Genomic DNA, 136,554 nt, shown 5'->3' with positions numbered 1-136,554 from the left:
GAATCGTACTAGAAAATCTTGGTTAATCTTAAAAATTTCTAGATAAAAAGCTAATTATGCTAAAGAAAATATTGAAATTATCCTAAAACATCCTATCTAAATAAGTTGTTCTGTTTTTGAATTTCATGATAAGATACTAGTTATTTATGTAAAATAATATGGTAAAAGATTACTAAGATTTAAAATATGACATTGGACTTGAAAGAATAGTGAATATTAAGTTGGGCTTTCAATCCATTTATTTTGATTATGTTGAAATTGGATGGAAAAGCCATCATTTACATTCAATGGAACAGCACGTTGACCCATGCCAAGCTGAAAGAATATACTTTCGGTGGAAGAACATTTTAAAAACACGAACACAATTTTATTTATTTTTAAAACAACATGATATCTGCGAGGCGTGTCTTTGTGACCTCTTACATTACGTGAAGGGCCACGCTTTCGACTCCTCTTAAAGCGGGGACCTCTCTATACTCTCTTTCCACGTACGATTTTCTTGCAATCTCAATTCTCATGTAAAACAAGTTGGCACACTAATTTGTCTATTTATGTTCTTTAACAGTCTAAAAATAACTGGAAATATTCGGGAAACATGTTGATTTTGTCGATAAAGATTGTTGATAGAAGCGGATATATTCGAAATGGAATTGCGTTCGACCTAATTACGCAATCAAAAAGTAAGCAGATGCACTATCGCCAACACATTTAAGCATGAGATTCAATTCACTTGACAGGCAAACTCAAATCCAAATCGAATATAAACTCTTCTAGTTGATGACCCCCGTGCTTTCTCTCTCTGGTTTTTGGCCACCCTCTAGAGACACAAACTTTCATTCAAAGTTTAGAGGCCCACGGAGCAAAAGGGCAAGCAGAAGCAGAAGCAGCTGGGACAAAAATATGCACGGTTTGGAGCAACTTTTTCGAGTTATGTGCCTGATAGCGTCAATGTAACAGGAATTCTTGTTTTTCAAAGTATTTATTTTATTAGGCAAGTATCAAAATAGTTCATGACACTTGTAATTTGTTGCAGAAAACTTATAACATGCAAAACAGTTTTATTTGGTTTATTTTTAAGAATACAAATGGTAGTTCTTAAAAATCGTTTGGGAACGTGGTTTTGAAACCTTGTTTCCAAAAAATTCAATTTTTTTTGTTAAAATTTAATATGGTTTGTATGTTTTGGATTGTTTTAATGTGTTGATGTTAAAAATAATTTTTAAAAAATAAAAAACATTATTGGCATGCATTTCGGCACGAAAAGTTATTTGAAAAGCAACCGTTACCATACTGCCAAACATATTCTTAGTTTCAATACAATAAATACCGTGCCGTAAGACATGTAGCTAAGTTTAAGGGTGTCGAGTCTGACAACTTTCCAGACCCGTGCTCTATTGGGTTCGGCACTCAGCCAAACCCAGGGATGTTGGATTTGATAGCTTGCATTACCTTCACTCACTTGGGCTTGATACATAGCCAAGTCTAAGGGTGTTTTCACAATTCACTGGAATTAAATCAATAATATTAAATCAATCACCAATAAAATTACAAACAATTTTCTTTGTCGGTGACATGACGTACTCATTGATGGAGTTATTGATGGAAATATGCTGATAATTTTTTTTGACGCGCTTTTTCCATATGTAAATCCATTAGTGAGTTTAATTAGCAATGAAATTACTGACATAATAGAAATCACTGAAGATAAGTTTTTTGACAAATAATATCTATTTGTGTTTCTGTCGGCAACAATTTTTATAATAGAATCAATATCTTAATATCAATGGGATAATTTGTTAGTAATATGCAAAATTTTAGTAGTGATGTATGCGTGCATGCATGAATAGACACATGGTATATTTAATTTATTTTCGTACATATGTATAAGAGAATAATATAGTGTATTAAAGAATTATCTCAGCTAAATAACTTAAGCTGTTATATGATATACCAATATATAATTTATATTTTTTTTCAATAAGTGAAAGCTCTTTAAAGTGTATCTATCTATATTCTATATGTGTGTATAAAATCATATCTTGGTAACAAGAAGTGAAAGCCAAATCATGCAAACAAATAAAACGGTTGATCAATAGGTGTTGAAAATTGTTTCCCTTACAAATAAACAACAAGACGATAAAATAAACATGCATGTTCTGTACCTATTCCCACAATATGTGATCAATTAAATGATAGAGTGTAAGTGTGGTTATAGTTGTTTTTTAAAATAATATATTTTTTATTTTTTTAAAATTATTTTTGAGATCAGCGTATCAAAACGATCCAAAACATATAAAAAAAATTAATTTTTTGTAAGAAAAAAAATTAAATTTTTTTGGGAATGCGGTGCAAACATTCTTTTAGGCTTGTCCGATTTTTATGGTTTAACTATTATTTTGCTATTTTTTAAAATTTTTTATGTTATTTAGATCTTTTTAATATGCTAATATCAAAAATAAATTTTAAAAATTAAAAAAATATATTATTTTAATATATTTACAAATAAAAAAGACTTTAAAATATAATATCCACCCTACTTCTAAACATAAACTAATCTTTTTTAATACTTCTAAGGTACAAATAATAATTAAAAAAAACATCCTAAAGAGCCTCTACAATATTCTACACTTTTATCATAAACAAAAATAAGATTTTTTGAGAACGTGGTAATAATTGTTTTGTAGAATTTTATTTTTTTAAAATATATATATCAAAATAATATTTTTTTTAAATTATTTTTTATATCAATATATTAAAATAATTTAAAATATATAAAAATTAATGTTATGTAAAAATTTAAAATTTCATGAAACTTAAGCGCCAAAAAAACCACCTACGATGAATCTTCGAGTTTGTTTGTTTGTGTGGTTGCTTCTGCGTTTAAAGCAACCACAACAAACATCATGTTTGGTTACAACAAAAACACAATTTAATTTTAGTGGGCCCCATGACAATTAACGTTTTGAACGTGAATTTTGCACAGCAGCTCCTAGCTGCTTTTTACAATTGAGAGTTTATGTGCACAATGCAATTCATTTGCACTATGCACGCAAACAATGCAATCACTTGCACTGTTTGCGTGCACAGTGCAGCACTGTGCACACGAAGAGTGCAAGTGAATTGCACTCTTCACGTGAGTAGTACAATTCAATTACACTGTTTGAGCAGTTTTTAAAAAAAAAAAATTAGTTTAGAGTGAATTAAATTTACTCGCATTGTCATGTAAATAATATTTTTTTTCTTGAAAAACTAGTGTGAAGCGAATTAAATTTACTCGCACTGTAATATCAAATCAATGTTATTCTTGATAATATTTTATCTAATTTTATTACACTCAAAAAATTATAGAAATTGTAGTTTTTGTCGGATGAATTTTGTACGTAATAGAATTGTAGATGGTTTAATGGAATAATAAAAAATATTTCATATAAAATATTATTTATTTCATGAAATAATAGCAATAGTTAAATCTACAACATTTAAATTAAAAATCATCAATATATATATTTTAAAATTATTTTATAACTTTAATTTTAAAAACATTCTTAACCAAATACATTAAACTACTTTTTATTTAACCTTAATTTCAACTACAGTTTTAACAAAATACCTATTTTTTCAAACCAACCTCAATTAAAAATATTTTTATAAAATATATTTTTTTCAAATCATAACTACAACAGCTATTACAATACCAAACACATTTTTTATCATTAACTAATTTATGAAAAATTTGAAAAGGACGGCTCTCTCCTACCACAAAAATCCATGATATTTGAGAAAAAAAAAAATTCATATTCACACGGCTATAAATAAAGCAGAAAACTATCATTCTTGCATAAAGTTTGTCCCTGTTGGTTTACCTAAACTCAACATACGTGTATTAACGCCAGCAATTACGACTGCATCTAAGGTCAAAACTCTCTCTAAAAATTTGCTCTCTCAAAAACATCTCTTGTTGAGATTTTTGGCTACAAACTCCTGGTGAATTAATTTGAAGAAAAAATGGTTTTCAAGTTGAATAACCACTTGTTGTCTGGTATAGCAAGCAGCAACGGACATGGTGAAGACTCCCCATATTTTGAAGGCTGGAAAGCCTATGACAGTAACCCCCATCATCTCACGGAGAATCCAGATGGGGTTATCCAGATGGGTCTTGCTGAGAATCAGGTAACTAGCCAGCTAGGTTGAACATGATGTTTTAATTTGCTGGTTCTTGAATTTCCATGAAGATTTTTCAGCAGAACATAGTCACTGATTTTTGTTTCTATATGAAATGCAGCTTTGCTTTGATTTGATTCAAGACTGGCTCAAAAACAACCCAAAAGCCTCCATTTGCACTCCCGAAGGAGTTAATGAGTTCAGAGAGGTAGCCATCTTTCAGGACTATCATGGCCTGCCAGAATTTAGAAATGTAAGGAAATATAAATTAATTAAGAAAAAAAAATGTCTTCTCATCTTTAAGTATATATGTGTAATAGCTAAATAATTGTGGACATTACGATACAGGCTGTAGCAAAGTTCATGGAAAAAGTGAGAGGAAATAAGGTTACATTTGATCCTGACCGCATTGTTATGAATGGAGGAGCTACCGGAGCTCATGAAACAATTGCCTTTTGCTTGGCAGATCCCGGCGAGGCATTTTTGGTACCTACTCCTTATTATCCAGGGTAATCTACCATTTACTTTACCTTTTATTTTCTATCTTCTTTATTCTAATTTATTGTAAATATTCTTCAAATAAAGGTAGATTAGTTTATTGATAAATTATAACAGTAGTAAGCTTCACCTTGACATTTTGCCCACCTATATGTGGTGAGTGGTAAGCCTTTACCTTTGCTTTCCTCCATGGCCAAGAAGGAGAGAGTCAAGAGGAAAGTGGGAGGGAGGGTGACTGCAGAGAGATTAATTATAAATACTTGATCAAAATGAAAATACTATAGATTCATTTATCTAGAATTTGGCAACCATATCATTAAGTGCATGTAAGTACCGATAATAAACAATTTGTAACGTTAACATCTTAAGCTATTAATGAAATGCCAGAACCAATAGTTTTCAGACCTGCTTGTATAATTACTTTTGTGGGGGCATGAGCATATACAAGTTGGGGTCCCAAAAAGTCATCAAAAGTACACTTAGATTCTTCTCTGTAGCAAGACTTATGGTGAACGTCAAGACGAAAAATGCCAAACTAGGGGGAGGAAAGTGAGGCCAATCTTCCGCACTGGTCTGGTCTGCATTTATTTTGCTTGACTTTATCGTTCAGACATACATGTGTCTGCTATTGACTTTTGTGGAGGATAATTCCCTTGTTCCTTTTTCCTAAGTTCTATAGCTGTCAGCCGACAAAATGCTTTAGGCATATACGTAATTGAATTAAATGACAATAACTTTGCTAAACAAACTTAACATGAACGATTTGAAAGTAGTAGTAGGAGTAGTGTTTGTATTAATAATTAATTTATGTGCTTCATTGCAGATTCGATCGAGATTTGAGATGGAGAACAGGAGTAAAGCTCATTCCAGTTGATTCTGAAAGTTCTAACAACTTCAAGGTAACAAGAGAAGCCTTGGAAAATGCCTATGAGATGGCGAAATTAGACAACATCAAAGTAAAGGGCTTGCTCATAACCAATCCATCAAACCCGTTGGGCACCATGCTAGATAGGGAAACTCTAAGAAGCATTGTGAGCTTCATCAATGAAAAGAACATCCATGTAGTCTGTGATGAGATTTATGCAGCCACGGTTTTCAGCCAGCCTGATTTCATTAGCATAGCAGAGATACTACAGGAAGATATTGAATGCAATCTTGATCTTGTACACATTGTTTACAGCCTGTCAAAGGACATGGGGTTCCCTGGCCTTAGGGTTGGCATTATCTATTCTTACAACGATGCAGTAGTGAGTTGCGCCCGGAAAATGTCGAGCTTCGGATTGGTATCCTCGCAAACTCAGCACATGATAGCATCGATGCTATCAGATGATGAATTTGTGGGGAAGTTCATTAGGGAAAGCAAAAGGAGATTAGCCGCAAGGCATAGAATCTTCACTTATGGACTTGCTCAAGTAAGCATTAAGTGCTTGAAGACAAGTAATGCTGGCCTGTTTTTGTGGATGAATTTGAGTGGACTCCTCAAAGAAAATACATTTGAATCTGAAATGGCACTATGGCGAGTTATAATCCATGAAGTCAAGCTCAATGTTTCGCCAGGTTGTTCTTTTCATTGCACGGAGCCAGGGTGGTTTCGGGTTTGCTTTGCCAACATGGATGACCAGACCATGCAAGTTGCTTTGTCAAGAATCAGAACATTTGTCAATAAGGATGTCGACACCAAGAAGCCTAAAAAGACCCTACGCTGGCAAGGCAGCCTTAAACTCACCTCTCCTCGAATATACGATGATTTCATCAATTCTCCGCGCTCTCCCATACCTCGATCGCCCCTTGTTCGAGCAAGGACTTAGATGGGAATCTCAATTTTACCATTAAAGTTATTGAGATAAGGTTGTTTTTTGATATAATATCAGAGTTTTGATGACTAAATGGTTAAGAATTTAAATCTTATTATTTTTATTTATTTGATAAAAATAAAATATAAAATAATGTAAACTTATACAAGTTTTAAGCTTAAAAAGCTTTTACTTAAAGGAAAATGTTAAAAAATAATATAAATTATATATTAAAATTTTTTTTAATAGTTTAAGTTACTAGGTTGAGATAGTTTCTTAATATATATGTTGGGAAGATATTTGGTTAATTTTTTTTCTATTGATCAAGATATGTATTCAACCACTTTTTTTCCCAAGTATTTATGCAATTCAGTATGTTTGTCTAATCTAGAATGTCTAAATTTATGATTTCCCATAGAAATAACGACTATCTAGGGATAATTGCATGGTCATCTCATCAACTACCAACTTTTTATTCATGAATGCATGGATTTTAATTATTTCATTTTATTATATCAATGTTTTTATTAATTATACATGATCACGCATTATTATTAAAAAACAGTCAATTTTATTATTTTATTTAGAAAATAATATAAATAACATATTAAAATAATTTAAGTTATTGAGTTGAAATTATTTTTTAATATGGTATTTAAATTTTGATAATCAAACAATCATAAATTCAAATCTAAATTTAAATAATTATTACAAGTTTAATTTAACCAATTAACTTAAGGTAATTGAAGCTCTTTTTTCTCGAAGCAAATTTCTTTCTTAAATAATATTATAGATGATGAATAAAAATTAAATAAATAATTTTAATTTTTTTTTAAAATCTAACTATTCCATTATTAATAAACTTCTTTCTCCAGGCTTATCTTTCGTTGTTAATAAACTTCGCCACTTCATGGCAAGTCCTACCATTAATCACTAGCAGTCTTGTAAACAAGTTAATTCAGAGATACATTAACGGTACACTGGATCATAAGCTTCTCAAGACAAGTCTTCTATAACTACTCTTCAAGCGTATTCAAATGCAGATTGTGCAGAATATAGAGACATAGCTAACGTTATTTTGAACTTTTTTGGCTTCAACTTTTGCTCAAAGAACTTGGCATCAAGCTAGCAGCAGCTTCAGTATTGGAGCAATTAACCTACTTGTCTTGCAATCCAGTTTTTAAAGCAAGATCAAAACGCATTGAGTGTGATTATTATTTTGTCAGGAAGCAGGCATCACAAAAGCTTATGCAGGTCTCATTTATTTCCAATGAAGATCAGCTGGCAGATATTTTTACTAAATCTTTGTTTAGACAACGGTTTATGGAGATCAGAGGCCGGATTAGGCTCATAAACAAGCCATGATATTCTGCTGTGTTCAGTTGGTGTATTTGAACTTAAAGGCTAGATTAGCTCAGCATTGATCATTATTAATTATAATCAATGAAGATCAACTGGCAGATAATTTTTACTAAATCTTGGTAGGATATCAAGCATTCATCATTGTTTATATGTTTTTTAGCTTATTTTATTTAATTATATTATTAAATTAACTGCATTCATTGAACAAAATCAAGTTAACAACTCAACTTCTAGAATTTTTTTTATTTCTTTAAAAACATTATTGTTGTCTCGACATTATTTTTTTATGTTGAAAAAATTTAGCCGTTATGACAGCGTAACATAGAACACGAACCTAGCGAAATCTATATATTAAGTCGAACTCTATTTTAATCACACCAACAATTAGAATCACATGTACAACCACAATCAACCTCTAAACTAAATAAATATTCGGCTCTTATACATGTGATTGTAAAAACTTTTACAAAAGAATTGACTAAAAAGAAAGCAGTCCTTTTAACAAATAAAAAAACATTTTCTATTTATTAATTACTATAATGTTTTGGAAGGAAATTCCGCTGAAATAGAACCCGAAATTTGAAATTACTTGATCAAAATCAATCAAGATGGTATTGAAAAAGAAAAAGAAATAAGGAAAAAGAAAAAGGGGGAGTTAACGAAAATACTTTCATAGATGCACTTGTAAGAAAATTGAAGTCCATGTACTTGATCGTTGGGCAGTGGTAAGTTGGACTAACCATGCTACTTTCTCCCTTGGAGATATTATAATATTACACATGCATGTGTTCATTGTGATACTGTTTTTTGGTTCATGAATCTCCCTTCTATTTCCTTTTTTGAATATATATATATATATATATAAAAGGAATAGAGTTCATTGTTTTCAAGAACCATCCAAAAGCATATTGCACAATTATAATATGAAAGATTCTGTGGAGTTTGCTAGCTGACCAAATTCATTTAATCTGTATAAAGGTTTTTCTTATTTTCAAAAGGTGCTCGGGAGGATCAAACTAGTCATGAGAACGATTATACTTCCTCTTCAGCGTTTTTTGTTCATTTATGTGTGGAAAATCGGTCCTCTAAATGTATGAAATCAAGCCATTCATTATGATTTTTTTATAAAAATAACTTCATATTGAAACTTCCATGCCCCGGTATTGAAAATTCGGCCCGGCTTAATTATAAGTTTTTGTTAAAAAAAAATTGGATATGTAATTTATTTTATTGTGTTTTTTTTATATAAAAATTCAAATATAAAATAAAAAAGCTATGTACGCAAAATTAAGATATTTTATAATATAAAATGAGACATGTATTCGATTGTAAATTTTAATTAAATATTAAAAAAAAAATCAAAAGAAAAAAAAAATTGCACAAAAGGATTGAAACAAATGAGGGTGAGAAAAAAGAATATTAATTAGAGGGATATCAAGTTTTAATTTGAGGGTTTAACTGAATTGAAAAATAGCTTTAATAAAAGGAAAAAAAATCAAAAGAATGAGGGTTAAATAAAAAAAAAAAACAACATAAAATTTGATTAAATGATGAAATTGAAAAGAAAAAAACCTTCAACAAACATACAAAGGAAAAAATTAGAAATTTTAAAAAATGAGAATTGAAATGAAAAACAAAACATATGAGAAATTGTAATTGAAGGACTAAATTGAAAAAAATAAAAATTCTATAAATGAAAAATGAACGAAATAAGAAATTAATATAATAAAGACTGAAATTGAAAAGAAAGAAACAAAAAGGACAATTGTGTACATTACCTGTCAGGAGAGAGAAAAGAAGAAAAAAAATCAAATGACCACTGACAACAATCTGACCACCTTAAGCTGCTACGCGCCACACCAAATAGAAGAAGACACGATGTTGCATATAAGGATACGATGAAAGGCCAGTTACGTTTACTAGGTGGCGTCACACGCATCACTTAAATGACATAGACGCCACCAATGTGCTGGGGCGTGCTGAGCATGCTCTGACATCTTTAAACATTAAAAAAATTGAAAAAAATATGAAAAATACTAAAATGCTTCCACGGCCCCAGCAACTACACAAAATACCCATATGAAAGTACAAAAACACCTCCAATGCTAAGCTTATGTTTTGTCTCTTCCAAGGTTAAAGATGTAATTACAAAGTATATTAAAATTTAAAAACTCCAAAAAACCCTTATCCAGTAGTACAATAATTTTTCGACTCAAGAAGCAAATATGTATTTTTACTATTAAGAAGCTTATGCATAGCCAAGAACACCCTTGATTAATAGTTCTATATTTTATTAATTTTATGGGCAAAAAAGTATTTTTGCTTTGCAAAAAAAAAAAAGAAAAAGGCATCAACACCCCAACCCAAGAGACTTAATTTTCCTGATAAAAAGATACAAAGGTAACTTTACTGTAGCCCCAGACACATTTTATAGTGAATTTGGCTACAGTAAAACACCCTCAACATTTAGTTTTTTAGGTAATTTAGTTTGTTCTGGAATAGAGTATTTAATTTTTTAAAACCTGTTTATCAAACTAAATCATTTGTTTGCATGTAAGCTCTACATCACAAATTTTGGTAATTTTTATAATCTATTAGATAAACAAAATTCTTACTTTCCTTCTAGAAAGTTACTAATTTCTTAATTGAAAACCTAAAGACTTGGTACTCCTTTGTCTTCTATTCCGAAAAAAACTAATAAGGTTTTGTTTGTTTATTGAAAAATAGTTGTTTTTTTGAAAAGTGATTTTCTTGGAAAATGGATTCTTGAAAAATGAAATTATTTTTTGATATTTGATAATGTTATGAAAAATAAATTGAAAAATATTTTCTAGTGTTTGGTTATGTTATGGAAAATAACCTAGAAAATAACTTATTAACATTTTATTTTTCTTTCAAGTTTATTAAAATAATGATGAACAAATCTTACAAATTAAAAAGTTGAATGAGAATGAAATTGAAAAAAAAAATTCTAATTTCATAAATTATCTCAAATAAAATAAATAACAATCAAAATAATAAAAATTAAATCTAACAAATAAAAAAAATTGAATGATGATAAAATTAAAATAATTATAATTATAATTTCATAAATTATTTCAAATAAAATAAGTAACAATAAAAAATATGGATCAAATTTGATAGATAAAAAATTTCAATTTAAAAAAATAATAAGAAAAAAACAAATAACAATAATAAAAATAAGGACCAAAGTTAATATAAAAATCAAATTAAATTAAATTCTAAGGGATAAAATTGAAAAAAAAATTCAAAACAAAATATATAGCAATTAAAAATTTAAGGATCAAATTTGATATAATCAGTAAATAATATTTTATTTCTAAATTTTTCATAATTTCTGGAAAGTGTTGTCCGTCTAAAATAAAAAGAAAACACTTTTCTGGAAACCAAGCTAAATTTGTTTTTAGCTAAAAAGTATTTTTCATTGACTAGTTTTTATAATAGAAAACAAACACAAATAAATTTTAAAAATAATTTTCAGAAAGAAAACTATTTGCCAAACAAATGGGGGTAAGACTTTCTAAGAGGAAATAAAGAATTTTGTTCAAGTCGGGCTTGTTTAATTGTGCATCATACATGGGCTACCAGAAGGACAGGACTGGCATAGCCCATATGAAAAATGTCTCAGCATAACGTGGGATTTATCAGAAGAAATGATTTTACTCATTTCTATGTACTTGAAAAGAAAGGGACGGGACATTGTTTAAATTTTTTACTCAATTCATAATTCCAAGTTATATATATAAACGCGGAGCTTGCTTAAGAATCATTTACAGTGATGTGTAGACACTTCAACTACCAACTGGATGAGTGAGTTCATCTCACATCATCACTGCTAATCAAAGGTGGAAGCCGGTGGATTAATGTCTTTTTAAACTTGCTCGTAACGATCTTTCTCCTACAAATTAATAAAGAAGTGGTAATAATTTATGGCATAAAGGGGCTCTATGATGTGGGAACTGGGATCGAGTTTGCTCGACTCAGAGTAGCTGGGTATTGGTGGACGAATTCCCTTACCGACGACACAGTCATTCCACGAGCATGCAAACAAATTCTTGGCACCAGCTAGCGAGTTGAAAACAGAGTTTGTGACATAAACATGAAGTTTAATCTTGGAGTCTATTTGTTGTTTCCAAACCAAGGCACTTTTCATTTTTTTATTCCCAAAATAAGATAACTTCTAAACTTATTTATTAAAGTAGGGTCTTTTATGACATGCTAAATTATTTTCCATGCCATCTTTTTTCAGGAAATTAATGAATATTCAATAAATTCATCTTTTTTTTGTTTCATTGGTTACCTAGAAGAAAGATGAACCTGATCAAGTGATCCCTTGTACACTTAAACCTTCTTTGTTTAGGCCATGCCGGCCGTATTATTATTGTTTCAATCTATAGTGCCACTAAATCTAGAGCTACAACATCTTGCACTATATATGGATTTCACCCTTCCATTTTATTTTATTTTGTTATTTGGGCTTCGTCTCCTCTTTTATGCAAACCTCATAAATAGTTATGTTTCTTCTTCTCTCCTTTCAAGCATATTATTCTTGTATTTTTCATTAAAGGGATAGGCTTGATCTACATACAAAGAGAATCTATATACCCATCCATAGACAAACAGAAACGAACTTTATCTTCTCTTGTTCAAAAATAAAAAATAAAATTATACCTCTATTTTACTTGGATTTTCTCACTAGAATGATTAATATTATATTTTATTAGGTAAAAACTATTGAGTAACCTTAAAACATTAGGTAAACATCGTCTAAACATATTTATCAAACTTGATTTTATTACTACATTTTGTCGAGACATAACGAGTTTGTTATTAAAACTAGTTCCTGCTTAAAACAATCCCAAAATAAAATTAAATGACTTGAGGATGATGAATAGTATTTATTCGGTTCATGATCTTGCTGCAATTTTGTTTAGGTTAACCTCATGATTTTGCTGATTAATAATAATACTTGAATAAAATTAAGATTTGTCAACATAAACATATTTGATTTGAGGCGAAAAAATATCATATTTAAAATCTTTTTCAATAACAAAATTTATCTCTTTTTATTTAGTTTTGAGCCTTAAATGTTTTTTTATATAATAATTCAAATTAAAATCACCTCTCATATTAATTTTTGAATGATGAATGAAATCCTTGAAATAAAAAGAAATGAGAAAAATATGAAAGAGATAAAACGTATTTCAAAAGTCAACGAAACAAATAATCTCCAAAGTATTCTTAAAGGGATGATGTGTCCCTTAATGATGTGTAATTCTTTATCAGGAAAAAAAAATACTATGATGATGAGATATCATTCATCCAATGAAAAGGAAAAAGAAAGAAGATTTTGGGGCGAAAGGAGACCTTTTCGTGTTAAATAATTAATGCAAGTAACAATCCCTTGTAGACGTATTTAAGCATAACAAATCATTGCTCCCTGCGCAACTTGTTCGTATTATATTGTAGAATTTCTTAGTGGACTTGTTGATCTATACAATTTTTTCACATTTAAATACTGAGATAAATTAATTTATATGCAGCCACATCATTGCATCAAATCCGATGTCATGTCGTAAAATAGATCATGTAATATGTCTCCGTGATCTCCTCTACAAATCTGCTTCAACGTTGAGGAGAAGGGGTTTTTCACTAGCAAATGATTTTGAAACCAAAATTCGTTTATTTTCTATTACTCTTCTGTACACATCTCTTGACTATCAAGCCTTGTACTTTAATCAAACCCATCGTCATAAACTATACAAAACAAGCACGCTGTTGTTTAGGGTTCATCTCCGTGGTGCTTCGAAGTATTTTTTTGTTTTTCCTGTCAAAAGTCTCACCTCCATGTCCTTTTCTTTTAACAGATAGCACAAGCATTTGGATTCTCCTCATCTCTTACGACACGGTAATGATACTGAGGTGGGTAAGGATTGTAGTTGTAGTAGTAGCTCTTGTGAAGTGCCATGAGATCAGCCATCTGTTGTTCGTTAGGGTTCTTTTTATCACCTTCCTTCTTGCCTTCGTCTTTCTTGCCCTCGTCTTTCTTCCCTTCGTCTTTCTTCCCTTCGTCTTTCTTCTCCTCTTTAGCTGGTCCAACAGTCAAAATCTCTGCGCGCCAAATTTTTCTCAACTTGCTCGCCACATCAACGGGATCAATATCTCCAACTACTGTCATTTTCCTCTCCTTCATGTCTATTGAAATGGAATCAATTCCTGCATGATAAAACAGGGCAAAGGTATTGCTTCATTGGGATTGAATGGAGTGAACCAAAACAGGAACAAATTCCATGTCCAGAACAGAAAACAAAGATATTTACACTTGTAAAAAGTGGAACTTGACAGGATTTACTCAGTAACTAAAGAAGTCACAAACCTGATAAGCCCGAAACAGCTTTCATGGCCTTTTGTTTCCCCTTGTCATCATGGAGGTCCAATTTCAACACCACTTTCTGTAATAGAAATAGAAATTAGTGGGTTAGAAACAAGAAAGTAAACAAAATACATGCTTCAACTACAGACAAGGACCTGTAGAAAGAAGGGGATTTTCCTATGAAGGACCAAAAGGGAACACAAGCCATGTATTAAAATCCAAACTACTCATTGTCTTTCAAAGAAATAACAATGAAGTGACCAAGCTGAGACATCAAGAAAACTCAACAAGATGTCTGATTCCCTAATCTACACATTTAGTCACAACATTGAACAAAAGCAGAAAAAAGACCAATGCTTTATCATATGTCAACGAGGGAGAAAAAGGGTAAATTTCACAAGAAATCATAGTTTTATTACCCTAAAGAAAGAACCAATAAATTAAATCAAATTGAACTAGAACAAAATTCATATTTTTGATAGGAAGGTTAGCAAGAATGGAGACTGGATAGAGGAAGATTCACCTTCATTTTCAGTTGGGATATATTCAAAGCTGAGACTTAGACTCAAGAAATTAAGAAAGTAAATGAAAAAAAGGATAAATTAACAAGGACACGCAAAAGAAGAGGAAAAGCATAGATATATAGGCACAAGAAGGCAATGAACGAAGCCTCTAATCCGAGTTGAACAAGTGTGGAGGCAGGTGGCAACATGATTTCTTTTAATAAATAGAGCCAAAACAAGTCGAACAAAATTAAGTCGCGCATAACCCTTCTCAACAAGGAACCAATTAAATGAACTGGGAACAAGTCAAGCAGAGGACTTGGAGCCTAGCTAAGTCCAAAGCCTCTGTTGGGTTTTTTTTTATACGAACACTGGAGGCTCCTCTAGTGCCTAAGAGTCGGATTTCATTAATTTACGCTAGCTGTAACAACTTGAATCTTATTTATTTATTTTAGGAACAACTCTGGTTCGGTTCATGTAATGATGGACATAGAGGAATTAAAGACCATTTGGGCCCTGAATTGATGAATTTGGATTTTGCCCATTTTGAAGGTCATTGAAAAGCTAACAACAATTCCACCTTTTAATCAGCTGAACCTTCCAATATTTTAAAGAAGTTTTGTGTGATATCATCGCCTGTGTAAGACTTCAAAAGGAGAAAATAAAACAAAAAAAAACATAAAGAAGATTGCAAAAGAAAAGGAAAAAAAGGGCACTCGGTTTAGGTTCCCTCCAATGTTTAGTGATCATTGAACTGGAGTCGATGGTTTCTGGGGTCAAGGGGTAGCATTGGAAAACACTAAACTACAGGGGTCAAAGTGGAATATTATTACTGATATATATATATATATATTAAGTGAATTTCACAGTTCCAAGTTTTATTAAAATTTGAAAATACACATAAATCATTAGAATGGTAAGATCTACAAGTGAATTTCATCCTTAGATTATGATCCAAGGATTTATTTATACTCTTGGATTTACTTTGTCATCTTGACGTTCACCATTACTTTTTTTTATCTTTCAAAAGAGTAGTGCTAATCTGCTAGTTTAAGGTGACAAGCCCATCTCACTTAAAAAATAGGAGTGATTTGCTTACATCATAAGCCGAGTTAAGTGATAAATCATTATCAAGTTGGGACAATGACTCAGTTTAATTAATTAATTATATATGTGTGGCAGTGGTTTTCCAATGAGCACTGACGCCATAGATAATTGAGAGGTCGCAATTATTTCTTGCAATTGTCCCAAATATAATTAAATGAGTGACATACTTACCTATGTCATCGACAGACCGATCTTGAATTGCAACACAGGCATGATTAGGACAGCCCCCTAAAAAATAAACACCCTAACGTGGAAATCAAGAGAATCGTATAAATTAAAAAAGGAAAAGAACAAAACATGAATTAGTTATTAGGTGAAGCTCACAGGTTACAACGGCTGAAAATCCTTTTTAATACATACATACATACATACATATGTATGTATGTATGTATGTATGTATTAAAAAGGATATATATATATATATATATATATACCCAGTAATTAATTTTGCTTTAAAATGGAAAAACTTTAAGCCGGTGCCCCCACTATAGACAAATAAACCGGCCACTTTAGAACCTGGTTTTTCCATTGCTTATATTATTATCTGCACCCGTCAATCCCAATCTGTCTATTAAAATGGAAAACTTGGAAATATTAAAGAAGCCTTCAGTCCTAACCTTATACGCATGCACTTATCCGTCAACTGGATGTGCACAGTACCTAGCCTTAATGCTTTTTGTTTTTTCCTTTTAAAAATAATATAGTTTATATATTTATATTATATCATATATTTATAAAACATAACTATACATATAATATAAATATTTTACATATAATATTATAAACATTTAACTATTTGTTGGTGCTGGGAACATTGAGAATAAGTCTCTTTTTTATAGTATTCTAATTTTATAACATAATCTATATGATTATTATATAATATAACATGATTTGTCATTGAAAATATTTTCTAGCTATATTATCTAAATTAAAATATTATATGCATTCAAACTAATATACAACATATTATTTTTAGTAATTTATTATCTTCTAGTAATGTTATATTTTAAAGTATTTTATTAATATATTATTGTTTATATATATAAGAATAATAAAGTATCGCATATTAATTTAGAAAGTGGTTTTTAATCATTTAAAAAAAAATAATTTTCTCTATCTAAAACTTATGTTTTTTTTTAATTAAAAAATGATTTTAGTTGATATTTTTTACAATATAGTTAAATATAAGAAAATCATCAAAGTGCATTTAAAAAAAAAAAACACTTTCCATCGAACAAAAACAATTCCTTTAAAGCCTAACAACCCCAGTCTACAGCCTAGCAATTAACAGTTAATCCTACTTAAAACAGATAGATGATGAAGTCCGTACACCTCCTGATTCTGAGAACCAGCCCATGTATAATTTGCCAGGCAAATGCTGACAGTGGTCCAGCTACCGGTTACAATCATGTCAGCATATACTTGTTCAAATGCAAGAATTTAAAACCTTTCAACCCAGGAAAAACATCAGAGCGAATTGAGTGGTGAATGATCATATCAAACTGTTTTCTACACACATCCTTCCCCCACCTTACCAGAGCACCATTGCGTTCAAACTTATAAACTCTCTACGGGCTCTAGTTTCATCCAGCACTTTAAAGAAGTTGAAGAAAAGAGATCCTCGAAGAAAAATTTAACGAGCTATTTTAAGTAATTTTCAGATTACTCAAGCACTTTATTTCACCTAATACACAGAAGAAACCTGCAACTTGCATAGTCTGCTCAACTGTACAATGATACTTCGTAATATTCCTATGATTCTTCAACTAAACTACAGCCTGTAGGGATGTATGAGCAATTTCCAGGGCCTCTTTCACTGAAGATGCAGACTGAAGTTTGGATTTATCAGCAATAGGCTCGCTATAATTTGCAGGTTTAGGGAGCAGTTGAAAGTCCTGAAACATTACATGAACAAGTTTATAGTTTGGCAAGCAGAATGAGCTAAAGTACCAAGCTAAATAAGTTAGAAACATACCTCGGGACCCCCGCTTCCAAGCAGGAGCAATGGTTAACTATAACATCTTTCAACAAAAAACACTGAAGAATGGTGAGAGACAGTGTCTCATATATATATATATATATATATATATATATATGAGAGACAATAAGCAGAAAAAACAAACGGCATTGCCAAGATCGATCCAGGTCGCAATTTTAATATGGATCAAAATTCCCAACTTCAATTGTCTCTCCAACTCCCAACAAGAGAAAACACGAACCAAAATGTAAGGCATTATAATTAATAACACACCATATTGTGAAAAAAAGAAAAAGAAAAGGAGCTAACATGTTTGTACCATTGTCTCCAAAAACCTGCCACCATATTTTTCTTTAGCTCCCTTCATGCTAAAAAAACCCCTGAATAAAAATATAGGAGATAATCATATCTGGATTTCATGCGTAAACACATTCATCTAAAAGGGCATTTCAACAAGGAAAAATGCACTTTCAGCACATTTTAAGCCCCGGTAATGTGAGGGTGAAAAATCCGCACTTGCGAGCTAGTATGGGCAGTAAGTAATGTTTCAACCGTGACCAAATAAATATAATAAGGTACTCGGAGATAAATACTGTCTCATTTTATTTTTTTATAAATAAGAAATATTTTGATAATATTTGATATGACGTAGTAGTTTTGAGTATATGTCAATATCTAGAAAGAAAAAAAAAAAAAAACGAAAGAAGAAAAAAAGAAGGGAAGAAAGAGAATGTGAAGAGTCCGAATAACATGAGTAAAGGCATGTGGTGGAACAAGTCAGTAACAATTAACAATTAGTAGTGGTTCTATCAAGATTAAAAGTGTTTTAAAAATTAATTCTTAATGTATTTTATCTAAATTGGTTGCATTTTAGAGGTTAAAAGTGTTGAAAACATCAACAACTTGATAAAGAGAACTTAATTGAGGATAAGTTCTTTCCAACCTAAAAACAATAATGTAGTCGAGCTATTAGAAATTACAGATTTTAATTAGTTATATAGATATTTTACAATAACTAGATAGAGATATGCTACAAATAAATTTTACGGATTGTCTAATAAAGCTTTTAAAACAAGTATGATAGAACTAGGTTTAATAGGAGATATTGTCGCGGCAAACTAGCATAACAATAATAAAATATTTTAGTTTTTATCTGACTATTGGATCGATATCATATTTTTCCTGAAAATTCTCGAGGTCTAGTTTTATTTAAAAAAAGCAGCAGAGCTTTAAAAGACATCAAATTAGGCTTTGAAAATGTTGTTTGATTCATTTTTTTTTATTTGTTTTTATTTTTCCTTATTTTTCTTTGTCATGCCTGCTTATATAGTATATCCATTTTCAAGTTTAATTACAGCTATATACCCATCAAAACCAGTTTCTATGTTCTTGATGGAGGCTCATTGGTCAACAATATAAGAAAGTCAACATTTATACTATACGGTTATTTTAAGAAAATAAGGTATATAGATATAAATTGAGAGGGAGGAGTAACTTTATAAGGTTAACATCATTCTATTGGTATAATTCTTCTTATTTCTAAGCAAGTACAGGAGTGAACATTCTTGGATAAAAATTATTCTCTATAAAAATGATATATCTCAAAGAATCAAATAAAAAATACAGATTAAAATTTACCTAACCAGATTATCCATGAAAGATATGCATTAAAAACATAAAATAGTATTTCCTATTTATTTTATCATTTTAATTAAAATAAATAAATTTATTTGAGTTATAATTTTTTTAAAAAAAATAAAACTTATAATGGTCGTTTTTTACAACAAAAAAATAATAATATAGCCACGGGACTGGTCCCATGTCTGCCTCTTACAAATGGTCATTTAGAGGAACAGTTTGAGCTTTTTTGAAGATGTGAAAGGCTTAATGACTATTTATTTCGGCCTTCTTGTCTAAGGCTATTCATGGACCTCATGAACTGGTTGGATCCACGGACCAACGTAGGTGAGCCGTACACAGCAGCCCAGGTGGGATATAGGTGATAGACACAGCTGGCAGCTGCCCTGAGCAGCTCTTGACTATTCTTGGACGACTCTTCTAGAAGCGAAATGTACTCATCGTATCTAGATACGTGCTGAAGTATTTAGAGTGTATTTGTTCATGCAGATGTAGTTGCCGCTGTGTTTTAATTAAATAATAGATTTTAGCTGTTTGATAAACATGAAAATGAGATTTTCTATTCATGGTCCCATGTTACTTTTGCTTTTGAAATGCAAATAAAGAAAAGCAAGGAATTTTTGTTTTTAGCACATTATTTATACACTGTTTACTTAAAATAATATTATATTTTTTTTTTGAATCATAATCATTATTACAATACCAAATACATTTTATTCTGAATGGCAAAGAATATTATTTGGAGGATATTTATTAAAACCTAAAATATAAATATAAATATAAATAGGAGTAGATAAATAAAGAAGCCACATGAATATCAACAAAATGCAATAATGTTCGGACAGGGACAGATTAATGCTTCTTCTTTTCTTCTTTCTAAACGCACCAGGGCAGAGAAATTACTCTCACGAAAAAAGTTGGACTTTCTTCCTCTACAATAGCCTTGATGAGGAGCACAGTGTTTTAAGCGATGCAGAATCAATTCAGTAAAATCCAGGTTTTCATTTACAAAAATCAGAATGCACACACGAGACTTTTCGCAACTGGCAGGACGTCGAGCCTCACTCTGTCCCCTTAATTAGGAATTTTAAAGATTTCTCTTTGATTTTTATAGGTGAATCAGGTTTTCTGTGTAATCTGAGGAGATTCTTTTCCCCTTTCTTATAATTACGTACAATAATTATACAGGGAGGGATCGAACTCGCTTTGCGCCACCCTATCCCGGTGCCAAAAAGGAGTCCCTAGCAGTACCGACTGAACCTTGAAGCTTCAACACAGTCACTCCTTTGTATTAGCAGCTCGTTGCTACAACTTCTCTTTGACTCGCCCCTCTCTCTTCTCTAAAGGGGCTAACTCACTTCACTCGCTCTTGTTGTTTGCAGGGGCATGGCTACTTTGAAAATGTTTCAAACATGGCTGAAAACGATGAGAGACATGGACCACCTTGTGGGAAAATAATATTACTAATAATAGCAACAATGAATGGATTACGATGACTTAATTAATCATCCTATCGAATCAGACAATTGGCAAACAGGTGGTGCCCTCCTCCAATGGCTAAGCTGTTTGTGACTATTCAGAATTCAGATGGTGGCTAACTGGGCCATCCACAAAGAGGACTAAATTTTAGTTGGAGACTTGTAGTTGGTAGCTGTATTGTTGTCCATTTTCTCCAATCATACACAGATGGAATACTCTCAACAAGTTGGCAGGAGTTGTACATATAAAAAAACGTAGATTCCAAGCGAGCAGGAGAGGGTGGAAGACATGACATAAGTTCCATGTACATTTGTCTCTTCTGTGAATTTCCACAGACAAAGTATTCACCTTCCCCTTTTTTCTTACAAAAATTATGGAAATAAAGGCAAGAGAAATTGAGATGATCCAGAAATGATTCTTTTCTTCTCGGACTTGTGTTCCAAGTTGAAAAGCAAAGCACGCCATGAATTAGAGAGCAGACAACAGAGGAGGTCAAATTACAAAACCTTAATTATGGAATTTACAGCAATATAGAGCCATACTAATGCCTTAATTGAGGGCATTTGCTCCACAAAAAGGAAATTGCAGCAATGTAATTCCACAAAACCAGCAAAACAAGTGTTGATCTGGTCTTTGGCTGCAAGAATCAACTACCTATACATTTGTTCTGCAACAGAATCAAGACCTTCTAGGGTAGAATAAGTAAAAATCAATTTTCCAGTCCCTAATTCGCCTGCCCTGATCATAAAACCAAAGGACTAATTCATCCATTTCAAATCAGAAACTGCCATCACAACTCCATTAAATACAAAAGTAAACCTTAATTAGTACTATACATATCTTTTAAACAAAACATCTTGCACTCAACAAGAAAACAAATTAAGCCAAGAAAGAGAAGTAGAAGAGCACGTTTCACACAGAAATGCATGCTAGAACTCTAAACTTGGTGTGTTGGAGCCATATAATATCTAGTAACGAGGGAGGGGGGGGGGAAGAAAAAAGAAAAACCTGTATGAAGATTCACATTGAGGTTCAACATATGCCCATGCTCATCTACCCACATGAACAGATTGAACCTGCAATCGCGAAAGTACCTAAAATATTTTCGAACTTTCAAGTCCCCATCTTGGACAAAAGACCGGACTTGCATTATATTATAGGTTGAGAAACTTTCCCATGATCCAACAAATCAAGTACCTCTGTCCTGCTCCTTACAATCCTATGAAACACCTCTCTGATCTGCTGCTGTAAAGGCAACAATCCTTCTTCCATTCTCCGGCAAATCTCTGCCAGCTCCGCCACCTGTGCAGCCGCTTCCTCCGCCTTCTCATCCTCCGCAGGAAATTGGAATCCATCAGCAAATTCAATCAAACTCTGCCCCAACTTCTCCATCCTTTGCATCTCCTCTAGCAATCCAGCTGACCCTTTCTTCTCTTTCTTTTTCCATTCCTCTCCAATCTTCTCCTGCATCCCAATTATGCTATGTGCCCACCCAAATTGCTTTGGAATCTGGAAATGAGTCAACAACCCACTCCTTTCTTGACATGGTATCGCAGCCACAAGAGCCCACATCACAAAAACCATAACATTACTCATTATATAAACAGGCTGAACCAACCCTGTTGATTCTCCACCTCTCGGTACTGCCAAATTAGAACACATGGCCTGAATCTGTTTTGCAGCAGACCAGTTTTTAGCCACAACCATTGATAAAGATCGAAAGGAGCCATGATTAGCTCGGTCCTTATGATTACCCCCACTGTTATTTCCTCTCCTTCCAAAAGACCAAGTTCTCTCTGCATACCTTGGATGATTACTTTCTTTATCATCAATTGCCAAAGCAGACATCAAAGCACTCAAAGCCTTTTTAGCTCGCTTAACTTGACCATCACCAATTGGTTTCTGCTCTAAAGCAGAAACAATAATCTCAGCCAATTTTTGGCATTGACGAATAGAATCAACCCCGCCAGAAACCGCATTACAAATGTCAAGAACTTTAACAGCACGCTCCATATAATCACTTAGTGAACGATCCAAAGGTGGTTTAGATATCTGAGAAGGGTCACGCCCCATAATTAAAACAGCTTTGAATTCTGCCTCACAGCACAGTAAAACATCGACTAGTTTTCTTAGCCAAGAAATTGAGAGAAATGACTCGCCAGAGAAAGGAGAATCTTGATTATCAGGAGGTGATAGTAATTCAGCAAAACGATCACCGATGTGTCTTTGAAAAAGCTCCAAGTCTTCTAGCTCTTGCTCATGGTTACCATCCATAGCAGTTACCTGGTTTCTTCTAATGCTGATTCTGCCAAGAAAAGATGGCTGGTGCTCTGTAGCAGGCATCTTCACTTTTTTTTTTCTTTTTGGATAAAGATTTTAGAAGGAAACACCACAAGTGATTGATGGTGCTTTTCTCTTTTTCTTTTTCTTGAAGAAGGGTGGATAAGGAGGTAGTGTTTGTGTATGCGTTTTTAGGAGTGCGAGGGGAGAACGGAGGAAGAGAGGAAGAGAGGAAGAAGTCAGAGAAGGAGAGGCTTTTTTTTGTAAGATAAAGAGACAGTTGCGCAGTTATATACGAGGGAGTGGATGGTTTTATGCCCTTTTGTCTTGTGCAAGACCGTTTCCTCTTCTCACAGAGGCTTCTTCTTAGCAATTTTTATTTCCCCTAGCTGCCCAAAATTGTTGGCTTGGCTGGCTCCTAGGAAATGAAAACCTTTTTTTTAGTGGAAATAATTATTATTATTATACAAGGAAAAGGAAATTGACGGATACGATGACTAGGTGACATAAATGCATGTAAATTGAATTTGGACTAGCTGTTTTTTAGAAATTTAATTTGAATTTAAATTTTTTTTATGTTCTAATTAAAACTGAACAATTTAAGAGAGCACATCACTTATTATTGTCTTGTTAATTATTTCTTGATTTGAATTATTATCACCTGGTTAGCATTCACAAATTTGATAAAGGCAATGATGAAAAAGGAATATGATAAAAGGCAGGTTTATTTCTAACATGGCAAAAAGGTTTCATACTTAACAGAATTAGAGGTTCCAAACTTAATAGAATCAGAGGCTATTTGGTAGTGCAGTATTGATTTTTTTTAAAAAGTTTTTTTTTTATATTAAAAAAATATATTTTTTTTATTTTTTAAAAATTATTTTTAATAACAATCATCTAAAAATATTTAAAAAATAATTTAAAATAAAATAAAATAAAATATATTTTAAAAAAAATACTTTTAAAATAAAAATAAATGGCTCTAAGTATGTTAGCTTATTAAACTAAACTAATATATTGATCCTTCTATCAGTCATTTGTATTGCTAATGACTCTTTTCCTTTCTTTCTTTTTTCTTTTTCATTTGCAGATCAACACTATAATCACCTTCCTTTTTCACAAAAAAAGAAAAAGAAAAAAGTGGGGTTCTTACAAGTATTCCCCTGGACACCAAGTGATATTTCACGTGATTTATGGAAGGAGAAAAATAAATAAATTGAAAGAAAGTTAGTGTGTCACGGACAAAATGTATGCTATCTCCATTTAAAATGTCGTGTTATTATTCTAAAGTCACTGCAAATCAGAATTTTTAGATTGTGTTTGATATCATGGTTGCTTAGAAGTGATTATTTTTTTAAAAATATTTTTATTTATAAAATATATTAAATTTTTTTAAAAAAATATTATTTATTAACTTTAACACATCAAAACAATCTAAATATGCTAAAAAATCAATTTTAAATAAAAATAAATAATTTTTTTAACAAATAATATTTTACAGCAATACCAAACATTTTATTAAGATATAATGCTACTGCTGGTGCTGATGCTGATGTTATTCCTGTTATAAATGGACAAGGGAAAACAACAAGAGAAAGAAGGTAATATTACTTCATCTATTAAAAAAGAGAGAGTTGTTTTTAACATATACGTGAAGGATACACATTAATTGATTTAGATAAAATCCTAATTTATAATTATATATTATTGAATTATATCAATTAAACCATTCTAATTATATCAATTCATATTTATATTTAAGACTACATGTTAGTTGTTAGCGACAAAGGATTGAGTGAATTTAGTAAAACTAGTGGATCAACTAACGAGTTTTTTTACAAATAATTAATTAGATTTGTTCACATCATCAATTTAATTAATAACATTGAGAATTAATCTTTGTTTATATATTTATTAACCTGATCATGATTATAAAATAAAATAATTAGCAATACCTTAATTATAAAATGGTGTGAGAATCTTATTGTTTTTGTTTGTAATATTAAATGATGAACTGGATTTACCTATTAATTTTTTCATCATGTTTCAATAATAATAAAAAAAAAAAGGAATTTTCATTTCAGGTACAAAATGATTATTTGAGACACCACATCCACGTGCATAAACCCAAACGGAAAGAATCATATACCAGGAAAAAAATCTCGGGTGTAGAAAAAGCTAACAAAATGGCTTTCTCGTTGTTAAATAGAAAAGCAAGGGCGTTCTGGTAAAATAGGGGTTGATACACAGATCAAGTTTACAGCAAAGGGAGGTGTCTCTAATCTACTCTCGACGCCCCATGTAGACAAAAGAGTCTGGTTGAAATGTCAGACACAAAATGATTAATTTGATTTAATTTTATCGTGATAATAAATAAATAAAAAGAACAAAAAGAATTCAAGAAGTGAAATAAGAAGAAAGAAAGAAGAAGGTACTAAAAAAACAATAAGGGGGTTTTGCAAAAGAAAAATAAATAAATAAAGAGGAGGATGAAGAAAAATTGGAAGAGATCATACAAATTAAGGAAAGAAAATCTAATTAATTAGAAATTCATGGTCAAGAAATAAATAAATAAATATAATTGCCTAACATTGTTTTTTTAGTTTAGTTTTTCTTGTTTATCTTCCACTTCATTACCAAAATATTTCTCCTTTTTCAATGAAATATTTTTAATTTTGTTAAAATCTCATCATCGACAATCCCAAACCAACGAGCCAAAGAAAAAAGAGGAAAGATCTAGAACCCTAAAATCAGCAAACTTTTATAGGAATTTTGTTCTCAATGCAACCCTAATCTTTCTACTTTTAATTGAATTCTAATTCTTGATTCCAATACTTGTCCTTTATATCCTCCAGGTAACAAAAGTGAGAGCAGCCAAGATAAAGTTCTCTAAGATATTGATTGAAGAATACAATAAGCAAAAAAAGGAAAAAAAATTGCTCCCTCAAGAACCTATACCAAAGAGGGTAATATATAAGTATAAGATTACTCCCAGTCATCTTTAAATGGTAAACAAGAAGAATTAGAAATAAAATTAATTAATGTCCCTACACAAACAACCTAAAAGGCCACAATTGAACTACTAACTTGTAACAATCGAGCAAAAAGGTTAGAAGATTCAAATACCTTTATTAATGAAGCTCTTTCTACACCCAAGAACCCTATATTAGGTCAATCACCCAACCTCAGAAAAGAAAAACCCATGTTTTTCTTCAAGAGGGGGGTTAATTTGGTCAATTAGAAAGTCAATAAATCAGGTCAAATAAACAAACACTTTTATACCCAATAAAGAGTGAGCTAGAAGAACTACGAGCTTAGCCTAAAAATGACAAGCCTAATTTTTCAAGGAGTCCATATGTTAATACTAATATGTATAATTATTCCTTATTCTTATTTTTCTAAAGCCTTATTCAATATGTTAATACTAATAATTTATAATTTGAATCTTAAGATATCCTTACTTGCAGCATGCATCAAGTAGACTGAGAATGACCAAAAATATTGAAGCTCTCAGATTTGTTGTTGTCACTTAACATTGATTTACTCCTTAAGTATATTTAGTTTAAGGTAACCAATTGAATTGCGAATAAAATTAATTGTCACGAATCTTACAACTGGTGATCTAACTCAAATTTCTCACTCTGCTGACAGCTTGGAAGATCATGTTACAGTTTAATTAATGAAATTAACAAAGAAATCCCAATCTGGATGGAATATTTGGCCACCTTGTCCGGCCTCCATTGAAAAGGAAAGAAAGCCCTCAGGTTGGTGGCAGAGAACATTGACCCACCCGGCAAGTACTCCTAGATTTGAAGTAGATCTAGCCGGCCTCGCTTCGATCGTTACAGATAAAAATAAAAACCTCTGGCAAGAGAATGAATGATGGGTGGATATATAGTGCAATCACTGTTACTGATCTTTCATGATCTTTGGGGCAATTTGATAACAAGCCCCACTCCCTCAGTCACCGGTCGGTTGCTTTTCAAATTTAGTTTTTTGTGCCGAAAAGCATAATATTATTTTTAATATCACCACAGTTGAATTAGTGATTAGCGTTGATTGTGGCAAGAAATCAGACAAAGGAATGGAAGATAAAGTGATCGAGACAAGACACGAGGAAGAGGAACTGTGTGTCATAGACTCAATTCCTGTTCTTTTTTCTGCATTGGAGACGATGCATGTAATGACAAATCAAGCCGACCATGGGTTGAATTTCACATTTTTTAAAGGCACTTTAGTATCGGGAAACTGATGGATCTTTAGTGTCTTGTTTCTTTATTGATTTTCTATCCTTCAATGCCGTTTTTATCGTTGATTGCCGTTAAAGTGGTCTCCTGCTCAGTCAATAATTAACGACCTCCCCTCCCCAACTCATCTCGTCTTCCGATACCCAATTATATTTATTAAAATAATTTTTTATTAAAGTAAATAATAATAATAATAATAATAATAATACAAATACAAATTAAATTAAATTAATTAAATAATAAAATAAATAAATTATGCAAGAATGCTCATATTAAAAAAAAAATTTAAATAAAAATTATAGATGAATAAAAAAAAATCTTTAAAATTTAAATGCATAATAAAAAAAATAATCATTATTTAAAAAAAATAAAATAAAAAAGAAGGGATATTAATCTAAATATAACTAAAAAAATTTGAGAAAAAACCATATAAAAAGGATTAATTTAAATAAGAATTAGAAAAATAATAACGTGAAAAAAGATTAAAGGCCATGCACTACTAGGCCTGGAAAGCCAAGGCCTGCCCGCCTCACTCATCTCATCAAGGCTCATCCGTGAGCCTCCTAGGGCAGACTCACACAACTAAACCCTTATTTTTTTATTCCAACTGGGTCATCTCAAAATTTTTTTGAAAAAAAAAAAAATAATATGTCATCTAATTTCCTTGACCACTATGGTCATAATAAAAAAAAAATCAAGACTTAAGTTTTATTGACCTAAAAATCTATTTTTCAACCAATTATTTACAAAAACATCTTAGGAATCATGATAGATATATCCATGACCTACAAAAAATTTAAAAACTATTTTAAAAATCAAAATCAATCCAAAATAAAAAATCAATAAGTTCGGATTTTTTTTTACAATTTAAAGAAACATTTAATATAAACGTTTAAAGGTATTTATTCTTTCAATTCTATCATTAACTAAAAATTAAAAAGTAATTAATTTTAAATTAAGATCAAATCACTTAAAATAAAATCTCTAAGACCAAAATAAATTATCAAAAACCACCAACTTTTTTGTTTTGTGTGTGTGTGGATGAATAGTATTGGATCCGACAGCTAAACACCCCCAACGCGTTTTAAGATTATAGGTAATAATTATGGGGGTTGACTCGTACAGTAAGTAAGAAGTAAACTTGTGAAGTTTGGAGGGTGGAGATCCACATTCGGTGTGTGTGTGTGTATTTATATGTCAAATAACTCTATTGGTAGAGATATTTTAAACTTTAGTTGAGATATCAAATGGGTTGACCTACAGGAGTTTCTTATCAAAAGATTGGTTTTTTCTTAAGAGCAACACGTCATGAAAGGATGGCTAGCTAGAGGGACCAGGGCAAAATTTCCAGAGACTTGTCCTGTAATTTGTATTTTATGTAACTTATCTAGAGGTGGGGCCAGCTACTGTGTTTTTTTTTTCTTTAATTTATTCCGATATTAGGTTGGAAAAATATTTGAACGGAAGGTGTGGTAGTGATGTTTCTCTTGCCATCACCGAGCTTGCTTGAGAGCATGGGCAAGATATTTTCTTTTAGAGTCTACTGGTCAGCAATTTACAGAGTCTAAACCCCACGGGCCAAACTGCCGTGCAGTAGATGTAAATCACTTTGAATCACGGTACTAGTCTTTAAAAAAAAGCTCATTGGATATAAGGGTATATATGTATTTTCATGGGTTCATTTATCATTTTAAAATTGTTGAGGGTCATCTCTCTTATTTCCTAGATTTTTTTAATAGTGGATTTACTTTTTAATACTTTTAAAAGAAACTAGTTGTCATCTATTACGTATCTTTGTCCTCTCTGAAGAGAACCAGGAAACGATAAGCATAGGTATGCTCTACCTATGCAGACCTTCAACATGAAAACTAAGCTATTTTTATTTGACAGTACAAGAAGAAAAAGTCCATGAATATCATGTGATCACTGTAGGTATGGGTGTGTAAAAAAATTGAAAAATTAATTTGGTTTGAACCAGTTTGAACAAGTTTTTATCTTAAAAAACCAAACCGAACCGAAACAGGTTGGTTTGAACCAATTTCAATTTTTTTTGAAAAAAATTCGGTTTAGTTATATTTTGAACCGGTTTTTGTTCTAAAAAACAGAACAGAACTGAAATCGGTTGATATAAACCGGTTTTGATTTTTTTTTTAATTTCAATTTAGTTATAATTTTTTAATAAAAACTAAACTGAACAAAAAAATAATTACCCATAATAATCACCATGAGCATGCCCGGGATACCCACTACACTTATTAGCCCCAAATGATAACTGAGTCAATGATCCTCCTAGCAGCAAACTTGTAGTCAATGCGCGAAGAAACAGACAGACCACTATTGCACTTTCACATGTGGGCATCGGCTCTATATACGGGACAAGAGGAAGTGATAATTATGGTAACACGTTTTAGTTCCATGCCCAGAACATGAGCTAATTCACTCTCACTAATGCGAGAGAGAAAACTTTTATTAATATATTAATGACATTGTATCTGCCATAGAAAAACACAGCCTTGATGGGGCAAATGCAGGGAGAGCGATTGCACAAGTATAGGGAAATAAAGGAACTAGGCGTTGCAAAAAAGAAGAAGAGAGAGGAGTTAGATGGGCCCAAGTTCAAGGAGTTGGTGCCCTAGAGATGCCCAAGAGGTATTCACTTTTCAGCCATTTATCTTTTATTGGGCTAGGTCTTGGGCCTCCAGGAAGAGTCTCACTCTCAAAACCCATGAAAGCCTAAGCCGGTGGTTTCATTATGTAAGCCCAACTCAAATAGAAACCATGATGTGGATATCTTTGTCTTGGAATTGCAAATTTCACATTCACAATCAATTCTATGTTGGAAAGAATGATTGCAATATACATGCAGCTATATATCTATCAAGCCAATTAGTAAGCCAGGGTGGATGTTTCCTTGCTCTATGAAGATTGCAATGCATATGGGCCTACATGGATGGTGCTAGGGTTCCTTTCCAATCACTTTCTGAAGCTCCAAAACATGGATTGGAAAACGCGCATGCGGCCGGCCCCTTCGTCTTTATGTCCACAGAGATGAATAAAGCCCTAAACATATCACACAGAATCCTGCAGAATGAGATAATATCGTTCTCTTTCCAGCATTGGTTAACTGGTTTGAAGAGATACCATTTCACTTCATGTGTGGTATGGCCCCGATCAGCTTAGCCATGATATGTCTACATTAAGATTAAATGTCTGTTGTTTCCGGTCTTATTTGCAACTGAGTTTGTTGGACTTGGAAGCAAGTTGTAAAATATTCATGTCGGATAAAGGAAATCAGATCTAAGATATGATATAAAGCAATTCAATTGGCCGCCTTTAGAGTTTTTGATTAATTTCGGTCACCATTGTTGCCATTTCTAGCAAGCAATGGTGGGGGCAGCAAGAGAGAGAGAGAGAGAGAGAGATGAAGCTGGAGTCCCATATGAGGATTAACAGAAGGGAAAGGATGAGCACCATATGAAAGGAAAAGGGTCTGTGTGAAGATTCATGCATGGTGGGGCATGCATGAGTGAAGAAAACCATCATTAAAGTGCATAATTAATTATATTAAGATAAACAAGGTTGAGAAACCATGAGGACTACATCTAAGCAAGGATCTAAAGGTAGAGTCTTTCCATCCATGATTAATAACTTAACCAACCATGCTTTTAAAGGCAATGTCCCAAAAAATTTCTCTCTAATGGGCACTTGAAATTCCACATTGGTAGGCCCTGTGCCTCTCCATTGCTCCTCCTTAAAGCTAAGTATAATCATTTCCCCTTTTCAATATCCTCCTTATGAGTCTCTTTTAAAAATGATTTGTATATTACTTTCAAAGTTTTAGCTTGCGATCCATCCAAGCAAAAGTCACATTCTTATCTTCACATCAAATATGGTGGATGATATGCATCAATCAACAGAACAATATTGCCCTCGCTTTCATTCTCGACAAACTCTCTCTCTACATTTATTTTGATCCATCTACGTATAGTACAGACGCTTAAAACACCATACTCGAAGATATATACCAATTTCTGTTTATGTTTCTAACTAATCTGTGAACTTTATGTCATTAGACAAAGACCTTGTTTATTTAATACGCTGCACTGTAGTGGATTAGAATATTCAGTAGTTCAAGTGTATCATGGCATGTGCGTACTTACACACACACACACACACACGGTATCGTGGAATAATCGAAGAAGAAAATCACTCGCATTTCTGGAACTATACTTCACAATCAAGCAATCTCAATGATTTATTAGCCCAGCAAAAGGGTGAATTTAAGAGGAACACATGTGCTTCTGGAGCCTTGATAATTCGGTCATGAATTTGAGTGATTTAATTACCATATCAATTCTGGAAATTATGTTTTTGAAAGAGCAAATTCAGTGAAATTCACTGAATTTCCAATATACACAAGTGTGTGTGACAGTGATAAAGCACTCGAAACTCTATAATAAATAAGAATCCTCGTGCACTTGTTGTTTGAGAAAACTTTGCATGAGCTTCGCCAATTAATTGAGCCAAAATTATTATTTAATTGGTTTGAATAGTGATGAACCCTTCTAGTAATTATGATCTATCCAACTCTTTTTTTACTGCTAGCTGGTAAATCAAGATCGATTTGGCCCCATTAACAGTGCCCGTCTAATTCCTTTGCTTTTCCTCAACGAACCAATTTCTTCATCCAGGACCGATGTATTTGTTTAACGAACAGGCTGCTTGTAGAATTTCATTCTTAAAAGAAACTCATGAATAACTTGCCACACTATCTTAGCGAAAAATAAAATTGCACAAAATTAACTCAATTATACGGCTAATGAGCAAATTAAGTAGATAATATCAATTACGATTAAATGTTAAGAAATTAATGTAAAATCTGCTCACGAGCTGAAGTCTTATCAAGGATCGAGTTGTTGTAGATCAACAACCATTTGGATTTAGTGATGTTAACCATTTTACGTATAGACGTTATTCCCACACAATCAGCACATAATTTCTTGATAATTAAGCAAGGGGACAAAATTTAGTCAAACTGCTTTAAGTGTATTAATTAGACTCACTGCATTACGATAAAATCAAAAGTCCTTCTCAATGTCTTTCTTTTATCTTGTGATTTAAAAGGAAAAAAGAAAAAAGAAAAAAAAACAGTTTGTAGGCGCGAGGAACTGATCAAATAATGCTATTTTCATAGGAATATGATTTCAATTCATGCGTTACGTGATGCAACCGTCACCAATATTTATCAAGATGATTGAAGAATTAACATTAGGGATCGATGAGCTCTTTACTAAACTACGAATAAATATATAAGTAAGTGTTGAGGAAAATCAAAATTAATTGATTTCATTTTCATGAGGTCTCTGGATGTCCCCTAACTAATCAAGAACCCCTTGTACGTAGTTATAATGTTTTCTTCTGTTAAAATAATGGTATCGAATAATTTTGAGCATTAACGGTTATTGGGCTTTCTAAAAAAGTCTTTATTGAATTATTGATCCTTGGAAATGAAAACATCTTATTCTTTTTTTTTTATTTGATTTTTTAGTTTTTTTTCTTAATTTAAAAATCTGAAGTCTTAAAACATCCAAATTCAACAATAATTGAGTTCAAGATAGGTATAAATGAACTCCCATTGACAGAACATTTTATTTGGTGATGGTATCGTCACTAATATTGGGTGAAACCTGATAGAGGAGCCCTCAATCATAGATCATGAATGTGAATATAATAAAATTTTAAGGACATATAAGTTTGTTTGGCATTGAAGACAATTTAAATTTAATGTTTAACAATAAGTGTAATTGTAAGTAATCTCATGGAACGAGTAACGTTTTCTCATTCTATCTAGGTGTTGGCAAGATTTTAGGCCAAGCTCTTTAACACTAGTCTTCATGTTAAAAAATAAAATAAAATTATTGGGCATTCTTGAAGTTGTATTTATTTTTTTATATAATCATAGGATTCATCATTAAATTTATGAATGACTCCCAACTTTATATCAAATTAGAGGATAACACAGTTCCCAGTATGTAGTTATCTTCGGTGGAGTAAGGCCCAACTTCTAATTAATTAGAAAAATAAAACAATATTCTAGTTCATATTATGAAATATCAAGATTATTAATTGATGGTAGATACATAAGACCATAAGAGAAGAAAGACAAGGATTTGTGTTGCTAGTTTAACTATAAACAGTATAAACAGTCATTATATATGGTAAGAGTATATATTCCATAAGTCTCCAGAACAAATACAAAGTATCATTTTGTTTCTCACAACAGTAGAAGCAAGAAGTGAAATTCATGAGCTAAAACTTGTAAGATGAAAAAAAAAAAATCAATACTTCCATTATACCATAAAGTAGAACTCGAAAGGACGAATAAATCAATTACTCCTACTTGTGAGTTGTAATCATTAGTTTGCGGCCGTTATTTGTGCCGCATTAATGGGGCAAGTTTTGTGTGGGTTTTGCCGCAGACGATCATCAACTTGAAGAGAAAAAACCTACCCCTCTACTTGCAACTTACATATCATCATCATCATCATCATCATCATCGATCACACTCCTTGAAAAAAATAAAAAATAAATTACAGTGCTCACTTAACGTTTAAATGGTTTCTCCAAAGGTTCATGTATCTCTTGATCATTCCCCTAATGTGTCACACTATAATTGGGGATTGGATGACGGGACAATGCCAAGGAGATATTACAAAATCTTTCCTTGAGAGAGAAAGAAAGAAATGGCTAGGTCTGTGAAACAACCTGCAGTGCTTTTAGGATACGTGAATTTTGGTTACGTAATACAATCTTAACTCTACGTAGAAAATAGTAAAACACAGACCCCAACCTTGAGAGAATGAGAAATAATAGCTGATGAAATGTCATTTTAGGGTTAGATGAATATCTGGGTCCCTTTGCTGGGACCCCGTCTTTTTTTTCGATCCATGTTGGCTCCCTTTGTGCTCGTGTTACTTTTAAATGGGGAAGAGAGTGGCCAATAGTTCTTGCCTAGCCCCAGAAATAACCTACTGCTCTAACTCTCTAATCAAAGAAACCAAACTCAAAGAAACAAAAGAGGAAGAAGGGATCAATAAGACCAGATATATCATAATATGGGTCACCATTCTTGCTGCAACCAGCAAAAGGTTAAGAGAGGACTTTGGTCACCTGAAGAAGATGAAAAGCTCATCAGATATATCACTACACATGGCTATGGATGTTGGAGTGAGGTTCCTGAGAAAGCTGGTACTTGCCTCTCCATTCATCTTTTCAACCACTTGTTTCTTGTCCTTCTTCTTTGTTTAGTTTTCCCCGGTAATTAAGCTCTGTACAATTTCTTGTTTGATATAGGTATAATTAGTGAATGATTTCTCTCTTTTTTGGTAAAACATTTTAGGGCTTCAAAGATGTGGCAAGAGTTGTCGTTTGAGATGGATTAATTACTTGAGGCCCGATATAAGAAGAGGAAGATTTACTCCAGAGGAGGAGAAGTTGATAATTAGCCTTCATGGTGTTGTTGGAAACAGGTTTTTACTATAAACTACATAAAACTGGCATTTGCAATTACAAGTTTAGTACGAAATATACACAGAGATTACTAATTTTAAGCTGGGCCTCATTGAATGCACTTGCAATCAAGTATGCAAGTTCTTACTTCTTACGGTTTTTCAAAAAAGAATAGGACAAGTGCTCTAAAATAATCTTGAGACTTCCTCTCGCTCTCTCTCTCTCTCTCTCTTGGGGAGCTTATGGGGGAAATTCATTCTTTATTCTGTTTTTAATGGAAACTTGAAAAGTAAGTTTTGACATGCGTTTCTATATATATACAAAAAATAAGCTAGCTAGAAGCAACCACATAATTAATTAATGTTTAAGTAGTTCTATAAGCACCTATCAACCGCATTACGGGAGACGTTGAGAAAGCAATGTCAGAAGTTGTAACATAGGTTTTCAGTTGGAAATTAATGCCTGTCTATGCTATGCACAGCACTAACTCAACACCGTAACGTTGTCTTTTCCCCTTCTCTTTCTGTAAGATATTTTATTAAATCATGTTAGTACTTTTGCTACAAATTCCTTGCTTCTCTAAATCCAGACAAGTTAACTAATTGATTAATTGCTTTGTCTGTTGTTTTTTAATCTATGATCAGTCACTAGCTAGTTTTGTGGTAAGTTTTCTTATATGCATGGTTGATCAATTGTAGATGGGCTCATATTGCAAGTCACTTGCCTGGAAGAACAGACAATGAGATAAAGAACTATTGGAATTCTTGGATTAAAAAGAAGATACGAAAGCCTTCAGCAACTGCAACAATAACCAATGCAACTACCAGTACTGATCATTCAAATATGAATTATACCTCAAACCAACTAGATTTAGGTCATCAAGATTTGACAAGGCCACAAGTTCAAGAAACCCTATTTTCGTCTTCAGCTCCCTTATTTATGTTTGACACCAGTACTGCCTCACTCGATGGAATTGTGGATGGTAGTGTACGTGGGGAACTTTTTCATGATTCGGCAAGCTTAAACACTGAAACTTGGAATTCAAGCCAGCACCATCATGTTCAAGCAGTACTGCCCCCCCAAGCAACTTTTAGTATTGGAATGGATACAAATTACTTGCCTCCATTGATTGACAACATGGAGAACATGGTGCCTATTGAGATGCAATCCTGTAGCATGAATGACGAAGGAGATATATCATTGGAATGCTTGCAAAGGCAAGAGTTGAATATTGAATGGGTGGAATCCCAACAATGCTCAAACTTTCTTTTTTGGGATAATGTTGAAGGACCACTTGGTGGAGAAGAAATTGCACCAACTTCATCAAGTATGGGAGCTGCTACACTCTCTTCTTTCCCTTCATCTCTATAAGATATTTATAATGGTGAAAACTGCCTCTCATCTCTCTTCCCTCTTCATCTTTTTATAGAGCTTTCAGAATGGTCCAGGACTTCAGGCTTTTGAAGGCAGCTTGTTGATTTCTTTTCTTCATTTCTACCCCGCCTTTTAACTCCCACAGGTGAGATTGTGAGAATTGAGGCAATGAAAACAGATAACTGCATAAGGATGCATGTAATCTTGTTTTCTTGGCGTTTGCAGAGGAAAGAATAAAGGCAACGCAACAAACCCCAACAGAGTTTGATCATGATTATGGTGATGTCAACGAGTGATTTTTTTTTTCTTTCACTTTTTCAAGAATTTTGAATAACAGTTCCAATGGACTTCGTGTATATCTTTCTTTTGACAAGCTGATACATTGAAAAAAGAAAAAAAAAAAAAAAAAAGAGTTAAAGGAGGGCATACCAAATGCTGAAATGTAATTTAAGAAATTAAATGATTATGGGATCGATCATTTAATGCTGAGTGTTTTTTTTTTTTTTAATCTTGACGATACTATCGCGGTAAGCTATCCAACCAAGATCATGGCGGTCTTTCCAATCCAAGAATTAATTAATGGCAGTGAAAAATACCTTCTTCTTTGGTGGCGCCTTAATTCAAAATTAAGACACTGAAAAGATATTTAATACAAGGGGAATGGCCTGTAAAAATAATCTGGGATATAATAACTTGTGTTTTAAGGAATTTATGATTAAGGATATCATCTCATCCTGCATCGATCGAGCTGATGGCTCAGGATTGAGCTTATAAGGATATCTCTAACGGATCTGCATTAATTAAGCACTAACATCGTGAATATAATTAATTAGTATAATAATTATGTTTTGCTTGATTCATGGTGGTAGATGATCAAGTGACATGTTTTATACATGAAAACCACTAACTAAATCGATTATACGTATTCACCGTTTGATCGGACATCTTTCTACACATACATAGTACGTAAGGGAGCTAGCGTAGTGCTGTTGATGTTTATGAAGCTAATGATGACGTCGTCCTGTTTGTTCTCTGTCAAATGATAACTTTCATTATAACCATGGCTGTCCTGATATAAACTCCTTGTGTTAAAGGGAAAAACGTTATCATGCACCCTCCAAGTACTGTGGCGGCCCTGTTACATATATATACCAGCTCTATGTCATGTTTTCTGTTGCATGGCTCTTTAATTTACATGGTAGGAGGTCATGCTTCTCAATCCTCAATGTCTTTTCGTCATCACTTTCTCCTATGCTCCGTCTGTTTAATCAGTGTGACAAAATCGCAACATCTCTTAACAGTGATGATTATGTAACAATAATGCAGCAACAACATTGATAATCATATCCCAGGGGGCAGTTTTACTAATGATCCTTGGTAGTAGTAATTAAATGCTTAGAGTCATTTCTGCAACTAGCAACTTTTTTCTTTTTTCTTTTTTTTTTTAAAAAAAGTTCTTACTAAATTAAGGCCCTTTAATGAAAGCATCACTAGCCCGATGAGAAATCCTGAGTCTGTTTTGTTGGGGTTTGGCTAGCACGAAGTACCGATTAAGACTCTTCATGATTAATTTCTAATTACGGGTCACTTATTTCAGGAACAGGAGCTCAAGTCATGTTTGATATAACATGATAGATCATGCTAACCTAGTACTAGTACACCTTTAATTTTAAATTTAATGACTATGATTTTGTTGGTATTAATTGAAATATATTATTCGTTTAGATTTTTAGTATCTCTTATTCACTAGCTTCTTTTTCTTTAGAGAGTTTGAGTTGGCATGTTGTTTTTTAAGCTCACTTTTTTCATATGAAAGCATAAAGAGTCTCATCTCATCCCACCCTTCCCTTAATCCCTATAAGTGTCTTTGTTATACTGGGACCTTTTCCTCTTCCTGAAGCAATTAAATTAACACTATAAACACACACGCCACATGTAAAATAAAATAAAATAGGGTCAATTATTAAAAACATTATGTAGTTTGAATGCACCAATATTTTTCACACCTACTTTTTAGAAATTTATACCTTATATTATAATTCTATTTACTGTCATTGATCGTTGTTCAAATTAAAAAACATTAATACTAGGTGACAACTATTATTTTTTTATTGATAAACAACAAAAATTTCTTATTTTTTTCATGTATATTATTCCCAACTATCTTGATCTAAAAAAATAATCGCTGCAACGCCGCATAAATGCGACAACTAGTTGTGTGATGGAATGCCTCAGGTTTTTGTGGTGAGTGTTCTAAGTTATATTTTATGTACTATTATTATTTTGTAGAAGTAAATAAAAAGTACTATAATTATTTTAGGATAATTACAAAACTTTGATGGTAGAAAAACATAGAATGAACCCATTTGCCCGATGATTCTAGCACTTCACTAGCTGTTGTTTCTAATAGATTTGAGAGGAATCATGTTTATGAGTTGTCTATGGCATCTTTTTCTTCTATGAGGAGCGGACATTGTTCATTTGTATTAGGTACACCATCCTCTAGCTCTAGAATTTCAATGAGCACTATGATCAATTAATTGTGGCTATGAGAGATCAGAGTCAAATGATTGAGATGCAGGAGAAAAATGATGAGTTGCTTAGCTTTTTTCCATTTGAAAACAAGTGTAAGAGATCAAAATGATGACCATGCAAGCTATGAGTTTTTCTCCATACCCCCCCACAACTTCGACTATATTTTATGTGATTCAACTGCATTACATATTTATGAGATTTTGTTGTAATTTTAAGAATGTTGAAAGCAAAGTTTTTCAATTCTATTAAGTATCTGGTTAGCATCTATTCATTATGAGTCCGAACTGATTTAATTTTAAATTATTGTAGATTCCATGTTCTATATACTTGTTACATTTTCACATATACATTAAACCTTAAATACTATCTTATATTTGTCAAAGAATTTAATTAATAACAGCTTGTTTGCTTACAGAATTCAGTCTACCTAAAAAAAGGCCACAATGATGAACAAATTAATGAATCTGTAGCTGATAATATTATTTTTTATATATATAAAGAAACGACACACTAAAACTTCCTGGCCTTATTTAAGGCAGGGCATCACTAGTTCCTTCATTCTCATTATAAATGGCCCTTTCTGAATTTTAAAAGTCAATATAAACAATTTGGCTAGATTTTTTTTAAAAAAAGTTTGCATCCTTTAAAAAATTAAACAAAAGCTATGAAAAATATTAACTCTAAATTTTTCTGGTGTTCAAAACTTTCTGTCAACAAACTCAATTAATTAAATAGAGTATGCTGAAATATTAAACTGTTGACATTTTGGAATCGATAAGGAAATTTTACCGTGAAAAGATTATGGAAGAAATCGTTCTTGCTCCAGACAGTGTTTCTGCCTAAAAATCTGGCCAAAAAATAAAAGGTCTGAAAATTGAGTAATTTTGACTTGCTGAGCTTCTCAAGATACAGTATACTGTCTACAGTAGATGGTTTCTTACCACTGATGATGCTAATTAACGCATGCAGAACTTGGATTGCAAAGTGTTTTACATAGAAGAAAGCAAGCTTGCTGCAACTCTAAACAAGAAAAGAAAGAAAAACAGGGAAACTTGAATCCAAAACGCAACAGAACCACACTCCAAAGGGAAACAGAAACAGAAACTCACTAAAAAGACACCGACATTACTACTGGATCGTGCTTTTTGTCTGATGCCAGTGGCTGTTATACTTTAGTCAACTTCTTCCGTCTTGCTCTCCGCTTTTGCTTCTTCCTCCAATGCTGGCATTTGTGCGTCCTCTCCGCCGGTCTCATCTTCATCAATGCTCAGACCCAACTTCAGCATCGTGTGAATCCTTGCCGAAAATGTGTTAGGATCGTCTAGACTGAACCCAGAAGTCAACAGGGCTGTCTCATAGAGCAAAAGCACCAAGTCCTTTACTGATTTGTCATTCTTATCCGCATCGGCTCTCTTTCTCAGTTCCTCCATGATCGGATTGTCTGGGCTGGTCTCCATAATCTTCTTGCTAGACATGCGTCAAAGCTTGAGCTTTCACGATCCTTTCCATGTTAGCACTCCATCCATATTCACCTGTAACCAAACAGCAAGGAGAGTCCACAAGCCTATCAGATATCACTGCTTTCTCCACCATGTCTCCAAGGATTTCCTTGATTTATCTTGCACAAGTTCTCAAAAGACTGCTGCTTATCTTCTTTCTTCCTTCTCATCTTCAACTGTCAGCCCTTCCTTGGTTGCTGACACTAGCTTCTTGCCATCATACTCCTTCAATTGTGACACAACATACTCATCAATGGCATCCACCATGAAAAGAACTTCATACCCTTTCCTCTTGAGCTCACGAGAAATGTTGAGTGGCAGATCATCAAAATCCACAACACCCTTTATAAATCCTAGATATTCAGGAATGAACTCTTCACAGTTATCCATAATGAATACCCTCCTAACATAAAGTTTGATGTTGTTCATTTTCTTCCTTGTTTCGAAGAGATCAAATGGAGCTCTTTTGGGGACAAAAAGGAAGAGGATCCTCCCAATCATTGGTGAGGCTCTTGTAGAAGGAGGCATATTCCTCCTTGCTGACTTCCTCAGGCTTGCGCAACCAAATAGGTTTCTGTTTGTTGATAAGTTCCCATTCATGGATCACTTCTTTTATCTTCTTCTTCTTCTTCTTGGAATCCTTTTCTTTGTTCTCATCAACATCCTCCACATCACCTTCCTCTTCTTTTTCGGTCTCCTCATCTTCATCATCATTAACCTCTTTCTCAACAGTCTTCCCAGTCCACATGTAAATCGGGTAGCTAATGAATTCAGAGTGCTTTCTCACAATGTCCTTCAATCTCCTCTCTTCCAATTACTCCAACTGCACTAGGGTGAGAACAAATTGAATTGATATCGTTACAGGGAAAGAAAATGTATAGATTTAAACCACATTTCAACAAGACATGTATTCAACAAAAAAATTTGAGGCTTGAGCTCTCAAGCTATCATGGTTTTAAATACAGAATCCAAGACCAAACACCGAATATAAAGCTTCTAAGACCAAAATCTCATTCTTGTTAACCACTCTGCTATCCTGGATTGAATAAAATCTCAATCTTGTTAACCACTCTGTTATCCAGAATTCTCTTAATCGCAGGATCTAAAATAAGACTACTGCAAGTTGTTCTAATTGTTACCTGATCATCTTAGAGTGACTTTTGTTCCTCTACCCAAAGGCTCTCCAGCTTGAGACTCCCAAACATAGTGATCATCATTATTGTGCATAGTGGTCACAATCACCTTGTCAGCAACAAGGAAGGCCGAGTAAAAACCAACTCCGAAATGTCCAATAATGCTCACATCAGCCCCAGCCTGTAATACCTCCATGAATTCCTTTGTTCCGGACCTTGCGATTGTACCCAGATTGTTCACCAAATCTAAGATCACAATTACCGGTTCTATTAAAGCTGACCATACAAAGACAAGTACAGAACAAGTTTCAAATTCATCATTTGTGTAATTTAACATTTACCTGCTTTAGTCATGCCAGCTCCGCTGTTAATAATAGGCAGGGTCTTGTTAACCTTGTCAGGGACAAGCTTGCTCTTATCTGTCAAGCTCTCAAATCTTATCCTGTCCGGTGCCTAGAATTAAAACAACAAATTACTCAAATAATTCATTACTCTCGGAATCCAAAATCCCCATCCCTCCTTTTTCTCCCCTCCTTCTGCTACCAAGAACTTAGCATCCCAAGGTCTTAATTAATACAAAACAAAAAAAATTCCTAACACCCACAAAAAAAGTCTGTTTTCTTGATTCCCGTTAGTTAGCAATTCTTTTCTCCAGGAACAACAAAACATGGTTGTAAGAACAACAAAGAAAGGAGAGATTTAGAGTCATTCACTTACATCAGAAGCATTGCTAATGAGTTCACGAAGGAAGATTTCCTTGTTGCTATAAAAGAAGTATTGATTATAAGACCGAGAAGCTGATTTATCTCAGCCTGGAACGCAAACAGCTCAGTGTCTTCCATCTTCACGACTGCCATTTGATGATTCTACAAAACCCAAAATATATATATATATAATAAAAAATAAGAAAACAAGAAATTTACGACTTTGCAGCAAGAAGGTCGCTTTAGTTGGTGATGGAGTAGAGTGGTTTATCGGATTTCGGATGATAATTCTTGAAAGGTAGAGAGGAAACATAAAGCGGTGCTTAATATTTGCATGTCTGTAAGAGAGAAAGGAGTTCTGGTGGCTTCAGTTTTGGAATTCATGTTCCCGGGTTTCGAAACACCTCTTTCCTTTCCTTTGGAAAAACTCATTGTGTTTTGGAATCAGCTGGTTGAAAAGACAAAATTCAGGTTTCGGTGCTTCTTGGCCCAATGATTTGTGTCTCGATTTCGGTAAGATGTTGAGTCCAATCAATTGCTGGTGAGCTGAGACTGCGTTTTTTTCTTTTCTGGATCTGCTTTCCAGAATGTTGAATCTCCTTAGAGTTTTAGAAAGTTGTAATGGGCTTAGCTTAAGCACCAATCCATGATCCAAGGCCATTATAAATTCAAGATCCTCAGCCTGCCCAGAGCAGCTCATAATGCATCAAGCTCACCTTTTTCGTCTCAATCTTATGGCAGAAATTTCTCTCCTTTTTCATTTCTCGTTAGGTTTTTACAGGCTCTCAAAGCTAGGTTCTGTGCAGCATAATGATACTGTTGACTTGAAGATTGGGTCAAAGATAAGCCATTTGCACCCACTACCCAATTATATAAAATTTATGAACAAGATAATAAATAAATAAAATAAAATAAATAAATTTGTGAAAAGTGTAGCTTTAATAAGTGCTAATTCTAAGAAAAAAGTAATAACATGTTTAGAAATGTTTAAAATTGTGATGGTTATTATTTCTTGAAATATTTTTTATTAAAAAATATATTAAAAATATTTTTTATTTTTAAAAATTTATTTTTAACATCATCACATTAAAACTATCTAAAAATATATATATTTTTTAAAAAAATTATTTTGCATCACCCAAATATTCGCTGTATTTGAAATAGTGTTTTGCATCCCTCACACAACAAATTCTCCTTTCAATCAATTTCTCTAGCTGATCTTTCTCAAGAGAGTCAATAAACAATTTATGTGTTATGGATTCTTGGCGTGTGCTAAAATATAAATTTACAGTTGAACACCCGCTTGTCCCTCTCATCCTCTTGTTACTATAAAACGCCTCGTAAGCATCAAAAGTTAATGGGTTGAATAAAACCTTTTTAATAAACTGTCAAAATTTATATTTTGTTAACTTGTAATGATTTGGATTTGTGCTCGCTTTTTGTTCGTGGGTCGGTTTATCAGATCAAACTGAATCCAATCAAACTTTATATACAGAAAAGCAAAGCAATGAGAGAAGATTGGAATCATCTTCTTCTTACTTGCTATCTACAGTCATCCCTTCTCTCTACAAGAAAGCAACGTTCTTCAAACAATATACTATACGAAGCCATTAATGGAGTGTTTTTTGTTTTTTTTTTCCCAGGTAATTACACCGCCCAAGATTATCAACCAAGAAAGCCCAGTTGAGCTAAGTTTATCTGAAGTTTTTTAACAGCTTATGAGTTGAAAATTACAAGGGGTGATCTCATATTGCAGATTCTCTTACGCTATCTGCATTGTCTGATGAAGGCAACCGAGCAATGAATGCCCTGCATCCTCTCCAGCAAACTAAAAGGACGATTTTTTTTTATTTTTTTTGTGTTTTCGCCATTCTCATTAATTGCTATATCATCATCAAAATACGGAGGAAATGCTGAGAATCTGGACAGAGATAGGCGAGGCATGTGCATGGAAAAGCAAAGCAATAGAAGTTGCTATCATGCTTCACCTGCCAAGTAAAAAAGAAACCAGGGCGTGAGGGATTGAGAGGCAAATGCACATAAATCCCATGACCCCGCAACCACCAAATCCATAAAGCAGCGAGTTTATTACTGGTAGATCGATCTGTGGATTTGCTTTGACACTTTCTAGAGCACGCACATGTACAGTGCTTTTAAAGTAATTACTGAAGAGGCCGGTGACCACATATGACCAAGGCAACGGACCGCCATTGATGAACTCCAATTTGTTAATATATATATATATATATATATATATATATATATATAACAAATATATAAACACACACTTGTGTGGTAATGTATTCTACCTGGTCTTCGAAGTACAATTAAGTGTTGTTTTTGCAACCTCAAAAATGTTTTTGGTCAACGAAAGAAGGGCGTATAAAATTTGACCATCTTATTCATTTAAGAGAGACTATATATACTTCTTGGTCTTGCTTAGAAACTATAACGAAGGTGAAGATAGGGAATTAATGACTTGTCTACAATAATTATTGTACATTATTTTCTTTACGGTAGATTATTTTAAAAAACAGACAGACCAATTAATGGGCAATGGGAATTGCATATTTTTAGTCACAGATCTTCACTCCATTGTTAATTCAGCTTCAAATACATGAAATAAAATGATTTATCCACTCAACATGACGTGTCTAATTATTTTACAATGATAAATAAACCAGGTTAATATATATTTTAAATAATTTACTTTACAGCTTCAAATTGTAGTTTAGTGGTTAATATGTAGGTGTAATGCTGTCGCAAGTTTATGATTTAAGAGGGCATAATATTTTCTTCTAAGGCCATGTTTATTTTCCAGAAAGTAGTTTCCGGGAAATCATTTTCCAAACTTTCCCGTGTTTGTTTGTCATTAGAAAAGTTGGTCAACGGAAAACACTTTCCAGTCAATTTCAGTCAAAGAAAAATTTAACTTGGTTTTTAGAAAAATGTTTTCCTTTTAGTTGTGTCTGTTTTCCGGAAAGTGGTTTCTGGAAAATCACTTTCCAAACTTTCTTGTGTTTGTTTGCCAGTAGGAAAGTTAGTTAATGGAAAACACTTTCCAGTAAAAGAAAAATTTGGCTTGGTTTTCAGGAAAGTGTTTCCTGAAAAATTTAGGGGGAAAACACTTTCTGGAAGTTGTGAAAAATTTAGAAATGTCATTATTTGCTGATTATATTAAATTTAATCCTCAAACTTTTGATTGGTATATATATTTTATTTTGAATATTTATTTTTCAATTTCATCTCTTAAAATTTTATTTTTATATTAACTTTGGTCCTTATTTTTATAATTGCTATTTGTTTTTTTCTTATCATATTTTTATTAAAAAAATTTTATCTATTAAATTTGGTCCTCATTAATTTGATCCTCATTCTTTTGATTGTTACTTATTTTAAAAGTAAATGATATCTTTACTAATAAAAACTAAAAAAAAAAAAACAATAAACCAGGGTAATATATATTTTAAATCATTTGATTTACAGCTTATGTATATAATTTGATACAAGGGTTCACATTAAAAATATCTTGGTAGTTTTCGGTTATTTTTTTCTTTCTTAATATGTAAATTTAAATAAAAAAAACTATCATAAAAAAAAAAAAGTCTGATTGAAAAGACCAGCAATTTCGATATAAAAAGAAATGGTCCAAAGATCTCTTAAACAGAAGACGAAAAAAAGAAAGGCTAAAAGCATAGTATGGCCTCCCATAAATAATATTTTTTTTTAATAAAAAAAAATGTTAAGATCTTGAAATGAGGTATTAAAATCCACGGACAAGTGGCATGCTATGACTGGCTGCGAGGCGGCTGGGTGTTAAAACGTAGTAAATCAAACCATTCAAAACTTTCATTTTCTTTCTTTTTCATAGGAAAAAAAAGTTTGAACGTTAGAAAAGAAAAGGTCAGCTTCATTTCACGGACACTCAAACCTCCACAGAAAGCTCCCTGCTTTTTATTCAACTAGGCAACAACGAAACTTTCCATTTTGTTTCTTCTTCTACTCTGAAAAAGAAGACCGAACACAAAGGGAAAAGAAGAGATTTTGCGAGAGAGAAGCTTGGCTTTATGGCTGCTATTAATACCACTAAAGAGTCTAGCAGCTCTGGTTCAACATCAGAGGGAGGAGGAGCTGGTCATCACCATGGGAGTAAAATAAAAGGAGTCTTAACTCATGGAGGTCGTTATGTTCAGTATAATGTTTATGGTAACTTGTTTGAGGTTTCTAGCAAGTATGTCCCTCCTATTAGACCTATTGGTCGTGGTGCTTATGGCATTGTCTGGTAAGTGTTTTCTGTTTCTGGGTTTTTGGGATTTTACTCATTCTTTCATGGTGTGATTTGATATATAACCTCCTCCGTTTTGATCTTTTAATTGCGGTTTTTAACCTATATGGGAAATGGGTTTTGGAGGGTTTTCAGTTATCTTTTTGTTATTGGGTTCTTTTGGTTGTCACTTCCATGGCTATCGAAGCTTTCTTTAATTGATCAGTTGAACTTCTTTTTTATTTATTTTTTCATAAATATGCTTCTTTTATTCAATCTGTGCTTCATGTTGCTGAATTTGAAACTTGGGGTGCATTTGCTGAATTTTTGTTTGTTAATTTATCTCATGCACACAGCTGTTGCTTGTGGGTTATCGATGTTACTTTCTTTAATAGGTTATTTAAGTTTTTTCTCAGTTCGGTATAACTCTTTGTGTTTTCCAGAAAGATCAAGACTTTCCACGGAGGAAAGAGAGGCATTCCCAAAAATAAATAGTACCTAATGTATAATTTTGTGCTTTATTAAAGATCTTGAGAGAATCCGTTGCATTTTTCTCATGATAGTTTCAATTTGTTTCTCTGGGATCATGATGAGTTGTCATTAAGTTTCACGTTCATGCCATGTAGGAGTTGCCAGTTCCATTTATACTTATCGGTGACTATATTGCGTTTTTTCATATCCTTAAGCCATTGTTTCTATGTATGTTATATTTTTCGTGGCTGGAACATAAGTCAGGTATACTTTCTTGTTCCTCCACTTCTCAGAAAGATTTCTTCATGTCCTCCATTCATGAGACCAGTATATTGAGTGGTGGGAAGAGTGGTTTTTAACTTCTTATTGTGCATGCTCTTTTCAGTGCTGCTGTGAATTCAGATACGCATGAGGAAGTTGCTATAAAGAAGATTGGTAATGCATTTGACAACAGAATAGATGCTAAAAGGACACTGAGGGAAATTATGCTTCTCCGACACATGGATCATGAAAATGTAAGCATGTAATTTACCTAGGGTTAAATTCATGGTACTTGTTGGTCACATATGCCTCATCACTTCTTTCTCTTTTACCTATATTATTGTGTTCACTAGTGGTTCTACATTCATCACTCTTCCATATGCCTCGTGTGTTTAGATTTCCACTTCTTTCTTTTCTGCAGGTTATTGCTATCAGGGACATAATACGGCCACCCAAAAAGGAGGCCTTCAATGATGTCTACATTGTTTATGAATTAATGGACACTGATCTTCATCAGATTATTCGTTCTGATCAAGCACTGAATGATGATCATTGTCAGGTATGGCACCAAGAACAGTGTTTAGGCCTTATACCTTGTGACTCTTTTAGTGAAAAACTTGATAGCTTATCTATGTGCTTGCTTGTTGTCTTATTAGATTCTCTGATCACACCTTGGAATCATAAAATTCAAATTTTCTTTCAATAAAGATCATAGCAGCAAGAAAGGAAATAAATGGTACCATGATGATTACTAAAACTTGGGGATTTTATCCCTCAACTTATAGCAGTTTGAAGTGCTTGACTTTGTTTCGAAGAAATTTAATGAGAACAATTCCATATTTAGAATCTCAAAGCAGCCATGATAACTTATAATCTGTATAATATAGGCTTCCACTTCCGTTTCTGGAGCTTCTATGCAAAAAGATGAATGAATGCTTGCATTAACTAAATATCATAACAGTATGAAGTGCTTGGCTCTCTTGTGAAGAAAATTAACGAGAACAATTGAAAATTTAGAATCTTAAAGCAGCCTAACTCATAATCTGTATAAATTTAGGCTTCCATTTCTCTTTCGGGCGCTTCGTTGCAAAAGGTAAATGAATGCTTGCATTGACTAACCTGATGTACATAAACCAGTTTCTTTTGCTTCTTCCTGTTGCTTAGTGTATGCAATGATAAAATAGCTAATGAACTCAAATAACAACGTTATTGACTCTTCAGTCCAGAGTAACTAACAAGAATCCAGCTTAAATAGATGTTGTCGGTAAAAAGTACTCTAAAGTTTAGAGAAAATAAAGCACCTTCATAATGTCCACTTTTACTGTGACAATACGATATTTGAACAGTCATTTGTCAAAATGTTGAACTTGTGTACTGGGACATTACCCATGTCGTCAAAATCTGGAATTTTTATGTTGTAAAATTTGAGTTAATATGTCATGACTTGCTTGAATAAAATTGACTTTGACATTGCATATGGGATTAATAGATTCTCAATGAACCTTTTGCAGTACTTCTTATATCAGTTATTGCGAGGATTGAAATATGTACACTCAGCCAATGTTCTGCATCGTGATCTTAAGCCCAGCAATTTGCTTCTCAATTCAAATTGTGACCTTAAAATTGGAGACTTTGGGTTGGCTAGGACAACATCTGAAACAGATTTCATGACTGAGTATGTGGTCACTCGTTGGTACAGAGCACCGGAGTTGCTCCTTAATTGCTCAGAGTACACTGCTGCAATTGACATTTGGTCTGTTGGTTGCATACTTGGTGAGATTATGACCAGAGAACCTTTATTTCCAGGGAAAGATTATGTTCATCAGCTGAGGCTTATTACAGAGGTATGCCTTTTGGGCCTCATGTGTAGTTAATTTTTGCTGCATCTTCCTTTACACCTTTTATGCACTCTATGATATAGGATCAGTGGTTCAGTCATACTAGATGGAAGGCCAGTCTGGTTTAGTACCCCCCTCAGCCCCTGCCACCTCCTCACTCCTCTATATTTCCTTCCAAGAAATCCTGCTCTGAGTATAGCTTGCCATAATGGTTTTGTTAAGTGACCTTCATACCACTAGTGAACATGAGGCTAGTAATTTATATATACTAGTTGATGTTTACTCTCTTGTTAGATTGATTAGTAATGGATGTGTCGATTTAGACATGAAAATCACCATCAGTGTTCTATATGCGTGGTGGCTTGCAAATAGTCACACATCTCAAGATATTTGATTGCATCGCCTGTAAGATATTTGATTGCATTGTCTGTAAAGAAAACAGATGATTGGTTTTTGACATGGTGTTAGAAACATCATGACATGCACTGATGATTCTAGCCTGTGGTGCTGCTAAATTCTTATTCCAGAAAAGAACAGCACATATCTCTTGATTGTTTTAATTGTGACAAAACTGAGGAAGAGAACTTGTTTATTTATTTAGTGTTCACTAACAACCATCAATTCATTCCTTTTATTTTTGTTTAAAGTTGATAGGTTCACCCGATGATGCTAGCCTTGGCTTTCTGCGAAGTAATAATGCCCGAAGATATGTTAGACAGCTTCCACAATACAAAAAGCAAAATTTCTCGGCTAGGTTTCCCAATATGTCTCCAGGAGCTGTTGATCTACTGGAGAAAATGCTTGTGTTTGATCCCAATAACCGCATCACTGGTATAAAGATAGAGTTCAAATTTTACTTGAGACATTTTTAAGTAGCGGCTTGTAGTTCGAGCCCTTTTTGTTTTTTCCTTCACTCTTAGATGGTCACGCTTCTTCATGTGTTTGCAGTCGATGAGGCTCTTTGTCACTCATACGTGTCATCTCTCCATGACATCAATGATGAGCCTGTCTGCCCCAGGCCTTTTCATTTTGATTTTGAGCACCCATCATGTACTGAAGAGCACATCAAAGAGCTCATCTGGAGGGAATCAGTGAAGTTCAATCCGGATCTACCCTGTTAGGAGAAAAGGATTATGCTGAAAGATGTTGGGAAATGGAATAGCTTCTTCTTGGGAATGTCCTCCATTCATCATTTTCTCGAGAATACGAACACCACATTCTTAGAACCTAAAAGCTGAACTTATTTAATGATCACGAAGTTAGCATAACTTCTGACACATTTGGGTGCTTATATAAAATGTTAATGCCTGAAGTGCATTGTAAAAAGTAGAATTGATTATCGTGAGTACTAGAATTTGGGGATTTGATCTAAGGAGCAAAGCAAGGATCATGTGTTGTATGATCATATGATGGATCCAGTATCTATTTTTTCCCCTTTATGATTCTCCAATAAAATCGAGATGTTAATAAAAACTGTTTGTTTTACATTTTTGCCGTGTTTTGTAAACCATGCTGATGTTTGCTTGTTTCTTGGTGAACTTGGGTGTTGAACTTGCTGCAGAGCAAGCTGGGGTTGAGTGCTTAAAATTTTTGTAGATGTTCTTTTCTCCTAGGACTGGTACTTTGTTCTTTTTCAGTGAATGGTTTAACAAGACATCTAAAGGAAAATAAAAATATAGCGAAGCTGCAATTATTTATGCAATCATTATATAAATTCCATGGAATTTCAAATTGAGTGCTTGGAATACCATTTGTCTTACCATTAGGTTGATTTACTTGTGCAGCCTGACAGTTTCCATGGATATTTCATTTATCATCACAATAACCAAATTTTGTTTGCTACATAAATCACACTATAATACAATTAGAACCAACGGAAAACACATTCCAATATACAGAAACTTTTTTCATGTCACCAACATGGAAGAGCACGTCTGAACCTCCATATTCTCAATTGGCAGGTTATCTTCTGGATAATTGCATGCTCCAATCTTTCCTGGTCCCTGATCTGATAACAGATCACAAGGTTTTGGGGTCACTTCACTTGTAATCCCTGCAACATCAGAGCAGTTCCACTGAAGTTTCTTTCGATTCCGTGCAAGTCCAATGGTCACATTAGATATGCAGATTCTGTTAGGTATTGCCATTAGTGGGACTACCCTACCACCAAACAAAGTGGCCACCACCACTAAGCAAGTGGCAGCATCATTAGTGCCACTAATGGTGGCATGTTTTAAGGGAGTCTTGTCCCCTACATGTGCTGGAGAATGCCTATAAAAGAGGCATGCAAAGAGAGCTAAATTTGTGAGAGGGAGAATAACGTGAGTGTGTGAAAGAGTGAAGAGAAAAGAAAGGGCTGCTGCCATGGGCAGCAGCCCTGCAGCTGCAAGGGCAGCAGAGATGTGAGTTGAGTGGATGATCCTCCTCCATGTATTTATTGTATTCTTTCTCTACTCTAATAAAATGGACTCTCTCCCGTGGATGTAGGCGGTTTTGCCGAACCACGTAAAATATTGTGTCTCAGTGTGCTTATCCCTCCGTTGAGCAATTATCAGTTCATCACCGGTCACCGGATTCCGCACCCAACAATTGGTATCAGAGCATATGGTTAAAGTGGTGTTTGATTTTTTGCTCAAAAATGAAAGTTGTCAAAATTGTGTTTTGACCATACCACTGTGTAGAGGAGGAAGAGACGAAGCCACTGGTGAAAACCGCGTCGAAATCGGACATCGGAATCTCCTTCACGCGCCGTCACGCTCCGGCGAGGTGACTGGCCACGCGCGCAGACGCACGCCACGCGTCACACGCGTCTTCTTCGCCCGGATGGCTGACCCGACCCGAATACCAGACGACCCGACCCACGCGGCTGACCCGGATAAGGGTGACGTCATCATGACGTAATTTGTGACGTCAGCATGCACAGTAAGCATGGCCCATGATGACATCAGCATGACATAATGGTGACGTCAGCTAAGTGGGGCCCACTGCCACGTCAGCGCCGCGGAGCCGAGCCGAGCTAAATGAGAGCCGAGCCGAGTTGAGCCGAGCCGAGTTGGAACTGAGCCGAGCCGCGAGCCGAGGGATAGGATCCAGTGCAGCTGATCCTACGTGCAACCGGATCTGAGATTGAATCTGAGCCGTTGATCAGGCCAGAATTGTTTTGATCAAATCTTAGCCGTCGGATGTGCGATTTGGACGATTCAAGACATGTTTCCAGCTAACTTGATCATTCCGGATGCAATGGTACGGTCCGATCGTTGAGATTTGAGACCAAAAATGGCAGTGGTGAATAATTAAAGAGAGATTGCCCGATCAGGAGGCATCTGAAGGTCTGGATTGAGGTCGATGGAGATGAAGGAGAAGAAGGTGCACATGTTTACCCAATTACATGTGCTGTAATGTTAAATGGGGAAATTTAATGCCTTGATGGAAGGCAAAATTGGGACACTCTAGACACCCGGTTATGTGAACAATTAGAGGTGGAGAGTGGAAATTGACGAAGTCCAATCTTGACGAATCTAAGCACTGGTAGTCTCGCCAGATGTTGAGAAATCAGGTATGAAGCCAGGATACCCAGATCACTTGCAAAGGAGAGCCGCAACAAAGCTAGCAAATGGTTGTATATACGGAGAGACAGTACGATGGATAGATATAGCCTAAGAAGTTCTGTCTAGGAGATTGGGTTTTAAGCGGGACCGTTGTGACCCCTCCAATCTTTCCTGGGAACTTGCTTAGTGGAAGGATTATCCATACGGTACTATTTTCGTATATATAGCAGTTTGTAATGAAACGATTGAAGACTAGCAGGATGACGGCATAAGGGGAACAGTTGGGTTCCGTATGATCAAGGATCTGATGGAGTGGTGATTTCTCCAAAGAAGTTAGATTCGGTGACTGTGATTTCTCGAGGGGAGAATTGATGAAGACCCTGATAATGGAAGAGAAATACAGCAAGGGGATGAAGATTGGCACCCTATTTTGACTTGGCCAGGTGTTGTGACAGGATGAGCTGCTGTCAAACATAAGCAAGGAATAGGGAGAAATCTGGAGAACAGAAATTGCACAAGGGCACACGGAGATTGTGCAAGAGTACCCGAAGGATCCAACGAGGTACTGAAATAAGACAACAGGTGCAAGGAGAAGAAGTGTTCCCAGATGAAGCTCAGAGCAGAGACTGTTAAAGTTTGTACAACAGGAAGTCTTTTATGCTCTTGATGAAGACAACAGGCGAAGACCTTTCCAATGCCTGCAAGGATGGAAAGAGAGCTGTTGCAGAGGCACCTAATTGAGGGGGTGCAAATGCCTATGATAAAAGGCGAAGACACCAAAGAGAGTGGTGTAGGTGGAGCTGTCAAGCAGAAAGGCGTAGAAGCTCCAAACATAGAAATCGAGGTGGAGAATTGCGAGGAGTATACCGCAACTTTCTCTTTCTATGTAGTCAGTGGCAGTAATCTCTCCCAAGTCCACATGGTGGTAGAGAATCTTGAAGCCACTGGAGTCATCCCGATGAAGGAGGATGAGACCGCTCCAAGACGAGCGGAGACACCTCGGATGGAAGGTGTGAGGGCCATGAAATGAGCCCAGTTCAGACCGCCGCATGACGACGAGCGGAGACACCTCAGGAGAAGGTGTGAGGGCCATGATAGGAGCCCCAGTTCAGAACGCCCCAAAGCCGATGTGATGGCTAGATATAAGTGGACAGATGGATAGCCAATGAAGTGGCTATGATGAGTATGAAGACAATTGCAGGATTGACTTTCATGGATATTGCCCCTATGCTAAAGATCAATGAGCTAGAAGACATTTGCCTTGGACAATAAGTGGATAACTTGTGGAGCATTAAGACGCGGCTGCTATGAAGGAGCAGAGGGCATGCGCAGGTTCCGGGAACGAGTTGACTCTTGTCAAGGTGGTGAGCTCGGAGATGGCATTGTAATACTCAGAGTATGAAGACAAATATGGATCAACCTTTAATGGGCTGTCCCCATGGTTAAAGGTGGAGAGCTACCTGGACTCTTACGACTAAGAGCGAGAGACTCATGGAGAAGTAAGGCGTGGTTCCTACGGTGGAACAGAGGGCAGGCGCAACTCCTGGATGAGTAGACTCTTGGAAGAGTGGTGGGCTTGTGATCATATCGAGATACTCAGATAATGACTGTCGCACTTGGGAATATCAGTTTGAGGGGGTGTTGTAAGTCTTGGTGTGAGGCTTGATGAATCATTCCGGACCGAGCATGAATGATACGCTCGAAGGGGAATGTTCTGTCCCAGAGACAAGCGTTAACACTCTTCAGATGTGATGTGTGAGACCATCTGGTTGAAGTGATCCTTTGGTGTAAGCAAGGGTGTGCTTTGGTGACTCTGGTGATTGAAAGGTTTGGCGAGTACCTGTAAACTTGGCCACGGACGCTCTCGGAATGGTAAGCTTGGAAAAGCTGCAGAATGCAAGCTTGTGCTGATGAAGCAAGAGGACAATTGCCCACATAAATGGCAAAGGGGGTGATTGTTAGGTATTGCCATTAGTGGGACTACCCTACCACCAAACAAAGTGGCCACCACCACTAAGCAAGTGGCAGCATCATTAGTGCCACTAATGGTGGCATGTTTTAAGGGAGTCTTGTCCCCTACATGTGCTGGAGAATGCCTATAAAAGAGGCATGCAAAGAGAGCTAAATTTGTGAGAGGGAGAATAACGTGAGTGTGTGAAAGAGTGAAGAGAAAAGAAAGGGCTGCTGCCATGGGCAGCAGCCCTGCAGCTGCAAGGGCAGCAGAGATGTGAGTTGAGTGGATGATCCTCCTCCATGTATTTATTGTATTCTTTCTCTACTCTAATAAAATGGACTCTCTCCCGTGGATGTAGGCGGTTTTGCCGAACCACGTAAAATATTGTGTCTCAGTGTGCTTATCCCTCCGTTGAGCAATTATCAGTTCATCACCGGTCACCGAATTCCGCACCCAACAGATTCCAGTGAAGGGATCACCAGCTATGCCCTCTAATCTAGCTGCCATTGTCACATTCTCGGCAACCACATCACGATAATTGATATTCTGAATCACAGGAATTGCATTGGGATCGTAGTTGTTGTCAGGATGAGAACCATAATTTCCTGTCATCCAAAAGACCCATTTCATTGTTTTCAATGTCATCCCTCTTACATATATGTCTTTTACATAACCTCCTCTTCCTACAGCAGTTTTGATTCTAACACCTGATTCTGAATCAATAGCTGTGATGTCTTCTGCCCGAACATCCTCAATCCCCCCAGACATCTCGCTCCCTAGTGCAATCACTGCGCTGGTCGGTGAAATGCATGTCAGCCTTCTGATAACAACTTGCTTGGTAGGCATCCCAAAAGCAATACCATACTCATCCCAACCACTCTTAACAGCCACACAATCATCTCCGGACACAATGTAACAGTCCTGGATTCTGGTGTTTGTGCAAGAATCTGAAGAAGTTACAGAACCAATAACTCAACCGTCACATGCATGTTCAGAATTTCAGAATGACATTCTGGCATTCTTTTCAGTTTTATGAAAAAGTACCAAGTATGAAAAACTGTTCTCGCTTTATACTCTATAGAAGCAAATTCAATTTCTTCATGTTTACCTGGGTTGATCCCATCAGTGTTTGGAGATCTCACAGGTGCAAGAATTGTCAAGCCTTGAACTACAACATTGCTGCATTGCATTTAATATATCAATACACATTCTTCGAACGGAATATTTAAGGGAAGTATCAACACCAGAGAAGTAAGAGCGAAGCATGCAACTACTAGTAACAACCATGCACAAGGAGAAATACCTGCAATAAACAGGATGAACATTCCATGATGGGGAATTGATCAATGTAAGATTGGATATTTGAATGTTAGTAGAGAACATGATTTCTATCAGGTAAGGCCTGGTGTGATTCAGCTCTCCGGCACGGAATTTTGTCCACCAGAGTTCACCCTGGCCATCGATTGTGCCATTGGCGCCTGTAAAGCCGAATATGTTCATAGTCAATATGTGAAATACTATGCTTTTTACTTTAGAAAAGGAGTTATTGATATTATACCAGTTATTACAACATCTGTGAGGTTGTTTCCAAAAATAAGACTGCTAAACCTTGCACCATCTGCATCTCTTCCTCTACCATAGGATGGCAGGGGCTCAATCAGTGGATATTCACTTTCATCCTGATGAAATGTTCAAAATGCAGGAAAAATTAATTTATCATTTGTAAAGGGTGGTGGGTCCCCATACCTTTCAACAAATAGCTAAAGGCATCTTCCAACTTGGGTAGTACTTAGGGGACTCTCTAACTAGGATGGAAATATTGATACATCATTGCTATATTAGGATAAATTTATAATATTTGCAAGCACCAGCAGTGGAATTAAAAGAGCTTTGCCAGCTTTCTGAGTAAAACTGGAAATTAATGCATAAACCAGATATTTTTTTCATTTTTGTTTCTCTGGTATTGGATATATAAGAATCTTAACCTGATGGAACTCATATTAATTAACCTATGACCGTACTATATCTTTCTTATCTTCATCCCCACATCTACAATTCTTTTCCTTTTCTTTTTCTTTTTGGTCATTTTGCACCTCTATTCATTCTTGATGATTCTGAAGGTGTGCTTGGCATATGAGACTGAACAAGATATCATAATACAACTTCATACTTGTATTGGTGTTCGTTGCAGGCAAGGGATATAATATATAAAAGCAATCTTAATTTGTCCACTGTCGTAGTTCATTTTTGTTCCACCTCTCATACCCAGTCACCTTTACTCGCCAAACATATCAAACACAACAAAATCATATGGACACAGAGTGTACCTGTCTAGCTTGTGAAGCCGATAATCTTCAATCATGCTCCTTCAAGGTGCACTTTCCAATTTAGGCCCACAATATTTATTGCATAAGTTTCTACTGGTAGTTACTGGGCCATAGCAGCCTAGGAAAGTTGGTCCATTTATCTAACTGAACTACTTTCAACCACCATTTCAAGGAGACCCCCTTTTTTCTTTCCTCTTTCTTTCCTCTTTATGAAAATAACATCATAATGGAGAAGAACGAATTAGTAATTAAACCAAATTTCTGGCAAGAATGAAGAACTATGTTATTTCTCTTATGGGCCATGGGAGGAAAGAGGAGAGCATCTTCTAGGCATCCAAACAAATTTATATTATTAGACCGATCTAGAGCAAGAACTGAAGAAAGGGCTACTAAGTAAATGGAATAAAGGAAAGAAAGAGGAAATCAGCAAGTTCAATTTTACATTAAAAAATAATTAAGAAACTTAACAAATTCTAACCTGAGAACCGAGCAGAACAGCGTCTTTGTCAAGATAGAGAGTGAAATAACTAGTGAGATTGAAACTCCCAGTCAACCATCTTCCTGGAGGAACATAGAGTAAGGATCCACCTTCTGATGAGAACTGGCTCAAATGATCAATTGCAGCTTGAAAAGCCTCTGTGTTTACTGTTGTTCCATCTCCAACACCCCCAAAATCTGACACTGATGCACTATGAGCCCTGCAACTTACAGCTGCATACTCAAAACAATCCCACTTCAAAGATGTTCTGCTCTCTACACCAATTGTACATAACAGTACCAAAGAAACAAGTACTACTCTGACACCAATCACCTGTTCATTTAATTCAAGAATATGAAAGCCTGGTCAGTAAAATCATGCATGGAAATGAGATTTTTATTTCTCTTTCATCTACAAGCAGAGCAAATGGATATATAACTGACGTCTCAGAACACGATCCTAAGAACAGCAAGGTGTTGAAAGTTGAGAAGATGCTTTAAAATGTGATGATGCTTTCATTGTTTTCATGATTCCAAAGAATTTTTACCTTAGATCTTCTTGTACTTGTCCACAACTCCATTGGTGCTGAAAACCAGGTCCTTTGGTTTATTATTGCAGAGACAGATGGGCTATCTGTGCAATATATATACTCAATGTCACTCATGGATATTAACCATAAACAGTTATTTTTTGTCGTTGCGGATCAAACATAGAAAATTACAATTCTAGCCCTGGTCAGATTGCTTAAAATTCAAAACTTCATTTTCTTCTCGTGTAGTAGAAAACTACAAGAGTAGTCTTCTAAGAAAGAAAATGTCACTTTGTTTAGCTTCAAAGTACATGCAACCATGGAAAGCTGGCAAGTCCTCCATTAAATATGGACGTGATTTCGCCTTAATCAAAATTATAGGAGCAAGTTCATGAAAAACCCTACTGAGATCCGATTCTTTCTGAGGCTGGTGGATGGATTAGAAGGCTGGGAAACTAGCAGTTCCTTGTTGAGCTTAGAAGACTCTCTGGTGCTTTAAATTAGTACTAGAGCAAGAGGAATGAAGCCTTAGAGAATATGCTGCGTGTGCATTTATGAAATTTAAAGAAGATGATTATAGAGAGAATTATACATGGTAAGAGGATGAAGATAGAGAGGTTAAAGATGACTTACCTTGAAATTCAAGGCAGTTTAACGAATATGAGCATGTTTATATACATGGTAGAGCAGTCAATGAACTTGCTACCTGTAGTTTTGAACTGCGTGGGGATGATGTTCTTAGTGACGAGCCTCTATAGAAGTAATCTAATTTCTAGGAGAAATGTGGCTGGTTTGTGTGCTTTCATTTAATACATGTACCTTCAATCCTTATGATTGGTGACCAATAAATCAATTAAAAAAAATTAAAACAGCTATGTGTACACACATGGGGTTGTGATCTAGTGGTTGAAGGGACTTGTTCCCTTCCTCCACACCAGAGTTCAGGTCCCACTTGCGTATGTCTGTCATCCCCGCAGTGCCTTACATATTCACTGGGCTTGCAGGATGTTCAGTAAGCCCGGAGATTAGTTGTGGTGCGCGCAAGCTGACCCGGACACCCCGGGTTACCAAAAAAAAGACAGAGAGAGCTATGTGTATCATATTTTATAAGTATTTTTTATCGTGGATAGGAATAGTATTTCTCAAAAAAAAAAATTAGTTGGGTCTGAATGTTATGTTATGTGTTGTCGGGTTATTTTTGTGAATGAATATTTAATGAGCTATTATTCTCTTAATTTTTAATATAAAAAAACTAATAATTAGATATAAATGTTATCATTGATGTAACTTATTACATTATTGTTCTTAAAATAGTGTTTGTCTGGTATAGTTGAATTAAATTTTAGTTAATTTTTCACGAGATGACATTAGTTTTTTAAATTTTTATCTAGGATGCATTTGGGGGGGTGATTTGGTTTTGGGTGCGTCTCATTTGAGCTTCTGGGGAATCATAGTGGGTCCTCTGCCAGGGAGTGCTATCTAGTTGGGCTATGTGAACATTTTGGGCCTAATTTGTAGACTAGTCTGTGGGCTTTTTATTGTGATTGAACCATCCCTCCAAAGTCTAATAAAGCAATGAGACACATATTATGTCCAAGCCCATAAATATGTAATCAACATTCAGAGTGGATCACAAGAGAGCTTCATAGCTAATTAGGGTATGAGGTCAACACTTTTCACGACCCTTACTTCAGATCATGTGACAGTCATGGAAAATGAATTCAGGAGGGTGGATTCAGGCTCACTTGTTCATAACCTCCCCACCTTAATATTTTTCCCTATAGCTTGGACTAGATTTATTGCCTGCACACCGCAGGCTAGGATTTTTTTCCACCATAAAAAATGCTAGAGTAAAAAAAACTCAATATCCGAGTAATTGGTTTAATTGATAATTTAAATAATACAACAAAAAAAATTAATTAAAAAAAAACTAACCACAAGCCCATTTAAGATTGGCCCACAAACCTTATTTTGAAAGTTGAGATTGTAAAAACAAACAACTATTTTTCTTTAAAAATATCCCTGTTAAACCAGGTGAACTTTCCAACCCTGCAACCATGAGCATAAGATTAAAATAATCTTAAAGAAAAAAAAGTAGAAAAATAAATTTTAAAGATAAAATTGAAATAAATCAATTTAAAAAGGGACAAAAAAAAGAAGGTGAACTAGCATTAATCTTTGAAACCAGTGATCCTAGTCATCCTAAGGCTAACAAAATAAAAGGAAAACCATAAAAAATGACAAAGAAAAACTAAAAAAATAAGAATAAAAAATAAGAAAACATCATCTTAAAGAAAAGGAGAAAAAGAAAACAAAAAACTCGTGCGAACCTCTTAAAACCTAATATAATATCTAGAACTTACAATTCATGAAATTCTGAACCCGAGTTCAATCAAGACGCTTAATTCACAACCAATTTAATTTTGAATGTTGAAATCTTGAAGAAAAAAATATTAATAAAAAAAACTTGCAAAAAAAAAAAGATAGCAACAAAAAAAACAGGGATAAAATTTGATTTAAAAAAAACTCAAGTTATGAAATACTAAAAAAAACAATTTAAAAAATGATCCCAAACAAAAAAAAAAATGGAGATCAGATTTGAAAAAATAAAAAAAAAAAAACATTAAAAGTAAAATTGAAAAACATTTATAATTTGATAGATTATTAATAGATTCACAAATGATAGAGCTGAAATTAAAAAATATTTGTAATTTTATAGATAATTCAAAATTAAAAAAAAATAGTAATCAAAAGAACATGTATCAAATGTGAAGGAAAAATAAATTGCAAGGATTGGTCTAAATTTCTAAAGAGGCTAGCGCAGAATTCAATATGGAGATATGGAAAAAAAAAAATAATCATTGGCGTCAAACTTAAGGAGCGTTTGGGGCACGTGCCACCCTATCATGTTGAGAGCACCTAAACCTTTGAGATGCTACAGCAGCAGAAGGGAGCGTTTGGTGATCGAAAAACTCTGCACACGTCACTCAAATGGCCCCACACGCGCCACTCGAATGGTCCCACACGTGCCTCCCAAAACAGTTAAGGGTCATCCACACGTGCCAAAAGTTTTTTAAAATAATATTTAATAAATTTAAATTACAAAATACCCATGGGGCAGCCTTAAAATTTACTATAAAACTAATGTAAAATGACAAAAAAAAAAAAAACATTCTAAGAGAGTTATATTGGTTTTGTCTTTAAAAGCATCAAAATAATTACACTATTTTTTTAAAAAATAAAATAGAAAGACAAAAGTGTCCCTGAGTAGTAGGCATTATATTATTTTATTATAGTATTAAATTAGTAATTTTACTATTAAAAAACAAAATTATTAATCTAACCCCATGCAATTTGTAAAAGACAATTGCCCACTTTCAAGGCTCTGTCGAAGCACTTCTAACATTATCATCGCCTAAGACCACCTGATTTTGATAGAGGGAATGCACACCTTTTATTGAAATGCAATCTTGATCAATTTAGAGGTTTGTAGCTTCATATTCAGGTGTTTGAAGTTATCAACTCAATTAGCTAAAACTGTCATGGCTGACTGTGTTGTCTATTTTCAAGGTTTTGTCAAAGCAATTCTGACGTCATTGTCTCCTAAGAATACCTAAATTTGGTAAAGAGGATGCATACATTTCATTTAAATCCAGTGTTGCTCAATTTGAAGGTTTGTAACTCCACATTTATGCATTTAAAGTTACCAAGTTAATCAGCACCAAATCTGAAAATTTAGTGATGATTGATCAGGGACAAGATGTTAGGAACAACTTCCAAGATAAAATTGGGATATAAGCATCTAATTTCATGGAAATAGAGTTGTATAAGGGATGTTCCTCTTTTATTTGCAAAAAAACTCATGTCATTAGGAGGTCTAGAACTCTAGAATGAGCTTTTTGAAGAAGCCAACTTGATCATCGTGAATTGCCTAAAAATTAAGGTTTTTAATTTGAAATTTAACAAAGTTTTAATTTAGTCATTGTTCTTCCAATTGTTGCATGCATCCTTAATTGACACAAAAACTTTTAATTGCATGTAATTTAACTTTTGTCAAACTCAATTGTAAGTCTCTAAGTTAGCCGACTTTTTTCTTTTAATTATTGGTTCTGAATTTGTGCATTTTGATTCTTAATTGATCAATAAACTTTAAATATTTTTAATTTAGCCCATAATTTGGTCAATTTCAGCCTTTATGTACACTTTTTTTTTTCAATTTGATCATTAATTTTGAATTTCTTCAATCAACATAATGGTGGTACAATTCAAATAACCACCAGCTATTAAGATGACACATTTCCGGGCCTTATTTGGTGGTCACCAGCCTCCTAATAAGGAAATGATCATTCAGGAAACAACTAATGTAGCTGTTGTGGATGAAGTGTTATAGCAGAGAGTTGAAATGAGTCAGTTACTTAAATGATAATTGTAGATGGCAAAGAACGTGATGAAACAGTTAGCTAATAAGAAGAGAACCAAGAGAGGATTTCTGGTTGGTGAGCTAGTGTTTCTTAAGCTTCAGTCTTACAGGCAAACTTTAACTGTCAGGGGGTTCAAACATCCACCCTGTGTTCTGTCTCACTGTTAAAGATGATGCAATTATCTCTTCCTAAAATAGATGACTATGGTTCTATGAAGGTTCATCCATTAGCCATACAAGGCAGGAAAATCATGAAGAAGGGAAGCAGAGCTGTTACAATGGTACTGGTTTAATGGTCAAACCACTTGAAAGAAGATGCTACGTGGGAAGAATTGGAGGAATTGTCCAGTCAATTTCTAGAATTCAAAACAGATTCTTGAGGGCAAGAATCTCTAAGGGAGGAGTATTGTTAAGTCAGCAATTCAATAAGACAGTAGTAAGAAGTAATGTTGCTGAACTTGAAGCCTTAATTCTGCAGAACTGGAAAGCTGAGAACTTGAAGATGAGGATCCAATAAAAATACAATAGTCACGTGTAAATAGGCAATAAAACATGTGATAAATGATTGGTTGGTTGGTGATTGAAGTTAGATAGTAATCAGTTTGTTCTGGTAATTGGTTTCATTGTATATAAAGTGTAATTGGGAGATGTAAGAAGCAAGTAATCAATGAATGACAGTTTTTTGTAAATGAGTAAGCCATGTCTTCTCTGCAGAGCAAAGAAGCTGCATCAGATCAGTAGATAAATGCTTCCAACTCAACAAAAGTAGCATGAAAAGCTGTGGAACTTTGTGGGAGATCAAACTCTTTTCCTGTATGTCGTTTCCTTTTCTTGTCAATTCATTGCTATTAGTTTCATTAAGGTTCCATAATTTCTAATCAAGATATCACATCATATGTTATAATTTAAACAGGTAATCTTCATGCTAGCTATTTCAATGCCTGGTCACTTAGGAGAGTAAGAACAAGGCATAGGGATTTTTGTTCTAATATGCCATCAAAACAATATATCATAAAGCAGTAAAACTAGCAATTAAACTACGTCTGTAGAGCTTGTTGTTAACCTAATAATTTAATGACTGGTCCTCACGTGTACGCATTCTAATCTTTTATATGAGACTGATTGATAGAGGCCAAACCATGCATGCGTTGGATCCATGAATTCAACTGCATAATGAAGGTATTCCATCTGATAGATACAGCTGCATAAGAATACAAGCTCGAAAACCAACTCGAGGGGATTGCTTGATGGTTAATGGGACAAGATCCCTCCCTAACCATCCTGTTAAAATCTTAGAGCAGATTAAAATTCCTAACTCTTAGATCAAGCATGAATGAATACACATGGACTATTTATCTTTGATCATAGAGATGTAGTTTTAATACATAAAAAATAGCCCGAGAGGACTAGCTAATTAACCGTAAAGGCAGAAAAGGGAAGCAAAAGATATCAAGAAAACCAATATTGAAGAAAATATATGAAAGAGTTTCTATTAAGTTTTTATTCTGTGTTATTTCTTCTCTCAAGTGAAAAGGTATCGATAAAGTAAAACAAGCTAGCACTTATTGTGTTCATATGATCTTACTATATACTGGAACTAATAACAACATTCCAAGAGTACTCACGGAGAATTTTTAATTAATTTCAGAGATAATGGCTTCATCTGTACTTGTATAATGGAATGATTCTTCAATCTATCCTTATATCTCTTATTTTTATTTTTCTTCATATTTATCAAAGGCAGGCTGCTAAACTTTAATTATCTTCTCTATTAAAGACTCAAAATCCCAGTCAAAACCCTTAAGCCGTATTGTGGTAAAAATGGAAGTTTCTCAAGTTTTTGTTCAAGAAGGAGAATCATTTTCGTGTTGCATGCACGAGTAAAAGCCCAACTATACACGTACGTGAATACTCTAATAAGTTCAAGGACATAATGGGTTTAAGGATGTTTACTTTTCTGAATGAATACTCAAGGTATATAAGTAGTAAAAATTGCTTTTCTTTGTGAAGAATAAACTGCAGTCACCCCTCATGAAAAATTATGCAAGCTCTTCCGGATATCAATGCCACAAAATGCACGAAAATTTAGTGCAAAAACTTTATATCAAAGTTAATGGTGGGGTTATGCCTGTATCGAGTTAATTCATGTTAATTATTTCAATTTTTTAAAAAGAATTAAATAATGTTGTTTGAATTTTTCTGTATAAAAAATAAATTGAGTTAATTAGATAAATTTTTTATCTAGTTTTTTAATTTTGCCTTGACTTCACTCTTTTGTCTAAGTGAAGGCGGAAGAGAAGAGTGAGGGAATCTTGAGTTGATTGGATTTCAAATCAACCTACGGGCAAACAAATTTAATACTATTAATTTATATATCTTGATTTGTCTATTACAACAGTAGAACTGATTTTTATGGCAAAAAAGTTTTGGAGTTTCAATCATTTGGCTGCCCCTTCTATAAATTTCTGAATTTCTTTGCCAACAAAATTATGGAGAAAAACAACTTATAAGATGACCAGGCTTCAATTAGATTAATGCACTGAACATGTTAGCTATACAATAAATTTTTCATTTCCTGGCCTTTTTTCTGCACATTGGCCCTCCTCCATAAATCGATGCATGCCGTCGTTCAATTTTATAGTAATATTTTGTGGAAAGTTGTCCTAGGCAGCTGGCCATAATTAAGCTACCATCTCACAATGAATTTCGAGAAGAGAAATCAGGACAAGTTGAAATCAAATTTCTCCATATCTAACTGCTTACTGACACTTATGGTGTAAAATATAACAATCTCAAAATATTCCAACATGAAGCTGAATCATCCTTTCCGGAAACATAGAAGTGTCAGAAAACAAGCTCTAGATCTCTATTTTTTGCTAATTTCTGCTGTGGGGTTACGTTTGTGCCTTTGCACGACATTTTTGTTTATGTTGTATCAGCTTTTCTCTGACCCTTTTGGGTTGTTCATGTATTTGCCTATCGAAAAAAGAAAGCAAACTCAAGTGCTTTATTTATTTTTTTCATTTTTTTGCACATACATAGAAATACTTGCAATTAATATTAACAAATAATAAATCTCGGGGGTTCTTTTTTTTTAGAAAGAAATAAAATAAGTAATTGTACATAAGATCTTGTATTTAACTGAAAATCTCAAGCTCAGTTCCAATAGAATGCAATACAGTGGTAATATAAGACAGGCAAAATCATATGAGAATGGCATAGTGATAGGAATCGCACTTCACTTAATATAGATAATAAACCATACAAATTACATACCTTACAATACACAAATTGACTAATTTGCAGCCACATCTTCTTGAAAAGCACACACAATATGCTATAACAAAACTAGTTTCAAATTTAACAACAATAGGAACTGAATCCCTTATTTTACATGGTATTTGATTTGAAACCCACATAATATTTTCTTATATTGCCTTTATGAAAGCTGGTAGACAAAGTTTGGAGGAAGAAACATCACTTATCTCCAAATAGGTACCCAAGAGATGAATCTCCTCCTGGCACTGACTTGACTTTAGTGGATGGGCGATCCTGAAAAGGTCAGGAAGCAGGTGAATTATTATGCCTATGGATCAGGTAAAAATATATACTTAGTGTATGTATGTCCCTACTTGAGGAGGACAACTCACAGTAATGAAGTTTCCTGTATTCTGGCCTTGAGCTCTGTGATAGTTGTTTGAGACCTGTTTCTTCTCAGAAGAATCAGTATCTGGTGACTTCTCTATGGTAATGTCAACCCCATATGGTGGTAGGTTAACCGGGCGCGAAGGCGGAGGTGCACTTGGTTGCTCATCAGAACCAAAAAGGTAGCCCAAAGAACTCTGCCCGCCGCCATAGCTCCCACCTCTACTCATGGCTGCCTGTATAATTAATGATCGAGATCTGCAAATGAATCGATTACAAAGAAGGGAAAGAAGAGGAGAGAACCCTAATACATATATATACACCGAGTGAGTGTTTGTGTTAAGCTGGTGAAATTATTATATTATATTACAATTACTATTATTACTAAAAACACTAAAAGGTGTGGTATCTTTACTGTACATAAATATTATTCACATACTCACATGTTATTATTGTGGGTTCATTGTTTACTTTTAAATTTATTTTGGTCTTTATAATTTTATTTTGAACAATTTAATCTTGTTTGAAATCCAATTATTTTTTTTTTATTTTTTAAGCAACAGTGGAATTGAAAGAAAAATGATAGAAATAAAAAAATATATATATAGGTGGCGTTCCAGATCTTTGACAAAAAATACACTTAGATTATTTGTCTTTACAAATAATACAATTTAAGTTCTGTTAAATTTTAAAAATTAGTTCTGGTAAAAAAATATTTTTTTTTTGTTTTTTAGTTTTTATTTGAGAGAACAGAGAGAGAAAGATTGTTAGATTTCAGTTGTAGAGAGAAAAATTAATGTTGATATTAATTTCAATTACCAAAAAGATTGATTTTAATGTTAACAAGTTTCATTTGGTAAAAAAAGTTTCATTTAGATGTTTTTTTCACTTTGAATTTGCTTAAAAAATAAGATCTAAGCTATGGGAGATTTTTTGTTTCACTTTGAGGGAAAACTAGATGACAGATCATCTGGAATTTATTTTCAAAAAATAATGTCCGCCCCAATTTCATTTAAAAAAAAAATGGTGTTTGCGCGTGGGCTGCACTTTCTAAACTTATTGTCAGGCCCAACAACACGTGGCCTTTTTTTTTTTTTAATGTTGCCTTTAAAAAAAAATCATGCTTTTTTTCATGTGTTTTTTTGAATATTTTTTTAGTTTATATTTAAATTAATACCCTTTCTATGACATGTTAATATGTTTTTTAAACATGTCTATCATATTTTTATATAATATTTCATTTTTCAAAATATCATTTTTCACAAAATTTTACTTTTGTATTTCAAAAAATACCCTTCATCTATACAACTATATAATCTTGAGGTCTTGGAAAAAAAAATATTTTCTTTCTAAAATTCTAATGATTTAGTGATTTTGAGTTTTTTTTAATGTATTTAAATCTTTAGATGATCATAAACTATTTCCTATCATGTCCTTGTATAACTACAAGGCATTTTTGTTATAAAAAATATAATTCTTTCAATTTAGATGAAAAACTTGACAGAATACCATATTAGAGAACTGCATACTATTTAAGAACATAATAAACACAATTAAAATAATTATATAAGAACATATTAAATCATCTACCTTAAGAAAAAATTATAATTAACAAATAAGTTGGTCATGTATAAACCTACATATACAAGTACAGCTAGCAACGCATTCTCAATGTTCTTCATATACTGCAGTGATCTTTTGTACTAGAATGTAGAGCAGTTCAATGACGATCTTCTAAGCAAGAGATTGATCCAAAGAAGGGAACCTTGTTTAACCTGTGCATCGGATTGTATATGTGCATGTATAATGGTGGCTAATAAAAAAAATATTTCTGATTAAAAAAACTGTTGAAATAAGTTGCATATAATATAGATTTTTTTTTTTTTTTTTTTTGGCTTTTTTTAGCGTGGAGTTGCGGGCAAAAAACTCAAACAGAGGAAAACCAAAGACCTATGATCGGCATTTGGTGTATTTAAAGCTTGAAAAGCATCTCCAAACCTTAGCTAGCTACAGACAGGCACCAATTAGTGGATGGACTGTGCAACAAAAGAAATTATTTCTTGAAAATTGATGAGAACGTGTAAACAAACTATTTTATTTCACATGGATTTTGTGTATGGCATTAGTTCCCTCGAAAATAAATATATATAAATGGAACTAGCTACTGCAATATGTTCCAGAAAGAAGTGGCGGAACATAATTTATGCATACTAATGTCAGGCAGGCTTAGAAGTTTTTCTTCTTTTTCGCGTCTCGGACTCTAATTGAAAAAAAAATTGTTCATATTTCTTCAATATTCATGACTCCACTAGCTATGAATTCCGTTAAGATTAATAAACTGCAGCATAATGCTCCACGCGTTTACCTAACTCAGTTTTGCAGCGTATGTAGTGATAGAGTTGCTGGTGAAAAGTAGACGCAAAAAATACAGATATATATCGAATTTATCAGATCTAGGAATGCGAAACACGCCCTCTTTTTTTCAGATGGTATATATTTTTGAATTTTTATTTCTTAGTGACTTAATTCACTTATATGATCAGGTCAAAAACATATCATTTCACACTCAAACTATGAAATTAACGAATTTTTTTATTTTTCACTACCAATTTGACCTACTTGTTAAAAGATACACTACACTATCTTCTTAATTACCAGGATTAAAAAAAAAAAAAAACTTGCATCTTAGGCTTGCTTGCTTGCTAACTAATTAAGGTATGTCAGAGCCACCAAAATGCACAGAATTGTATGTGGAAAGTTCGTGTATGTGTCATATGGTAACGCTGCTTAGCAAAGTAGACGGAATAAGTAGGTTAGTTGTCAAAATCTGGTGGGGTCGATCTGCTAGATAGAAACAATGTCAACCATAATTTGAGATTTGCAGCATAACCCGTCACTAAGTAATATCACTAATCACACGGATTATGCCTTAATTCATAGTTATCATTGGGCCCATTTTACTGGATTTTGTGGCATCTAAGCGGAAACTTATCGGTCATGCAACTGGTCACGTCTAATCAAGCAATTGAATTTATCGTCTAAAAGGGTGATGATACCTCACTATGAAAAGTACAAAAATATAAATCTTTGAGAGTTACCGTGAACTATGTTTCAAGTATCACCAGTCTCGACAGGCTCAGGTGGCTTGGGCCTAAACCACACACTAATTTATGAGCTTTAAGTAGGGTTAAATCGAGATAATGGGTGACTTTTTATCAGGAAAATATAGAGAGAAATAATAGCTTTCGGTTGGCCTAGTGTTGCAAATTGGACCCATCAATGACTTGTACTCCTCAATGAAAACAAAAGGTGCGAAAAGAAACAGGTAAACTAGCTTAAATTCAGATGGACATGGTCCGGTTGGAAGGGAGCTCGTAGGGCCAGGGTAATCTATTGAACAAAATGGTTTAATTTGCACACCTGATTTTGGCTTAGAGGAGAATAATTATTGTAGCATAAGATCCTTAACAAGTGATCTCTGATTAATAGTGGATTTCTCACTTTTAGGAGTTTTAGTTGTTAATAGATCCTGGCTTACCCCCAAAAAAAAAAATGTTACAAAGTTAATTTCTTCCTCCGATTTATTAATTTGTTATTAGTTTTCATTAAAGTTAACGATCAAACTTTGTTAGAAGCTTGAATTGAACAGAAAAATGCCAACGGAATTAGAGAAAGGGACGTAATTATACTTTCTAAAATCATCACATAGTTTAATGTGATAGACGTAATTAAAACCACAGTCATTAACCTCCTAGCAGTCTCTTACGGGATTTATGGCATCTTAAGCTCTCAAAGGCATTTTCACGTGTAATTATATCTATATATATCACATTCAAATCAAAATGATTGAAGGCAGTAGCTTTCAACTCAGGTCTCAGGTCCCAGAGAACTGCAAAGGTTGAGCATCCGGCCATCCTATACACATTGTCGGTGTCTAGTCAGCAACTAGGTGTCTGCGTGTGTTTCAACTTTCGCAGTAAGAAATGGAACAGATCATTATGATGTCTATAGTCGGAAAAGATACGTGATCAGCATCAGAGGTGGGGTTACATTGAGCTTGCAATGGCAATGAATAATTGTCTGTCTAAAAAGGCACGCTCGATAGATTCTTTCATATGATAATATATTTGAGGAACGTTTTGCTTATAATCTGTCAAAACTCAAAACTACCTTCCGTGAAGCTATTGCCTTTCTTTAGTCTAACTCCTAATACTAGTTACCAGAAAATTTTCTTGCAAAAAAATCTATCGTTGTACTCTTTATAACCTGTAGTTTATCCATATTTTTACTATATTCATCTATCAATTTTTTCTATCAAAATCTTCTCATTTAAAACAATTTTTTATTTCTTTTTACACATTCTTGAAAAGACATTTAAATCAAGTCATAACTAAATATATTGTTGTATCCACCTACATGGAAAAAAAAAAAAAAACAAAAAAAAGAGTTATTGACTAGTTTTGAGATAATTAGAATTCTTAACTGATTTTAAAAAAAAAAAAAATTGGTTATGTAATATAAAAGATAACAATTATTGTTGCACGTGTGTGACATCACAACAATCATCTTCCTGAATCGAAATAGGCAAGAATGGTGTGGAAGAAAAAGACAAGGAATTCTTGTTTTTTATCAATAAAAAAAAAGATGAAAATCGTCACCTAATATTTTGGTCACTAGAAAACTCTAGCTAGTCTCAGAGTTTAGGTAAAGAGACTGATTGCGTAAAAAGAACGTATTAATACCCCTAATACAGCTTACTTGAAATAAACTGCTTTATTTATTTGTCTGATATAAATTAAAAAAAAAATATTATTTTTATAATTGTTAGTATGTTTAAAGTTGAAAAAAAAAAGCATTCTCAGTAAAAGGATATTTATTTTATCAGATGAAAAAACATAATCATTCTTATGTCAATAATAAAATAAAAATAAATTATTTTTTTTATTTAATATTAGAAATATGTCTTATGTATAAGTTCATAATCTCATATATATATATATGGTATTTTTGAAATGTAGGCCAAAATCCTTTAGAATTTTATAAATTTGTTATAAAATCTATGCAATAGTATTTTAAATTTTTTTTAAAATAAATACTCAAATTATAATTACTTTTTTTTTGGATTTTTGGCTACATGAAAGAAAAAACATTTGACCGAGTTGACCTGAAATTTTTTTGGTCTGACCATAAACTGACCCAAAAAAACTTAGTTTGGCTTGAAAACAACCCAAAAACAAAACCAAAGTCCAAAAAAAAATTAAACACTCAAAAACACAAAAATAAAAAATTCATAATCTCTGTATATAACGATTCCCTTTAACTAGATTTAAAATCTCTAGGTTAACCTAAAATTTCAATTTGGAAACACAAAAATAAAATTTCAATCTAACGATTCCCTTTAACTAGAATTAAAATCTTTGTATATAACTCAGTTAACCTGAAATTTCAATCTGAAAATTACTTTTAATCAAAATCAAAATCTCTATTTATAACTCAGTTAACTTGAAATCCTAATCTGACAATTTCATTTAACTAGAATCAAAATCTCTGTCTAGAGTTCAATTAATTTGAAATCCCAATCTAATCCAATTCAAGATTTAATGAAGAAAATTGGCTTAAAAACTGAATTTATAATTCACCATTTTCTTGGATCCAATGTCTGCATCTCGAGAGATGAGGACTAGGTCTTCAGACCAGACCCTGATCCCAAATCATTTTAAAAAAATCATGTGTTCAATATAAACAAATAATTAGAAAGATTTAATAGGTATGTTATTATTAGTTCAGAATATAGAAACAACTTATTTTAAATATGATGTTTTACAGTGATGAATTTTGTTTTTTTAATAAAACCACCTTTTTGTCTAAGAATTTTTATAAATCAGTTAATATTTGTAGTTATTATAAATTAGATTGTGACTTCTTATTCATTTATTAATCTTTTTAATCTCACCGTGATATCAGTGTGAGAATCATGTGAGATTCAACAATAATAAAACTCCACAATATACATGCTTGGCCCACTTGATCTTGGGAAATGCATCATTATAATTCTGGCTGACAATATTCGCCAACTAACTAAAGTGGAGTTGTAGGTGAGTCCCTTCATCGTCTAAATATATAGAGGATAGCCGATAGTTTAAACTTTATCTTCAAAGATAGCTTAGCAAACAGATTAATGGCAATCCCTCCATAAGCTTTTATGCTTCTTTTTCGACATCATGTGGAACTCCTTTTGGCCTCTGCTAGTCCTGAATGATGAAGCATATCCCCGAAACTTAGTTTAGATCTGGAGTATATCTAATTCTATTAATATGTGGTGGCTATAAGGATCCCTAGTGCTGATGCCTGCAGGACCCAACAGTGTCGTTTTGTTTCAGTAATTAACAACTCCTAATTGTAAAGGTTAAGAGGTTTTTTTATTATTATTCTCCTAATTATAACGTTGAAAGCTTAGTCGTTGATGAAAGAGAGGTACTATAGATGCTTCCTAAATATTTATACAATTATTTCTCCTTTTTCCCAGTCACTTGCTATCAGGCCCATCACATTTCTAAAATAGGAAGGATTCGTGATGCTCCTTTATTGAGAAAAGGAAATTAAGTTATAGGTAAGACAGAGGAAGAAAAGTCTTGGAGTTATTAAGCCTATATTATTAGAGCAACTGATTTTGCCTACATTGATTTTTTTCCGTAGTGGTTTCATCACTTTCAAGCATAGTTTTAAAAGCAGACCAACCCAAGTCTGGAATCAAGCCAAATTAAAAAAAAATTGATTGAACCAGTAAGACCCGATTAAAAACTCAATTAAAATTTGTTAACTTTTTTTACTAAAACAATATCATTTTAACTTTTAAAAAAATAAAAAAAAAATTGACCCGTCTCGTATTATTATTTTACTGATTTATTCTTTTATTTTTAAACATTTGCCCTTTTAAAAAAAAAAAAACTTTTTCTTTCTCATTTATCTTTCAATCCTAGTTCCGCTCCTGGTTGTGGAACAGCTTAGACTTTCTAATATGATTTTTATTTTTATTTTCAAAATAGACAAAACTCCATATGCGCTCAAAAGGAAAAATAAAAGGACTATATATTTGGTATAGATTGAAAGGAAATTAGTAGTTTTGTAGAGAGAAACAAAGCATATGAGTTTCTCATCTTATGCTACCGTATATTTTAAGGATTTTGCTGTCACTATACTGATGAAATTTATGTTCTTGAGTGGAAAACTGAGCAGCAAAAAGAATCCCATATTCACTAGATTATTGACTTGTCGCCAACAGAAGAGTGACGTTGCCATTAATATCATAAAACACGCAAGTTTCGGCGACCTTTTATGCTCTTCTTGCCGTGACAAATTATTGAGTAACAGCCCATTAAATACCTTTACCCTGCTTTTATTAGACTTTAGACTATTCGATCAATTTGGCAATTATCACACTAAATATAACAATTCAGATGAATAATACTGTTTGAAAAAAATATAATAATATAATATATTTTTATCTTGTCACGTTTTAAAAATATAGTAGTTACTAAAAAATTTTATTTCTAAATATAATAAGAAAATTAAACTAAATATTTTTTATTGTATTATAATCTCTTAGTTTTTTTTCCGATTAATTTAATCTTTAGCTTTTATTACATCAAAAAGCTTTTATTTACATAAAAAATAAATGGGGTTTTTTTTTAATATACTCAATTGTAATATTCTATGCTCATCAACTGTTCCATTTCGCTAATATTCCTAGAGTAGAGGAAAAGGTTAGCGACAAATAATTGAATGTTTTTTATCATACAAATTAGTTTAGATTTGCTTTTTAGAGGTTATTAATTTAAATTTTATAAATTTTTAAGTTATTAAAGACTCATATAATCATTAATTTCAGAGCTAATTCCTAAACATCTATATTAATATAAAAAAAATAAAAAATAAAGCCTACGCAGGGCGTAATCAACAGGTACCATGATGATTTAACATGGTATCATAAGATCCACAGCCATCAGCGTTATCCTAAAAGGGTAGTTAGGAGGGGTTTGATGAGGCCCAAGCTCGAAAGGTTGAAAACATAATACAATCCCAAATTCAATGTAAGGCTTGGGCTGAAAAGCCCTCCTTAAAAAAAGGAACAAAATTCGTCGCATGCCACGTGGAACCTGAATTTTCCCGAAAGTTCTCACACTCTCCACATCAACTCCATTTTTCCCGGGTGTCTTTCTTCTGTTGCTCCATAGGAAGTCAAGCCAGCACTGCAAGAGATCTTATAATATCATCAAATAAAGGTATGGATATTTCTCTTTCTTGTGTTTTTTGCAGTAGGCTTGACATCTTCTTTTGATGAGAAATGGAGATTTTTATGTAAATGTGGTTAATTTTTAGGATTTAGGTGATTTCTTGAAAACGGGATCTTGGAGTTATTGAAATTGTTGGTTATTTTGTGAAGATGCTTAAAGCGAATGACAACTTGTATGTGGATTTTTGTTTGCGAAATCTCTAGCCTTTGGTTTGATTTAGTGTTTAATCCATCATCATCATCATCATTATTATTGTGATTCTTGAAATCTTTGTATCCTTGAAAGTTGTTACTTTGGTGGATACGTGCTGTGCTCTCTACTGATGCCTATATTTTAAGCAGAAGCAAGGAATTTGATGAATTATATCCGACACGTTACATTAATTCGTCTATTTATTTATTCGAGTAATATAAAATTTCTCACAATTAGCAGTAACCATTTTATTTTATTTTCTTGTTAAAAGGATCACAATATCATAGCGTATGCGTGGAATAGCTGCATTATTGGCTGCAAAATACAAATTCAAGCAGATCCGCCCTATGACAGGATCATGGGGTAACATCCCATCCCTTGAAACGATTCTTGTTTTTATTTGAACTGTAACGAAAAGACAATCATATAATTAACAACTTTTATTTGTGATAATTACATCCCCACAAAACTAGGTACTGTAGCCACTTCAACTCGGAAGAGACAAGAGGGCAATGCTTCTGCGGAAAAAGTGCTAGTTCCGAATGAAAAGATGGATCCTATTGCTGCCTTCAGCAGACCTCCACCATTACCACCTGTTTTTGGACCATTAATTGCTCTCTCGTTGTTTGAAATGTGGTCGACCCATGATGGCGATGATGATTGACTGTTGATGTAAAGCTGCAATCTCTACTGTTGGTGTTTATGTATATAAAAACTTTTGTGAGTGCATCCTATCCAAATTACTTATTTAGAAAATGGAATACTATGTTTGGTGCAAAAGCAAATAATCTTGCAATGAGTTTCCAGGTTCTGATGTAGCTTGCAAGAAGTGGGTTGACAAAAGGGGCCAAAAGCCTGCTGTAAATTTTTGAACAGAACTGCAGTATGACATGAGGACTCTTTAGCAACCCTGCAGAAAACAAAGCATAGGTGTAGTTTAATGCTATTAGCTATGAGTTTGATATTAATGGAAGTTTTGCTGTAGTTTAATAAAATTTCACCTACATTCTGCAGCTCTTGGGAAATCATCGAATATTGCAGTCACGTTCTTTAACAGAGTCTGAATTCATACATGGAACAAAGAGCACATTAAGAAGAAAACAAAGTTGTTAAATCATGTAATATAATTGGTTAGAAAAAAAATGTTCTTTAGCCTAAAAGACTTAGGAAATGCTGAGAAAATTTTATTTTGGGTGATTACCAGAACAATGCCTCCTGGTTTGATGGGTGATTCTATCACAACCAGAGCTTTCCTACAGCAAAGCATAGTGTTTATTAGAGAGACTCTTGTTTTCTTATGGATTTTGGGGGCCAAATATGTTTTTAAATTTGGTTATTACTTGATAATAAGTCTGTCGTCTTTGTGAGAACATTCATAGAAGCTGCATCCTCTGGTGAAGGGTATCTGGATCGTTTTCCATTCTGCATGATAGAGAATTCTCATCAATTTGTTAAATTGTTATGAAACAAAATACATCTTAATGCTTGACAATGTCTGATGATTATAATTTTTACCTAAGTGCCAATTCACCCCTGCTGTCATTTCATCATCTTCACATACATGTTCAATGGCGAACTTCATATTCTGGCCCATGCCTGCTGTAAGTTGTCGAAAGAAATGCATAACCTCCTTCAGTGATACATTATAGGCTGTGTTAATTGGAAGAATCAAGAAATGTATTTGTTAGATTTAAAAGGAGTCTATGAAGAATAAGAAGAGACCCTTTTCCCTTGCATTGGTTGAAGGAAGGAGCAGTCTTCGAAGTGACAATCTTCCGAGATATAGCCATCTAGTTCCTTCAGCTTCTTGTCGTTGATGCATGTATAGAATTGCTTGATCATACTGGACGGAGAAGAACCCAGTTTCAAGTCGAAATCAGCAGCCGCTGACACAACCAAGTTGACCCATCTTTTGTTGAACGATTTGTTATTTACCTCTTTTCTTAAACTTTCTACTTGTTCCATCTTCACGTTGCTCAGCCTTAATCGACACGACCCTTTAAATGGAGAGGAGGCGAGAGTGAGTCCAGCCACTCCTTTGAGGGAGATGGTCGGCCGTGGGAGCTGACCAGGGAAATTGACAGCAGCAGCCATTGTCTATTCACATAAGAAAATAGTGATATTGAATGTAGAAAGGATTATAAGAATGAGCCAAATATGAGAGAATCGAGCAAAGAATAAAGTAGCATGTTTTGTGCCCTGACAGGAACTCAAAGAATGTTCTTTAAGTGTTACCCATGATGATGCAAGCTTGAGCCGAGGAAGCTCTTAGCCCCGTAAAGTTTTTGAAGAATCTCCAAAACTAATTTCCACCTAAATTCTTGGAATAGATTCCATTTGAAGGCAGACTATCAAACCTGAATGCTTTCATTTGGAATGTTGGAAGACAAATTTCCTACAGTGAATATGTGTAAGGAGATGTTAGTTGTACAAGAAGCTGAAAAACTTTGCAAAAACATATTTCTTCAAGCTTAAATATTCAGTTCCATTTATACCTCTAATTCAGAATCACTTAATTTCCACTTTCGTATTTCACTATGATTGCAATTTAGACCTGGTCAATAACACAATCGAGGAATAAATCATGACTAAAAACACCAAGATAAGTTGTCCCATCAGGTTCTCTTCCAAATTGAGGCATCTTGTTAAAGAGATAAAAAAAAAAATTTCTTGACAGAAACCATGCTGGACAATCCCATGATCATGGCATTCCATCTAAGCAGCCAAATTGTGCATAGATGAACTCCTGAATGCTTTCTTTGATTCTCCTATGCTGCCACACTTGTAATAAATGTCAATAACAGAGCTTTCAACATAGCTATCTTGATCAAATACAGTTTTAGTGATAGGGTATGGACTGCTCTTCCCTGTTGCATATCTGCTATACATGCTTCAAAGACAACAAAGAAGGCATTTTTAAAGAAATGACTGCGTTGTAAATGATGGAATCTAGGAGGCATTTTTGAAATTCGTCTAATTTTCTTTCAACTTCTTATATTTCAGGTTCTTGAGGGTAACAACACAGAAGAAATCTATTTTGGCCCAAATATGAACTAACAGTTCAAAAGTCTCTTGATGTTAAAAATGCTGGCGCAGTAATTAAACTCTAATATGCGCCAACACAACAATCAAAATTGTTAAAATGCTGGTCAGCCATTTCCTTCTGGCGCCAAATTTTCTGCCAAGCGATTTTGTTTAGAATGGCAACGGGTTTATAATGTTCTTCTTTCTTTCGCTATTGTTCCGTTAGGATCTGCCTCTTAACTCAGCCATGTTCAGATTTGGGCCCATCAAGCTCGGGTTGGATCTCAGATGATGTTTTTTTTGTTTTTTACTATTTTTAATAATAATAATACTAATATATGTATAAAATACAAGAAAAGGACTACAAAGCATGTATTAAACAAAAAAAAACTGAATCTATTTTTTAATTATGCTCCCTGCACCATGGCAATTTATAGTGTTAATCATCTCCTTGTTTCATGATAGATTCTGCATCTATTTATTGATGATTAAAAAAAAGTTCTTTTTCTTTGGTTTATAATTTTAATTAAATTTTAGTTGAGAATTGAGACTTTAAAATAGTTTATGTTTTTCTTTCTTTTGATAAATGCATTTTTTATTTGATAAAATCAAATAAAAACCAACTTTATACGAGGAATTTGTGGGATTGACAAATACAAAAGTTAATGTCAAAATCAAAAGTTTGAAGAAGGAGGATGGTTTCATTAGATTGTCGTTGTTCTTGCAATTTATAATGAAAAAAAATAATAATAGCTATCGACACAATATGAATTTTATATGTAGTTGTGAGTAGTAGTGTTAGATATAGAATTTGATTGATATATGTAAAGCATAAACACAACACAACATGGATTATATCTGACATAATATGTATTATGAGGTTTTTTTGCATCTTCTTCAACTAAACTTAATTTCAAGTATAGCAATACATCAATAATTATCTTGGTTAGATTAAGATCTTTTATGGTTGTTAAAACCTACACAAAAGCTAGTTTATTTTCACTTCACACTTCATCATGAAAAGTTTCTTTTCGTGATTGAAGAGCTAGAAACTCTAAGATAAAACGACACCTTGTATAAAACGACACCACAAACAGAGTTGGCTGTCTCCACTCAGTAGTCAATAGTTTAGACGTCAAAGTTCAAACAGTGAGATTGTCCCACCCAATCTAACCATAACCTTTGACAAAATCCCAAGTGAGAGGCGGGAGAGACGGATGTATCTCCTATTAGACGTAACATCTCAAAAAATCTCTTTTTTTTAATTATTATACCCATAGCATTGTCTTCTATGATATTAATTAAAATATATTAAAATAATATTTTTTTTTTATTTTTATTTTTAACACATTTTAAATAACAAACAAACCAAAAATATTTCTTAACGCAAAATCAATAGTACTCGAGTCCCTCCGAAAGCTGGCCGACACTCACCACAACTCAATTTTAAAGTTGAAGGTCAACGGGATTTGACAAGTTTTGGGCATTGGTGAACGCTGTCACTGCTTCTCTCTTTCCATCACTGTCAACGTGTCGAGTTTTCTTCTCTTTTGTGGGTTCCAGCTTAACAACTTCTCCCCATCTGGAACTAGTAGTGATTTTATCACGTGGACATGTTTCCAGTGTATAAAATAAGGAGATACATGGTAATATAAATAACTTTATTATAAAGTAACTTTATCTATGGATTATTATGCCCTCGAAGTTCTAGTAAAAGACAGGTCAATTGTACGGAAAGGAGTCAACAGTCCTCCTGGCAAAGAAAAAAAAAAACACACCAATAGTAATTTTTATTGGGAGACCCGAGTGATTTTCGGACTAACCATCAACAATTTCCCACAAATTACTAAAAGCCACGATTCCTCGGGCTCCAGTTTTGACTCGGAACACCTTAACATGCACGAATATACACGACATACAGTTGCGTGCTGTTGGGCTTTAAAATTATATTTAATTTGTACCAAGTTCGGAAAGCATATTTTAAAGGTTCTCCACCATTTTCTAATACAAGTTTTTCACTCTTTTTTCAAATAAAAAAACACAAGACTACTACTTTTTTTCTTATCTAGTTAGTGTCATAGATTTATTTTTATCATATAAATCTAATATGACTATTTATTTTTAGTTAACAATATAGATTTTTCATGATTAGTTTTAATTTGAATGAAATAAAATTAAGATTCTACAATTAGATTATCACAAATATAAAATACTAAGATGATTATTATAAATTATGGTTTTGGATTTTTTTATGAAAAATAGTTATGATTTTGATGTATTTCTTATTTTTTTAATCCAGAAATTCATATTCATTTTCAATAGGTAATTCCATTGTAGATGTTTATTTTGATGAAATCTATAATGTGAGTTTTTACAACAGAAAATTTATGTCGCAAATCGAAATTTGTGTTTATTGCGGATGGTAATATTGAATTTTCTGATAGCGAGGACATCTTTCTGGTTCGTAAGTTATAATTGATATGATTATATTAATATTAAAAAATAAAAATTATATTATTTTAATATATTTTAGAAAAAATATATATCAAATCCGCTATTAGTTTTCATCCGGTGGAGAAGCATGTGGGGTTGGTGTGAACCGGGGATATTTTACAAAAATAATTGAACTGATGTGTAAGGGGATGTGCGTTCTTATCATAAAAAGTTATGGGATAGAAAACAAAACATGAAATGAAACATTTTGAAATTCGATAAATATTATTATTTTAGACTAGATTATTTTCATTATAATATTTATTTAATTATTAAAATCTTATTGGTTTTGAGAAATTTTGGACCAGAGCACAGATTTTCAGGATAGTCAGTATAATCTCTATTTTTATCTTATTATGTTTTCCTATTCACACCAGGGTTCTTTAGTTTTTTTATTTAAAGAGTTGTAATGACCTTTTAATAATAAAACTTTGATAAATAAAATTAAACATTCAAAATATTTCTTTATAGTTACAGTATTTTTAATTTTTTAAAATTTTAACTTATAAGAAATTTTATTATCTTTCGCAACACAAGGCATCAAAATTATTTTGAGGAATTGCTTTTATTTTTTCCAAATTTTTATATCCATGCTATTTGCTGAAGAGGCTTTTTAGAGGACCAATGACGATCATTTTCCTTTCCCTTTCTTAATTACGCTGGATTGATAATTACTGTCCGTACCTTTCATGCCAACTAATAAAGTAACACTTTCTATGAGGAAGCTATACTTCGGTTTCTAACTGTAGAAGACAGATATACGGTAGCTTGTAGTGTTTGGGGCTGCGTTTCTAACTGCGTTTTGCAAAATTTTGAAATTTTTTTTTTGTTAAAATTGAATACGGTTTGTACTTTTTGTATCGTTTTGATGTGCTGATGTCAAAAATAATTTTTAAAAAATAAAAAAACATCATTGACATGTATTTCAGTATGAAAAACTATTTGAAAATCAACTGCTATCACACTGCCTTATCGACAGCAACACTCTTCCTTGAAGAACAGGTTTCGGGTTTGAAAAGAAATGAATCTTCAAGGCGGAGAGAATACTACGCTGTAAGGATCCGTCCGTTTTGTGTAGTATACTTTACAATAAAATATTTTTCAAAATTTTTGTTTTTATTTTTAAAAAAATATATTTCTATATTTGTTTTTCATAAAATACCTAGTTGGAAAATTGATCAATATATAATATTTTAATTGTTAATCTTTAAAATTAATTCATTTATTAAAACATATTTTCAGCTTATAAAATATTATAAAATAAATTACAAATAATAATTTACTTATAATATTATCTAACTATTTCAGTTACAGTCTTTTTCTAACCATCTTCATCATCTTTTTTTATTTTGTTATCACCATCATGTCACTACTATTATCTCATCACACCATATAACCACCACAGCTACTAAAAACATATTTACTTGTATTTCTTGTTTACAGATTATTTAACTTTGAAAATACATTTATGGTTTAAAAAATGATTAGTTAAAGGTAGAGAGCATAATATAATTGTTTTAAAAAAAAAGACATGTATTTTAGGTGAAAAATATAATTAGAACGTTGACATATTTTTCATAATTTTTTGTTTAAATGATCAATGTTTTTCCAACCCACTTTCGTTATATCGAGACTAAAATCTTTTTTATTAGATTCAAGATAAATTATCTGCACTTAAATCCATATATTTATACAAAGAATGTTTTTTCTCCTCTTCAATTGTTTATGGCAATTTTTAATTTTCATGAAGGCTCAAATGACTAATTTCTCATAATATATTTTGTACAATTAAAGTCTGTTTAGGAGTGTAATAGAAGTATTAAATAATATATTTTTATTTTTAATATTAAAAAAAAACATTAAAAAAAAAACAAAAAACAGACCATAATACCAAACGATGTCCATAGTTTCCACAAGGCGGTTACCTGTGGCTTTTTTAGGACCAGACACACAAGACAACGACCCAAGCAAGATCACTTTCCACATCTTCCGTTCACACGCGTCGAACAACCAAGCCAACCCCCCAAAATTTAGTATTCCATCGCAAAACATGCAATTTTTTTTCTTTAATTAAAAAATAATAATTTACAAGTAATTTTTTGATAGTAAATTTTCATAGAAACCGAAGTGTCAATGTATAGATACTAAAATGTGGATTTTATAAGATTTAAATGATTGGTTTCCATGGAAGAATAAATTACCGTATGTATTGGTATGGAAATTTTATATAAAAAGTTTATTTTAAAGAATTAATTTTAATTCTAATGGAAATATCATCCATTTTTTTAATATCAAGATTAAAATTCATCTAATAAATTATTTACATCTTAATTGGTATATTTATGAGAATAGTGTATTTCAAATGAGAAAAAATAACGTGGGAAAAAAAAACCTAAATACCCATTTACACACCATGCATTTAAAACAACAACATGATCATCGAATCCAGTACAATCAAAGTGTTTAATTGCCTTCCTCGTTTAAGGAAAAATAAATAAAAGCATTGCATCTCTCTTGCATTGAAAAACTTAAGTATACTAAACCTTGTAAATACATTGTATGTAAATCTTCTAATTCATAATAATCTCATCTGGAATTTGGTGTTTTGATGCATATTTATATTTAATTATTCACGTTGACAAAAATATTATAAGAAATATAATAAACATAAACAGCACAAAATTCTATTGCATAAAATCTTCACATGAAAATCTTAATTTAAAATTTTATTATTGATATTTATCTTCAAAAACTTTATTTCTCTAAAAGATTTACAACATCTTAAATAAACTCAAAAACCAATTTAAATAGAATAGAAAAACCTAAAAATAAAGAAAAAGCCATAAAATTCCTAAAAAAACTATAAAAAATAAAATTATCAAGTATAATATTTAATTTTATAAACTAAATAGAAAAAAAAAACTAAGAAAACATATTTTTTATTCTTAAGAATCTTTGGCATTATTCCCTGGGGGTTGAAATAGCTTGTCCTCGGGTTTAGATTACTTTGTCTTAATTTTATAGATGTTCAATCGACTCTCAAACCTATTTTCTTTTTTTATTTTGGATTTATAAAAATTTTAAACATTAATTTCAATCTCTTTTATCTTAAAACTTGCAAGGTAAACAATAATTAGCTAATTATTTCATTTTAATTTGCTTATAAAATAATAAATTACAAAACTCAAATTTACTTCATTAATACATGTTGTATCCGCATAGTCCTTGAAAATATTTATATTTGTGATACTAATAAACTTGTAATCAAAATAATTAATGTAGTTTAAATCAATATTTTTTTCTTGTTGAACACCTTTTATGTTTTTTTTACACTTAACCTCTAAGTTATTAATGAGAACACTATTAATGATATTATTACCATCCAGGGCAGAACAAGAACATTAAATTTGAGTAAGGGGGGTTAGAAAAACAAACATTTAAGGGGGGGGTTGAAATTTACTAACTTTACTGTTCAAAAGAGAGACACAGGAAAAAAGTAATTTTTCGCACAGAGCCCTGTCAGGCACCACCACCCCTTGCCTCCGCTCCTAACACCACCATTATTGTCATTGTATAAGATATTATTATCGATATAATCATCATCAAAATAAATATTACAAGTTGATGGCAGATATCAATCCACATTTATCTCATCATAAACAAGATTATCGATATTTCAACAATACTCATCCAGATCAAAAAATTGTGTAATATGTTTATGACTTTAAAGCATATTTTCAAAATTAACCATGGATTTGTGACCACTCTCCTCGTGCTCATCTAATTTTTGTTTTTTCATCTATGTTATTTAAACATGATAATTCTTCAACTTGTATTTGTAACTTTATTATCACCAGCTGACAAATCAATTTTGCAATATGCCTTTACATGTTTTATATCACTGGTCCTTAAACATCTCTTTTTCGATAGAGAAACACCCCATCCTTTCTACATGAGCATGTCTTATTTTATAACCACCCCTTCATTATAATTATTCAACAATATATAATAATAACCAATAAAAATTATTGAGTTCTAATACCAACTGATGCATGTGAGAACAATACAAAAAAGATAATAAATACAGATAACATAAAATTTGTCAGATAGAGTCACCACAAGAAAACCATAATTTTTATTATTATTATTAATGAACATTTCTCTTTTGTACTCATTAAATAAATCCAAATATCAACATAAATAAACTATAAAACTTGAAAATAAAAGAAAAATAATAAAAATTCTAAGCAAATTAAAAAAAATAAAATTATTAAATATGATAAAAAAATAAAAACAACTAAGAAAATTTCTTAAAAACTCATTCACCAATTATGTCATTGTTAAATAAAAAAACATGATATATATTTAAATACAAATAAAAGCAATATAGCATCTTTATATAATTAGTGTTTGAGATTATGGTAATAAATACTTTTTAAAATGTTTTTTATTTAAAAATATATTAAAATATATATATTTTTTATTTTTTAAAATATATTTTTAATTACACATGTCAAGATATAAAATTATATATAAAAAATTAATTTAAAATAAAAAAAAATATCTTTTTTAAAAAAACTTCTTGAGAAAGTAGCGCTTTACCGAGAGAGGGTGCACCCTGGCAGCTCTGCATGGTCTCTCAGTCTAATCTGATCTTTACCTTCTCTCCTCTGCTGTAATTGAATTCCCTTATCCCTCACCTCCCAAAAATTTTACCTCACTTTCTTTCGCCTTCCCTCACTTTCCCTTTCCGGGTTTTAAGTTTTCACATTGGTTTTTATATTCATTCGAGTCCCTCAATTTCTTTTCTCGCTAGATTCAAGCTCCATTCTCTCTCCCAGGCACCAGTATCTCCCCAATCTAGCAGAAAACCCTCCTAGATTCTCCTAAATATATCATCTTTCAACTCACATTTCTTTTGCTTGTTAGCTGTAAAAAGTAGCTCACAACCTCAAAACCAAAAAACAAGACAAGTGTTCTTACAAAGCGAGAGAGGTAAGAGAAGGAAAAAAAGACAAGAAACCATGAAATTGAATGCCCAGAAAGATCCAGAGAAGATAATCTGGGATCAAATGAGAAGTCCGTCTGCCAACCCAATTTCTGGGTCACAAACCAGAACATTACCAAAACTCATGATATGGCTAATCCTCCTTGTTTCAGTCTCTTATGTTGTTTACACGCTCAAGCTTGTTTCAACTTCACGTGCTTGCAATGATGAACCCTTCACTACAAATCGTCATCTTTCTGCAAATTCCCACAACAATTCCTTACCTTTGATTCAAAATCACACATCTCTAGCCATTCACAGAAGAGAAAATCGTGAACCCCGTCAAGAAACTGGGTTACAACACATAGTTTTTGGTATTGCAGCGTCTGCAAAGTTATGGGAACAGCGACAAAATTACATCAAGATTTGGTATAAACCTCAAGAAATGAGAGGCATTGTTTGGTTAGACGACAAAGTGAAGAATCAAGGAAGAGAAGACAACAATTTGCCACCAATTAAAATCTCGAGTGATACATCAAGATTTTCTTACACAAACAAACAGGGTCATAGGTCTGCAATCAGGATCTCCCGGATCGTGTCCGAAACATTGCGTCTCGGGCTAAAAAATGTGCGGTGGTTTGTAATGGGAGATGATGACACTGTTTTTATAGCGGAGAATCTTGTGAGAATCTTGAGAAAGTATGATCATAATCAGTATTATTATATTGGAAGCTTATCAGAATCTCATTTGCAAAACATTTATTTTTCTTATGGAATGGCTTATGGTGGAGGTGGTTTTGCTGTTAGTTATCCGTTAGCGAAAGCTCTTGATAAGATGCAGGATAGATGTATACAGAGATACCCAGGGCTTTATGGATCTGATGATAGAATGCAGGCTTGTATGGCTGAACTCGGTGTCCCCCTCACTAAAGAAGTTGGCTTTCACCAGGTAATTGAATTTCTTGCTGTTTTTCACTGTTCTAGGTGATGTCTTTTTGTGGGTTTTGTTTGGTGTTTTTTGGTTTTGATTTCTCTGCCTTGATGGTGTTAACAAATTGGGAGTGTCCAGTTTACTATACAAACCCAGTGGTAGGTGGACGCCTTTGAACTCTGGATTCTTCTGTTTTTAGATTAGTTGCCGATATTTCGGCCGATATTGGTTGCGTGAAGTAGCTTGGCGATGGAACTAAAAGGCGCACTTAATGCTAACTGTTTTTTTTTTTTTTTATTACAAAAGAGAGGCTCGAACATAAGAACTCTTCTTGGGGGAGGGGACCCTACTGCTCGAGCTACATGCTCATTGGCAATGCTAATTGTTGTTCAGCAGGATTCTTTCCCTTTTTACATTTCCAATACTTTTTTTTTCGGGAAATTTCAGGGAGATGTTAATGGACATTGAATTGTGAGCTGTGAACTGTGAACTGTGAATCGTGAGTTTGGCCACTTTGTTCTAGGTGCTAACATTGGTCCGTAAACTCTCGAGTCCTGAGTTCCAACCCTAATTAACTCAATAAGATGTCCTGTCCATTGGTGAGTTTGCAGGGTGTCGGATTGGGTCCCGCGTGTACTTTGGACTTGGACCTAGTTTTGCCCCTCACCATGCCTGTTTCACTACCTGCATGCATTCTGAGTTCGTGCATGTCGCACTCGTTTAACCAGAAAGTGGACAGAAAATTCTGCTGATTTTGCTGGGGAGACTGGAGAAACTGGTCTTGATATAGGGTGTACATATTTGCTGATTGTAAAAGGAACCACATAATTAGCATAGTATGTTCGTGGGCTATGCCCTCTAATGGGGCATCTTTGATATTATTGGCACAAATTTCTTATAGTGGACAATAGGCAGTTTGTTTTGATGCCTGGCAATCTAGGAAAAGTTTATAAAAAATAGTAGGCCATATCAAGAGAAGATAACTTTTTAACCACTCTCAGGCTTTTCTTCTGTGGCAAATTATGGTACAAATTGTGTTGGCAATTGCGTGCGTATGGTGTGCTCCATGCAATTTTAAAGGGTTGCTTGGACGCAAAGCACTGTCATTAGTGAGACAAAATTCATTATTTGAATCAGGAGCTCAATAATAGCTGCTTGATTTGTAGGGTTCTTTTATCATTTGTTTTGCAAAATATGGAATGAACTCCAATTGATGAAGCTAGTTGACAGGAAAGAGGGCTTATCCACTCAGGGGCATTGATTATATTTATATTGTCCTTCTATGTTTTTATGAATTTTTTAGTTTCTGAAGTATGATCCTTGCCATTGAAATAGTGATTCTAATAATTTGTGTTGCCTGTCAGTATGATGTGTATGGGAACCTGTTTGGACTCCTTGCAGCGCATCCTGTTACACCCTTGGTCTCGTTGCATCATCTTGATGTTGTTGAGCCCATTTTCCCAAATGCAACTCGAGTTCAAGCCCTTCGATGGTTAACAGTGCCAATGAAGCTCGACTCTGCAGGGTTAATGCAGCAATCCATTTGCTATGATAAACCCAAGAGGTGGACCGTTTCTGTTTCATGGGGCTTTGCAGTTCAAATTTTCCGAGGGGTCTTTTCACCCCGCGAGATAGAAATGCCTTCAAGAACATTCTTGAATTGGTACAGAAAAGCAGATTACACAGCATACGCATTCAACACTCGTCCAGTCAGCCGAAACCCTTGCCAAAAGCCCTTTGTGTTTTACTTGTCAAAGGTCAAATTTGATTCTTCACTTAACACAACAGTGAGCGAGTATTCCAGGCATTACGACCCACATCCTGCATGCAAGTGGAAGATGGCTGATCCTGACAAAATTGAGACAATTGTGGTTCACAAGAAGCCTGATCCTCATTTATGGGATAGAGTAAGTAGCTCTAATTTTGTTTACTTTGTCACTAGCACCTTCAAACTTGTATTTGATAAACCAGAAAGAGTAACATGGGGGCTCTGTGGCTTTGTTTGTGCATGTAATTCGCAGTCTCCAAGAAGAAACTGCTGCCGTGTAATGAACTCAAAGAAGAAAGGAAGTGTCGTGATCAATGTGGGTGTCTGCAGGGATGACGAGATCAGTGAGGTATAGGGGGGAGGGGGAAAGTGAAAAGTTTCAAGATAGGAGCTGCTTCCCTTCTTTTCCTTTCAAATTCTTGGTTCTTTAATTTATTTCTTTAGTTACCAATTTTGTACGTGTAACTGTATTCCAGTGTAGCCCATTCCAAAGAATCATTAGAAAAGAAATATGTTCATATATAAAACACTGTGGCTTACACATTCTATACATGTGCTAGATGTAGTTTTCAATTTCTCGATTTATTTTTAGAGACCAAGATATAGTAGCCTTACCAAAAGGCATGTGCTGCCCTTAATTCTATCAAAATCTATTATGATTCTTGCTTGTACCTACAGTATCTTGTTTCCCTTGGACAGAGCATATGGCATAAATAAACAGAGGGAAATAGTAATTTATGACAGAAAGTTGAGCATGGGATCAATTTGAGCACAGCAGCATCATGTCCCCATGTGCATGCAATACATGGTGCCTCACCATGTTCCATCAGAGATCAGATGGCTCTCTTTTACTTGATATTACCATTTCTACCTCTCCAAAAATAACTCGAGTAAAATGGCAGCTGCTTGGGCTTTTAAAGCCGCGAGGATAGCAAGATGTCCTATAGATGAGATTGTAAATCGAAAGCTACGCCTTAAACTTGGTAAAGCATTTCCCAGTGCAATGAAATATCACCAAAAAAATAAAAATGGGAGAAATATTCTTAAAAAACTCTTGTGGAACTGGAACATAATGGTACAGAGATGGTTGGAAAGTCTGGTAAATGCTACACTCCCTCCCTCTCTCTCTCCTTTTGTGAATAAAAATAAGTACTAAATAAATAAAATGTATGGAATAATGGTTGCCGGAAAGTTTGGCCATAAAATATAAAAGAAACCAAAAGATTCGAAGCTTTTATTGTTCATTTGCTGTAACTCTTCTCTTCATTTCCCTGTTCACGTTAATGTTCATAGCTCATTTTTCCTTTCAATTCCTTGAAATTGTAGCCGTCTTACATTTCAATCACCAATTTTAATTTCTTTGCATTTAGGTCCTTCCAACTCTTGTAGAACTGGAACATAATGGTACAGAGGTCGTTGGAAAGTCTGGTAAATGAACATTTAATGCGGATAAAAAAATTTCCTCATGAACATTTAATGCGGATAGAAATATTTATTTTATTATTTTTTATTGTGAATTTTTTATATGATTTCTCTCACATTTTAACTTTTTATATTTTTTTATTTATAATTTTTTTGAATTTACTTTTAAGATTATGATAAGTTTTAATTTAAAAAACAATATTTCTAATAAAATAATCCATGCTTTTGTTAAAAGAAAAAAGGAAACCCATGAATATGAAAAAGAAAGTTTTTTATTAGAGAGATACATTTTTACAATGTATTTTAAATCAATATATTTTTTTTCTAATTTTTATTTTAACTGCCTTAATCTTTCATTCAATAAACCATAATGCTAATAAAAAATATGTTTTTAATTAAAAAAAATACATGAATGAAAAGAGAGAATTTTGACTGAAAAACACATTTTTTCTTCATAGTTTGAATTTTTTTTTATGAATATTTGTTTTTATGGCTTCACAGTTAAATAAAAAAATTTAAAAGTTACCCACTTAATTAGATAAAAAATTATTATGTATATCTATTTTTTTCTACAATGAAGATAACCTTCCTGTTTTAATTTTAATTAGTATTAACCATTTTTTTCCGATGATTTAACAATTCATATATTTTTCAATTTCATTTCATAAAACACAAACATCGTCTTTTTAGTTCTTAATTTAAAAGTTTTAACATATCCACAACTCTATAACCTTTTTCCCTTGCATTGCAATTTTACTCTTAACTAGGCTTTGGATTCCTGTTTGACCCTTCAATCATGTCATCCATGGCATTTCCTTTTTCCCCTTTAGTAGTACTTTTATTAAAAAAAAAAAAAAAAAAAAAACTAAAAGAGCCATGGATATAAATGCACCGTGGACTGCAACTGTGCATCCACAATGCAAAAGTTATTCTTCTTTAGACTTATAAGAATATAATTTAGTCCATCAATTTTTCATTTTTTCACATTTAGTTCCTGTAATTTTAAATATTTATGTTTTGGTTTTAAACTTTATTTTTATTATATTTTAATTCTCTAGATGTTGACAAAGAAAATGGAAAATGGCTAGAAAAGTGGAGGAAAAAGAGTTTTTAATCAGCCATATTTCAACAATAATAAAAAAAAATCAATGATTGTTTTAACAGGTTTCTCTTGAGGAGGGGTATTAAAAATGAATGTGTTTTAGATTTTTGGTTATGCTGAAAAAATTAAAACGTTGCCTATAATATTTTTATTTATTTGATTTGATTTTAAATTTTTTTACATACTAAAAGATGTTTGGGGGTTGTGAATCAAGTTATAGAGGCTTTTAAAATGCTTTTAAGATGTTTATAAGTAAAAATGAGTTGAAATTTCAGGTTCTTGAATCCAAATACTTCGAATTTGCTAGAATTTATCATAGTGGATGACATGTTATTTGTTAAGACAAATACAATACTGTTCATTTGTTTGAAAAAATCAAGCAAATATAAGATTATTTTTAAATAAAAAAATTTAGTCGTGCCCAGTTTTTTACGAGTCGGCCTGCAAACCTGGCACTCTTGACCCATTAACAACTAATCTCTTCTAGCCATCATCCTTTTTTTTTTTTAGTTATATTATATATTAAAATAAATAATTACAATAATGCTTCAAAAATCACTCAATTATGATATATCTTTTAAATAAAATTAGAGATTTTTATTTGAGACTCTTTTAATAATTATATATAAAAATAATACGAGCAACATTTTTTAAAAATATAAACGGATATTCAATTAGAATATATATCACATAAAAATAACAATTTTTTAGTTGTTTGTTAAAATTGGTTCACGATCAAGTGAACCAATTTTAACAGGTGTGTGGGAATGGCCTTTTAGTACCATAAATGCTTGGGCTTTTTCATGCATTATTAGATGTGTGGGTTTTTTTTTTTAACTTTTTATTAATTTTATTTATTCAAGCTTTAATTAATACACTCTCTTATATTTTTAAACATTTTTAGTTTTAAATTTTTCAAATAGTAATTAATTCTTATTTTTTTTTATTAATTATATAATATATTTTTTTTATATTTTATATAAACCAGTTGTACTCGAATGATATATTTATAAAAACAAAAAGTGTTTGCTCTTGGCAACTAAAATTAATTTTTAAAATAAAATAAATAAATAAATATATAAAAAAAGATGGTATCCATAAAATATTTTATGTATATTTATTTTTTGTTTATATTAAGAAAATCAATTTCCCATATAATATTTAATTAGTGTTAATAATAATTTTTATGTATAATTTTTTATTTGGTTTATTAAATATAAACACCATTTCCCGTTTCTCAAACATAATTATCGAAGACGTTTTTTAAAGGCAAAGCTTTTTTTTTTTTTTTGACGAGATAAATTAACTTTAGCATCTTATCTGCAACGGTGGGCGAAATATTCAGGAATTGACACAGCTCACCACAGGGTCCCTGGCCTTTTGTTTGAGAAGTGACCGACATTTAGGCTGGCTTGGTATTGCGACTCTGATAAAAATTGGTTAAATTTTAATTTTTTTATTTGTTGATATTAAAAATAAATTTTAAAAATAAAAAAATATGTTATTTTAATATATTTTTAATAAAAATAAAAAAACAAAATCTATCACAATTTTAAAAAAAACATTATATGGTGCATGATTGAGCGTCTCGATCAAAGAAAGAGCCTATAGCGGGGCAAAGGGACCCATTGATTCCTTATTTATTTATTATTGTTTCCAGTTGCTTCCGAAGGGCGCTCTATAAATGGGCGCGGGTTGAGGAAGATTTTTCGCCGGAAGGATGGAAGCAAAGAGAACACTAAGATTGGACCTTTTATTTTTTATTATTATTAACACTATATATCGAGTTAATTATCGAATTTTAAAACTATAATAATAAATATTTTTATTATTTTATATTTTAGTTTAATAATTTTAAAATTAAATTTTACTTGCATGAATATTTTAGGAATTAAAAAATAAATAAATAATATTTTTAGATACATTAGAGATAAATTTATATCTCCTTCTATTCGTGTTGTCTGTCTTTTTCGACACTGAAACAATAAACATACATTACCTTAATAATTTGATGATTGCTATACTATGCGCTGTGTGCCACTTTGAGACCATGCATTCTTCTTCTTCTTCTTTCCAGTGGAACCACGCATCTTGTTGATGAATATATCACAAATCTAACCAGCACTAAAATGACAGAAACTAATCACGTGTTCTTGAAATTCAATAACCTAAAAACAAAAGGAAACATAGTCATAACACGCCAAAAGTGTCGGTCCAAAATTCACATAAAATATGTAAAATGTCAAACTACTTTTCCAACATTGCTTTCTATAAGAATTCATGTCCCATGACTGCAATAATTCTACCAGCCACCACCTCCAAGCTCCAGTTGCCTTTTTAGAGACCGCAATTTCTCAAGGTAGGTAAGATCTAGCAAGGAGAAGGGATCTTCAATTCACCGGCATGGTTTTCCCCAGAAAGCGCCCGGAGCAAGAGTTTTTCTCATTTCTTCTTCTCTTGTTACAGAGAGGTGGGTCCTATTCCTTGATGATCGGTGGCCATTCTCTTCCACGCGTTTCATCAATTATTATACCAACCATATACTAGGTGATTCTGATTGGATAATAAATACTTGAAATTATTTTTTTTTTTTTTTTTTTTAGAACCCGAGATTACTAATATAAATGATCATTAAAAATTTATCTGATCGTTAATTTTAAAATTCATGAAAATTAATCGAGATGAACGCATACTAGTTCAAACACCTCATGTCAATAATAATTAAAAATTATTATACCACCCCATTTATAATTTCAATTTCGGATTGTGTCCCCTCTTGTAGTGAAAATTAACAGTATATTTTCAGGCATGATCAGCTGCAGCATAAATTCACAATAATGTATTCGATAAAGTGTGGTATAATTCTCTTGTAAATGGACGAGTAATCCTTTTTGCTGGGGAGTTTATTTCTCAAGCAAATCTCTCCAATGGGTCCGATTCATTTACAATAAATGAACAATGTTTTGGGAGTAGATGAATTAAGTTTTTCCCAATTTGGTCCTCAAAACTTTATTTATTTTAAAGTATATCCTTACAAGTTATATTAATGACACTGTTATATATATAATAGGATGTAATTTAAATAAATTTATCCTAAAAGGGAAAAACAACATTTAGTAAGTGTAAGAACTAAAAATCAAACTGATTAAAAAGGTTCTATTCTTCTTTTTTTTTTTTTAAAATGGTTAAATTACCTCAATAGTGATTTCCTTTTAAAAAAGAACTCATTGATATTAAAATCATTTTTTTTTTTTAATTAAGCAGGCTATATAGTATGTCAAACCCCATCTCTCTCATATTTTATTTTTAGTGATTTTTGTTCTTTTCTATCATAATTGAAACATAAAATATTTTTTTAGGAAAAAAACACAAAAACTTAAAATACCATTGAATATGCAAAAAGTGAAAATGTTAGGGTTTAAATTCAAGTTTTTCACTCCTTTTGAACCATCACAATGAAAAAAATGTATGTTTTTTTTTTTTTTTTTTTCAAATTTTGATCTTTGTTTTTTTTTTTTTTAACTATAATTTAAAATTATGTTTCGCAATAGTAATCTTTAGTTTAACATTGAAATAATTTCTAACATATCTATATGCGAGGGTAATCTCAACATATAAATTCATGCCAAAACAATTTATGAGGATGAAACAACAAAGAAATAAAATTGAATGATTGAAGTGTAAAAAAAATTCAAGGACCGAAAAGAAAATTTTGGCTAAGAACAATAATGCGAATATTAAAATGAGTGTGTGTAAATAGTGTCGTTATAGTGAAAAATGACACATTGAAAAACTTAGATGTTTTGGTTTATTTATAGTCACGTGTAAATAGTGTCATTATGGTGAAAAATGCTAAAGTGAAAACCTGAATGTTTTAGTTTATTTACTAGGTCATTGGTGCAGTTGGATTAATTAATTTTTTTAATGTATAAAAGTGCCTTAGATGTCGCTAACATTTTTTCCAGAGGAATTTTTTTTAACCATGTAAAGATTAATTCAATATCATTGGATCAATTTAACAAATTTAAAGAAAAACTTAAATAGATAATATATTAAATTGACCTAACTCAATCTAAATTAACATGTTAATTTATAATCTTGATCATAAAACTAGTATAATCTTATAGATAATAAATCAAAATAAATTATGAAATTTAATTTTCAATCAAATTAATATTGAAAAGTAAAATTAAAAAAAAAATACCTTAAAAACAAACAACTTCAGTCAACTTATCATATCCTTAACTTGGGTCATGTGTATACATACCATATAATTAAAACAAATTATGAAACTCAATTCTTAATCAACACAGTATTAAAAAATAAAATTAAAAAAAATTAATTAAAAAAATAACAAAATACAACTTGAGTAAACCTGAGTAATGAGACCATGATAACTTCATAGAAAACAATTAAAAATAAATTATAAATTTAATTCTAAATCAATTAAATATTAAATAATGAAAATTGAAAAAAAAAACTTAAATTAATCTATCAAACCTATGATTTCAAATCATGAAATTAAAATAATTTTTTTTTTATAAAATTAAAGAATAAAAAAAAAACAGCACTATTTAGCAGTCTTTTGTAAGGAGTGGAACAATGAATTTCCTCCTCATTTAGTTTGTTGATAATAATAATAATAATAATAGAGGTGGTTGCAGGGGACAACGGCATCAGTACTCAATTCATAAAAAGAAGATAATATTGGGACTTGCTTTGATAAAGGTAGTTTGAGTAGATTTTTCTGTCTCTCGTCATTTTTCATGAGTTGTGTCTTGTTAAAAGGATTGGATGATACGATGGGAAGTAGACATTGATGAGTGATTTGTGTTGCTTAACAAAGAAATTTGACCTAACCATCCATTGTTGAGGAGAGTTTAGCATACCAACAGACAGCACTCAAATAATGGGAGCTTTTCTATTTTGTAACTTCCTTTTCGTTATACACTAGATAGATAGGTGGTTCTTTCTATATTATGAGTGGGGTTAAATTTATTTTAATGTAAAAATAATATTCAGATGATGATATTATTTTTAAAGGAAAAAAATTCTAAAACTCGGGTTATTGATTTGAACGAGTTCAATAATCTCGATTAATTTAATAATATAATTAAAAAAATCAATGACAATAAAAAAAAACTATTATAGTTTTGTAAAAAAAATATCATTTAAATATTATTAAAAAGTTTCAATGATCTTATTGAGTAACAAAATAAAAATAGAATGAGAATGTGATAACCTCACGTTGAGAAAAATAAAACAAATTTGAAGCTCAATAACCAAAAAATCAAACTTTGAAGGACAAACTGAAAAAAAAATAAAAAAAAAAAAAAAAACTTGACTTGAGTCACCATGCTAAACTTGTTGCCTCATCGTGAAATCAGGATAACCTCGTATAAAAGAAACTTAATAAAACAATAGAGGTCAGCTCTCAATACAACTTAATGATGAAAGGTAAAAATAAAAATAAAATTAATTAAAAAAACATTGAAAAAAAACATGAGTCAACCTAAAATAATTGACTTAACTAGTAACTTCGGATATGAGATTAGAACTCCACAAGGAAAGCGAGGAAAATCACAAAGTTTAAAGCTGAATAACCTAATGTCAAAGGATGTAAATAAAAAAAATCAATTGGATACAAAAACTAAATGAAAATAAAATGGTGATAATGAAATTAAAAAAATAAACCAATAAAAATAATGAGAGCCAAGATTGACACAAATTCAAACTGACATGACACATTTAATTTTTTAAAGGTTGACGCAAATTCTAGGCGAGAAGAAAAAAAAAAGAAGTGAAAGAAACAAAGTCCAAAGGAGTAAAATTGGTGCGCCATCATTTGCATGCACTTGATCACTGGAAAAAGGAAGTCATGATGCTTCCAATGTAGTTGCGGAAGACGATGTTTGGAAGCTAGAAGACACAACATGAAACATGGGTGCCTACCACTCGTTAGCGTGTATGTTGTACGTGCTAACTGTTTTTAATTTTTATTTATTTTTATTTATATTTCTTAAAAGAATAAATTATCTTTCATTTACATTATTTATAATTAAAAAACCATGATGAAAATACTAGAAGCTGGTTTTAAAATATTTACTTTTAAAGACAATATAATCATTTTATTGTACTGTGAAAAATTTAAAAGAAAAAAAATCCCCTAGACCCTAGTTTTTAAAATTTTTAACAGTATTTAAATTATCTTATTGTACTTCTAAAATATTAAAAAACCAATTTATTTTCTACTAATATAATATCAATAAATACATTCTATAAAAAAGACTATATTATTTTCAATAACTAGTTAAATAATTTTATTTAACCATAGCAAGAGGTTCATTTTACATTTTCATTCCACTGTAAGGTGTACGGGCACTTTGTGGATGCACCGAGGCATTTTAGTTTTTTAATTTTAATTTTAATAATTTGTATTTGTGATCGTAATCGTAATCGTAATCTTAGTATCTTACAGGATATCTTGTTCGATAACGAATAAAAGCGCTCCAAATGGATTTCTTGCCACGTACAAAGTGTTACGTGAGACGCTGTAGAAGAATGAAAATACGGTGAGATACGGGCTATGCAGACGTGAATTGAGGTGTGACCAATAGAAAACACCTGAATTGAAATTTTTCTTTTCTAGGGTCACATCGACTGTATGCTCTATAATTGAATTGTGGGCATGCATTGGTCCACTAGGTACGGTCGGACCCTCGGACAGCCGATTTCAGATGTCGCATTATTGGCTTGGGAAGAGATTTCTTTCAAAGCTAGTATTGTTTTTAAATAAAATAGCAGACAAGAAAATCAAGATGATCAAGAGTGGGCCTGCCTGTGGTCGGTGCACGATTGTAGGCAAGAGAAATTTGTCCAGAACCTGGTTGGCATTTTAAACACAAGGGGTCCTGGACCACTGTCCTTGAGCACAGCCTTGGACCTCTCGAAACAGATAAATAAAATAAAAAATCCTAGACTGTGTCGAAGTCTTGGCTCAATGAAATGAGTTAGCTAGAAAAATAAATTTGGGCTCCAAGCCCGAGAGAAATTCTATAACCTACTTTTGGGCTCAATTATTGCTAGTGGTGGGGTTATGAGGCCCAATATGAACCTGGTTAATTTTAGACAGAGGAATATAGCTTGATGTATCAAACTCATGACACACACACATCGTTTTGGAACCAAACGGCAAAATATCAAGAGATTCTTGTCTTCTAGTCTTGAAAAACAAGAAGCTAAACCTGGGGAGTGATTGGGGGATGAAACCTTGTGTCTCTTTACGGAAACAAAGTTAGTATAAAATAAATTAAAAAGATTTGGCGTCTCATTGAGTGTTTTATACTATTCACCAAGATAATAATAATAATAAAAAATACACTTTGGACTATAGAGAACAATGCGATTTTGATTGTTTATAAGTTGCAAAATATTTCATTTGGTCTCGTAAACTTTTTTTATATTTACATTATTTAGTTCTTATAGTTTTGAGTTTTTACAAAATCGTTATTTTTATCATATTTTAATTCCTTAATTGTTGAGAAAAAAAAGAAAGAAAGAAAGTTGCCATTAAAAAAAAAAAAAAAAGAAAGAAAGATCAATCTTAGTATCAATTAATTAGTCTTGGAATGGGAGTTCAAATGAGGTGATTTTATCCTTTAACCATGTTTAAAAATGTAGAGCATGGCCTGTATTTTTTTTTATTTTGTTTGATTTTTGTTTTATAAATTAATTATAGGATTTCTTGGGGTTGAAAATAAGACTATTAAGGTTTTTATGATAGATTTTAGGATATTTTTAAGTGAAAATGCACTGTTGGAGGTGCAGCAAAATCACCATTGTTAAATGACTTGTAGAGAAACTTTCCATCCATTACTTGAATAGATCGATCCACCAGCATGATCTGTAATTAATTAGTATAATAATTTAGCTTAGATTCTTCAATAAGGAGGAGTTTCAAGATAGAAATTCGCAAACAGTAGAATGGACTCTATGCCTTCAATGAATGTGTGCAATATATAAAAAAAAAAAAACATAATGCTTTTTAGCGATGTCACCTTCAGGATGAGCAGCCAGTTAGGCACACATTTTTCACAAGACAAGTAAATGATTGAAGCGTTACAGCTTATAAAAAATGATAATCATCAACATCAACATCAGCGTCAAAGGTAATGCATGAATCACTAAAACCTTTCCCACTTTCTGTTTGAGCAAAAAGAGCATACATTAATTGCTGTTTGCTTGATTTAATTAATGCTCTCATATGCTTAATTAACTATTGTTTAACTAATGCTCCCATATGCTAATGCATGTATTTTTTTGCCTCATCTTGCTACTACATGGTTATATTTATGTAGGTCTTTAATCAATTAGCAAGCGATACAAAATTAAAACCATTGCTAATGGTAAAAAATACTTCAAACTTTTATTACGAAATCAAGAATCGAGAAGGCCACTACTACTTGTTTTCCCACTGAAAAAAAGCTACTCATGTTGATGACCTCAACAAGTTCATGATCTTCAATCATGGGAATAATAATAAGGGCAGGAATAAATAAAAATCTTCTCCGGAAGAGCTGCGTTTTCCACTTGAAGGAGCATATAATCCTAGAAAATCCTCTAGCTATCACACCAAGTCGAAAAGGAAGGTAAAAGAAGCACCTTTCCATCAGCAAAAGCAGTAGCCAAAGTGGACAAATCATTAAGCAAGCAATTCTTATGAGCATGAAAGATCACCTTCATGAAGATGAATTAGGGACCACCATGTATAGCAATTGTCTTAATCTCCAAAACTGAGGTCCAACCAAATTGAGCTGCTTACTTAATTCTGTCTAGCAAATCAAAAACAAATATCTAGCTATAATAAACCATTATAAAAAAAATGAAATCACCACTTAAACAAGAGCCAGAAATGATTCAATCACTGAGCCTAGGCAATCACAAGGAAAGGAAGAGAGAGAGGCAATTCTACCTTCAGAAAATAAAACATGATAAAATTCTTGAAAAACTGATTCTACCCAAAAGAGGGAAGAAATTAATACCTGAATTACCTTGCATCGATCACTTGCAATTCCAAATTAGCCTCTCATAAACGAAACAAGTTCTTAATTTCCATTGCAAAAAAAAAAAAGAAGCAAAACTATTCTAGCTATGGAACTAATGTCCACAGTATTTTTAACTAACTAGGGTAGCTTTATGTAGATACGTATGGAGTATTTATCTACACCTAAAACTACTTATCAACCATCAGCAACCTTTAGTAAGAACTCCGGCAATATGCCCACCGAATGTCCGATCAAGCAATTTTTTTTCATCCAGCCATGTCATGCAGTAACTGAGCTCCCATCAAATTCCTGTAAGGCAAATTCTGTCCTTCACCATCTAGAAGTGAGTATTGGACTGGTTGGCAATCTTCAATATGGTCTCTAGGGTAAAATAGAGAACTTTGAGAGGCAGGAGAGAATGCTAAGCTCACTCCACTCCCTCCATGTTGTTGCAACCCTAATGTCAACGACACTCCACCACCACCATTGAAGTTCTGGTTACTAGCACTATCATTAGCATAAGAAACCCCACCCGCCGCGTGATGATTGTAAGATGAAAAGTCCAAATCCATACTACCAAAGTTTCCAAAATTCTGTTGTTGGTGTTGCAAGTGGTGGCTTTGAAATGATATAGTGCTTTTGTTGGTGCCATTTTTATCTGGGTTAGAGATAATGGAAGACAGGCATTCAGAGTCAATTCGAATGAGATGGTCCGGTGTCGGTTTTTGATCTGTTGAGGAAGGATTTTGATTAGGCCGGCCATGAATATTTTCATCCAGATCAGTGACTCCATCCGAGGAGGCCATGTTGTTGTCTTGCTCCTTTGTTTCTTCTACATACATCTCTTCCACCATAGGTTTCCATAGCCTCACTCTTGCATTGATAAACCAATTGGATACCTATTGAAAGACGTAAAAACAAGAGGCATCATATAATTTAATATCATACATATAATCACATTTGTAATCACATGAGTAAAACTGTGGAATATCCTATGAAGATATGTCCCATCGATATTATAGATTAATTCATGTAAGATTAAAATAATCTATAGAGAGATGTGGACGTGCCTGGCTTCTCGAGAGACCAGTTTGACGGGCTAAAATATGTTTATCAACATCACTTGGGTACCTGCAAAAGGTTGCCATGAAAAACATGGAGGTTAAGCTTGATGTGAGGCTAGAACAACATGTGTATATTACTTAACTCCTCTTGCGTGTGTGAGTGAGAGATATGGGTCCTATGCAATAGAATCAAATCCACACAAAAATTTAAAATATGTACATAGAATGAGAACTAAGATGATTGAAATAATATGAAAAAAAGGAAAGAAAAAAAAAAGAATCTGATGGAGGTGGGTAGAGACTAAGAAGGTATTTGAAAGCAAAATGATTGGGACCCTTCTTAACACTTTAACATATGAAAGAAGTTACTGGGGCTATAACACAACAACATGTGTTGTATTTTGTTTTTGTTTGCAGAAAACTTTGATTCTTTCATTAAATCTACTTTGTAGTGTAGTTATATAAAGAATAAGTTTTGTAGAAGCTCAAAGATAGAGAGAGATATTTACGGATGAAGAAAATGCTCAAACAACCAAGCTCGGAGAAACGACACAGATCTTTCGGGAAGGCCTCTTTGAGGTCTCCATGGATGACTCTCCATCATGCTCATTTGTTGAAAAGCCCTTTGTTGCCTTAAAGCTTGATCAAGAATCTTAAGCCTTGGAGTTTCACCTTTTGTTGTACCTGGTGCAACAGGATCTTTCTCTCCCATAGCTTTCTTTGTTGCATGAATTTGAGCCACAATTCCATCTCTTAAACATCTGAAGTGCCTTGACATGGCTTTAGATGCTAAAGCTGAGTAGACTGAGGCTGCTCCAGTACCTGCCACAGCTTCAAAGGATGACACCATAGCTTTCATTTGATCACAGTAGTGCCTGTATCTTCTATCCACCTAAAAGAAAAAAGAAAGAGATAGAGATAGATGTGAAAATTGAGTTGTTAGTTTTTATTAGCCATTGAAATACGAGTTTCAGCAAGGATTAATACATACAGAAAGGAGAGTAATAAGATGAAAACAAAGATGCCATGAAAAGAAAATAAAGGAATAGAGGTTTCTGAAAGTACATAAAAAGCTTGAATTGTCATGATGGGGGCATTAAAGACGAGGCCCCAAGTCGCTAAATTAGTTCAGGAACGAAGTTTAGAACCACAACTAATCAGCTACAAGAGTAAAATTTTCAATCTTTCTTGTCAGTAATTAAGGTACAAGAAACATGTTGTTGTGTCCTTTTTATCTTTGTCGAAAGGAATAACGAAAAAGATAGGATCTTTATAGACTTTAAAACAAGGAGTTCACGAACATATATACCTCTTCCAGCATTGAAAGCATCTTTGTCTTTCTCTTCTGCAATTCAATGAATTCAAGAGATTGCTTTCTTGAAGAACTTCCATTCTGATCATCATCCCACTGTTTAGGCTTGTGTGGCTTTTGCTTTGACGCGTCACCTTGCCTTGTCCGAATATTACAGAACTCATTCAATAGGTCCTGTGCAGGACCCAAGTACTTTGAGTTCCTCAGCTGAAACTGCGCTTGATGATGCAAATTTGCAGCTTTTGTCAAAAAACCATCCTGCATCATCTGTTGCTGTATATTTGCAGGAGATTTGCCAAAGAACCTCATTTCTTCTTGCGAATTATCTTGATTCTGACGAGTAGGGGTGTGTCTTAGTTCAAAAGAATGTAACCCAATGCTGGAAGGGTTGCTTGGGCACAGAGAGAGTGAAAGACCTTGACTTGGCCTCTCATTTCCTTCACATGGAAACATACATGTCAACGAAGAATCATCAACAAGCAACCTGTTTTCTTGCCAAGGAGCTGAGTGATCAGCCCCAACCATTAGATTCTCATTACTTGCCTCAGAAATCCCAGTTGAGAAATCAGGCTTGCTGAATTCATGTTGATAAAAATCACCACTTGTCGATTCATGAATCGTCTTTGAAGAAGAAGGACCACCAGGGTGGTGGTTGTTTGCTGGTTTGTTAAAGAAACCTTTCCACATAATAGAGTTACTGTCGCTTTGTTGGTGCTGTAGATTCTTTGAAAACCCTATCATCTCCATACCTGTAGTCAGGTTGAAGATGTCCGGATTGGATTCAAATCCTTGGATCTGATTCACAAGATGGGTTTGGATTGTTGGGTTACTAGATGAAACATCTGGGTAACAAAAACTTCCTGAGGATACCATGTTCCTCGACTTATCTTCACACGGTTCTCTAGCCATGTAACCCCAGGAAATTTCTCTTCTTTATATTGCTGTTCCCTCTTTTAGCTGATGTTGATTCTGCAACTACAATTTCATGATCAAGATTCACTATAATAAAAGAAACACAGTCACAAGTATCATAAAGCAAGGGCAATCAACGAAATTGCCATTTTTTTAATACTCAACTAAACCAGAAAAAGAAAAGAAACAAATGGAGAACTGTAACCTTTTGTTGCTAATTGAAGAGGAGACTTTACCTACTTAAAGGAAGAAGGGGTGGCTGTTTGTCAAGAATCAATATACAAGAAGAGGGTTTGTGCTGCTCAGTGGTGGAGAATTGGTGGGGGAGAAGAAGAAGAGAAGAAGAAGAAGGTGATGATTTATGATAAAATGGAGGGAGCCAAAGAGAGGTGAAAAGCCCTCCTTTTTTCAGTCTGCTTCTCTTAATAAGCCAACATGGCATGTCATGAAATGAAAGCAAAACCTAGGAAGAAGAAAAAAGATCAAATATATCTTCTCTGAAATAGAAGATCAGATAGAAGTGATGATGACCCTCTAGCCACGATCATCATTTGATATATGCCCCTCCCTCCCTCCCTCCCTCCCCCTCTCTAGCTAGCTCAAGTGGGTCCATGCAGCAAGGTATAAATACGTCCAAAATAGACTTCTCCTAGTAAGAAAACCATATAATTCCCTCAATTATTTCACACCAGCCAAATAAAATATGACCATAACCAAGAAAAATAATATATCCTAAAATCATTGTTTTATAGTGATTAAAGTTTCATATATATATATATATATATATATTGAACTCCTCTGCTTCACTGATGACACGTAAACCAGGAGCAAGAAGTAATCGCCCTTTGCCTGCTACACTAACTACAAGCCGCCACATGACCTTTTTCTTTTGCTTGCTTTAATTAATGACTTTTTTTTAATAAAGCCATACCATTAACCTACGCCATATATTAGTGTTTTTTTAATGGAGTTTTACTATCTATATTGTAAAATATATTAATTAATTTTTGTAATTATTTTATAATAAATTCATTTCGCAACTCAGGTTATTTTATAATATGTTGGTTAAAATAAACAACAACTATGTTGAATGGAAAAATTATTTTTATAAAAAAAATCCAAAACAATTATATTTTTTGATTTAATGATAATGTTAACATAGCTCCTCAGACCTGAATTTCTTTTTTACGGGGCACATAAAAGCTAGTATACTACTAATCCCTCCATTATTCGCTAGCCTAGCCCATACACATAGGCATATAATTCTATAATTCTTTTGGAATGCATCTAGATTAACCTTTTTCCAGTTCGTTATAGAATTTCATGAAATAGTCTTATATAACTTCGAAAACATGTGCTATTTATTTTTTGAAACAATCTAATAGAACACCACAGAAAATAGAACTTTTGATACGAGCAATTCTCATCCATGACTGGATTATATACATGACATGATAAGACCCCATGAAAACCCTAGAAATACCCATAGTCATATCATATGAAAAGATATCCTACAATAAATGGTAAATGAGTAAAGGGAACACAACCCCAAAAAAAAAAAAAAAAAAAAAAAAAAAAAACTCATTTAATTCATAGTATAGTATAAAGAGATCTTCGCAGTTCTGACGAATTCCAAGAAACCATTCCGAAGTAGGAGTTATGTTGAGGCTTTTTCAGATGGGTTTCAGTGAGACTTATGCGTCGGAGAGCCTCTGGTCCTATCTCCGAAGTGGGCCTGAATTTTGTGTGCGCTGCAATTGGTTCATTTATACATGGCCGAAAAAACTCCGAGTGGAGTTTTAAGAGAGAGAATGGTATGAAAAGAATGGATGCGACTGGTGGAGTGGAGTGGTGGTGGTGGTGGTGGTGGTGGTGTGTAGTGCCAAAAAATTTGTTCCCATAATAAGGGACTGTGGTGAGGGAGAAAGAGATGAGGTGGTCCAATGTTTCCACATTTAATCCCCTAATTAATTGCTCTAATAAAGTATCCCACCCATCTCCCTCCCTCTCTTTCTCCATTGCAAGGGGGGACCATCACCTTTTCTCTCCATTGATCATCATCAAAGATGCCAACCTCCCACGCGCGTCCGTGTCTTGCCTGTCCAACCACACCCTATATATCAATTGCATTTCTTTTTTTTTTTTTTTTTTTTGAGGTAAAAATTGTGTTCAACATCATGTATAAGATCATATATATAGCTTTGATCTGTGATTATAGGACATAAATCCTAAATTAACGTGAATTTAACGAAGAATAGAGATATAATTCTTTCAAGTTCAAAATGAACATACTTATTGCATTGAAATATGAGGAGGATAGATAAATTAATAAGTGTATCAATCACAATCAACACTATTTTTTTTTTAACTAGACAAACAAATTATGTTGCTAATGGGAATGGAAACAAAAATCATTTATATCAAAATTATTTTAAAAGATGAATTCTTATTTGACAATTAAGAATTCATGAACCATGTAAAAATTATATTATTTTTAAAAGCAAAATTTGTTACAAGATTGATTGATGGCAATTTAGTATTTTTCACATTTTAAAAGTTTCAGTGTAAAAACTATCGTACCCTAAAAATATAATTTTTCAAACTTTGCAACAAGTGGTATTTTTATATTTTCATACTATTTTTTTTATTAATTAACAAGTTGAATTTTGTTTGATTTGATCATTTCATATATATATATATATATATATATATATATATATATATATATATATATATATATAGTTGTTAAATATTTTTCTGATAGTGTGGCGGGTATACCGCATAGTAATTAGTTTCTGGTGATTTTTTTTTATTTTCTTTTTTCTTTTTTTTTTTGTTAAAATATAAAAGTGTTTATTTATTTATTTTTTTATCTAATTTGATTTTTATTTTTTTTTATTTATTTAAATTAAATTTATTTATTTTTACATTGAAAATAAATTAATTTAACCTGCAATCGTAATGAGGGCCTCCTTTCTAATGATGGGATAATACCGTTGAATAAATACAAGTGTATACGCATTATTAACACACGCCCCTAAGGTGAGAGTTGGCGAAGAAACTCTCACAAGCTTTAATTTTTGTCCGTTAAAAGTTGGTGGTCCTCTAACCAAAGCTTTCTCCGCCGCTTGCCAATTTTCTCTCTGCCACTCGCTCTCTCTCTGTCTTTAACTCTGCAACACTAACCTACACTAAATTACACTTCTTGCTTACATCAACAATTCGGTGCGCTCTCTGCTTGCACTTTTATTTACTTATTTTTCTGGAGTTTATTGGGACTCCAGCATATATATATTTTTTTTAATAAAATAATATAGTGTGAAAAATATTTAATAAAATAACATGGTTTAGAAAGTTATAGATAATATTTGTGATTCACGAGTAATAAGTGTCATCCATGACCTTTTTAAATTGTAAAATTACTGGATACAAGATTCAATAAAACAAGAAAAAAAAAAAAAAAAAAAGATCTCTAAGAAGCACCGAAACTCCAATAATGATATCATCGATATCGTTGGAAAGATCTCGATGATGCAAATCAAATGACATTAAAAAAGGTCACTAACGGTGATCAAAATGAAACACACGAGCAGTCCAGATACAAGTGAGTCTTGACACCTTTACACGCCTCGTGTGACCTATGTCATTCATCATTTGTGACCTTTTTTGATGTCATTTTATTTATCTTGTCGAAATCTTTTATATGGTTCAAATGATGTTGTCATTGTAACGTTGATGTGTCTCTAAGGTCTTTTTATTTTTACGTTTACTTTTCTCTATCTCCTTTCTCTTCACAAATTACAAAGAGAAGAGAAAAGAGAGAAAGAAACAAACAAAGAAAAAAAATAATAAAATGACTTCATATGCATATTGAAACTTCAATGATGACACCATCGGCATTATAAAAAAGATCATGAGAAAATAAATCAAATGACACAAAATAACCTACTCGTGTGACCTACTCATGTTATTGTTTATGACCTTTCTTGGTGTTGTTGAGTTCATTTCGTCAAAATATTTTCAATGCTACTAGTAATGTTATCATCGAAGTTTCGGTGTGTTTCTAATTTTTTTTCTTTTTTTCTCTTTTTCTAGTATGAAAAAGTCGCATATGACACTCATGACTTGAGAATTATAAATATTATTTATGACCTTTTCAATTGTGTTATTTTTTAAAATACTTTTTACATTGTATTATTTTATCACAAAAAAAAAATTAACTATGTTAAAAAAAAAAAAAAAAACTATTCTTCTCTTGATTAAACTGCGCATCTTATCACTATGTCGACTGCGCATCTTATCAGCAAGACGCAGCAGTTCAGGGTCTGCAGTAACTTTCATTTTCTCTTATATGTGGATGGCGATTTTTTTTAACCGAAGCCAGAAAGCGAAAAAGTGTATATTTTGTTTGTGATTTTGTGGGATTTTTTCCAGGTAAATTAGCACCCACAAAATTCGGGGGGTTAAAAGCAACTGTGAAACTCTGAGTCTTATCACTATGTCACTAGCTGCAGTATATGTTCTTGAAATGTTTTTGAAAATTGTGATTGTAGGGTCTTACAAGGGCTACGTTTTGCTGGACGAATAGAGTGGTCCATCATCATTTTTTTTTTGTTTTCTTGGACCAATCGAAGCAAATGGATTTCTTTTTTGTACTGCGGTTGATTTTTTAAGTTTTTTTTTTTTTTTCAAATTATTATTATTATAGGATATTATAAACTATAAAAAAATTAAAATTAAAAAAAAAAAAACACTATTTAAAATACAGTTACAAACTGCCCCACAACGAGAGCTGTGGTACAGGCAGCATATACCACAGGAGGTGCAGCTTTATTTGATGGCGATCATCGACAGGTTGGACCTAGCTCTTTTTCGTAGACATTAAGGGTGTATTTTTTGATAAATTTATGTCTGAAATTAAATTGTATTTTAAAATTATTTAAAGGATGTATTTTTTATATTAATTTGGCATATTGAAAAGAATTTAGTAATTTTCTTGGATGTTGATTCTTTGAACCTAGAAAATAAAGAAAGCAAGAAAACCTAATTATTCACTAGATCAACCTCTTAACAAAGAAGTAAAACCCTAAAAAATAGTTTGTAGTCGAATGTTTTATATATATAGTGGGGATTTGTTTGGATCGGTGGTTATGGTTCTGATAGTTAGATTATACATGGTTGTGGGTCCATAGAACAAGGGGTTCTTTTTGGCAGGACGGTGTAAGCAAGGGCGGTAGGGTTAGGTCAATCTGCGTTTGATTAATTACTCATTTGTAGGTACGGTGTCTGACTGTTTGGGATTGAGGTTAATTATTCAACGCTGCTCTTTTTTGTGTTCTGCAATTGGATACAGGCTGATCACTGTTTATTATGATCTTGGTTCACGGGCGAAGCAGGTAAAGTAGGCATCCGAACATAGATATGCGCTATCATTTTTTTTTGAATTCGAGTAAATCTCATCTTCTGAAAAGCGTATTTTATGGATTCAGATAAGCGAGTAAAACCCCGACTATCTCAGGCTCTTATAAAAAATACATGCTCTGACTCGAACAGATCTCAAATCTTTTGCTACCACGCTACACTCCTTGAGGACTATATGCACTATCATGCTTGTGACAAATTTAAATCTTGCGTATTGCAAATTAAATATGGATAGTATATAGTGTAAAAAACTATATTTATTAGAGTGTAATATCGATCCATGCAATGTTCAATTCTAAAGCACTTGTCATTATAAATCCCCTGGCATCAAAGTATAGCTAGACGTCTGCGTTCAAGAGTGCATATATTGGCCATCAAGTTGAAGACCAAACGAAAGAAAAGAAAAATAAGTGTTCAAGAGCAAGAAGTTGCTCGTCGAACTGGTCTAGGGCTTGCAAAAAGAAGATGCGGTTTATCGTTGTCTTTTTCCTGCGAGCTTTCGTATCTTCTTCTCAGTTTTCACGGCAAGACTTCAAGAAATAAAATAAACTAGTTTATTGTCATCTTGCTTTGAGTTTTTAGGAAATGTACGTGAAGCAAAGAGAGGTTGACATGTCCAATTACTTTGATAGGAAGTAACGGTATATTTATTTCGGATTTAAAATATGAAAAAAAATAAATAAATAGAGGGGAGTACTGTTTGCTTCATGTCCCACCTTGATGCTTGTTTGTTGCATGTTTAATCTCCAGCTATTTGTTTCTTTCATTTACAGGACAAATATCCAGCTCATGCTGAAATATGATGTTTTCCAAAATTATATAAATGTTGGGACTGTTCTCATGAAATGAGGACCATCGGAGTAACACGATGCCGTATCTGGTCCAACAAACCATCATTTACTAGTAAAATCAAGGACAGACATGATGTCCTAGAATTAATTATAATGTCTGTGATTACGAATTCTTGTTGTTTTTCTCTCTTTTAGAACACAATCATTACAGTACAACCCTGCGGGCTCATGCATGTGGGGCGAAAGTACTGTTTATTAGAAGGTTTAGAGCCTGTCGATCATACAATAATCTTTTTTAATATATGGTTGATGATTTGGATTAAGAATGTTGCAGGTTCAGCTAAGAATGTTTATTGCTCCAACTTTTGTGGGAGTTAAAAATGTTAAGTGAAAGTGAAAGAAGGATTTCATATTCCAAACCGAAAAGCTGCTTTAATTGTTGGTGGTTTCAAAGATGGAAAGCGGTTTTTTTTTTTTTAATTAATTGATTAAATATAAGTATATATGTGATATTTATTTTATGATATTTTATTTGATTTAGTTTTTAGATCATTGCTCTAACAGAATGTGTTATCTTTTTCGGTGTTGTCATACAACCTTTTACAATAATGCTAAAATCATTTCAGTGAGTTTTTTCTAGTGATGGGGTAGCGTTCATGATAGAACGATGATGAGTCTTCGATAATTTTGTTTTTTCCTTCTTCTTCTAAATATGATACTAACAACTCATTTATATATATATATATTTGTTTACTTTATTTACGGTTGATGTCTTCTTTTAATTATATTATTAAATTAACTAAGTTCATGGAACTCAATCAAGTCAATAACCCCAATGTCATATTTTTCTTGTATCTTTGAAAATAATAGCGTTGCCTGGATAAATTTTTTGTATTAGAAAAACTTTGATTCAACCAATAATATAGCACGAAGCTGGTTTATAATAGACTTCATGAAACCGGACCGCCTTGTGATACATGTGCGGCTCATCCTCATCAAGAGGGGGTCCAACTTAGCCAATAAGTCAATGTGGAAATGAACCTGTATGGCAACAAGGTCGCGGGTGAACACGAGCAGCACCACACCCTTTGAATTTTCTAAATTGCGATTAACTCTCATAAATTATATCGCTTTTTCTCTCTCCCAATATTTAGCGCAAGTCCTAATTTGTCAAAATCATGGAATTTAAGGTCATATCAGATTGTAAATGATTTTTTATTTGTAATATTAATTGGGTTTTAAATTATTTGGCCGTACGTAGAATATTGTAATGATTCACACATAATGTGAATGGTTCGTTGACCTGTTCAATTCTTTGCTCATTTTTTCAGAGACAATGCATGTGGTTAGTTTAAGGTCACACCTCTAATGTTGTAAGATGTAGGCAAATTCAAACAAAATGGAGTTTGTGGCTCGCTACTACATATTCTTTTAATTAGTAATTAAAATCAGGTTTTCTTAGCGAGGGACCACATTAACATTAGACAACATTTATAGCTAATTTTGAGTGCTCTATATTATTAATTCAAGAAAATAACTTCGCCAACCACCGTGACTTGATCATCTTTCAAGATTAATTTTCAAATGAATAGTGGTCAAATTTAAACTTAATGTAATCCTACTGGAATTTATTTGTTCGATATTGACAAAACTCAGGTAAATTACAAAGCTAAAATTAATTTGAATGTTTCTTCACAATTTAAATTAATTAATTTCAAGTACATTAAGATTTCAGTTTTGTGATGTTTTCGGTTTAAATCCTGAGTATGGTACTCAAAAATTGGTTGGAGCCTAGTCATTAAGACAATAAAAAAATAATAATTTGTGAATAGCAAACGCTAGCATTTAATAATAAATGGGCAAGAAGTTGCATTTATTTACAGCATGTTATTATTTATATTCACCAATCATTTGTGATTTGGATTTCAGCACAACTAGCTCAAAACAAAAATGTCAACTTTAAAAAATAAAAAACCTTTAAAAATACATATAAACTTTTGAATCATGATTTTAAAATGAAATCCAGCGCATGCACTAGAAAAAAGACAAAAAAAAAAGTTTATTAACAACGAGGAGAAAAGTAACGTTTAATCTCCGGTTTTTTATAGAGATATTATCAACTAATAACTTCAGTGATATATTAAAGTAATTAATTATAATCAGCGTCTATCTGAAAATTCTACCGGGGGGGGGGGTGTTAAATATAGATAAAAAAAAAATGTATAAAAATATCAAACCTGCTTTACTAATCCACTTTTAAAATAACAAAAAAAAAGGTTAAAAAGTAACAAAGATTAAAGACAAATAATTTTATGCAAAATGATGAAATTAAAAAGAAAAACTCATAAAAAACTCACAGAAAAATATTTAAACCAACATGAATTAATTCAACCAACCCACCACTTATGACATGAAATCGAGATAAAAAATAAGAGTTGCAAAAAAAATACCTAACAAAAAAGATCAAAGTTAAATAAAAAAAACATTGAAAAAAGAAGAAGCAAATTGACCCGAGTTAGCTTGTCGACTAACTCGCTCTTAAAATACAAAAAAAATAAGAGATGTAAAAAAATGACAGATAAATTTTAAATAATTTAATATAAAATAATAAAATTAAAAAAAATCATTAAAAATTAAAAAAAAAATTCAGTTCACTCAGTTTAACTCAACCAACAATCAATTTTGCAATGAATAATTTACCATTTGAAAAAGATAATTATACCTCAAGTGTGCAGGTGTAACCATTTTTTTCCATGAAACTATAAAAACACTGCTCTAGTTAATAGAAACATGTTTTTCAAGACACGGTAAATCGCTGATGTTTTTTAGTTTTTATTTTCTTTTAAAGATGATTACAACCTTGACTTTTCTTTTACTCTAACAGGGGGGAGAAGTAAACTTTCTGTAGAATTTTCAAAATCTGTCAGCTATCAAGAGGGAAAAGAACCAGATACTTCGTCAATATGAATACTAAAATCCCACACACAGCAACTCGTGTTTTTCTTTTACAAGTTCAGTGACAATATTACAGGCATAATGATCTATTTTTTTTTCTTCGACAACAAGCCGCGTTCGTCAGCAACAACAAAAAAATGTAGATTAGTAATTAAAAAGCGAAGTGAGATTTTCTTCAAGTTTGAGGTTCCATGGCACCTAAAGCTTACGTTGCAGATCCATCCCTGCACTCTCATTGTATATCAATTCAACAGTAAATATATTGTGCTTTCATCTGCTATCTAATTACAACGCGTATTGCATACGTACGTGGGGATATTAATAAATTAAGCATCATTAACAGCAACCATTCAATTTTGGTGAATATTGCTTAAATTATTACATGGAAGTAGTAATTAAGAAACCTAACAGAAAGATTGTTAGGCTACAAATCCAAACCTACACGGTACCCTGACCCTCTTCTATTAACCTTCATCTCCTTAGCTCGCACGTAACATAAGGCACCGACAAGACTAAAGCCAGTACAAATGACAAGAGCCCGAGGAGAAAGGAATTTCTTGGCCTTTTGTCTCGAGTTGGATCTGTCTGTTAACATGTATGTATGTTTCTTGTTTGCTAATCGTGGTTTCTGTCTTCTTTTTTTATACTGATGTTTAGTGTACACATTTAAGTGCTGGGTTTATGTCTGAAAAGTTGATTAATCTTTGCACGTATTAAGGCCACGATGGATTTGCCTCAAATCTCATTTCTCAAAGGCTCTTTGGAAACTTTCCCCTCCTAATCTGCAGGAGAGTAAGAAGTACTCTTTCCAACAATTCGGGGTCACAGTGCATCTAGATATGGACATTAGCTAGATTGTTTGGAATCAGTAGAAATATCATCTTTCCAGACAAACAATTCCATTGACAGTTGACAAACAGCACTTATTGGCCTGTTTTCCAATTAATTGTCACAGAAATGGTAGCCCAGCTTTCATTATCCATGAACCCAAAAAAATATTCCATTGTCATTTTGAGTTAAAATAAAATCTCACACATATTTATTTGTGCTACGATGGATTTCAGGTATGTTTAAGCCAGTGTATTTATTATTATTTTTTTATTAGTACTATATGTTTTTTTTAAAAAAATTGATTTTTTTTGCTTTGTATTAATTTTTTTTTTAATATTTTTGAATTGTTTTAGTACATTGATGTTAAAAATAAATTAAAAAATTAAAAATACCTATATTATTTTAATATATTTTTAAGTAAAAAGTACTTTAAAAAGCTCTTAATATTATGATACCGAACTCTACCTAAATATCTGAAAGTAAATACAGTGTCTATAAGATATGAATTAATTATACAACAAACAAATTCGTTCTGTATCCCCACTTTGAGGTTGGAGTTTAATTAGCTGGTCCCGACGTGAAGATATTCTCCCATCAAACTTCCGCCATTTTTCTCCATTTTGTTTTGATCAATCTACTTAGAAAAAACCCATTACAGGACAAGAGGGTTTTTTTCTTCTATCATGGACAAGTGGGTTTAAGACTGAAGAAGGTTCAAAGAAAATCACAATCCCATATTTGCCAAGCTAAAAGACAATCTCGAAATATTATATGATATTGGGAGAAAGAACATGAGAAACCGCAAGAGGGATCGTGTATATATAAATTTCTCCTCAAATCACCTATGTGCATCAATATATATTAACCCCAATTAAAATATAATAGTAAATTAAAGTCAACCGTTAAAATCAAATCACCAATTTCTTTCTTTTTCCATGCTCTTTCCTCAAACGACAACCTTTGTCAGCGACCACCTTTTTTGGCTAATCAAATCTAGAAATAAGGATGGTTACGGTTGAATTGAACCCTAAGAAATCTTATAAAACGGGCCAGCTTCTCTCTATGTTTTATATGAATACACACGAGGGCTTACACTCTAGGACATCATAGCATTAACCATCCTTTATGATGAGTAATTTGGACGAACATCTCTTAAAGAGATCAAGTTCATCAATCACCATTTTAATTACTTTGCTTTATGAAATTTGATGGAAAAATATGAAATTTTCAAGAGCATTAATCTTTTTGGTAGCTAAATTCAAGTTCATAATTACTTGATAACGTGTAAATCGAAAATAATCCCGAAATCTAAGAAACATAATATAGTATGAGGGCCTTTTGGATCCATTCATGAATTATGAATGAGCTTATTCGAAGCTTACAAATCAATATAAATATATTGGATTGGATATTTTGGGCGTTACTCATGCCCAACCTCAAGCAGTATTCGAAAAATATGCTTAAAGCCCAAATCGTTGTAGCTGGACTCGTATTCTTAACAACTGATCATAACTAATGGCCCAAATTTTTTCGGGCCTTATGACAGAGACATTTATCGCTTATTGGCCCAAATTCTAAGAAGAAATTGGCGAAGGACAAACAATGGGTTCCTGATGCTGTCCCGTCTATATTATTGTTTTCGCTGATATACATCTTGGTTCTTAAGATTTCTTAAAGATTCTATTTTGATACACACAAGCACATATTATTTTTCTTACAAAAAAGTCCTTAATCGAGTCCTTTTATCCTCGTATTTGACAATAATTTAGCTCCTGAATGATTTCTTTTTCAATTAAATTTCTACATTTCAAATCTTAAACTTAGTTAAGATTGTGAAAATACGGATATGATATTATTGAGAATGGAAGTTTTATTTTTTTCAATTGGTATATTTATTTAGATTCACTTAGTTCTTACAGATTGTTTTTATCCTTGTATATTGCTTTTGAGTCTTATCATATAAAAAAATCAATATAAAAATATGATTTTTTTAATGAAAAACTATATTGATAAGAAAAGCAAGAATTATATAGAAAATTATTTTTTTCAATGGAGTTGAAATTGATACTTTTCTTATAAGACATAATTTTATTATTATATTACTAAATAAAAAATATTTTGAAGAGCTTCTCACTCATATATTTTAATATGTATTTTTATCTTAACTTATTAATTTAATATATAATTAGTGTTATTTTTTATATTTTTATATATATATATATAATTCTGAACTTATTTTATTAAACATGTAAAAAAACTATTTTGCACCCAATCAAATTTTTTATTATTTATGGTTGAAGAGAATGTTTACAATTTTATTTTTGTGATGTAAAACAAAAAAATTGGTGTGTCCGGCGGGCAAGTGCTATTATTATTAGTAAAGATAAAAACAAGTGGACAGCGTAACTGACACGAAAGGCAACACCTTGACCACACAATTAATGGAATAGCCATCACACAAGTGAAACGCATTTGACCCGCTACACACACGCACATACATTATGATTAGTATGAGAGTGTAATAAAGATTATAATTTAAAATATTTTTTAAAAAATATATTAAAATAATATCTTTTAAAAAAATATTTTTAATATTAATATATTAAAATAATTAAAAATATATAAATAATTCATTTTAAGTAAAAAGTTTTTTTTTGGACAAATGATGTTTTGGTTGTATTATTAAATGGCCTCTAAAATAGTATTTTATATCATGATATTTGTTATTTTTCGTTTAAAAATATATTAAAATAATTTATTTTTATTTTTTAAAATTTATTTTTAACATAACGCATTGAAACAATTTAAAAATATTAAATTTAATTTTTTAAAAAAAAAAAAACTTGACCACACCGCAATAACAAACACTCAATAAAAGAAAAGTACCTAAGTTTGAGCTGGTTTGTTATGGTGCTGGGCTTTTGAGACTTCATGAGTGTGTTTAATATTGTGGTAGCGATTGTTTCTAAAATATATTTTTATTTAAAAATATATAAAAATAATTTTTTTTAGTTTTTTAAAATTTATTTTTTGACATCGTTGTAATAAAACAATTTTAAAAAATACAAAAAATAATTTTAACAAAAACAAAATAAAATTTTGGCAAACAACTACAGTGGCGCTTGCAGAAAAAGCTTGTAGTTTTTTCACATCCTAACCGTATTATTAAACACATTTTAATTTCAATGACTCAATTCACTTTATCTCCTCCCTCTTTTGTTTGTGTTTATCATGAACTATTCACAAAATAACAAAAAGAAAAAGGGGGTCCCTTTTTATTAAAACCGAAACGCATAGCCATCGGAAAAAAACAGTAAAAACACAACACGCTATTAATGGAACAAGAAAAAGATGGCGCGACATGAAAACAATGGTGTCACAAGAGAAAATATAGCCCACAAATACAAGGTGCTTGGGCCCCCACATTTCTGTCTGAACCGTTCGTTTTTTGTGGTCCTCTCCGCAAGCTGAAAATGAAATTTGACATGTTTCAGGATAGCCATGTAGCAGTAGCATGCTCGTAGAACAGTATACAGGTCAAGATTTCGCAGGAAACATGATTCAATTAGACATGTTTCACCTAATTTTATTTCATTTTCTTTATCATATGTTTTGTTGCTTCTCAAGCAATGGCCATACATTCCCTCACAACCCCCCCAGCTTCATCACTGCTATTTCCGCCGCGAAAACTGATTAAATCAAGTTTCATCCAATGCTGTAAAACCCAGGATGAGAGCATTGAACTTTCTACAAATGGGAAGGCCAGTTTTCCCGAAAAGAGTCTTCAAAAACAACCGTCAAGTAATCTTCCTCCCAGGCCTCGCCGGATAATACTGGTTCGGCATGGACAAAGCCAAGGAAATGTCGATGAGAGTGTCTATACAAGGATCGCTGATCCGAAGATCGCCCTCACTGAGAAAGGAAAGGCTCAGGCTGAAGAATGTGGTAAGAGAATCAGGGAGATGATAGAGAAAGATGAGGCTGATGATTGGAAGGTTTACTTCTACGTGTCACCATATAAAAGGACTCGTGAAACATTACAGAATTTGGCCAGAGCATTTGAGCGCTCAAGAATTGCCGGTATGAGAGAAGAGCCTCGTCTGCGCGAGCAAGATTTCGGTAAGTTCCTTCGGACACTGTATTAGGCCAATGATTGGAAGCAGAAAAGAGAGTACATGCAAAGTGGAAAAAACCATTCAAGCCTGCCAGTTCATGTGTAAAACAGGGTATTTATTGAATGCTAATACAATCTGCCTAAATAAATCCTGTTCTTGTTTTTCTTGAAAGGCAATTTTCAGGATAGAGAGAGGATGAGAGCTGAAAAGGCTATTCGAATGCTCTATGGTCGATTCTTTTTCCGATTTCCCAATGGAGAATCGGCAGCTGATGTTTATGATAGAATCACAGGTTTGTCTGATATCTTTGCCTTTCTCAGTCGCGAAGAGAAAAATAAAGCATTTTGATGCTATGCAGTGTTAATGAAACAGGATTCAGAGAAACACTCAGAGCAGACATTGATATAGGACGCTTTCAGCCTCCCGGCGAGCAAAGTCCGAACATGAACTTAGTGATAGTTTCTCATGGTCTCACACTTCGTGTGTTTCTAATGAGGTGGTATAAATGGACTGTGGAGCAATATGAGAAACTCCATAACTTTGGGAATGGAGGAATGGTCGTCATGGAGAGAGGCTTTGGTGGAAGGTAATTCTTGTTGTCTTCTGCATTTCTGATACGCAGATTTGAGTTTAGGGGGGGACACCTGACGAAGTATTTTGCACACAATTCGATATTTTATAGGTACAGCTTATTGATGCATCACACTGAAGAAGAGCTAAAGGAGATTGGACTGACAGATGAAATGCTTATGGATCAAGAATGGTAATTATAAAACTAATCTCATATTTTAGTAAACTTCAAAGTTCCAAACACAATGCTTATAAACGATCATATCGAGGTTTTAATTTTTCCTTATGGTTTCTGATCAAGGCAAAAGTTTGCAAGACCAGGTGAATTGAACTATGATTTTCATATGTTGAATTCTTTCTTCACCCATTTTAAACATGAAGACTGCCAATGATGAATCAAAGAAAGATGTACGGTTTCCTCAACTAGTTACGCAGATGTAGAAGAAGTTGACCCTTGTCAGGCAGACTGGAATCGGAAAGCATTGATCAGCGGCGTTTAGGGCTGCTCCTTGTAAGACTAGCTCCGGGGCGAGTTCTTACTACTTGGCCTTCTCTGGGGCGTGATTACTAGGGTTCCTCCTTGTCAAGCCTGTCATGAAGAAGAATAGTTGAACTCGCTACCAGCCTGTAACACTTGTTGAAACATACAATTATGTGTGAAGGAAGACAATAAACAGAGTCTGCCACGGGAAAAAAGAGGCACAACTGTCTAGATACATTTCTCTAATTAACATCTCTGAGAATGATCCAATCGATGGTTGAATTGCTGTCAATTACTGTGAAATGTAGGGCGTAGCAAAATCAGAGTAATGGCTTGTTTATGTCTCTTCCTAAGGGTATAACTTCACACACTAGCACGATAAAACAAAATACAGCTGAATCATGGCCAAGAAAAAATGGAGATGCGGGGTATCGATCTACTCTCGCATGCTAAGCGAGCGCTCTACCATCTGAGCTACATCCCCTCAGTTGACGGCTAAATCTGTTATAGAAATATTAAAAGAACAAAGCCACATGATGAAATACCAGTTACGAGTCTGGCTCGTTGTTCTCCAATAAATTCTTTGATGCTTTAATTTGAACAATTTGATAAGGTGGCCTTCCTGTGGGCTTTGGTCAACCAAATTGTTTGTGTTGTCCAGACTCCGAGTTACTGCATGAAGTTCTTCACAATTCTAATATGGTGAAATTTCACCAGCAACGTTGCTTGCTGGGGTTGGTTGATTGTTTCATCAGTCTTTTAGCAGAATTTGAGTTTTTCTTTGATTCTTTTCCTTTTAGTATTAATTTGTAAGCAACGTGAGCTCTCTATTTTAACACTTCTTTTTCTTACTAATGAATTCTTTCATTCATATAAAAGGAGAAAAGGTGCCATTGCTATGAGATTTGGCCCCCCAAAAAACATAAAAGAATAATAAAAAAAAACTTAAGGTGACGGTTTGATGAACAGTTCATTATATAGTTTGTGATTGGATATGTAGCCCCCGGCAAAAAGGATTCAACACAGCCACCGTGCTAGTTAGTACTTACTGTACGGACAGTACTGATGAAATATTTATCAGTACACTTTAGTGATTTGATAAGAAAAGCATTCTCTACATTGATTCAAATTCCAACAACAGCCCACCTTAAGTTACTGTTTGGCCAATCAGTTGCAAGTCCTTGAAACTAGGTTTCCAAATTCCAATGAAGCTTTCATCACCAGTCACCCTTGAACTTGCAGCTCTGATCTTGGGTACATTACATGAAAAAACGAGACAATAGACTGCAAATGGAAGCCGAAACTTTGTTTCCAGATTCTCAACCACAAAACAACGAGTCATATATCCGAGGCTTTTTCAGGCAACGTATCTATACTTGCAAACATTGCCCAAAAGAAAAGGATTGAACAATTTTTCAACATGAGAACAGAAATTGCAAAGAATTTGGTTATTGCCAATAAATACAGCAACCATGATTAGAATAACCAAGGAGAAGAAAATGTTCTTCAACAGGTGAGGGAGAATTTTAAAATGTTGTGTACAAAAAAGTAAATTTGAAAAGGATACCTGAGCCTTTATTTATTGCTTCCTTCCTGACATATGACAGAGTTTCGAGGAAGTTTGGTTCTGCCAACAAGGCCATTTACAAATGATGTTTCAAAAGAACATACCAGCATTAACCCACACATAAATTCTCAAGTATTGACACTGTGAGAGCCCGTTGCATTTCTCAGATATTCATATTATACCATGAGTTAGCTACATTGTGAAAGACCAACCAATCCAAAAGGATTCAGACATAAAACCAGCAGCGATCTTGGTCTAGAAATAGAAAACAGATTTGTCCCCTTCAAACAGAGAAGCAATACACTAAGTGATGATCATAATTTAAAGAACAATTTTATATATGATGATTAGGATACACCTAACCTAACAAGATAACAAGCAATGTAAGAGTAATAAAGAGAGATAACTACTGAATTAAGTATCGAGTTGAACAAAAGAAGCAATCTCTATTATTGTTTAATCCCAATAAATTGTGGAAGTAGCATCCAAATTCTTTCAATCTTCTTCCAGACTAAACCTAGCTATTTCAGGACTCAAAACACGCCATTCACCTCTATGCAATTTTCACTCCAACATTATTTGTTGGCCCTGGTTTAGAAAGGAAGAAGAATGAGAATCGTTGATTTGCAGTCAAGACCAAACTGATCACAACTGGCCCGTAAGAAACCATCACCTCTTCACCATCATATCCTGCATCATGGAAGCTCTAACTTGTTATGAGTTCTCAATGGTTGCAGTTGTAATTCTTATTGGCCGTGTCCTTTCCTGCTCACCACGACGTCTCCAAAATGCCCTCCTCCACCAAACTTCAAATCCCCTTTGTATATTAGGGCAATCTTCACCAGAATTCAGGAATCGATCAAACCAAGCAAGCAAAATATCCTGCTGCCAAGCTAGTGGCAGAGTTAAAATTGTGTTACTAAGACCATCTTCAATCAAATGTCGATCAAGGCCTTTTGTTGCCCTCCTCATCCAACCAAAATCATCGTAAAATGGCACTAACCACGTCTGTAGAAGCAAAGACCTTGCTTCTTTGGAAGCCAACAGCTGCCCCTTTCCGATCCCAACAAACAACCTAGCTGTAACTCTACTAACCTCATACCTGTGAATAGCTGGAATTTTAGAATGTACAGCAGACAATTCAGATTGAGAGGCCCATGTTTTCAAAAAATCTTCAGCGATCTGTCTATCAATCAAAATATCCAAAATCCAATGCAAGTTATCTGCTTGCCGCGCGATTTGTCCAACATCATTCAAAATCCCTGAGGCTGCCCGGAGAAAATGGTCTTGAAGCAATTGCAAACACCCATTACATGCCAAGTACAATGACTCTTTCCGAAGGTAATTCTGAGAAGAATTCTCACGAAGCATCTTCGACAATAATCCTTTCATCTCACGCCTTGCTTTCTCATCTTTCCCTTCCAGAACCACATGTAAAAGCTTGAGAAGCACTTCTTCATTGTCGCCACCATCTTGAGTTCCATTAGTGACTTCAACAGAAACCCTCTTCAAAACTTCACTCACTCCAACCCCTTCAAGGCGAAGCTCCGACAGAAGTGAAGCCACCTTCTCCTCTTCATCCTCAGCCCATGGAGCTGCCTCTAAGTACTCCAAGCAAGATAAAACCCCAGCATCAAACCCAATTGCTGCAGAAACCTACAAAAAGAAAAGGAGAAAAAAAAAAACACAATAAACAGATTAAGCACCTCATGAAAATATTCAGTCAACAATAAAGATCAAAACTTTCAGAAAACAAGAACAGCCTGCATTTCCTCAACTACCAAGAACATAAATAAAGTTTTTTAACTGTACCTATCTATTTCCATAGTTTCTTCTCGAGTAAACATATCAACTTGTGTTAAAAAAAAAAAAAAAGCAATTTACTTTCTATCTCTGCTGTCTCTAACAACAACAAAAATTAAAAAACAAAGACTTTACCTTTAAAATACCAAGAACTCTAGACACATCCTCTTTCATAAGCTTCCTTCTCAGATCCTTACAATACATCAACCTCAGAGTCTCAATATAAACCTCAACATCATCACAATCAGCAATCTCCACAACATAAGGAGCAGACATCCTTTGTTGCTTATTAGCCCACTTATCCGACAACTTCACCGCAAAAAACCGACTATGACCCACCAAGATCTGCCTATGCACATTCATTGAAACACTAATACCATCTTTAGAACTCAATGTCAAGTTCACATCACTAGAACTCGAATCATTAAACTGATTACCAGGACTCCTGTTTCCCAGAATGTTAGTTATACGTTGCAAGATTAAAGCTTGTCTATCCTGAACCGACATTTGACTGCTCTGTGTGTTTTTGACATTGATATTTCCATTATTGCCGATAATGGGTATCTGGGTTATGTTTCTGGGTTGCATTTCGGGTTCACTAGCCATCATTTCAAAAAGGGTCGGGCTTGACCGGGGTTTATGATCAGGTGGAGGTGACATAGGGTTCAACAAACCGGCAGTGAGTGCAGAGTTAAACTTGGTAAAACTAGAAGGGAAAGATGAGTGTTCATTTGGAGAAGCAATTTGGTGGTGGCCATTTGTTAGTAGTGCTGTTGTTGTAAATTCCATCACTGGTGACTGACTTCCTGGAGACAACAGGATCTTGAATTCTGAAGGTGAGGTTGTAACCGGGTCGGGTTGTGGACTATGGTTAATGGGGAAACGAGTTTTCTGTGGAGGCGGTGATGGCGGAGGCGGAGTTGGGAGAGGTTTAGAAGCTGGACGGAACCAAAAGTTTTCTGGAGAGGCTATTGTTGGGGAGTCATGTTTTCGGGTTTGGGTCAGGTAGCAGGCGGATTCAGAGTTATTTGTTGTGGTGGTGGAGGCAGAGGAGGAAATGGTGGTTTCACGGAATCTACGGCGTTTGGGCTTGATGGGCTGAGCTTGGACTTTAATAAGTTGAGCTTTGGCTGTTGAAGTAGTGGTGGTGGTGGTGGCCATGAGAGTTAAGCGTGTATGCTTGTTGTCTTTTAGTTGATGGCATCGGCAAATGGGAGAGGGAATGGGGGGCTGTTTTTTCTCGTGTGTCTCTGATCAATAAGATGTTGAATTAAAAAAATAAAAAGGGGAGAAGGATACGAGACAGAAACAGCGAGGAGTGAGAATGAATGATAAAAGCAGCATTTAATTTAATGCGAACAAGAAAGGAACTTATTCTCTTTGTAATGTTATAGGTGAAATGACACCCTCACGTTCACACACATATGAGACTGTGATTTTTATTTTTTTAAAATATGTTAGAGATTTTATTTTTTAAGTGTTTTGATTTAGAAATATTTTAAAATAATATTTTTTTATTTTTTTAAATTTTATTTTTAATATTAACACACCAAAATAATTAAAAAATAAAATTTTAAAAATAATTTAAAAAAAAAAAATACAGTTAGACTGCAACAAAAACAACAGCTGAATCCCTTCTGTTTATGTTTTGTTTGAACACTCCAGGTTGGATATAAATTTCCCTCATTTTCACCCTTGTTTTTTTGTAAACTCTTTTTTAGCCCCTTTATTAAGAAGTCTTTCATTTTGACACCACAGCTCTTAAAATATCCCAATCTAAATCCCACAGCATCCTTTTTTTTTTATGCAAGGAATAAAAATGTTTAAATCAACGAAGAAAGCCAGACCATGAAATGATACTATACAAATAAATGCTCATAAAAAACTCAAGTGACTCTGCTTTGTTTCTTGGTTGTTAAATAGCCTTAAAAAAACTTATCGATGATTTCATTTTCTTTCATTTTTCTCGTCTTTCTTTCATCTTCTCCCTCCATGCTCTTAGATATGTGAAAGTATTCCGAGAAATTTCTTAAAAGCTCAAAAATATGGAGATAAAAAAAAAAAAAAAGTAATTATAAAGGTGGGCTAGCCCCTGGCTCTTGCTAGCTATTCATCAGCCAAATGTCCTGGATTGCCGCTTTTTGAGAAACCACTGAGTTTGCCCTCGGAAATGATAAACTAGACAGATCAAAGTGAAACATCTCCAAATCTACAAGGACTAATAAGATTTACCCTGCGGGGCGGAATGGGTCTCTTGTGATTTTTATACGGTGAGTCCGCCAGGTGAGTGGAACTTTGGAATTGCTGATTCAGTCTATAATAAGATAAGAGAGGCCCCACGCCGTAGCTGATACCCACTGCTGCTTGTGTGCTTGCAGTGTTGTCTCTAGTGGGTTCATTGCTTGAAATTATAGGATCATGCCTGCTATGATTATTATTATTTATTTATTTTTGGATTTGGGATTTCATTTGGACCAGTTAATCATAGAGGATTGGTATTTATTATTTAACTATTTGTATTGCGTGACCATGACTTAAGTGTGTGTTTGCAAGTGTGTGTTTTATAAAAGTGTTTTTTAATTAAAAATATATTTTATATATTTTTAATATTAATGTATTGAAATTATTAAAATAAAATGAAATATAAATAAAATATTTTTTTAATAAAAAACAATCTGAAAAGCTTTTTAGAGAACAAGTTGAATGTTGAAACAAACACACAAATAAGGGTACATATTGATGTTACTAACTGTTTATTTCTGTGTTTCAAAAGCGCTTTTTGAAAAAGTTTGAAATTTTTTTATTAACGTCAAATTAATATATTTTTAGTGTTTTCAAATCATTTTGATGTATTGATGTCAAAAATAATTTTTTTAAAAATAAAAAAATCATTGACATGTATTTTGGTACAAAAAGTTGTTTAAAAAGCAACTACAATCACATTGTGACAAGTATTTGTCTTATGCGCCAATGGATGATTCTTTGAAGGTGCGTGAATAGAGATGTTAAGCTGGGGCCATTTTAAAGATTTACGAGTGTTTGGCCATGTCATTCCATGCAAATTTATCAAATATATTTTTTTAACACGATACAAAATATATATATATAAATCTAAATTATAAGATTATAAGAAAAATATTTTAATTAATTATATATTAACAATCTCAATTAAATAGTAAATAACAATATAATACGATTAAAATAAAAATAAAATAAACAATATAAAAGTTCAAACACCTTTATTTTATTCACATTGATATCTCTATTTTGTGGATAAATCGACCCATTTACTTTGTCATTTACAAGAAACGAGTCCTTTCAAATTTTGATAAACAATTTAACGTTAATTACTTAAGGGGTTAAGCATGCCAATTTACAACTTTTATTATATATATTTGCCAGCTAAAACAGAGTAATATATCAATTGATATATTAATAGTTTACATAAAAAATTATGAAGAATGAATATGTATTTTAATTTTACAGAAATAAAAATCCACAAATAACCTGTATTGTTAAAAAAATTATAATAATTATAATCAAATTGAAGCTCTTGATTATCAAATTGCACAAGTTTTGGAAGATATAAATTAAAACAATGAAAATATTAAGGTATAGATTACCAGAATACACAATTTTATATTTTTTTCAAATTTGTAAATCGATTCAATTTTACCAATTTTACTGAATTTGAAAGAGTTTGATCGATTTTACCAGTTTTCAAGTTTTAATCTGATTTGATATGTTAAATATATGTTGACTCGTAAAATCATAAGATTTTAAGGGTCAATTCACTTTTTTGACAACATTGATTCCTAAGTGTTTTTTAGAATATGGTAGTATTTTTTTCTAAGTAATTTTTATTTGAAAAAAAAAGTTAAGGGAATAAAAAAAATTAACTCGAGGAATAAAAAAACATGAATCATTAAAGTAGCAGTGCTTGATTACTATTTCGTTATAAAAAAAATAATGAAGATAAAGAGACATGACATAATAAAATATGTAAATAAAATTATAGTTGGTAATAATGTACAAGATAAAATGATTGTTCATGTAATTTATTATTAATATGTAATATGGTCAAACTTATATATTTTTAAAGATAATTGGATATTATTTTATTTATAAAAATATAATTATGTTTTGATGATTTTGACCCAAATATATTAGAAAAATATAAGAATAATATACTAGAGCGTTGTCGTGGGGACCTCTTTAAAATCTATTTTTATTTAATTATATGATAATAAAAATAAATATTTATAAGAAAAATAAAAATAAAAACTAAAACCATGAAGGGCTGTACAAAAAGACTGTTTGCTAAATGTTTATTTTAATTATTTTTAATTAAATTAAAAAAAATAAATCATAAATTCTTTATAAAAAGAAACCAAATGTCTAGACCTGGGTAGGGCAGCACTCCTGACTCCTGACCCATAACAAAGAAGGCCAGTTGCATATTGATCTGTAAGGTCAAGCCTGTGAGCATGATCATCTGAAAAAAAACAAACAACAAAAGCAAGCTATTCATCTTCCATTGGTAGATTTGAATGGAAAGTAACTTCCTGGACAATTTTTTTATTTGATCATTTTTTATTTAAAATCACATAATAGTTTATAACATTAATCAAACCTTTAATGGAAAGGCATGCTCGTGCCTCTAAAGTTGTTTGTCATAGGACTCACAGAACGATGAGCAAGTCCATATTCTGGTGAATCTATTTGATGCAAGCCAATATATTACCACATATCTCTATTACTCTAATAGAAAATCTGGTAAAGCTGTAAAATGACAAGAGATGAGGGAAGGCAAAAGGGTCTTTTGCCTCTCGTTCTCTTCGTTCTCCACGCCCAGCCTATGGATGGCACGACTCGTGGTCTAGGTGCCCCGTGAATTTCTTCTCAGGGATTCGGCCAAAATCTGAAGGACACGTGGCCTAGAAAAGTTCACCCAAAATATCTTATAGTGGAAACATAGGACACATTGTCTTAAGTGGGCCAGTTACAGTTATGGTTCGTGGCCCACTTTCGAAATTTCGGTCGAGTCTGACAACGGAAAGTAACGTTGCATCCTTTTGAAGGAAAATGATGGACAATATAAGACCGCAATCATCAACCATGATGATCGAGATCGTCATCAAGAATTTCAATCTCTTTTACAAACGGTTGCACAATCAAACTGGTCTCCTTGTTCTTGCAGATTATGAATATTTGTGTTTTCTCAGACTAACACAGTTTTGGTAAAAGTTGGTCTACAGGCATTTATTCTTGCTGCGAATGTTCTTGATGGAATGCCACTTTCGTTGCTTTTGAATGTGCGAGGAAGAAGAAGAAAAAATGAAGTTCCTCTTTTACCTTTTGGTTTCAACATGAAAACACAATCATCATCACTGTATTTTAATATAATAACCTCAAATGCCAAGCAGTGGTTCCAATAGATATCCCAGGCTCGCATAATCTTCAACAGACGATAAGCTAGGGCTGCATTTATTCTTGCTGTGGATGTTTCTGATGGAATACTTCTTCCATTGCTTTATCCCCGTCACTATAATGAGCAACAGCGTGGCAAGCATGTTGCCTCTCCTTGAGTTCTCTTAAGTTTTGTTTGCTTTTGGCTGGTAGGTTTCGTTTCTGCCAGAAGCTCTCCAGCCTGTTTGGACCAATGACTAACGGAAATCTTGGGGAATGAAGCTGCAGTCCTCATCGTCTGTAGCTAGCCTGGACAGCTTGATGTCCAGGCGGGCGTCTCTCTCTCTTTTTCCTAATTTTGAGACAGTACTTAGGCCTTTGGCCAACTTTTTTGACAAGGCAAGAGAAACACTGCACATGCCTATGTATGAAATTAAGAAAATCTGATGTTGAAAACATCACTACGTACTATTCAGACGAATTCCTCCTGTAAATGTTCTCCACCTTTTGGATTTTTGACCATGGCTGCAGCATACCTGGATAGCAACCGTGTTTGCGCTCTTGATATTTATCAAAGTTTCTTTTTGTTAATTTGTCACTAGAATTTACACTTCAATCAAAAACTAAATTTATTTTTACTACTGCTTTAATTTTAAAAATACATTTTTATATTGTTTGATGCATTAATCTCAAGAAATAAAAATATATTTTTTAAATGTATATCATGTATTCGAAGGCTTTATATATAATACCGTAGCAAACAATATAGAGGGATAAGATTTATAATTATTCCGAGCTTATTATTATTATTATTATTGATAATTTATGTATTTAATTATATATATGGTAATAATGATACTATGCAAGTAGGTCCTAAATGATTCTAAATTAGTAATTTAATAAATTAATTTTTTATATATTTTTAAATCTCCACGCAACTAGACAGGCGTAACCATAATCATCTAATTTTAAATCCAAGCCAAAAGTCCAACAGTATATATAAAGTTATTCCTACGATGCACTTGACTTGGGAAGTGGATGCCAGTCAATGCTACTAATCGTGGAAGAATGATGAATGGTTTGAAGAGGACCAAAATAATGCTTGAATTTGCAACGAACTTTGTTAACAAAAGCTATACCTTCATTCTTATTTTTTTAAAATATTTTTTCTTAACCTACATATTTGAATATAGAGAAAAAATATGGAGAGAGTGTTCATGTCATTTTGAACAATAATGCCAGGTATTATAATCTTATTTAAAATAATAGCATAACTAGATAATTTTATAAATAATATCTTCATAATTTTATTTGAAGAAAATGAAAAAATTAATATAGAGAAAAAACGAGAAGGTGATTGCTCAATACACCCCCAAAAAAAAAAAAAACAAAGCTAGCATTGCAAGGTAAGTTTGTATACCTTGCAAAACCAAAAAACAACATGTGAGCCTAGGCTAGAAGTCAGGGATGCACACTTCATTATCTATTTTTTTTTTTTTTAGTAATTCGGGATGTTCGGGTCAGCTTGCGCGCACCACAACTAATCCCCGGGCTCACTAAACATCCTGCAAGCCCAGTGAGCATGTAAGGCACCGCGAGGGTGACAGACGTACACAAGTGGGGATTGAACCCTGGTGTGGAGGAAATGAATAAGTCCCTTCAACCACTAGGCCACAACCCCATGTGTTCATTATCTGTTTTTTTGTTAGAAAAAGGTGAACAACAATTCATCCACCCTAATATTTTTTAAATATCATGGATGACAAGTTGCTCACTTGCATAAATAATATGTTCGACTTTATTTTTTTGATCATTTCTAATGATAAAAAAATAAAATTGTGTTTTTTTACTAAAAAATCTCTCAAGAATATCCTATAAACATGAAAAACTCAATAAACCCATCCTTAATAGTGAAAAAACCATCAAATCAATTTTAAAAACTTATCAAACCAAATAAAAAAAAATTATATTTTGGAAGGGAGAAAATACTTCAATTGAAATCTACTCTTTAAGATAATCTCATTGATACAAGGATTAATATTTTTTATGGTTAAAATGTGACCAATTAGATGTTTTCTCTCTCATTTCTCTTTTCCAACAACTTTCTCTTTTTTTCCTCAACACTCATGGACCAAAACACAAATAAAATAAAATTTAAAATCTAAACATAAAATCATAAAAATAGCAGAGAGCAAATAATATAAACAATTAAAACTTTGAGGACCAAACTAAAGTTTTCCATGCTTCTTGATTAATAAAAATTGAAATCTCTATTTTTTTTTTTAAATCTAGTTCCTTTTCTTTCAATTTTTCCCATGAACAAATTAATTATATATTTTTTATAAAATTAATGTTTAACTTACAAACAAAATACTCGTATATACTTTGCATACATAATAGCGTGTAAATAAAAACAAATCTTAACACATAAATTAATATTAACATTAATTGTTCAATTGCGAGGATAAAATAGCAAATAAATAAAGTTCAAGAATCAAGATTAAAAAAAAAAAAATCAACGTGCCATCCATAGTAAAGATTTTTTTTTTTTTGGTATTTGTAATTGTAATAAAAGAAGAACACTTCCGCCTTTCCTCATTTCTGTTTTGAACTCGAAGCTTTGATTTTCAAGATCAACTCAAATTAAATCGTTTTTTTTTAGGATTTAGGAGATTTAAAAAGAACCCTTCATTTTCTTTTCCTTCCCTGCACGAAAGAGTTGTTACGTCAAATTTGCAGGTCCATTCCCTTCCCTTTTCCTTAAAATCCTCCCAGATAGTGTGCCATCACCAAATCCAAGACAGAATATTGAAGTTTCTGTCTTCTTTGTCCCAAGAAAGTTTGTCTATATAATTTAGGGTATAGTGTATAGCAGGATATTGGAAACAACTGCGGGGATAGCTCAGTTGGGAGAGCGTCAGACTGAAGATCTGAAGGTCGCGTGTTCGATCCACGCTCACCGCATTATATGCTTTTCGTCTTTTTGAATGTCAAGATGTATACGTGATGATTGGGCCTTACTTTCCTAGACCTCTGGTTTCACATAGCAATAACAACATCAACATACAGTTGCAGAAGATCAGATATACGTGGAAGATATTTTAGTTTTTATAGTGTTTTTTATTTAGAAATATATTAAAATAATATTTTATTTTTATTTTTAACTTCAGCATATAAAAATATATATAAAAATTAATTTAAAAAAAAAATCTGAATTTTTGCAAACCTCTATTCCGACAATACTTCCAAACAGAGGCTTAATTTGTTTCAGGCAGTGTCAAAGAAAAAAGAAGAGAAAATAAAATAAAATAATATTTTATTTTTATTTTTAACTTCAGCATATAAAAATATATAAAAAAATTAATTTAAAAAAAAAATCTGAATTTCTGCAAACCTCTATTCCGACAATACTTCCAAACAGAGGCTTAATTTGTTTCAGGCAGTGTCAAAGAAAAAAAGAAGAGAAAAGAAAAGAAGAAAGCCCAACCAGACAACAAAGAAATAAAAGATATATAAAAAAATAAGGCCCAAATCGGTCAGCTAAAAAAAATAAAAATGCATAATTGATCAGCAGGAGGCAAGAAAACGGGGAGGAGAAAGGCAAAACCGAAGAGGAGAGTCCAGTAATAAGAGGAAACTAGGCCCAAAATAAGCCCAACCAAGGAGCAGAGTCCAATAATACTGGAAAGCCCATCGAACCCTTTGCTTTTCGCCAGAAACAGCTACATTTTTTTGTTCACAAACAGGACGTGCTCAATGATGTTTATACATGAACAACTGTCCAACTGAATTCTTCGTCTTCTAAGTTATAAGAAATTCATCTTACAGTTGCGTGATTGTTCATAATAAAACAAATATTCTCCATAATTATTTCAATTAGAAGGTGTGCTCATCTCACTCTTTATGGTAGAAATTCAGGAGACTCGAGGATATATAAATATTCATGGACGATAACTGAATCTCAATAGAAAATTCTTCTGTGTTTTTCTATAGATTACATCTCTTTCCATGCTTTGCTTATTTAAACATTAAAAGACCCTTCGCTACAAAAAAAAAAAATATTCATCTTGCTGGATCACGTTATTCGATACTCAGCCCAACTTCTTTTTTTCTCCCTCAAAACCCATCAAATAATCTTGAAAAAACCCATAAATATTGTTTGAGGTGTTTCCGAGTTTTACTTCCGCAAGTTCATACATAAATGGCTGCATAAATGAATAGGGTTAATTTGTAATGGGCTCGCTCTAGAAAATACGATATATGAACTCGAGAGAAGATAGCTGGAGATCTCGGGGTGTTTAGAAGTATGATTTTGATTGTTTTTTAAAGGTATTTTTTATTTAAAAATATATTAAAATAATATATTTTTTTATTTTTAAAAAAATTATTTTGATATCAAAACATTAAAAAAATTTAAAAAATTAAATTTAAACTATATTTTTTTAAATTTAGTGAAACAAGATTTGCATCATGTTTTCAAATGAACACAAAATAAAGCTCCCTATTACTCACACCATATGGGTTATATATAACTACATTTACGAGGGGTTATTTTTAAGGAGCACAATAATTGTTTTTAAATAGTACAATGATTTAAAATTTATTTGAAGAAGTTATTATAGTTGTGATAAGTATAATATTTTAATAAAATTACGTCTACCATAAAAACAGGAGATGTGAAATAAAAAACTCCCAGATTTACATGCACTTTAGGGTAGAGGGGAAGAGGGTTAGGTACAAAAACAACAAAAGACATCCCACATGACAACATGGCCCACAATTCTGACTTATGTCCAGGCCGATGTCGTTTTAGTCTTGAAATCTGCCATCGATCACTTCGGCCTTTTCTCTTAATGGGTCCCAGCCCAAAACATGGCTCTTGCAATAGATTTACTTGGTGGACCGTACCTGGAGCAAGAGATCAGCAGCAAGGTTACGGCAACAAAATAGCATGATGGTCTGCAGTCTAACCAGCAAAAAAAGGCTTCGGTCCGATCAAGGGTAATATTCTCGAGAATTGGATGGTGGACTTGGGATTTAACCACCAAAAAAAAGCTTGAACTTTGGGACTTAGTGTAATATTCCTGATCATACGATAAAGTATAAACATTTCGAAATTGTGTAATTCCTTCTCTTGCATCTAAATGCCAGAAGAGAAGAACATCTGAGCAAGCAAGCTGGACAATGGCAACCGAGGTAGGGAATTGTAGCCGAAATTAATAAGAGTACAAACGGCGACTATGGTACGGACGGTGTCTCAACATGAGTAGAGAGAGGGAACTAAAGAAAGAACACTGGGAGGAAAGATAGAGAGATTAACAAAATGATTGTCACTTTATTAATCATTGCTGTTTAATTTTATAGCAAAAAGAGGTCCTTTCTCCAAAATATTCCACAATTCCTGCCACAAACAAAACGTGGGTGCACAGTAAGTGCAGACAATTATAGCTAAGTTAACTCTGCAAAGCCAAGAGCATGTCTAGAAGTCACGTTGTTTTTCGAGACACTGAGGGAGACATCACAGACAGTAGATTCTTGTATCGGTTGTTTCATGTCATCAATTAGCTGTAAAACCCTTTTTAATTAATTATTCTCCTGTGTGCAGCTACATCTGCCAAGTACAGTAATTAATGACCATATATATACCTAATACCTAGCAAGTTGTTTAAAAAGAGGATTACGCTAGCTCATCTCTGAGTAATTCTGCAACGCCAAGCTGTCCAATTCTGCATGCCTCGGTGCTTTATGTTTCTCTAGCCATGTTACTTTGGGAGCCCTAACCCCTACGGTGGCCAAGAAAAACTATGCAAATCAAGGACGGTGGAGAGCCAGCTTGAAGAATAACCCATGACCATTTCATTTGGAGAAATAAACTTTCTTTCTTTCTTTCTTTTAGCCATGTATAGATCAAGTTGTTCCGTGGACCATTCTATGTGTAGGGATTCTTCTTCGTGTATGCAAGGCACGTATGAAGACAGCATATTCTACCGAAAACTCTGTGGCTTCCCTCTTTCTTTTCTTTTTGTCTAGACAACTTTTTCATTTTTTGATTTAAGGTTAGATGGTGTTTAATTTGTCCCGGAAAAAGAGAGTAATTCCTTTAAAATCCTTGTTTTTTTCCCCATAAAAAGTAAAAGGTAGAGAAAAGATTCATGTATCTATTCCCTGCATCGTGTTGCAGATTGAAGATGTGGATGCTATATCCCATCTTCTTTTCTATCTCCATTGCTATCATGTCCACAAGCAAAAGAAGATTAACAATACTATAGACTAGATTCGTGATTCGCGTATGGTGTTGGACCAAGCTTTTTTTACTTTAAAAAATAATTCTCATAAGATGATAATATTTGATTTTAAAAAAGGAAAATCTAATAGGTACTCGGATCATTGTCCAAACTAGATCCAATAAGTACAGTTCATTTAATAATATAATAAAAAAGCAATGACAATACATAAATCAAATAAAAAATTGTTCTAACCCGAAAGCAAATCCAAAAAAATCATAAAACTAAATTGTTGATTAACAAAATCCCGATAAAAAATACTGAAAGATAAAATTGAAAAATCAAATCTTAATAAAAAAGAATTCTATAAAAAAAAATTAAAATAAAAAAAACAAGGATGAAATTTGACATAAAAATAAGATGAAATAAATTGCTAAGAGAGGAAATTGAAAAGCAATTTCAAATAAGAAAAAAAAAAATCACAACATAACAAAAAACAATTAAACAAATAAGGATCAAATTTGATATATCAATTCCATTAATTATTGAGGATGTTCCTGATTATGTGTTGAGGTTAATAAAAAAAAATGACCATATCAACATACTAAAGGTATTCCTAAACCAACATATCAAAACTTTCTTGTAAAGTCAAATATCTTATGATTCATTATGTGTATAATCATTATTTGTTAAAATCAAATATGTTATTTATATATCAATTATCTAACATATTTATTCCAAATAATGTGCAAAAAGGCCTTAACTAACTTAAGGTGAAAAGAATCCATGAAGAAAGAGATCAAATCCTTGTAGAAAATAGAATGTGGGAATTCCCTGATCCCTTACTAGGAAATAAACTAATTGAATGCTAATGGATTTGTTAGGTTGCAAGGTTGGTTGTATAATTAAATGTTTTAAAGCAAGACTAACAATAAAAAGTTACACTCAAACATATAAGATCATATATAGAAATTTGAATCTATAGTAAAAATCAACACAGTTTAAGTCTTATTTTTTATATGTGAATTTAGATTGGTTATTACAATAATTTAATATGAAAATGTTTTTTTTTTTTTGCATGGTGAATTATATGAAAAGGTCTATATAGATCTCCCACTAGAGTATATAATATATTAAAGGTGTAATTAGATAGAGTGTAAGTTGAAAAAAGTTATTTTATGGGTTGAAATAATCTCTAAGAGCATGTTTTGAAAGGTTCACAAGATCTACGATGAACTTTGACCACAATTATAGCAATTCAGATCACACATTGTTTCTAAAATAGCATAAAGGTATAATTACAATACTCAATGTATATATAGATGATATGGTGGTTATGGAAAATGATATTGAAAAAGGAAGTCTCTATAAGATTACATAGTCAAATAATTTGTAATGAAAGATCTAGGTACTTTGAAGTATTTTCTTGAAACTGAAAAGTCTCAATATAATAAAAAAATCTGTGTTTTTTAAAAAATATCTCTTAGATCTTCTACAAGAGACTAGCATGTCAGCATGTAACCATTTGATACACTAGTAGAAGAAGGTTTGAATTTATATATTGAGTCCAATTAGATATAGGCTAATAAAGGAATACCTTGAACTTTTTTTGAAATGATCAATGTCCTAAGCACACATGAGACCATATTTGGCATGTGCATCGATCAATCTAAAGGTTTCATGTAAAATGGAATTTTGATCACTAAAAATACATATTGTTAGAGCATTAGATGGTAAACAATCTAGTTCTAGTTACTTTACTTTCATATATAGAAGAAGTAAGAAATAAGATGTTGTTGCTCACTCAATTTCATAAGCTGATTTTAAATGTATAACTCTTCAATTTTGTGCATCATTATGTTTAGGATTTTTGTTATAGGACTTGGGCTACCCATTTAGAAATTGATTCGGTTATATTATGATAATAAAATAACATGTGATATTATCTATAATCTAATTCAATATGATTGTATGAAACATGTAAAAGAAAATAAGTTCTTCACTAAAAAAAAGTTGGATAAAAAAATATTATAGAGTTCTCTAACATTAAAATTTGAGGATCAATTTGCCACATTCTTACTAAAACATAGTTTAGTGTTCTTAATTGTTTTAAATAAGTTGGACATATATAATATTTAAATTTTTCACTTATGATTTTTTATTTTAGTTTCTATACAGGGATTTAGAATTAATTTTATGATTATTAGATTCTTGGTTTTCTATATAATTAGTTTATAAATTAGCTTGTTTGATATGAAAACACGCCTATATCAAGAAACTAACGAACTTTATTGTTTATATATTGTCAATTCAAAATTAATTTAGGGCAATGTTTTTTCTTATGAACGAGAAGTCAGTTTGGGAATATATTGCAGGAGAGGCATGATTTGAACAGTGAGATATGTACACCGTATTTAAACAACGGTTATTTATTCAATTTCCTAAAACGAAGGAAAAAGACAGAGAGGACAAAGGCCATGTGCTCGTCAGTCAATATCAACGAATGATCAGTTTATGCTCTCGCGGGTCAATTTAAGCATGGCCCATATGACCATCCTACATCAGCTTTACAATACAATTAAGTTGTTAATTAACATTCTGATTCTGTTTATGTTTCTTAATCAGAACTCTCGACGCCATTGTTTTTTAGCTGGCAATGACAGCTTCTAACAGGCTAAGCTGCATGGAATTTGATCTTTAGCTATGCCTGAGGACGGCAGCCGTGATTCTCACGCCTTAAGGCAGGCAGTCTCCGATCAAGACCTGGAAATTATTGCGTGCAAATCATGCTTTCTATCAATAAAGGTAGAGTAGAGAGTTAAGAACATGAAATGCTTGATGGCATCTAATACACACTGACACAGCCATTAATTTCTATAAGCTAACAACTACCACCAGTCAACTTCAACCCATTTTCTCTTTAATTTCTTATATTTGAACAGTAGCTTTTCTCTTTTCCTCTCCTATTTGAAAAAAAAAGAGAAAGAAAACCATCAAGCGGTCATTTTCTTTTCATTAAATATGAACAGGGTTATTTTCTGATAATGATACGGTACGGAGTCAGTAAACTGAACAGAAACGTTAATAAAAGATTTGAATTAAACAGTGTGCATGATGTGGGCTAGACAGCATGTCTATGATAGCATATAAACAAACAAGAGAAAAACAAGTGTGATTCAGATTGGGACTCCACGGCGTGAATATAAAACAAGAGAAGAGACAAAGGTGGTGGTGACAAGTTATAGCTCCCTTTCCAAATGGTCTGGGGAGGTGGGTGAGGTGGTGTAAATGGGATGGTTTTATTGGGTGGGTCCACAAGTGTCGTGGCTGTATTGGACATGTGTCAGAGCCAACTTAATTTGGCTAGAGTGCATGGTGGGCAGGAGCGCCTACCCACAAATGGCCATCCCTTAATCAACCCATCTTGCTTGGCTAGCTGGCCGGATCTCTCCTCCACAGTCCAACACTCTCCGCCACCTCCCTCACTCCGATCACCGCCTCTCGAGTCTCAATCCCTTCCTTGCTTTGCGGTTGAAAATCACTCATGTGAAAATGGGTATGGCACTCTGCTGAGTATTGGTTGTTCAGTGTACGTTGCATTTATGTACAGATAGAGCGGTCCAGTTCATCTTAACTAAAATTTATATATGAAAGTTTATTTATATAAAAAAAACGGGGGCTTTGGTTTGGAAAGAGATTAAAGACTGAAATCTCAGGGCATGGAATCCGTCGCTGCCAATTATAAAAAATAAAAAATAAAAAAAAGGGGGCAATGCCATGGAGATTCATTATCACATGGAGTGCCTCGAGTTCTTACCATCATTTATTAACAGACAACTCAAATGGTTCTTGGGTGATTTATTTTCCTGATTGTGAGCCCACAACTATCTAATTATATTAATTACTGGTGCAA

The 136,554-nt window shown here is 32.9% G+C and overlaps 12 protein-coding genes, 1 non-coding gene and 1 pseudogene across 19 annotated transcripts; 6 read left to right on the top strand and 8 right to left on the bottom strand.

Moving 5' to 3' along the window:
* Positions 1-3,855: 3,855 nt before the first annotated feature.
* Positions 3,856-6,546, top strand: LOC118028427 (1-aminocyclopropane-1-carboxylate synthase). The gene is made up of 4 exons (XM_035031991.2): positions 3,856-4,170; positions 4,283-4,414; positions 4,510-4,670; positions 5,483-6,546. Exons 1-4 carry the CDS (start codon positions 4,006-4,008, stop codon positions 6,465-6,467), a joined length of 1,443 nt encoding a protein of 480 aa, XP_034887882.1. The 5' UTR covers positions 3,856-4,005; the 3' UTR covers positions 6,468-6,546.
* A 6,840-nt stretch (positions 6,547-13,386) lies between these two features.
* LOC118028428 (heavy metal-associated isoprenylated plant protein 39) lies at positions 13,387-15,047 on the bottom strand. The gene is made up of 3 exons (XM_035031993.2): positions 14,732-15,047; positions 14,212-14,287; positions 13,387-14,051 (listed from the first exon to the last, which is right to left on the bottom strand). Exons 1-3 carry the CDS (start codon positions 14,735-14,737, stop codon positions 13,696-13,698), a joined length of 438 nt encoding a protein of 145 aa, XP_034887884.1. The 5' UTR covers positions 14,738-15,047; the 3' UTR covers positions 13,387-13,695.
* Positions 15,048-21,683: 6,636 nt separating this feature from the next.
* LOC118028429 (protein ROH1A-like) lies at positions 21,684-23,455 on the bottom strand. The gene has a single exon (XM_035031994.2). It carries the CDS (start codon positions 23,254-23,256, stop codon positions 22,063-22,065), a length of 1,194 nt encoding a protein of 397 aa, XP_034887885.1. The 5' UTR covers positions 23,257-23,455; the 3' UTR covers positions 21,684-22,062.
* A 10,983-nt stretch (positions 23,456-34,438) lies between these two features.
* Positions 34,439-36,679, top strand: LOC118028430 (transcription factor MYB14). 4 transcript variants are annotated; one of them, XR_004684024.2, is made up of 5 exons: positions 34,439-34,688; positions 34,840-34,969; positions 35,648-36,276; positions 36,379-36,468; positions 36,549-36,679. XR_004684024.2 is itself a non-coding variant. In XM_035031996.2 (4 exons), exons 1-4 carry the CDS (start codon positions 34,556-34,558, stop codon positions 36,411-36,413), a joined length of 927 nt encoding a protein of 308 aa, XP_034887887.1. In that variant the 5' UTR covers positions 34,439-34,555; the 3' UTR covers positions 36,414-36,679. The 4 variants fall into 4 exon arrangements, 2 of the variants coding, with proteins under 2 accessions (XP_034887887.1, XP_034887886.1); XR_012169393.1 differs by having other exon boundaries at positions 35,648-36,468; XM_035031996.2 differs by having other exon boundaries at positions 36,379-36,679.
* Positions 36,680-39,726: 3,047 nt separating this feature from the next.
* Positions 39,727-42,699, bottom strand: LOC118028431 (heat shock protein 83-like; annotated as a pseudogene).
* A 3,361-nt stretch (positions 42,700-46,060) lies between these two features.
* LOC118028433 (mitogen-activated protein kinase homolog MMK2) lies at positions 46,061-50,515 on the top strand. Its single transcript, XM_035031998.2, has 6 exons — positions 46,061-46,476; positions 47,315-47,444; positions 47,612-47,749; positions 48,702-49,034; positions 49,676-49,859; positions 49,977-50,515. The coding sequence occupies exons 1-6, from the start codon at positions 46,262-46,264 to the stop codon at positions 50,147-50,149; spliced, it is 1,173 nt and encodes a 390-aa protein (XP_034887889.1). The 5' UTR covers positions 46,061-46,261; the 3' UTR covers positions 50,150-50,515.
* Positions 50,516-50,820: 305 nt separating this feature from the next.
* LOC118028432 (probable polygalacturonase) lies at positions 50,821-57,956 on the bottom strand. The gene is made up of 7 exons (XM_073408086.1): positions 57,883-57,956; positions 57,336-57,668; positions 56,089-56,209; positions 55,834-56,008; positions 55,639-55,709; positions 54,982-55,477; positions 50,821-51,158 (listed from the first exon to the last, which is right to left on the bottom strand). Exons 1-7 carry the CDS (start codon positions 57,913-57,915, stop codon positions 50,936-50,938), a joined length of 1,452 nt encoding a protein of 483 aa, XP_073264187.1. The 5' UTR covers positions 57,916-57,956; the 3' UTR covers positions 50,821-50,935.
* A 7,550-nt stretch (positions 57,957-65,506) lies between these two features.
* Positions 65,507-66,256, bottom strand: LOC118028435 (protein SPIRAL1-like 5). Its single transcript, XM_035031999.2, has 2 exons — positions 65,935-66,256; positions 65,507-65,836 (listed from the first exon to the last, which is right to left on the bottom strand). Exons 1-2 carry the CDS (start codon positions 66,157-66,159, stop codon positions 65,762-65,764), a joined length of 300 nt encoding a protein of 99 aa, XP_034887890.1. The 5' UTR covers positions 66,160-66,256; the 3' UTR covers positions 65,507-65,761.
* An 8,899-nt stretch (positions 66,257-75,155) lies between these two features.
* On the bottom strand, positions 75,156-76,508 carry LOC118028436 (uncharacterized). The gene is made up of 6 exons (XM_035032000.2): positions 76,138-76,508; positions 75,931-76,045; positions 75,756-75,837; positions 75,617-75,668; positions 75,421-75,475; positions 75,156-75,325 (listed from the first exon to the last, which is right to left on the bottom strand). The coding sequence occupies exons 1-6, from the start codon at positions 76,378-76,380 to the stop codon at positions 75,156-75,158; spliced, it is 717 nt and encodes a 238-aa protein (XP_034887891.1). The 5' UTR covers positions 76,381-76,508.
* An 8,096-nt stretch (positions 76,509-84,604) lies between these two features.
* LOC118028438 (uncharacterized) lies at positions 84,605-88,196 on the top strand. Its single transcript, XM_035032005.2, has 3 exons — positions 84,605-85,868; positions 87,215-87,757; positions 87,872-88,196. The coding sequence occupies exons 1-3, from the start codon at positions 84,957-84,959 to the stop codon at positions 87,971-87,973; spliced, it is 1,557 nt and encodes a 518-aa protein (XP_034887896.1). The 5' UTR covers positions 84,605-84,956; the 3' UTR covers positions 87,974-88,196.
* A 10,918-nt stretch (positions 88,197-99,114) lies between these two features.
* On the bottom strand, positions 99,115-103,016 carry LOC118028437 (homeobox protein BEL1 homolog). 3 transcript variants are annotated; one of them, XM_035032001.2, is made up of 5 exons: positions 102,711-103,016; positions 101,560-102,537; positions 100,760-101,142; positions 100,257-100,317; positions 99,115-100,085 (listed from the first exon to the last, which is right to left on the bottom strand). In XM_035032001.2, the coding sequence occupies exons 2-5, from the start codon at positions 102,469-102,471 to the stop codon at positions 99,453-99,455; spliced, it is 1,989 nt and encodes a 662-aa protein (XP_034887892.1). In that variant the 5' UTR covers positions 102,472-102,537; positions 102,711-103,016; the 3' UTR covers positions 99,115-99,452. The 3 variants fall into 3 exon arrangements, with proteins under 3 accessions (XP_034887892.1, XP_034887893.1, XP_034887895.1); XM_035032002.2 differs by having other exon boundaries at positions 99,201-100,085; positions 101,560-102,531; XM_035032004.2 differs by having other exon boundaries at positions 99,201-100,085; positions 102,715-103,016.
* A 12,988-nt stretch (positions 103,017-116,004) lies between these two features.
* Positions 116,005-117,930, top strand: LOC118028439 (phosphoglycerate mutase-like protein AT74H). 2 transcript variants are annotated; one of them, XM_035032006.2, is made up of 5 exons: positions 116,008-116,591; positions 116,760-116,879; positions 116,960-117,173; positions 117,270-117,350; positions 117,459-117,930. In XM_035032006.2, the coding sequence occupies exons 1-5, from the start codon at positions 116,102-116,104 to the stop codon at positions 117,547-117,549; spliced, it is 996 nt and encodes a 331-aa protein (XP_034887897.1). In that variant the 5' UTR covers positions 116,008-116,101; the 3' UTR covers positions 117,550-117,930. The 2 variants fall into 2 exon arrangements, with proteins under 2 accessions (XP_034887898.1, XP_034887897.1); XM_035032007.2 differs by lacking the exon at positions 117,459-117,930 and having other exon boundaries at positions 116,005-116,591; positions 117,270-117,354.
* Positions 117,931-119,516: 1,586 nt separating this feature from the next.
* Positions 119,517-122,350, bottom strand: LOC118028440 (BTB/POZ domain-containing protein At1g63850). The gene is made up of 2 exons (XM_035032008.2): positions 121,144-122,350; positions 119,517-120,861 (listed from the first exon to the last, which is right to left on the bottom strand). The coding sequence occupies exons 1-2, from the start codon at positions 122,167-122,169 to the stop codon at positions 119,920-119,922; spliced, it is 1,968 nt and encodes a 655-aa protein (XP_034887899.1). The 5' UTR covers positions 122,170-122,350; the 3' UTR covers positions 119,517-119,919.
* Positions 122,351-129,308: 6,958 nt separating this feature from the next.
* On the top strand, positions 129,309-129,381 carry TRNAF-GAA (transfer RNA phenylalanine (anticodon GAA)). Its single transcript has one exon. It is a non-coding gene; the product is annotated as a tRNA-Phe (tRNA).
* Positions 129,382-136,554: the final 7,173 nt, after the last annotated feature.

The sequence above is a fragment of the Populus alba genome, chromosome 3, assembly GCF_005239225.2.
Source record: "Populus alba chromosome 3, ASM523922v2, whole genome shotgun sequence".
Classification (NCBI taxonomy): Eukaryota; Viridiplantae; Streptophyta; class Magnoliopsida; order Malpighiales; family Salicaceae; genus Populus; species Populus alba.
The sequence above is the reverse complement of the archived record's forward strand: the minus strand, read 5'-3'. Positions and strand labels throughout refer to the sequence as shown.

What these genes read in the sequence shown, in the direction of transcription:
- LOC118028427 (XM_035031991.2), top strand. Translation starts at nt 4,006, where the DNA reads ATGGTTTTCAAGTTGAATAACCACTTGTTGTCTGGTATAGCAAGCAGC. An exon ending in GCCTGCCAGAATTTAGAAAT is followed by an intron (nt 4,415 to 4,509) that starts GTAAGGAAATAT and finishes ATTACGATACAG; the next exon opens with GCTGTAGCAAAGTTCATGGA. An exon ending in CCTACTCCTTATTATCCAGG is followed by an intron (nt 4,671 to 5,482) that starts GTAATCTACCAT and finishes GCTTCATTGCAG; the next exon opens with ATTCGATCGAGATTTGAGAT.
- LOC118028428 (XM_035031993.2), bottom strand. An exon ending in AGCTGTTTCGGGCTTATCAG is followed by an intron (nt 14,052 to 14,211) that starts GTTTGTGACTTC and finishes TTTATCATGCAG; the next exon opens with GAATTGATTCCATTTCAATA.
- LOC118028429 (XM_035031994.2), bottom strand. Translation starts at nt 23,256, where the DNA reads ATGCCTGCTACAGAGCACCAGCCATCTTTTCTTGGCAGAATCAGCATT.
- LOC118028430 (XM_035031995.2), top strand. Translation starts at nt 34,556, where the DNA reads ATGGGTCACCATTCTTGCTGCAACCAGCAAAAGGTTAAGAGAGGACTT. An exon ending in TGAGGTTCCTGAGAAAGCTG is followed by an intron (nt 34,689 to 34,839) that starts GTACTTGCCTCT and finishes AAAACATTTTAG; the next exon opens with GGCTTCAAAGATGTGGCAAG. An exon ending in CATGGTGTTGTTGGAAACAG is followed by an intron (nt 34,970 to 35,647) that starts GTTTTTACTATA and finishes GATCAATTGTAG; the next exon opens with ATGGGCTCATATTGCAAGTC.
- LOC118028433 (XM_035031998.2), top strand. Translation starts at nt 46,262, where the DNA reads ATGGCTGCTATTAATACCACTAAAGAGTCTAGCAGCTCTGGTTCAACA. An exon ending in GACACATGGATCATGAAAAT is followed by an intron (nt 47,445 to 47,611) that starts GTAAGCATGTAA and finishes TCTTTTCTGCAG; the next exon opens with GTTATTGCTATCAGGGACAT. An exon ending in AGCTGAGGCTTATTACAGAG is followed by an intron (nt 49,035 to 49,675) that starts GTATGCCTTTTG and finishes TTTTGTTTAAAG; the next exon opens with TTGATAGGTTCACCCGATGA.
- LOC118028432 (XM_073408086.1), bottom strand. Translation starts at nt 57,915, where the DNA reads ATGGAGTTGTGGACAAGTACAAGAAGATCTAAG. An exon ending in CAAGTACAAGAAGATCTAAG is followed by an intron (nt 57,669 to 57,882) that starts GTAAAAATTCTT and finishes TTAAATGAACAG; the next exon opens with GTGATTGGTGTCAGAGTAGT. An exon ending in TTCACTGGAATCTGTTGGGT is followed by an intron (nt 51,159 to 54,981) that starts GCGGAATTCGGT and finishes AATACCTAACAG; the next exon opens with AATCTGCATATCTAATGTGA.
- LOC118028435 (XM_035031999.2), bottom strand. Translation starts at nt 66,159, where the DNA reads ATGAGTAGAGGTGGGAGCTATGGCGGCGGGCAGAGTTCTTTGGGCTAC. An exon ending in ATACAGGAAACTTCATTACT is followed by an intron (nt 65,837 to 65,934) that starts GTGAGTTGTCCT and finishes TGACCTTTTCAG; the next exon opens with GATCGCCCATCCACTAAAGT.
- LOC118028436 (XM_035032000.2), bottom strand. Translation starts at nt 76,380, where the DNA reads ATGGAACAAGTAGAAAGTTTAAGAAAAGAGGTAAATAACAAATCGTTC. An exon ending in AGGGGTGAATTGGCACTTAG is followed by an intron (nt 75,838 to 75,930) that starts GTAAAAATTATA and finishes TCTATCATGCAG; the next exon opens with AATGGAAAACGATCCAGATA. An exon ending in GACGACAGACTTATTATCAA is followed by an intron (nt 75,669 to 75,755) that starts GTAATAACCAAA and finishes GCTTTGCTGTAG; the next exon opens with GAAAGCTCTGGTTGTGATAG.
- LOC118028438 (XM_035032005.2), top strand. Translation starts at nt 84,957, where the DNA reads ATGAAATTGAATGCCCAGAAAGATCCAGAGAAGATAATCTGGGATCAA. An exon ending in AAGAAGTTGGCTTTCACCAG is followed by an intron (nt 85,869 to 87,214) that starts GTAATTGAATTT and finishes GTTGCCTGTCAG; the next exon opens with TATGATGTGTATGGGAACCT. An exon ending in ATCCTCATTTATGGGATAGA is followed by an intron (nt 87,758 to 87,871) that starts GTAAGTAGCTCT and finishes TGTAATTCGCAG; the next exon opens with TCTCCAAGAAGAAACTGCTG.
- LOC118028437 (XM_035032001.2), bottom strand. Translation starts at nt 102,471, where the DNA reads ATGGCTAGAGAACCGTGTGAAGATAAGTCGAGGAACATGGTATCCTCA. An exon ending in TGCTTTCAATGCTGGAAGAG is followed by an intron (nt 101,143 to 101,559) that starts GTATATATGTTC and finishes TTTTTCTTTTAG; the next exon opens with GTGGATAGAAGATACAGGCA. An exon ending in TTTGAGCATTTTCTTCATCC is followed by an intron (nt 100,318 to 100,759) that starts GTAAATATCTCT and finishes AACCTTTTGCAG; the next exon opens with GTACCCAAGTGATGTTGATA.
- LOC118028439 (XM_035032006.2), top strand. Translation starts at nt 116,102, where the DNA reads ATGGCCATACATTCCCTCACAACCCCCCCAGCTTCATCACTGCTATTT. An exon ending in TCTGCGCGAGCAAGATTTCG is followed by an intron (nt 116,592 to 116,759) that starts GTAAGTTCCTTC and finishes TTTTCTTGAAAG; the next exon opens with GCAATTTTCAGGATAGAGAG. An exon ending in GAGAGAGGCTTTGGTGGAAG is followed by an intron (nt 117,174 to 117,269) that starts GTAATTCTTGTT and finishes GATATTTTATAG; the next exon opens with GTACAGCTTATTGATGCATC.
- LOC118028440 (XM_035032008.2), bottom strand. Translation starts at nt 122,169, where the DNA reads ATGGCCACCACCACCACCACTACTTCAACAGCCAAAGCTCAACTTATT. An exon ending in GAGTTCTTGGTATTTTAAAG is followed by an intron (nt 120,862 to 121,143) that starts GTAAAGTCTTTG and finishes TTCTTTTTGTAG; the next exon opens with GTTTCTGCAGCAATTGGGTT.